The sequence below is a fragment of the Anomaloglossus baeobatrachus genome, chromosome 11 (genome assembly GCF_048569485.1).
Source record: "Anomaloglossus baeobatrachus isolate aAnoBae1 chromosome 11, aAnoBae1.hap1, whole genome shotgun sequence".
Classification (NCBI taxonomy): domain Eukaryota; kingdom Metazoa; phylum Chordata; class Amphibia; order Anura; family Aromobatidae; genus Anomaloglossus; species Anomaloglossus baeobatrachus.
In genome coordinates this window covers 77,245,833-77,374,737 of record NC_134363.1, presented here as the reverse complement: position 1 = coordinate 77,374,737, position 128,905 = coordinate 77,245,833, and the positions used below count along the sequence as shown (strand labels likewise).

Here is a 128,905-nt window from a genome sequence, read left to right as displayed (position 1 = left end):
GTTCAACGACCCAGCATGGGCAAAAAAAAAAGCGGGATCGGTGGCTTGAGCGTAAACTTGACTCCAAACAACAAATCCTAAACAAATCAATAGGGAGCCCAAGTTTGGAGTTGAAAAATGGTAAATTACCCTGCAAACAAATGTGGATAGGTAAATGACTTAAAGGGCTTCTGTCACCATAACAATTATGTTTACATAACAAGTAAATGAGGAAACTAAAAATTTTAACAGTAACCCCACTGAGATGGATTTCAGAGATTCTCCATAGACCATCAATTTAAAAAAGGGCCCCTACAGAGCCTTTATTCCAAGTTCACCCACCCACTCAAGATTGCCAAACTCCCCCACAGAACAAAAAGTTTAAAAAAAAGTCCCCTATGTAGACTATTCCTGATTCACCCACACAGTCAATATAGGCAAAGTTGACCCACAGAGCAACAATTTTACAAAGGCCCACATGGAGTACATCCACAGCTCCAGCTCGGTGGGGAATTTTAACCCCAAACAGCTGAGTCTCAGCACAGATGGGGTTGATTCCTCTTGTCTGTGCTGAGCTGAGGTTGGTCATGTACGTCTTACGCTGACCAAATGAGGAGCAGGTGGACAAAGCAGAGTTGTAGTAGGAGAAAACAGACAGAGAAATGTACAACGATTTTTAGTGATGTTAGGACAGGTGTTAGGGTGTAATGCAGGCCACACTACATTACACCCTGCCGACCCTGTTTTCACATTTCACCATCAAAGCCAAGATTGGAAGTATGCCTTCATAGAACATTTTTTTAAAAAAAAGCCCAGAGAAAGCCTGTTTTATAAGTTCCCCTATAGAGCCTAATTTTCAGCTCCTCTTCCGTACAGTATAACTGTTAAAAAGCTTGTAGTTGGATTTGTGATCAAGCCAGAGGTCCGCCTGCTAGACTTGCTACTGCGAGTCCCAGCCACTTAACCTTGAAGTGGCTCACCCATGCTGCTCAGTGTCTATCCAAGGAATCCAAAGCATTTATTTTGAAAAAAATATTGTTCAAAGCAGGCAGAAATAAAACATTGGCATAGTTTACTCACAGATCAACAAGCTCAAAAAATAATGTTCCATATATCACCTGTATTCCCAATTCACCCACACATTCAAGATTGAGAAAGTTTCCCACCATCCACAGAATTGTAAGAAAGGCATTGAAGCAACCTATTTACTGGGTTGACCCTCACAACTCTCAATGCCCGACATCCTGCACACAGCACCCAATTAAAATAGAGATGAGGTATGGAACATCCAACAGAGTGCTCAAGAACCATAAGTCCTGTAGATATTGGCATGCACACAATAGACAAATCAAGGTGCCAGTGAATGGGTTATGTTAAACCACTCTCTATATATATAAATTCACTGCACACTCTTGATATACTTTTGCAAAGTGAAGTTCTTTTTTTTGTAAGATACAGTTACATTGGATTTGAAGTGAAACCTCTACAACAGAATTCAAGTGCAGATTGTAACGTTTAATTTGAAGGTTTGGACAAAAATATCTGATAGAAATTGTAGGAATTGTACACATTTCTTTTCAAACACTCCACATTTTAGGAGGTCAAAAGTAATTGGACAAATAAACCAAACCCAAACAAAATATTTTTATTTTCAATATTTTGTTGCGAATCCTTTGGAGGCAATCACTGCCTTAAGTCTGGAATCCATGGACATCACCAAACGCTGGGTTTCCTCCTTCTTAATGCTTTGCCAGGCCTTTACAGCCACAGCCTTCAGGTCTTGCTTGTTTGTGGGTCTTTCCGTCTTAAGTCTGGATTTGAGCAAGTGAAATGCATGCTCAATTGGGTTAAGATCTGGTGATTGACTTGGCCATTGCAGAATGTTCCACTTTTTAGCACTCATGAACTCCTGGGTAGCTTTGGCTGTATGCTTGGGATCATTGTCCATCTGTTCTATGAAGCGCCGTCCGATCAACTTTGCAGCATTTGGCTGAATCTGGGCTGAAAGTATATCCCGGTACACTTCAGAATTCATCCGGCTACTCTTGTCTGCTGTTATGTCATCAATAAACACAAGTGACCCAGTGCCATTGAAAGCCATGCATGCCCATGCCATCACGTTGCCTCCACCATGTTTTACAGAGGATGTGGTGTGCCTTGGATCATGTGTCGTTCCCTTTCTTCTCCAAACTTTTTTCTTCCCATCATTCTGGTACAGGTTGCTCTTTGTCTCATCTGTCCATAGAATACTTTTCCAGAACTGAGCTGGCTTCATGAGGTGTTTTTCAGCAAATTTAACTCTGGCCTGTCTATTTTTGGAATTGATGAATGGTTTGCATCTAGATGTGAACCCTTTGTATTTACTTTCATGGAGTCTTCTCTTTACTGTTGACTTAGAGACAGATACACCTACTTCACTGAGAGTGTTCTGGACTTCAGTTGATGTTGTGAACGGGTTCTTCTTCACCAAAGAAAGTATGCGGCGATCATCCACCACTGTTGTCATCCGTGGACCCCCAGGCCTTTTTGAGTTCCCAAGCTCACCAGTCAATTCCTTTTTTCTCAGAATGTACCCGACTGTTGATTTTGCTACTCCAAGCATGTCTGCTATCTCTCTAATGGATTTTTTCTTTTTTTTCAGCCTCAGGATGTTCTGCTTCACCTCAATTGAGAGTTCCTTAGACCGCATGTTGTCTGGTCACAGCAACAGCTTCCAAATGCAAAACCACACACCTGTAATCAACCCCAGACCTTTTAACTACTTCATTGATTACAGGTTAACGAGGGAGACGCCTTCAGAGTTAATTGCAGCCCTTAGAGTCCCTTGTCCAATTACTTTTGGTCCCTTTAAAAAGAGGAGGCTATGCATTACAGAGCTATGATTCCTAAACCCTTTCTCCGATTTGGATGTGAAAACTCTCATATTGCAGCTGGGAGTGTGCACTTTCAGCCCATATTATATATATAATTGTATTTCTGAACATGTTTTTGTAAACAGCTAAAATAACAAAACTTGTGTCACTGTCCAAATATTTCTGGACCTAACTGTACATGGGCAGAACGGTGGTTCAGTGGTTAGTACTTCAGCCTTGTAGCGCTGGGATCGTGGGAGCGTTTGTATGTTCTCCCCGTGTTTGCATGGGTTTCCTCCGGGTACTCCGATTTCCTCCCACACTCCAAGAATATATTGATAGGGAATTTAGATTGTGAGCCCCAATGGGGGCAGTGTTGCCAATGTATGTAAAGCGCTGTGGCAGTAATAGTGCTATATAAGTGAATAAATATTATTATTATTATTATAATTATAATACAGGTGAGTAGAAAATTAGATGACTTTGAAAGAGTGTTTCGACCCAATAGGTCTTGATCACAAGTTGCTGAAAGCAAAGCATAAACAATATATAAGCAATCTATACAATATATACACTAACTACAAAATATACAGAATATACAGAAAATGTCTCATTTACAAGCGCGTTATACAGTATCTATTAGATGCAGACTTGGTAGTGTAAATTATTATTGCAGCTTGATTTATCCATGGTGGAAAAATCCACTGGTGACATTTCCATATCATTACATAAATAATTAATATTTCAAAAAGAACTACAGCATGTGTGGTGCCCCTGAGGCTTCCGTCGCCACAGGAACATTGCACCCCATCCAGCGATGTGATGTCCCATCCTGGGTAAGGAAAGAGGTGAACGCCAGTCCACAGGCAAATTTTCACAACACCATTGTTAGGTACACACAGGGACCAGGGACAGTGGCAGCAATCCTCCCATGCTGCATGCTGGGAGGGGCCATAAGACCCATCCCTGCTCCCATAGGGTGGTAGCTTAGCAACTGGGGGGGTGGGAGGAGCCATTCGAGAGCAGAGTAGTAAGGAAGGTCAGAGTTTAGTCAGTCTGCGGGAGGCAGAGAGAGAGTTGAGTAGGGTGAAGAGAGAGGAGGAGGGGAGTGAGGAAGTCTGTGGGAGGCAGAGGAGAGAGCTGAGAGGAGTGCTCTAGTCAGTCAGGAGCAAGAAGAAGAAAGCGATGCTTCCTGGTGAAGACCCTGGGACCCAGTAGGTCTAGGTGACACCAAGTAGAACAGAAGAGATTCCAGGGCCACTGCAAGGCTTTCAAGCTGGTGGCCTGTTCCACAAAGTCATTTGGTGGAGGGATCAAGCTGCACACAGGGGACGGTCCCTAGAAACTGGAGGAAGAGAAGTCAATTCCAAAAGTAAAAACCGAGGTCCAGGGTGGCTGCAAGCGCCCAGGGCCACAGCCCACAGCAGAACCTCTGAAAATGGGGTAGAATACCAACTAGGCAAGCCCCCGGCCCAGAGGCTGTAGTGGAGGCCAAGCCAGGTTCATCCAGCAAAGGCAAGGCTTAGAAGTCAGCTGAAGAAAGGAACACAATAGAGGGGTGCACCGGCTTTTATTCCCAGATCTACCTGGGATCAGCGGAGGTCCCTGACAGGGGATTCTAGCACACCAGTTGGCAACCGGACAGCTGCCGTGCTGAACAACCATTGTGAGTAAACAACTTGAAACTGCACCCTTGGTGTTGCCTCTGTTATTTCATCTGCACTGCATAAACTTCCATCATTGCATAGACTTCCATCACTGCATAGACTGTAATAAGCACCAACTGTTGCCCCGGGGAACCGCTCCACCTGTGGGAAGCAGGACCATCCAAGCTGCCATTCCACCAGCCCCGGAGGCCCCATATAGCAGCGGCGGCTTAATAGCCGCAAACCACAGGTGGCGTCACAATTATTATAAACTTTAATCACCCCCAACACTGAAGCCATATTAATTGACTCCCGCCAGGGTCACGGAGTCGGGCCCCGCCACCACTGACTACCCCCGGACTAGTCCGGCCCGGCACCGGGTGTCCCATAGCCCTGGGGTGGGCGAGTCACATGATTCATGAATCTCGAACTGTAGCATGTCCCATAGAAAAAATCATAAACAAGTTGGAGGGAAAGAGAGCACCACATGCTAAATCACCATTATAAGAAATGCGAGCTTGTAGCTATTCAAATAAAGAGTATTAGGATGGACTAAGTTGACCATCAGGTTGGACACAAGGGGATACCTTTATCCTATGCTGTATGGTAATAAATTAGCTGCTGCTGTTTGGGAGATATTGTAGAGAGTCACTAGTTCACAGGAATGTATTATAGCTGGTGGTTCCTTCCTTCATACTGTAGAGACGCGATGTGGCTATGGAAACCCGATACCAGAAGTGAGTAGTTCGCGCCTGCATGATGTGCGCTCCACAGTTCACTGGGTCCAGGTGCTGTAGCGTCTGAGTTGTCATGGGAACCCGGTACTTTTATATTTATTTTTAATGTTCCAAGCTAATTGAGAGTATCATCACATATATGGAACCTGGTTATGAGTGTGTCTGATTAAGTGGATAATAGGCAGAGGAGTATATAGTGAATATATTAAAATGTATGATCTAAGTTATTGATGTGTGGGGATATGAGGAAACACCATAGATAGTCTAGGAGGAAAGCTAGTTATAGAATATATAGGACCAGCCTGCACATAGCATTGTGTGCATTAGGGTTCTAACATAGGCCCCTAATGTATGGGGGCATATTAGGACTCTGTAGGTGGAGTCTAAATGGTAAAGGGCTGAATTACACATTGCATTGTGCATATAGGAAGCATGCATGGGATACATTTTCTACTCACCTGTATCTCACATTAACAAAGCAACTTCACTTTGCAAAAGTATATTAAGAGTGTGCAGCAAATGTATTTGTACTGACAGTAGTTTACCCATAACCAATTCACTGGCACCTTGATTTGCCTATTGTGTGATTGTCAATATCTACAGGACTATTATATGCTTGGCTGTAGCACCAACCACAGAGATGTCGATTGAAACCTTTGCGTACGATGAGAATGCAATCAGTACCATATTATCCGGCATGACATCTTCCTCTGAATTTCTAAGAGTCCCAACCATGGAATTTAGAACCAGGGAGTTGCAGAAAGAACAGAGTAGACTAATATTTTACAATTTACACTGCACAACCTTGGCAGAATACTAATGAAAAAGTAGGATACCAAGAGGTCTAAGGTGTCACTTCCGCTCAACGTTATTCTCAGAAGATGAGAAGTCCTGGAGCAAGTTTCCAAAAATTTTGAATAAATGCTTCTTAGACATCATAATCATCACGATTGTTCATCTGCAGAGAACAGTTAAAGAAACTAAAGATGCCAGCCATTGAATAACAATTTGCTACTACTTTAACTTCAACGGAATTGTCTGACCATAAAAAAACGCACAGAAGCAAGTTTGGAGGAACACCATAGAGCTTTACAGAAAAGAAAGTGACAGAAATTTCAAAGAAACACTGAAGACTATTTGTCTTAACATGTGTACCAATGGAACAAGTACACTACTGCAAGATCTTGGTACCACAAACGTAGAGGATAGAGACAGGATTCTCTTAGTTCCGAGAGTGACACCAGCATGTGACAATAATCCAATGTCCGTTTTTTACCCAAAAGATGTAAAGGAGGACATAAACCAGGAGGTCGCAGCACAGAGTCTCCAAGAAGAATGACAACATGATCATAAGTAAGGCTCCCAATTTGGTAGGGAATATTTTGGACTATACCTTATCTGCAGTAGAACTGTTGGTATCGAATAAGGGTTTATCATTTTGTCCTATACCTCGTTGGGATTCATTCCAATTAGAATGAGATCTGCAACAATTCTATTGGCGCATTAGACTTAAAACCCATTTTGGCTTATTCGAGAGTACTAATATAACAGGGGCACCACAAATGCTACAAAGCTTAAATTCACAAATCATTACCAACTTGGAAATATTAACTCCCGTATATATGAACACCATTTACGTTTTTCCTCACACATTACAATTTAACACCCATAGAAAGACAGGCATTTGAAGTCCCTAAAAAACAACCCAGACATCATTGTGAAACCGCCTGATAAGGGTGGAGTGATAGTGTGATGAATCATTCTCAAAACTTACAGGAGATATGGATATAATTATCAGATGAGACAACATATAAAAAAAAAATTGCATGACCCTACATTTACTGTACTATGGGAGAAAAAATGCAATCTCTGGTATACTATTCCTTTTGTGAAAATTTGAAATCTGGGGTTAAAATAACATTTTAGTGGTAGAAATGTAATTATTGTTTTCTTCACTGCCCAATAGTATAAAATTTTGTGACACACTTGTAGAGTTAATATGATCACTGCACCCCTAGATGAATTCACTGAGGGGTGAAGTTTGTAAAATTAGGTCAGCTATCGGGGATTCTGCTGTTCTGGCAACTCAGGGGCTCTGCCAATGTGACATGTAAATTTTAAAAAGCAGTGAAATCTAATGCATATTTATGATATAGTCAATGTCTATTCCTATCATTGACAAACATAGGTATAATTGTTGGTATTAGAATATAGCGGACTAATATGTAGTAAGGGTAAATCGCTGTGTGAACAAGTATGAACAAGGAGAAAAAAAGTGACCAAATGCTCAAATATTGCAAAAAGATGTACATTTTATTTAATTACAAAACATTGCGAGTTATGCGGGCGTCACATGGTACGATCTATCGTGCGATTGCACGAGTGATCATACCCGTCCCCGTCGTTTGTGTGTCACGGGCAATTAGTTGCCCATGGCGCACAAAGTCGTTAGACCACCGTCACACATACTTACCTGCTGAGCGACGTCGCTGTAGGCGTCGAATATCCACTTCCTGAAGGGGTTGGGACGTTCGGCGTCACAGCGACGTCACACAGCCGCCAGCCAATAGAAGTGGAGGGGTGGAGATGAGCGGGACATAAACATCCCGCCCACCTCCTTCCTTCCGCATACCCAGCGGGAGCCGCGGGACAAAGTCTATCAAAACTGACAGACCATCAAAGTAAACAATCATACAGTAGCTAAGTGTTCTATCAGGGCCCTTAAAGTGTGGCAGTAGCATCACTCTCTGATGGCTTGGAGGTGCTAGTCCAATAGTCCAGCGCCCGACATGCATTTCGGCGTGGAGATTGCCTTCGTCGGGGATGTGACATGGTACCCACAAACCATTTCAACTAAATTTTAACTCCTTCCCTTCTTCTATTTGTACTGTGCTTCAAAAGTTTTTTCTGACCACATATGGGGTATTGGCAGACGTAGAAGTAATTGCACAACAAATTGTAGCATCCATTATCTCGTGTTTAGAGATGAGCGAACCTGATGTTCAGTTGTAGGTTTTTTGGCCGAACATGGATTTAAAATAAAAACAAATAAAAAAAAACAGAGTTCAGTTTGGGTGGTTTACATATGCTGACCACTTGCGCGAGCATCGCTGTGCCCAGGTGTGCTCGTTCCTCAGTCCAGTGTGAGCTGCTTGCAGTGCTTCAACTGCTCGCACTCTGGGTAACAACAGCATAACCAGATGTAGTGTGCACAAAAAAAAATGGAATAACCATGCTCACTCTCCCACAGATGTATTCTGATTATGGCTGGCTACTTCTGGGCGGAGACCTGAACTCAGTGACTTTCATTGGAGTTAGGGTCAAGTCCGAACAAATGGAGGCTTGGATCGGCTGCACCTACCCAACCAAACTTCCACAGTTTAGTTCATCTCTGCTCCTGTTTCCCTAGTAAATTTAGAAAATTTAGGAATAAAGCAACATTTTTGTGGTTGAAAATGTATTTTTAAATTTTCACAGTTCAACTTTTATAAAATTTTGTGAAGCACCTTGGCTTTTATAGTGCTCACCAAACATCTAGGTAAATTCCTTTAGGGGTCTAGTTACCCAAATGGGGTCATTTGTGGGGGAGATCCACTATTTAGGTACCTCAGGGGGTTTGCCAATGTAACATGGCACCTGCAAGCCATTCCAACTAAATCTGAACTGAAATATAGCACTTCTTCCCTTCTTCACTTTGTTCTGTGCCTCAAAAGTAGTTTTTGAGCACAAATAGGGTATTTGCGAACTCAGAAGAAACTGCATTACAAATTTTATAGTGCATATCTCCATTTACTCTTGGAAAATGAAAGATCTGTAGTTAAAAAAAACACTTTTGTGTTAAAAATGTATTGTTTTATTTTCATGGATCAATCTTATAAAATTCTGTGAAAAACGAGGAACAGTGCAAATGGATCTTAGCAGCAGTGAAAGGCAACGACTTCTGGGGACATACATATACACAATATAAATGGAAGACACATACCTCAATCGGAAACGATAAATAGTCATAGGCACAAGTGTGCAGATAAAAAATATTTTTATTAATCAGACAATAGTGTAATACGAGGCATGAGTAGTATAATAAATATAAGGATGGTTACAAAGACATAGAGGGTGAAAGATTCCCCATATGTGGCTGCATGCAAAGAAATTCCCTAATAGTTAGCAGTAGCTCACTGGTATGGTCAGTGCTGGAAGGGGTTAATACACATCATGGTGCAAACCTAAAGGGTAACAGCTGAAACAATTGGCATACCAGTTAAAGGGGGGTACACAAATCACACAGCACAAACCAAAACCCAGTATTGAGCTTACCAGAACAGCGTAAAAGGGCATGCAGGCACACACGGGGATAGTCCCAACACGTGTTTCGTGTGGTGACTTCTTCAGGGGACTGTGGACAACAGGGGAACAAGTGAGCTTAATATACCTGCCATGCTCATATGGAATTAGCAGCACATGCCGCGATTCCGTGGGGCAGGGAGTCGCGGCGTCAGTGTGGGCGGCTACTCCAGCGCCGTCTGGGTGAGGGAAGTTCCCTTATTGACGTCAGTAAACCAAGAGGACGCCGAGAGGAGAGCCGCACTCACTGCGCATGCGCGGTCCCACAACCAGGAAGTGCGATCGCGAATGCCATATTAAGTCCTGGCAAAGATAGGGGCAACTAAACGCAAATAGGTATCCAGAAAGGGACATCACATATAATAGATATAGATGGTCAGTCACATGTACAGTGGTGAACATTAGGTCAGTACACATTAGTACTTGCAAGACAATCTAGACATATCATGGCTAGTCAATATAAATGATATACTGTAATTAAATATACAGAAATGTACAGCCATAACGATAGCTAGATGTACAAGTATTGGATCAAGTATGTCACATCAAAGTACAAAGTGAAAACATCAGCGTTGGCCAGAATATAGTCCACAAGATTTGCTGCATTAATAAGCCAGAACAGTTTTTATAGAGAATTCCATTTTCCTTTTTCCTTATGCATATTCAATGTTCCAGATACTAGAGCAAGTAGCTTCAAAAATTGGTATGGAAAAGACCGGCAGGAATATTAAACAAAAGGAAGGTGAACTGTGAAAAAGGAAAACACAAAAAGGTGAAGTTAAAAAGGGGACATAAAAAGTATATATATATAATATGTTAAAAAGGGTCGGAAAAACACAGACGGCACATGGAAATGGCAACCAAACAGAGCCAATTTGACCTCAGAAACCGCAGAAAGGAGACATATTGGTTTATAAGAAGGACGCAAAAGTTTGTCTTTCATTCAGTCCTTTGGGTACCACTGTATCAAGGAGGAAAATCCACCTACACTCCGTCCTCGCCAGCATCTTATGTATATCTCCACCTCTAAGTCCAAGGTGTACCTGGTCGATCCCCCTCACCTTAAAGCCTGAGGGGTCCGACCGGTGATGCAGCCTAAAATGGCGGGGAATGGTCTTAAGGCTGTCGGCATCCTCAATTTTAACCTGTTTCGCAGCAATAATGTCTCTTACATGTTCCCTCGTCCGGACTCTGAGTTCCCGGCTAGTAAGCCCGACATATATTAAATTGCATTCACACGTGGCGTAATAGATTACGCCCGTGCTATTGCAAGACATATACTGTCGTATATCAAATGTCCTCGAGCCATTGGAGGAAATGAAGGAGGTTGCCCGAATGATATTCCCATGGCGGCACGCAATGCATGATCCACAGGGGAACGAGCCACATACAGGACGTCCAATAGAAAAAGGTAGTTTGTTGCGTGTTAAATAGTGACTGTGGACCAGCATATCACGTAAGCTATGGCCGGGACGGGACGTCATAAGAGGGCGTTCAGACAGGGTGTTTCTCAGCACTGGCTCTGTTTGCAAAACAGGCCAGTGTTTAGTAAGGATGCCTCTAATGCGGTCCCACTGACGGTTGAACGATGACACAAAACGAATCTTAGGTTCCGTGCAGCGTATCTTACTGGGATTAAATCTTAAGAGGAGTTGGTCTCGTGGGGCTGACTTCGCACATCTATATGTCTTTTTTATGGATCTCATGCTGTAACCTCTCTCCCTAAACCTATCACGCATCTCACCGGCCCGATCCTCAAATATACCCATATCGGAACAGATCCGTTTAAAGCGGATGAATTGTTCCATAGGGATGGCATTAATTGTGGATTTCGGATGGCCAGAGGATGCGTGAAGAAGGGCATTAACGGAAGAGGGCTTACGATAGATATCAGTACGACGCTGGTCAGCAATGGATATATTAATATCCAGGAAGTCCACTTTATGCAAATCAGCATGGTAAGTAAGATAGATATTAAAAGAGTTGGAGTTCAAGTGGCGCACAAAGCCCTCAAGCTCCGAGGTGGTTCCCCCCCAGATGACAAAGATGTCATCAATGTAGCGGAGCCAGCACTGCACATGGGAGCTAGCCGGCACGCCACCGCCGAAAACCTCCCTCTCCCAGTATCCCAGGAAGAGGTTTGCGTACGATGGCGCGCAAGCCGCCCCCATCGCAGTGCCGCGCCGCTGGAGGTAGAACCGTTCCCCGAAGGTGAAGGCATTGTGCATCAGTATGAACTCCAGTAACTCCAAAATCAACTATTGCAAAGGAGGTTCCCAGTTGCTCATACTCAAAAAATACTCGACCGCCTGCAAACCATGTTCATGGCTGATATTGGTGTATAATGTCTCAACGTCCAGGGTCACCAGCGATACGCCCACATCCGCCGTCAGGCCATTAAGCCTCCTGAGGACGTCCGAGGTGTCTCTGACATGGGAGGGCAGCGTCTCAACCAAAGGTTGGAGGTAAAAATCTATAAACTTGCAAACTGCATTGCACAGCCCTCCCATGCCAGAGACAATCGGACGCCTAGGGGGAACCCGAGGGTTCTTATGAATTTTAGGCAATAAATAGAACGTGGGCGTCACTGGCAACCCTGGAAGGAGACCATCATAGATCTTTTTTGTGATCGTGCCTGCGGTAAGAGCATCCTCGAGTATGAGAGTCAACTGGGTTACGTAGGCATTAGTCGGATTCGAGGGAAGCACCTGGTAAAAGTCGGCAGTCCTCAGTTGCCTATACACCTCGCGCTAGTACATGGTGGTAGGCCAGATCACCACATTACCCCCCTTATCCGCTGGTTTGATCACCACCCCTTCTAACTTCTTCAGTTCCTCAAGAGCCCGTTGATGTTTTACCGAAAGGTTATTAGATAGGTTACTCCTGGAAAGTGATTTCAGGTCTCCCATGACAAGGTCATGGAAGATCTGAACCTGGGGGCATAACGAAAGCGGGGGGAACGTGGTGGAGCGCGGGTGCAAATGTGTCGGAAAGATACCGGACAACTCACCAGATGCCTGACCCTCGAGTTCCTCAAGTGAGCGCACTGCCTCCTCCTCAGCCTCAGTGATGGACAGACCAGGCCAAGACTTCTTGGAATGTAACTTATGGAGGACCAACTTTCTGAGGAACAGGTTCAAGTCCTTTGAAACTGTAAAAAGATCAAAATCACAGTCAGGTACAAAGGTTAGTCCTAATTTTAACACTTCAACCTGGTCGTCAGAAAGTACAATTTGGGACAAATTAATCACCTCCAGTTCGTTAGTATTGCCCTTCTTGGCAATTGCACCTGATGTAGATTTAGGAGGGCCGGGGGGTGCCTTGTTGGATCGACTTTTCCCCACAAACCCTCTGGTCACGGGTCTCGATAGGGCCTGAGATGTCAAGTTCTCATCCTCCACTGAAGAGACCGAGGAGGCAGATACAGAAGCTGCCAAACCGACAAAATGTCTTCTACGGCGCACATTACCCCTCCAGCGGTATACTTGTTGATTCTTATAATCAGTGACCATGATGTGTATTAACCCCTTCCAGCACTGACCATATCAGTGAGCTACTGCTAACTATTAGGGAATTTCATTGCATGCAGCCACATATGGGGAATCTTTCACCCTCTATGTCTTTGTAACCATCCTTATATTTATTATACTACTCATGCCTCGTATTACACTATTGTCTGATTAATAAAAATATTTTTTATCTGCACACTTGTGCCTATGACTATTTATCGTTTCCGATTGAGGTATGTGGCTACTTTGGCAAAATGAAAGACTTCCATTTTCTTTGTGTATTTATAAAATTCTGTGAAGCTGCTACTCACCAAACATCTAGATAAATTCCCTGTGGGGTCTATTTTCCAAAATGGGGTCAATTGTGGGGGAAGTCCACTGTTTAGGCATTTTAGGGGCTCTCCAACTACGACTTGGCATCAGCTAAACACTCCAGCCAATTTTGCATTCAAACAGGCAAATGGCGCTGCTGCCATTCTGAGCCCTGATGCGCGCACGAACAGTAGATTTCCACCCCATATGGGGTATCGGTGTACTCTGCAGATATTGCACAGCAAACTGTCTTGTGTATTTTTTCTGTTACCATTGTGAAAATGCTTAATTTCGGCCTAAAATTACATTTATGTGGGAAAAAGTAACATTTTCATTTTTTCCTTCCACAATGCTTTAGTTTCTATGATGCACAAAGGTTAAAGGGGTGGTTAACTACTCAGTATAGTGGCCACACATCACTGTAAGCCTCATAGAGAAGACTTTTTTCAAATACCTTGTTTAGTAAATTCTGCCTCCGAGCGGCACTATTTTGGTCCTTTTATCCCCATCACATGATCCCCAAGTTGTGTGACCTCTGAGATTCGATGATGTCACATCAACTTCTAGTTGACCCAACGTTACTAAGGCGTGCCCTATTCTCCGTGAGTGACTGGTCTGTTGGCGGCGTTTCTCCGCTTGTCACAGCCCAGTATCTTGCGCACTCAGAGCGCCCCAAGCAGGAGCAATGCTGGGCTGTGACAAACGGTGAAATTCCGCCTACAGCCCAGTCACTCAGTGATGTGTGGCCACTAACCTGAGTAGTGAGCGACCTCTTTAACCCCTTAACGACCACGGGCCGTAAAATTACGTCCTAGCGGTCATAACGTTACTGCCCGCGGTCTCCTGGCAGCAGCATGCTGCGATCGGCGCACATCTCAGCTGATTTTCACAGCTGAGATGTGTGCCTGCTAGGCACGAGCAGAATCGTTATCTGCTCGTGCCGTTTAACCGCTGTAATGGCGCAGTCAATATGTGACAGCGCCATTATAAACGCGATCGCGGGAAAGTTTTGCTTACCGTCCGATACCGGAAGTCACGTGACATGATCACGTGACTTTCGATGGTTGTCATGGTAGCACAGAGTCATGTGATGACTCCTGTGCTAGACATGAACTACTTTCACTTTCGCTTTCCACGGAGCCCAGGGAAGCAGAAAGTGCACGTATCTGCTGTTTACAGCTGTGTAGCTGTGATCAGCAGATAGTGCAGAGCGATCGGACCCCTAGGGGGACTAGTAAAATAAAAAAAAAAGTAAAAAAAAAAGTTTTAAAAAATTAAAAAAAAGCAAAAAAACATAAAAGTTCAAATCACCCCCCTTTCGCCCCGTTGAAAATTAAAGGGTTAAAAAAATAAAAAATATACACACATTTGGAATCGCCGCATTCAGAAACGCCCAATCTATCAAAATATTAAATCAATTAATCTGATCAGTAAACGGCGTAGCGGCAAAAAAATTCCAAACGCCAAAATAACTTTTTTTGTCGCCACAACTTTTGCGCAAAATGCAATAACAGGCGATCAAAATGTAGCATCTGCACAAAAATGGTACCGTTAAAAATGTCAGCTTGAGTCACAAAAAATAAGCTGTCACTGAGCCATAGATCCCGAAAAATGAGAACGCTACGGGTCACGGAATATGGCTTAAAACGTGCACCACTTTTTTCAGACAAACTTCCAAAAATTTTTTAACCCCTTATATAAAGGTAAACCTATAAATGTTTGGTGTCTACGAACTCGCACTGACCTGAGGCATCACACCCACACATCAGTTTTACCATACAGTGAACACAGTGAATAAAATATCTCAAAAACAATAGTGCTATCTCACTTTTTTCGCAATTTTTCTGCATTTGGAATTTTTTTGCCATTTTCCAGTACACTATATGGTAAAACCTATGGTTTCATTGAAACGTACAGCTCGTTCCGCAAAAAATGAGCCCTCACACGACCATATTGACTGAAAAATAAAAAAGTTACGTCTCTTAGAAAAAGAATGGCGAAAGAAAAAAAAACGAAAAGCAAAAAATCGGCCGGTCGTGAAGGGGTTAATAAACTTCTTGGATATGGTTTTGAGCAGATGTAGGGGTGCAGCTTTTAGAATGGTTTCATGCTTGAGTATGTTATGTCACTTAGGCCTCTCAAAGTCACTTCAAATGTGATGCAGTCCCTAAAATTTTGGTTTTGTAAATTTTGTTGGAAAAATGAAAAATTGCTCAAAAATTTTGAACCCTTTTAACTTCCTAACTAAAAAAAGTGATGTTTCAAAAATTGAGCTGATGTAAAGTAGACATTTTGGAAATATTATTTATTAACTAATTTTTGTGATATAACTCTCTGGTTTAAGGGCATAAGAATTCAAAGTTTAAAAATTGTGAAATTCTCTAAATTTTCTCGAAATTTCCAACATTTTTGCAAATAAACACAAAAAGTATTGTCCTAAGTTTATCACTATCATGAAGTATAATATGTCTTGAAACAAAAAACATTTATAAATCACTTTGATCAGTTAAAGCATTCCAGAGTTAATACATCACAAAATGACACTAGTCAGAATTGAAAAAATTGGCCTGGTCATGAAGGTGAAAACAGGCTGGGTGTGAAGGAATTAAATGTTTGGTCAAGCATAGCAGAATTATTTTTAAGTTGATTTTGTACTTCCTAAAAATGAAGGTGTAAATATCCAAATGGCTTTTCATAGAACATTTTTTTTATCCACCCCTACATTAGGGTATGATACATAAATACTTTTGCTATTATATGAGCAAATCCTGACAGTAATAGAGATTTTCTGAGCTGAGATGAATGGTCTATAGTCACTGTTTCTGACTGCAGACTGCCAAACTTTTTATCGTATGTAGGGCGGCCAGTAGGACATTAATGCCCTTACTTTTGTATGGTGCCCGGTGAAAAAGTAGGCCTGAGCCCCGGGGTAATTACTTAGCTTTAGTAAGCCCCAGGTCCGGGCCCCAGTCATAGATGCAGCTTTAAAATTATGGCCACAGCAGAGTGGGGCAGCCATGTCTGACATAATCAGTGATGTCAGACTCTACCAGCTTGCCCTCTGTTGCTTCAGCCACTTTATGTTGAGTGAGTGCACGCCACCACATGGCTAATTTGCATGTGATGTGCTTGAGGCTCATTGCTTGCAAATTATGCATGTGGGGGCAGGATAGGCTGGAGGTCCAGGGGGCATATACCTCCTAGGCTAGTCCCAAGGTAGCTGTTCAGGGCAACCGCATGACTAGTTCTATACCATGAATGCGGTCGCCATAGTTTCCTTTGGGGTCAGGAGACTCCAGTTCTCTTCATAGTGTATCCAAATATATTCACAACTTTGAGATGTGTATGAATTTATATACATGACATCCGGGACTGGGGCTGAGTGCTGCTCATTATCCCACAACCCAGCATGCAGCGATATGATCATGCTGGGACCTCATCATACTGCTGTTGTTGAGGCAGTGCTACTCAGAGGAGGTGAGCATGCGGTGGGGAATAGCAAGCGTTCCATGGTGGAGCTGAAAATTATATGTCCTAACATTTACTGGGGAGTGGAGGGAAGGGGGCATGGGACAAAGTTACTGTGAGGGCATATTATAGGACAATAGGATAAATTGTTAAAGTGGGCACAGTATTGCGAGGAGCAGTGTGTGGGGGGATATTATAGAGAGGGGCAGTGTGTGGGGTATATTATTAATAGGGGCAGTGTGGGGGTATATTTTACAGAGGAACACTGTTTGTGTGCGGTTATTATACAGAAGGGCAATGTGGGGGAAAATTTTACAGAGAGTCAGTGTGTATGGAGGTATATTATACAGGGGCAGTGTGTGGGATATTATACAGACTGGCATTGGCAGCAGGCATGGTTATTATATAGAGGGGCAGTGTGTCGGGGGCATATTATACAGAGGAGCAGTGTGGGGGCATATTATACAAAGCGGCAGCGTGTTGGAGGATATTATACAGAGGGCCACTATGGGAGAGATATTAGGAAGAGGGGCAGTATTGAGGGTGAATTATGGAGATGGCCAGTGTATTATTATTAATACTTTTCAGGTTAAATATATCAGGGCTTGTGCTAAAAAGTAAATAGTTCTCTGGACAGTGGGTATGAAAAAAGTGTATTATAACAGGTAAGCTACCACAGTAAAATCTACGCAAAATTCCATTGACTTTAAAATACAATTTATATTAAACCAACACAGCTGTTATATCTGTCTATTGAACTTACAGAACGATATCCCAGCTGGTGGCTATTGTTCAGATCTAGGCATCCATTCCATCTAGGAATCCTGAATTCTGATCTTAATTAGTAGTATATTGACTTTTCCAAAAATTGTCCACCAGCAGATGTCTAACAGTCTGAAAGTTAGTAGCACATCGGTATGCTGATATTCATATACTTGACTCCCCCTGTACCATTAGTTGTTAGTCGTAAATTATCATAATGCTGCTTTCATTCAGTCAGTAAGAAATTCTGTGACTGTCAGTGTCCCTCAAGCTGTGTAGTGCTCTCAGCAGATATCGAGTAATTACCTTGCAGGTTGTCTGGAAGGTATTAAAGCTTTTCGGTATAATGAGCCTCTGCTGCTCTGCCATTACTCTCCTCCGTGATGGAGCACTCAACTGTTAGATGCCACAGTTACTTGGTAGATGGTGATGGTATAGTGAAAGTACTTGTCAGTGAAGTAATAGTGAGTCCAAATGCCAGATCGCTAGAATGGAACTTGCTAAAATCTATTGCAGATTTTATGCCAACCTACTCCTCTGTGGCGCCCTGCTGTTGTAGCTTAGTTGTTCTTAATAGACTGATCTGATTCCCAAATCACATTTTGGAAGCATCTGGCATCTTCCTCAAGGTTAATTTATTGCCAACAACTAAATGTATAGGGGGAGTCACTATAAGAACGGCAGCATACTGATGTGCTACCAACTATCAGACTATTAGACAGATCTGCTGGAGGACAATTTTTGGAAAATTCTATAGACTATCAATTAAGATCAGGATGAATTGATGAATAATTCTGAATGACAGCCACCAGCCGGGGCATTGTTCTGTAACTTCAATAGATGGATTTAACAACTGCGTTGGTTTAATATAAATTGTATTTTAAAGGCAATGACATTTTATGTGTAAATTCTACTGTGGTAGCTTATCTGTTATAATTAAAGATGAGCGAACTTGTTCGATAAAGATTCACAAATCTCAAATTCGATACGAGCCTTAGCCGGTTTGGCTCAGGCTTGGTAACATGAGCAATTTCCCCAAAAGTTGTCAATGATTGGTTTTGTTCAATAACTGATTGCGTTTTCCAAAAATGCTTTTCTAATAATATTATGCTGCTGGATAGGATTGTGGTGCTGTATGATGAACGGGGAATATGCTTAATGAGTGGAGTGGGTGGAAACTTGGGAGAAGCCAGAGGAATGCAACCGTTTTATTTTTTTCTTAAAGAGAACAAACCAGCAGGATTTCCATATTTAAAGTAAAGCCAGTGCTATACTAGCGCTAAGATGCTGAATGTAAGCATACCTTTTGTTCTGAGATTGATGGTTTTATTTCAGAAATATGTGCAAGTAAAGTTACAGAAATGTACTGCTATTTGATTGATAGGTGCTGCAGAATATCTAATAGGTGGGTTGGGTTTTGCTATATATTCCCGCCCCTGTCTGCCTCCCTGGCTTTGGTAGATGTTAGACTGTATGGGCTGCCTCTATCACATGACAGAAATAACTCATACCTGGAAGGTATACATACAGTCTAGCATCTACCAAGGCCAGGGAAGTAGACAGACGTGGGAACAGATAGCAAAACCTGACCAAACCTATTAGATATACTGTAACACCTACCAATCAAATAGCAGTGCATTTCTGTAACTTTCCTTGCACATATTTCTGAAATAAAACCTCAAATCTAAGAACAAAGGTATGCTTACATTCAGCATCCTAGCACCAGTATAGCACTGGTTTTACTATATACATAAAAATCCTGCTGGTTGGTTCTCTTTAACTATGTTTGTGGATGTTCCTGCAGCCAATCACGGAACACAAAACATCCACAAGGGTCAGACACAAAGGTATGTTTCATTGGCTGCCTAAGTCACATGTCCCTCTGCATATAGAATGAGGACATACGGCGTTAGTGCCATTTTCTGAATGATAAACATTAGGGAAGGTGCTGCCACAGGTGCTGCTAGACAATTAGCTTAGCTAGGGGTTTAAAGATTGGTAATTGAGATAAATAGGAGAGCGATAGTGTAGAATAGGGATGTGCAGTGTAAGCAAAGGAATGTGCGACAAATCGTCATGATATAAATAGGGATTGCTACTTGTGAGTGCCTGCTAAAAAGCTGCATTTGAACAATCTAAATAGGTATTGCTACTTATTACTGCCTGATCCAAATTAGCCAGTGAACCACATTTTTAGGTATTACTACTTATTAGTGCCTGCTCAAAATATGCCAGTGAACTATGTAAATGGATATTGGCAGTTTTTAGTGCCTGCTCCAAATTACCCTGTGAACCACATTTCTAGGTATTGTTACTTTTTAGTGCCTGGTCAAAATGTGACAGTCAACTAGCAAAATAGGTCTGGGCACTTTTTACTGCCTGCTCCAAATTATCCTGTGAACCACATTTCTAGATATTGTTACTTATTAGTGCCTGCTCCAAATTAGCCAGTGAACCAGATTTCTAGGTATTTTTACTTATTAGTGCCTGCTCAAAATTTGCCAGTGAACTAGCTAAATTGGTTTTAGCACTTTTTAGTACCTGCTCCAAATTAGCCAGTGAAACACATTTCTAGGTATTGTAGCTTATTGGTGTCTGCACAAAATTTGCTAGTTTACTAGCTAAATACTTCTTGCAACTTTATAGTGCATGCTCAAAATTATCCAGTGAACCACATTGCTAGGAATTGGTACTTTTTGTATCTTCACAATATTTCCATCTCAGGCAAGAAATAAAGAAATTTTTTTTGTGTCAGGTGTCTGATATGTGTGGGCGTAAGGATGCGAAACATCTGTTTCAATGGGAAAGGGTACATCAACCATGAGTGGTAAATCACAACGAGGTTGTGGTAGAAGGGTGAATAGGCGCGGTATTCGAGGTGTACGCGTGGGATGTTTTAAGGTTAGTTAATGATCCCATGAGCAAACATCCTATCCCAAGACAAATTAGGACAACTTCCATTACTGGACAACCTACTCCACTAGATTTTTTGGGCAGCTACACAGCGCTTCAATTCCAAAATATGGGTGAGAGACAGCATGTGCTAGAGTCGCTGGCAAGTGGCCTCTATTCCTCTTCCTGCACCTCAATATCACACACAGTTCATTCCTCAGAGGTGCCAACCTAATTACACTTGTTTCCCCCCAATGTCACATATCTCCAACCACCAAACTGACTGTAGGGAACCACACATAGGTGAGTCTGCAGAGCTGTTCACACACTCTATCCCATGGTCATCAGAGATCTGCACTGATGCCCAAAGTCATTGTCAGTTGGATCCTGGCCCTGACAAAGTAGAATCCAAGCAGGATCCCAAACCTTGTCAAGTTACGTGAACCCCTGGGGGTGGAGGTGATGATGATGGGACTCAGATACCTAAGGCATTCGAGTACTGTCCTGTAATGTCAGGTCAGGAAGAGGAGGAGTGGAACAAAATAGAATATGACGATGGAGTTGTGGATCCTACTTGGTGTCCAGAGGCAAGCAGCTGAGTAGCTCACCAGATGAGGAGGATGAGGAGGAAGACAAGGCTGTTACGTTGGCGATCCCCAAGCATGCATGGCCAGGGGCATTACATCTCGCTGACTAGGCACTGGGTTACTATGGATGCAGTGAGGGCAGATGGCAAACTGGCTGCTTCACAAGTCTTGAAATCCTCAAGGTTTGGGGACAAAACTCTGGATCTTTCACTTCCTTTACTGCTTCTGCTTCCTCCGCCTCCTCTAAGGCCTCCACTAGTGCCCTCAACCTCTCCATTCATGTAACATGTGTTTCAACAGTGAAGAGAAAATTCCTCTCCACCTCCATAGAGTTCAGCCAGGGCTCAATACAATCAGGCAGTACTGAAATTAATATGCATTGGAGAATGCAGTCACACAGCTGCAGAGTTGTGGACCTCTATCCAGGTACAGTTTAATCAATGGATGTCTTCACTAAACTTGGAGCCAGGAAGACCGTGTGTGATAACAGTGCAAACCTGGGGGTGGCTTTATGCCTGGGTGACATCACACTTGTGTCTTGCATGGCTCACATCCTCAACCTGGTTGTACAGCATTTTCTAGGCCACTATCCTGGCCTGGGTGTGCTGCTGCAGAAGTCACTGTCGATGTGTGCATACTTCCCTTGTTCACACCCAGCAGCAAATCAACTTGCAATACTCAAAAAAAAATTTGGACTACCGGTTGATATGCGATTTGCCGACACTGTGGAATTCCACTGTGGAATTCCACTGTGCACATGTTGCAGTGACTGTGCCAGTAGCAGCAAGCCCTAGTGCACTTTGCATGTTACATAGCCTGGGACACCGCAGTTCGAATGTGGAGCAAATCACAATTACGAACTGGGCACAGATGAAGGCCCTCTGCAACCTTCTGCACAGTTTCAAAATGGCTGCAAAGATGGTTAGCGTTAATGATGCCGTAATCAGCATTACTATTCCACTCTTCTATATGTTGGAGCACACTTTGAATTTTCTGCAGGTGAAGGTGGGGAATTCAGAGGTAGAGGAGGAAGCAGAGTAGGATGAGGAAGGGATACCATTTTCTGTAAGGCCTGGACAGTCGTCACACAGGTGGATTTCATGGGGGGTGGAGTCTACCGATCGAGGTGGCTCATGGTAACAGACAAACTTTTAGTGAAGATACAGGAGCTGAGGAACAATTGGAGGAGGAAGAGGTAATGGTTGGTGGGAGGCAATGGAGAAGGCAAACTTGAGCGTTACCCTGCCAACAACACAGCATGCCTCACGTAAGTGTCCGACACACGAGCACCTTCTTTCAGCACTGCAACATGATGTCCTTATTGTTTGGGTTGGGAATATTTCTGACTACTGAGTTGTCACTCTGTTAAATCCAGGGTACAAGAGTAAATTTAGCAAGATGCTTTCCTCCTCCAAAGAGACTGGTGGGTGCTGGAGTATCAAAGCAAGCTTGTAGACCATCTTAACAGCAGTGTTCCACCAGACAACAGTAAGGTACACATTGTGCATCGCAGTTCTTAAATTCCAATCACGGGAACATTGCATTATCAATGCAGAAACATTAGCAATAGCAGTTCAAGTGGAAGAATCAATTTTTGTGAGGTTTGGCACACAATTTTTAGACCATTGCATGCACCAGCAGAACAACAGAGTACAAGCCTGACACATAGTGAATGACTGGAGAGAATGGTGCAAGAGTATCTAGAGCTCAATATTGATGCTATATGGGGGAGATTGGACCATTTTGCATTTTGGTCTTCAAAATTGGTAGAGTGGTCTGAGCTAGAGTTGAGCGCGGTTCGTGGTTCGTGGTTCTCCAGTTCGCGGCTCGAGTGATTTTGGGGCATGTTCTAGATCGAACTAGAACTCGAGCTTTTTGCAAAAGCTCGGTAGTTCTAGAAACGTTCGAGAACGGTTCTAGCAGCCAAAAAACAGCTAAATCATAGCTTGGTTTCTGCTGTAATAGTGTAAGTCACTCTGTGAATCAAACTATTATCACATTTCAGTGTATAGTGTGCGTGAACAGCGCCTTCAGATCACTGCTGTTTCTATAATGGCGATCGCCATTTTTTTTTTTTTTTTTTCTTGTCTTCCTTCCCTAAGTGCGCGCGTCTTGTGGGGCGGGCCAGCATGTCAGCCAATCCCAGACACACACACAGCTAAGTGGACTTTGAGCCAGAGAAGCAACGGCATGTGTGATAGGATCTGCATGTCACATGTCCCTGCATTATAAAACCGGACATTTTCTTCACGGACGCCATTATCTGCCTTCTGCGTCTTTGGTGTCAGACATCACTGTCGCAGCTCCGTCTTCCTGAGTCCTATAGCCGATACAGCTGTATGCGCTGCATACACAGCGTTAGACAGCTTAGGGAGAGCACTTTATAGCAGTCCTTTTAAGGGCTCCAACCGGCAGGGTCAGAGAGCCATAGGTGACAGGTCCTGCAAACAGCAACAGCGTCTGTGTAGCCCAGGTCAGGGATTTCCTACCTGCATTTCACCATTAGGAGGGAATAGAAAGGCAGGCTTCCATTCCTCTACCCAGAGCACCACAATCCTGCCACTGTACCCTCTTGTCCTCTGCACACTCCAACTGATAACTAAGCCATTATACTAGCAAACACTCAGTGTACCTAGTGGCATCCTATACGTGGCTATTGGACTTTGCTATAGTCCCACTAGTGCAAAGACATTTGCAGAGCGCGTCTGCCTGCATTGCACACTACAACTCATTCTAACCAAGCCATTATACTAGCAAACACTCAGTGTACCTAGTGGCATCCTATACGTGGCTATTGGACTTTGCTATAGTCCCACTAGTGCAAAGACATTTGCAGAGCGCGTCTGCCTGCATTGCACACTACAACTCATTCTAACCAAGCCATTATACTAGCAAACACTCAGTGTACCTAGTGGCATCCTATACGTGGCTATTGGACTTTGCTATAGTCCCACTAGTGCAAAGACATTTGCAGAGCGCGTCTGCCTGCATTGCACACTCCAACTCATTAAAACCAAGCCATTATACTAGCAAACACTCAGTGTACCTAGTGGCATCCTATACGTGGCTATTGGACTTTGCTATAGTCCCACTAGTGCAAAGACATTTGCATAGCGCGTCTGCCGGCATTGCACACTCAAACTCATTTTAACTAAGCCATTATACTAGCAAACACTCAGTGTACCTAGTGGCATCCTATACGTGGCTATTGGACTTTGCTATAGTCCCACTAGTGCAAAGACATTAGCAGAGCACATCTGCCTGCATTGCACACTACAACTCATTCTAACCAAGCCATTATACTAGCAAACACTCAGTGTACCTAGTGGCATCCTATACGTGGCTATTGGACTTTGCTATAGTCCCACTAGTGCAAAGACATTTGCATAGCGCGTCTGCCTGCATTGCACACTCAAACTCATTTTAACTAAGCCATTATACTAGCAAACACTCAGTGTACCTAGTGGCATCCTATACGTGGCTATTGGACTTTGCTATAGTCCCACTAGTGCAAAGACATTAGCAGAGCACATCTGCCTGCATTGCACACTACAACTCATTCTAACCAAGCCATTATACTAGCAAACACTCAGTGTACCTAGTGGCATCCTATACGTGGCTATTGGACTTTGCTATAGTCCCACTAGTGCAAAGACATTTGCAGAGCGCGTCTGCCTGCATTGCACACTCCAACTCATTAAAACCAAGCCATTATACTAGCAAACACTCAGTGTACCTAGTGGCATCCTATACGTGGCTATTGGACTTTGCTATAGTCCCACTAGTGCAAAGACATTTGCATAGCGCGTCTGCCTGCATTGCACACTCAAACTCATTTTAACTAAGCCATTATACTAGCAAACACTCAGTGTACCTAGTGGCATCCTATACGTGGCTATTGGACTTTGCTATAGTCCCACTAGTGCAAAGATATTAGCAGAGCACATCTGCCTGCATTGCACACTCCAACTTTTTTAAACTAAGCAATTTTACTAGCAAACACTCAGTGTACCTAGTGGCATCCTAAACGTGGCTATTGGACTTTGCTATAGTCCCACTAGTGCAAAGACATTTGCAGAGCACGTCTGCCTGCATTGCACACTACAACTCATTGTTACTAAGCCATTATACTAGCAAACACTCAGTGTACCTAGTTGTATCCTAAACGTGGCTATTGTACTTTTGTCTATTCACAGTATTGGAACGATATTTGCAGCACGTCTGCCTGCATTGCACACTCTAACTTTTTTAAACTCAGCCATTTATAGTAGCAAACACTCAGTGTACCTAGTTGTATCCTAAACGTGGCTATTGTACTTTTGTCAATTCACAGTATTGGAACGTTATTTGCAGCACGTCTGCCTGCATTGCACACTCAAACTTTTTTAAACTCAGCCATTTATAGTAGCAAACACTCAGTGTACCTAGTTGTATCCTAAACGTGGCTATTGTACTTTTGTCTATTCACAGTATTGGAACGATATTTGCAGCACGTCTGCCTGCATTGCACACTCTAACTTTTTTAAACTCAGCCATTATACTAGCAAACACTCAGTGTACCTAGTTGTATCCTAAACGTGGCTATTGTACTTTTGTCAATTCACAGTATTGGAACGTTATTTGCAGCACGTCTGCCTGCATTGCACACTCAAACTTTTTTAAACTCAGCCATTTATAGTAGCAAACACTCAGTGTACCTAGTTGTATCCTAAACGTGGCTATTGTACTTTTGTCAATTCACAGTATTGGAACGTTATTTGCAGCACGTCTGCCTGCATTGCACACTCAAACTTTTTTAAACTCAGCCATTTATAGTAGCAAACACTCAGTGTACCTAGTTGTATCCTAAACGTGGCTATTGTACTTTTGTCTATTCACAGTATTGGAACGTTATTTGCAGCACGTCTGCCTGCATTGCACACTCTAACTTTTTTAAACTCAGCCATTATACTAGCAAACACTCAGTGTACCTAGTTGTATCCTAAACGTGGCTATTTTACTTTTGTCTATTCACAGTATTGGAACGATATTTGCAGCACGTCTGCCTGCATTGCACACTCTAACTTTTTTAAACTCAGCCATTATACTAGCAAACACTCACTGTACCTAGTTGTATCCTAAACGTGGCTATTGTACTTTTGTCAATTCACAGTATTGGAACGTTATTTGCAGCACGTCTGCCTGCATTGCACACTCAAACTTTTTTAAACTCAGCCATTATACTAGCAAACACTCACTGTACCTAGTTGTATCCTAAACGTGGCTATTGTACTTTTGTCAATTCACAGTATTGGAACGTTATTTGCAGCACGTCTGCCTGCATTGCACACTCAAACTTTTTTAAACTCAGCCATTATACTAGCAAACACTCACTGTACCTAGTTGTATCCTAAACGTGGCTATTGTACTTTTGTCAATTCACAGTATTGGAACGTTATTTGCAGCACGTCTGCCTGCATTGCACACTCAAACTTTTTTAAACTCAGCCATTTATAGTAGCAAACACTCAGTGTACCTAGTTGTATCCTAAACGTGGCTATTGTACTTTTGTCTATTCACAGTATTGGAACGTTATTTGCAGCACGTCTGCCTGCATTGCACACTCTAACTTTTTTAAACTCAGCCATTATACTAGCAAACACTCAGTGTACCTAGTTGTATCCTAAACGTGGCTATTTTACTTTTGTCTATTCACAGTATTGGAACGATATTTGCAGCACGTCTGCCTGCATTGCACACTCTAACTTTTTTAAACTCAGCCATTATACTAGCAAACACTCACTGTACCTAGTTGTATCCTAAACGTGGCTATTGTACTTTTGTCAATTCACAGTATTGGAACGTTATTTGCAGCACGTCTGCCTGCATTGCACACTCAAACTTTTTTAAACTCAGCCATTATACTAGCAAACACTCACTGTACCTAGTTGTATCCTAAACGTGGCTATTGTACTTTTGTCAATTCACAGTATTGGAACGTTATTTGCAGCACGTCTGCCTGCATTGCACACTCAAACTTTTTTAAACTCAGCCATTATACTAGCAAACACTCACTGTACCTAGTTGTATCCTAAACGTGGCTATTGTACTTTTGTCAATTCACAGTATTGGAACGTTATTTGCAGCACGTCTGCCTGCATTGCACACTCAAACTTTTTTAAACTCAGCCATTTATAGTAGCAAACACTCAGTGTACCTAGTTGTATCCTAAACGTGGCTATTGTACTTTTGTCTATTCACAGTATTGGAACGTTATTTGCAGCACGTCTGCCTGCATTGCACACTCTAACTTTTTTAAACTCAGCCATTATACTAGCAAACACTCAGTGTACCTAGTTGTATCCTAAACGTGGCTATTTTACTTTTGTCTATTCACAGTATTGGAACGATATTTGCAGCACGTCTGCCTGCATTGCACACTCTAACTTTTTTAAACTCAGCCATTATACTAGCAAACACTCACTGTACCTAGTTGTATCCTAAACGTGGCTATTGTACTTTTGTCAATTCACAGTATTGGAACGTTATTTGCAGCACGTCTGCCTGCATTGCACACTCAAACTTTTTTAAACTCAGCCATTATACTAGCAAACACTCACTGTACCTAGTTGTATCCTAAACGTGGCTATTGTACTTTTGTCAATTCACAGTATTGGAACGTTATTTGCAGCACGTCTGCCTGCATTGCACACTCAAACTTTTTTAAACTCAGCCATTATACTAGCAAACACTCACTGTACCTAGTTGTATCCTAAACGTGGCTATTGTACTTTTGTCAATTCACAGTATTGGAACGTTATTTGCAGCACGTCTGCCTGCATTGCACACTCAAACTTTTTTAAACTCAGCCATTTATAGTAGCAAACACTCAGTGTACCTAGTTGTATCCTAAACGTGGCTATTGTACTTTTGTCTATTCACAGTATTGGAACGTTATTTGCAGCACGTCTGCCTGCATTGCACACTCTAACTTTTTTAAACTCAGCCATTATACTAGCAAACACTCAGTGTACCTAGTTGTATCCTAAACGTGGCTATTTTACTTTTGTCTATTCACAGTATTGGAACGATATTTGCAGCACGTCTGCCTGCATTGCACACTCTAACTTTTTTAAACTCAGCCATTATACTAGCAAACACTCACTGTACCTAGTTGTATCCTAAACGTGGCTATTGTACTTTTGTCAATTCACAGTATTGGAACGTTATTTGCAGCACGTCTGCCTGCATTGCACACTCTAACTTTTTTAAACTCAGCCATTATACTAGCAAACACTCAGTGTACCTAGTTGTATCCTAAACGTGGCTATTGTACTTTTGTCAATTCACAGTATTGGAACGTTATTTGCAGCACGTCTGCCTGCATTGCACACTCTAACTTTTTTAAACTCAGCCATTATACTAGCAAACACTCAGTGTACCTAGTTGTATCCTAAACGTGGCTATTTTACTTTTGTCTATTCACAGTATTGGAACGATATTTGCAGCACGTCTGCCTGCATTGCACACTCTAACTTTTTTAAACTCAGCCATTATACTAGCAAACACTCACTGTACCTAGTTGTATCCTAAACGTGGCTATTGTACTTTTGTCAATTCACAGTATTGGAACGTTATTTGCAGCACGTCTGCCTGCATTGCACACTCAAACTTTTTTAAACTCAGCCATTATACTAGCAAACACTCACTGTACCTAGTTGTATCCTAAACGTGGCTATTGTACTTTTGTCAATTCACAGTATTGGAACGTTATTTGCAGCACGTCTGCCTGCATTGCACACTCAAACTTTTTTAAACTCAGCCATTATACTAGCAAACACTCACTGTACCTAGTTGTATCCTAAACGTGGCTATTGTACTTTTGTCTATTCACACTACTGCAAATCTATGTGCAGCACCTCTGCATGACAACCTCGTGCTCTGTTTTTAATAAGCTATAATGATAGCACAAAATACTGCCATTTTGTGGTATCATAGAACTGGCTGTTGTATTCCATTAGTGCCCCACTGGTGACAAGCTATTTCTAGCACCTCTACATCACACCCTCATGCACATTTAGCTACGCTAATGTTATAGCAAACTCATGGAATTCATTGCTGCATTTCATAATTCGGAGGGATAGAAAGTCAGGCTTCCTTTAGCTTTTCCTTCTGTTCATAGACAGCATCTCCAAGACAAATTTCCCCTCCACGTCTAAGTGTGGAGAGGCAGCTAGTGCGCATGCGTGTGCCGATGTACCCCAGCTGCAGCATAATTACAGTGTTTCGCCTAGTGAGTATGCTCAGCCTGACTGTGCCATTCCTGACGCTAAGTCTTCATTTCGGGATACAGCGCATGCTCCCACACTAAGTGTGAAAAGCCTCTTTGCACAGGTGCTTGCATTCTGTGCCGGGTCTAAGTCCTGTTTTGTGCCTAGACACCATGCTAAAGCTGATAGTCTTTTTTCAGAGACTGTATTTCATGCTACTGAGCATGCTCAGGCACTTCCTGCATCAGAGACTAGGTCCGGTAATGAACTCTTTGGCCCTGGCCCTGATGTGGGGGTCCCATATAGACCACAGGGCATCAGGTGTCCTCCCAAATGGCTTGCAGAGGCCCACACCTATGACTTGTCACCGCATTATTGATGGTCAGACGATGACTGGTGAGGTGTTTGGGTCATGGCAGCCATGAGGTCATCATTGAAGTTGCGTTTCCAAATAGGACGCTAGTTATGCCACTCATGACGTGTCACTCTGCTTTTGTCTCCAGGAGGTGCATTGTGGTTCACCCTGGTTTGGGGCGGACCCAGGTTATAAAAGGGGCTGGAGCCAACAAGGAGGTGCGCAGTCTTCTATTATGCTCCGAAAGAGCACACCTCCATGTGTTGAACCCATTGCGGCTTTAGGCCAGAGGTAGGCAGGGATAGGGTGGTGGATGCAGGCCACCACCACAGTTGGTAACGCAGAACGGTTAAGACCAGCTCCTGTCCTAACAGTCCTGCTTGTGCAGCCCAGTGGCATTAACAGGCCTGCTGCTGCTGATGCGCCTGCTGTCCACAGGTGTGGCCCCTACGCACACGGTCAGCGTACTCAATGGCCCCTGTGTTGTTAACAGGGAGTTCCTGGGCTGGGTGGGCATGTGGACCCTGTGACGCTAACAGGGCTCACAGTCTCCAGATCCGAATGGCGTCTAACTCGGTTCAGGCTACTATTAGTTTCATAGCCACACAGCTCTGTATCCTCCACCAAACCTTCAAGTTGCCAACCTCTCCTTTTCCAACTGGGAGCACGGTGGACACTGACTGCTGAAGGTGATATATACCTTTCTCTTTCTTTTCTTATTAATTTTTGTTATATAGCGGTCACAGATTATATACCACTTTATCCAAATCTGCCAGTCCCACTGTAACAGATGTTGTTTCTTCAGCAAATGTTACAGTTGTTTAACCACCAAATCCACGGACCAAAATTTTTTTCCCCTTTCCAACACACCTGTTCCCCTTTCCAACAGCATCTGTCCTTTTTCAACTCATTTTGGGATATGACCAAAAGTGCAACTGTGCAGGGACACCGTACTCAACGCCATCTCAGCACAGCAGCCATCCCTCGGTCCCTCCGATGTGGACAAGTAAAAGACCATTTCCTCCTATCCATGACAAAGTGTTGAGATTCACTCTGTGCAGCACTGGTGTTTAGTGGAAAAGTAGATCTAAGATTGCGTACCACATTCTGCAGATACTCCTGTATACGTGCGTCTATTTCTATGGCAGGAATTAGTTCGCCAAATTTTGTCTTGTACCGGGGATCTAACAGTGTGGCAACCCAGTATTCAGGATTACTTCAAATTCATACAATCCGAGGGTCATGTAGGTAGTGCAGCAAGAAGGCGCTCATGTGTCTTGTGCATCCAGGAGGACCAAGTCCTTGGTGTGTTGGTGGCAGAGAGGTGAGAATCGTGCATCCTTCCTCTGCCCTCTACCCACAACCTCGCACAACCGAAATGTGAGCAAGCTCTCACTCATCTGCTGAGTCTTCCATGCCCATCGCCAGTTCGTCCTCCATTTCTTCATGGGCTCCTGCACTTTCATCAACACTTTTTGCTGATACTATGCGCCCTTGTTAATCCCTCTCCCTCACCATGACTGCCGCATAGGTGCCGCTGACCATCTGGACCTCGTAGATCTTGTTATCCCTTCCGCATATGACTCCTCCTGTACTTCCTCCCCTTCCTCTTGTCCCAACACCTGACTCCGAATAATAATTACAGTGTGCTCCATCATGTAGATGACCAGAATTGTCACGCTGAGAATGACATTGCCAGTGCTAAACATCTTCGTCGACATTTCAAAACTGTGTAGCAGGGTGCATAGGTCCTTGATCTGACACCACTCCAGCAGCGTGATCTGCACCACCTCTGGATCAACTTATCCCAGGCTATATGTCTTACCGTATTTCAGCAGGGCTCTGCGGTGCTGCCACACACGCTGCAACATGTGCAGATTCCAATTCCTGCGTGTCGGAACATCGCATTTCCGGCGTTTAACTGCCAGACCCTAAGACTTCCGGAGTGATGAAAGTTGTTGAGCTGCTGTGTGCGCACGATGGAAGTGAGCACATAGCGAGCGTGCCCGCTGCACAAGGCCATGTAGGCCGTGATGGTGTTTTAAAAATTGCTGGAGAATTCGGATCAACACGTGAGCCATAAAAGGCACGTGTGTCACATTGCCCTGAGGATGGCCCGCAGCCAGGTTTGCATCATTGCCGCACACGGCTGTTAAGTCACCAACGGAGTCCGCTCCGTCAATTTGTACTCCGGTCGCCAGGTGACAACGTGTTCCTTTCATGAATAGTGCTGATGATGGGAGAGTAGTCGATGCCAGCGGCGCAGGTGGACGCAGGTTATGCTCACCCACTGGGCTGCATTACCTTGACAGATGCAGAATCTCTGGCTGAATGTAGCTGGTGGGTATCTCACAGATGAAATACCATCATTCAGCTACAACCAATGGGAAGACACCACACCCTTTTTTATGCCCATCCTGTCTGCAGACCACTGCCAGACATAGCTATGAACCTCTGGTTAATTTTACCCCCAGTTCAGTTTTATGATTTTGTGTGCTTGTTACCTGACTACTTTTCCTGCTTGCTGTTTATGTACCTTGTTGGCCGATACGCATTTCACCTCTGCTTGTTTTCTGATTAAGTCCTGGCCGTCCCATTCTGTTCCTGTTCCTCAATTAATGTTTTGACCCTGCCTGACTACTATTCTCTGTAATAGCGGTGTGACTCACATTTCCCATACATTTCAAAGTAAAACTTTGACCGCCTGATGGCATTGAGCTCTGCTGCCAGCATAGTAAGGAGGTGTGTGGTAGTCCTTGTGCGCAGTTGCAAGGAAGGGTGGCCTGACCACACAGGGTTTGCGCAAAGGTAGAGGACCCACACGAGGTTGAAGAGGCAGAAGCAGTGTATTAACTTCTACATACAGAACAAGGATTGAAACAACTCGTGGGGACGGCAAGACTTGTACAGCAGACCCTTCTCCATCTCTCACCATAGTTTGCCAGTGCCCAGTCAGTGACATGTAATGACCCTGTCTATGCTTACTGGTCCAAGTATCTGTGTTGAAATGCACCCTGTCGCACACAGATTTTCTCAAGGAAGTGGTGATGTTGTGTGCGACATGCCGGTGTAGCGCGGGCATGCTTTTCTTGGAGAAGCAGTGGTGATTGGGCATCTGGTACTGGGGCACAGCGACAGACATAAGGTCTGTAAAATCCTGTGTGTCCACTACGCGTAAAGGCAGCATTTCGGTAGCCAACAGCTTACAGAGGGATAGAGTCAACCACTTAGCTTTGTCATGGGTCGCAGTAAGTGGCCTTTTATTTGACCACATCTGAGGGACAGAGATCTGGCTGCTGTCTGTAGACGGTGTTGAGTAGGGTGTCCCTGGAAAAATGCAGGTTTGTGAGAAAAGTGCAGGCGGAGACATGATGTTGGCTTCATCTTGCCTTCAGATCTGTTCATCTTGTATCATTTTTAAAAAACACAGCAAGCAAGGGTTACTCCAAGCGGAGTCTCCCTTTTTTTCCAAAAATTGGGCCCCACACAGACACCTTATCAGTGGCAGCACTTGTGCCCTAGTTGCAAACAGGATGTTTTGATTTGCATCAAGCACATTCCAAATCCACAAGCATTTACTCTCCCCAGGATGACACAGGGGTAGTAAATTCCTTCTGGATCCATGACTTGTTCATTTTGATGAACGTCAGTCTGTCCACATTGTCACTGGACAGACGCGTGCGCTTATCTGTCAGCACACACCCAGCAGCACTGAAGACACGTTCAGAGACAACGCTGGCAGCTGGACACGACAAAATCTTCGAGGCGTAACTGGAGAGCTCTTGACATTTTTCTAGATTTGAAGCACAAAAGGAGCAAGGCTCCATTTGCAAAGTCATTGCATCGATGTTCATTTGGAGATACTCCTGTATCATCCTCTCCATCCGTTGACTATGTGTCAGACTTGTTGTCTCTGGTGGCCTTGCAAAGGAGGGTCTAAAAAAATTATGAAAAGATTCCATAAAATTGCTGTTACCAGCACCAGATACGGTCCTACTGGTACGGGTAGACTGTTGAAGATGACGAGGCCGTCCCATGTTTGTCAAGTTACAACTGGGAGAATCACTCCCTTCACCTGCACGGTTGTTTGGTGGAAAAGCCGAGCTAAGATCGAGTAACAGCTTCTGCTGATACTCCTGCATACGTGCGTCCCTTTCTATGGGTGGAATTATGTCACAAAATTTGGACTTGTCCCGGGGATCTAATAGTGTGGCAAGCCAGTAGTCATCATCACTTCTAATTTTGACAATACGAGGGTCATGTTGGAGGTAGTGCAACAAGAAGGCACTCATGTGTCTTGCGCAGCCATGCGCACCAAGTCCACGCTGTGTTTGTGGCATAGAGGTGCTAACCGTTCTTTCTTCCTCTGTCATCTCCCCCCAACCTCTTTCAACTGAAATTTGACCAAGGTCCCCCTCATCTGCTGAGTCTTCCATGTCCATGGACAGTTCGTCCTCCATATCTTCATGTCCTCCTGCACCTTCCTCAACATCTCACCTGCTACCATGCGCCCTTGTTGATCCCTGTCCCCCATGGTCCCATGCCTGCCGCGTTGGTGATGATGAACGTCTGGACCTTGGTGATGTTGTTGTGTCTTGCGCATATGAATCCTCCTGTAGTTCCTCCCCTTCCTGTTGTCCCACCCCCTGACTACGAATAGTGTTTAGCGTGTGCTCCAGCATGTAAATGACTGTAATCGTCATGCTGATAATGGCATTGTCAGCGCTAAACATATTCGTCGCCATGTCGAAACTGTGCAGAAGGGTGCATAGGTCCTTGATCTGAGATCACTCCATCAGGGTGATCTGCCCCACTTCTGCATCTCGTTGGCCCAGGCTATACATCATGACGTATTGCACCAGGGCTCGCCGGTGCTGCCACAGTCGCTGTAACATGTGGAGAGTTGAATTCCAGCGTGTCGCCACATCGCATTTCAGGCGATGAACCGGCAGGCCGAAAGACTTCTGGAGCGATGCAAGTCGCTCAGGTGCGGCGGTTGAACGGCGGAAGTGAGCACTGCAGACAGTTTCCGTGCCCTGGTCAGAAGGCCATCTAGGCCGGGATAGTGTGTTAAAAATTGCTGGACAACAAGGTTAAACACGTGAGCCATACAAGGCACGTGTGTCACCTTGCCCAGGCGAAGGGCCGCACCCAGGTTTGCAGCATTGTCGCACACGGCCTTACCAGGCTGCAGGTTGAGTGGAGACAACCATTTATCAAAATCAGTCTCCAGAGCTGCCCACAACTCAGTCGCTGTGTGACTCCTATTTCAAAGACATGTCAAGCTAAAGACCGCCTGATGCCGTTGCGCTCTGCTACCAGCATAGTAATGAGGGGTGCGTGATTCCTTCTGCGCAGTGAGAACGCTGGTGGCCTGACCAGGCAGGCTTGGGGCGGAGGTGGAGGACCCAGATGAGGTGGAGGATGCAGAAGCAGTGGCGGAACTTGGACAGACAGAGGATTGACACACAAGTCGTGGGGACGGCAAGACTTGTGCAGCAGACCCTTCACCATCTATCACCATAGTTACCCAGTGGCCAGTCAGCGACATGTAACGTCCCTGTCCATACTTACTGGTCCAAGTATCGGTGGTGAAATGCACCCGTTCACACACAGAGTTTCTCAAGGAAGCGGTGATGTTGTGTGCGACATGCTGGTGTAGCGCGGGCACACCTTTCTTAGAGAAGTAGTGGCGACTAGGCATCTGGTACTGGGGCACAGCGACAGACATAAGGTCTCTAAAATCCTGTGTGTCCACTAGGCGGAAAGGCAGCATTTCTGTAGTCAACAGCTTACAGAGGGATAGAGTCAACCTCTTCGCTTTGTCATGGGTCGCAGGAAGTGGCCTTTTATTTGACCACATCTGAGGGACAGAGATCTGGCTGCTGTGTGTAGACGGTGTTGAGTCGGGTGTCCCTGGAAAAATGCAGCTTTGTGAGGAAAGTGCAGGCGGAGACATGATGTTGCCTTCATCCAAAGTTGGTGCTATCGATGTCTGAGAGAGCTGTACACACTCACTTGTTTCCCCTTCCAAACCAACTGACGACCTACCAAGCAAACTGCCTGTTGCGGTTACAGTGGTGGAAGTTGTGGGTGGAAAAACAGGTGTGACAGCTGTCCCCACAGTCCTAGAAGATGACGAGCGCGCGGATGCACTGGAAGGGGCAGGCGGTGGATGGTTCGCTCCGCTAGGCCGCATTGCAGCACGGTGAGCTTCCCATCGGGCCATATGATATTTATTCATGTGACGATTCATGGAAGAAGTTGTCAAACTGCTGAGGTTTTGACCTCTACTAAGAGAACCATGACAAATTTTACAGATCACATAATTTGGGCGATCTTTTTCTATGTCAAAAAAGGACCTGGCTAGGCAAGGCTTAGAGGCCATGCGACCTGTTGATCCACCCCGAATAATGCTCAGAGGCAGAGTGGTGGCTGAGGATGCAGTTGTAGACGTGCTACCAGTGCTCCGACTGTGTCCAGGAAGGCGCCAGGTTACTTCGACGTCGGTTGCATCCTCCTCCACCGCCTCTGTTGACCTCCTCGAGTGTCTGACTGTGGGTTGACAGTAGGTGTGATCTAGAACTTAATCATCAATTGTTGTGTTTGCACTCCCCTACCCCTCAGACCGAGTTTCTTCTTGCCCTGACCGAATATTTAAGTTGTCATCCCAATCGGGTATCTGCGTCTCATCTTCATCAGTATGTTCCTCATTGCCTATAACCACAGTTGTTGGAAAGGCAGCATTTTGGTAGCCAACAGTTTGCATATGATGAAAGTCAACCTCCAAGCCATTTCATGCCCTTCTAAAAGCATGTAAAACACAGCGAGGGGACTCCAACCACAGTCTCCCTCGTTGCCACTAACTGGGCCACACACACCCCACTTGACTGGCATCGGTTGAGCCCCCTTTTGAAAAAGAAAAAGATGCTTTGCATGAAGCACTCTCAAAAATACGCGTGCCTTTCCCGTCCCCTGGCTGACCCAGGGGAAGAAAAGTCCTCTGAGAGCCATGACTTGTTCATCTTGGTTCTTTTAGAGACACAGCGAGGGGACTCCAACCACAGTCTCCCTCGTTGCCACTAACTGGGCCACACACACCCCACTTGACTGGCATCGGTTGAGCCCCCTTTTGAAAAAGAAAAAGATGCTTTGCATGAAGCACTCTCAAAAATACGCGTGCCTTTCCCGTCCCCTGGCTGACCCAGGGGAAGAAAAGTCCTCTGAGAGCCATGACTTGTTCATCTTGGTTCTTTTAGAGACACAGCGAGGGGACTCCAACCACAGTCTCCCTCGTTGCCACTAACTGGGCCACACACACCCCACTTGACTGGCATCGGTTGAGCCCCCTTTTGAAAAAGAAAAAGATGCTTTGCATGAAGCACTCTCAAAAATACGCGTGCCTTTCCCGTCCCCTGGCTGACCCAGGGGAAGAAAAGTCCTCTGAGAGCCATGACTTGTTCATCTTGGTTCTTTTAGAGACACAGCGAGGGGACTCCAACCACAGTCTCCCTCGTTGCCACTAACTGGGCCACACACACCCCACTTGACTGGCATCGGTTGAGCCCCCTTTTGAAAAAGAAAAAGATGCTTTGCATGAAGCACTCTCAAAAATACGCGTGCCTTTCCCGTCCCCTGGCTGACCCAGGGGAAGAAAAGTCCTCTGAGAGCCATGACTTGTTCATCTTGGTTCTTTTAGAGACACAGCGAGGGGACTCCAACCACAGTCTCCCTCGTTGCCACTAACTGGGCCACACACACCCCACTTGACTGGCATCGGTTGAGCACCCTTTTGAAAAAGAAAAAGATGCTTTGCATGAAGCACTCTCAAAAATACGCGTGCCTTTCCCGTCCCCTGGCTGACCCAGGGGAAGAAAAGTCCTCTGAGAGCCATGACTTGTTCATCTTGGTTCTTTTAGAGACACAGCGAGGGGACTCCAACCACAGTCTCCCTCGTTGCCACTAACTGGGCCACACACACCCCACTTGACTGGCATCGGTTGAGCCCCCCTTTTGACAAAGAAAAAGATGCTTTGCATGAAGCACTCTCAAAAATACGCGTGCCTTTCGCCTCCCCTGGCTGACCCAGGGGAAGAAAAGTCCTCTGAGAGCCAGGTCCACATTGTCAGTGGACAGACACGTGTGCTTATCTGCCAGCAGACCCCCAGCAGCACTGAAGACAGGTTCCGAGAGAACGCTGGCTGCAGGACACGACAAGATCCTCAAGGCGTACGTGGCGAGCTCAGGCAATTTATCCAGATTGGAAGCCTAAAATGAGCAGGGCTCAAGTTGCACAATAATGGAATCGATGTTTCTTTGCATATACTCATATATCTGTGTGTCTCCCTCTTTTTCCTTGTCCAGCTGTTTTGTTTTCACATGAGTATATGTCCTTGTCACTTTCCCATGTGTTTGTGTTATGTTGTGAGTTGTTTGTCACCTTTTGGACACCTTTCAGGGTGTTTTCTAGGTGTTTTACTGTGTTTGTGATTGCCTGCCATTGTTTCCTATGGGCTCGAGTTCGGTTCGTCGAACGTTCGACGAGCCGAACTCGAGCCAGACCCCCCGTTCGGCGAACCGCCTCGAGCCGAACCGGGACCGGTTCGCTCATCTCTAGTCTGAGCTTGTCAGTCACGCCTGGGATGTTTTGGCTTGCCCGGTAACCAATGTTCTCTCAGAACTTGTGTTCAGCGCTACTGGCGGTGTATTGATGGATAAGTGCATCCAGCTGTCCTTTGAAATTGAAGACCGCCTAAGTTTCATAAAGAGGAACAAATCAGGGCTGTCCAATGATTTTGCCACCCCAGTCCCAGACTCTGAAGATGAGGTGATGGTGTAGTGCCCGGGTTCTAAAAGCAAGAGGCCTACATCTGTCTGTCATCTTGCTGTGTCTTGTGAAGGTAGAAATTATAGTTCAGGGCTTATTACAGGGCGGTTTCACACATCTCTGTTGCAGAGTTCAATTATTTGTGGTCTGTGTCAATTGTTGCCACTTTTCTTGTTGTTTGACCTTCATTTTTGTAAATGTGGAGACTCCAAGTAGGGCCTCCAAATTGTCTTTTGCCTGTAATGCCAGGGTTCTGAGAGGCCTACGTCTGTCTGTCATCTTGCTGTCTCTGGTGAAGGTAGAAATGTTGATTAAGGCATTATTACAGAGTAAAGGGTGCTTTACATGCTGCGACATCGCTAACGATATATAGTCATTAGTGACGCACATCCGGCGCTGTTAGCGACATCGCAGCGTGGGACACCAAGGAGCGACGATCAACGATTTCAAAAACGCCAAAATTTGTTGATTGTTGACACGTCGCTCCTTTTCATAATATCGTTGGTGGTGCATGCCGCTGGTTGTTCATCGTTCCTGCGGCGTCACACATCGCTATGTGTGACGCCGCAGGAACGACGAACATCTCCTTACCTGTGTCCACCGGCAATGAGGAAGGAAGGAGGTGGGCGGTATGTTCCGGCCGCTAATCTCCACCCCTCCTCTGCTGTTGGGTGGCCGCTTAGTGATGCCGCAGTGACGTCGCTATGACGCCGAACGCACCTCCCCCTTGAAGGAGGGATTGTTCGGCAGGCACAGCGACGTCGCTGAAAAGGTATGTGCGTGTGACGCTGCCATAGCGATAATGTTTACCATTGCTAGCGAACACAAAATGTCGCACGAATGACGGGTGCGGGTGCTATCGCGCACGACATCGCTAGCTATCGCTAGCGATGTCGCAGCGTGTAAAGCACCCTTAAGTCCCATGCATTCAGTTTTTGACGTTCGACTATGTGTAGTCTGTGCCAATTGTTGCCACTTTTCTTGTTGTCTGACCTTAATTTTTGGAAATGTAGAGACTCCAAGATGGGTCTCCAAGTTGAGTCTTGTCTGTACTGGCAGGGGTGTAGAAGCAAGAGACTTAATCCTGTCACTTAACCAAATCTTGATTTTTAAGAGGAAAATGTCAAGTCACATACCGTGTGTTGCATGGACCACATCAAACTACTCTGCAAAGGCATTATGGGGAAATTGGGGGCAATTGATGCCACTGTTCTGCTGTCTGCCTGAAATGTTTTTAGATATCAAGACTCCAAGATGGGTCTCCAAGTTCTTATGATGATAAAGAACCCCGGCACACAGTATGGAAGGAGGATAAAACAGTCAATGGTTTTTGTAGTATGTTCGAGTTTTATTCAAAAAAGGAAAAAGTTTTCACAACAATTGGAAGTTGCAATACAGTCCTTTCACAACAAGGAGTTGCAATACAGTCCAACGTTTCGGCTCATAAGCGAGCCTTCACCAGGGACATAAAGGTACTAAAATAAATTTTGACAGAAAAGATCACAAGCAACATAATTACAATAACATCATGTTCTGAGTGAAAACATAACAACAATATTTTTCCAAGTGGCGTGGTTATAAGACGTGAGACAGTTTGTGCATATATTAAAGTGCTATCTTGATGTACATCCGATTGAGAAGGGGGTTTGGAGGATTTAGGAGTGACAAGGGGGCTAAGGAGAGGGTGGAGAGGAGGAAAAGAGAAGGCGGAAAGAAAGCAAGAGAGGGAATAGAAGAGGGAAGAAAGAAGAGAGAAGAGAAGAGGAGAAGAGAGAGGAGAAAAGAAGAGAAGAAGAGAAGAGACATACCCGTACTGATGTTGTACAGAGTGGGTCCTGTGCACAACACTAGGAGATAAGAGACTTGGGACTGAAGAGGAAAGGGGAATTATGATCAAATATGCATCATAGTCTATGTTAATGAATGATTAGGGAGAATATAGCTTACATTCAATAGAATAGAATAAGGGTCCTCGTGGCTCCAAGTGAAAAGAATCCAATAGCTGGATGTAGGTAAGTGCTATAGGAAGCTAATAGAAAGATAATAGAAGTGTTAAGGAGGCACTATAAGTAAGTAACTATAAAGTATTAGCTTGATCACGTACCAATGTGGATCGACGTACTATATAGATGGGCAGAGGCTCATATATAGTAAAGATGCAAGATATGCTGGGGGCACTATGTGGCGCTACTATAAAAGAAATGAACATGTGATGAGATCAGTAGTAAATAGATACGGATGATAGGATAAGTAAAACATACCGCACTATGTAGAAGGGTTACTTCAGGAGTAAAGCACTGGTCTAAATTCCGTAACCAGGCAGTGGAGGTGGCTGCCCCATAGGTTATCAGAAGAAGGGGGCTGCAATGTAACATGTCAATATCATGGCGTGGCAGTATAACAGTATGAGACAGAATGATTATGGAAATATAGTAGAAAGACATGTGGTCACATATCTATAGTGGCAATGAAACGGTTAATTGACCAAGGAAAAGCCTGAATGCCTTGAAGAAAATATATGAAAGTAAGAGAGCGTTGTAGACTCTATGGCAACTTGACAGAGTAATTGGAGAACCTTACCTAAAGAAGCCTGTGATTCGATTTATCACATACTGCTCTAGAGCTACATTATATCACCTTGGCGGAGTACCACAAGGCTAAAAGGATTCCACGTGGACTACGTATTCCCCTCCGACCAACATTATTTTCAGAGAATACTTCCTATTGCGACAAATACGAGAGTATTTTGAATAAATGCTCCATGGACCTCATATTACTGACCATTGAATATCTTGATAAGGAGATCGAGGATATCGGTGCTAACATCACCACAATCGAACATCAGTTCCAGAATACCTTATCACCCACTGAATATAACAATATCAAAACCAAGACTGAAGCAACAATCTCGGAATTTAGGAAATCTCTACAAATACGTAAACGTACGAAATTTCAGCGAGACCAAGAGGATTACCAGAAAAAACAAGTCTACACATGGCATCCCTCAAGTTACAGTCAACCACGACACACCCCTTATCAAGGACATTACTCATCATCCAACAGCTCCGACAGCGAACACAATCAATCCCGTTCCTCTCATTTTTTAGGCCCAAGACAACCTCCAAAAGGAAGACGCGGTGGGGCAAGAGACTTCGGACCACGAACCATCACGACTCGATCACAGGTAGGACCAACCTGGTCTACAATATCTCCTCCTATAACGTCTCCCCTAGTGAATCGGCCGTACTGCAGAAAGGACTATCATTCTGCCCTACCCCGTCTTTCGACTCCTTTAAATTAGATCAGGAAACTAGGAGATTTTTCCGGAATCTCCACCTTAAAGTGCATTTTAATACTTCCCAAGATGGTTATGTCGAACCTGATAATTCTGGGTCCACTGAGATGTTTAAGCTTAACACCCTAGGCCTACGTAATCCTAGCAGTTTCTGCCCCCCTAAGAATTATCACCTAGTGGAAACGTATATTTCCTTAGTCCCAACCGAGATTAATCACACCCTCAATGACATACATCAGGGTAAATTTCATCTTAAACACAATTGCACTCCTGATGAATCGCGTGCCATCACTAATTTGAAAAATAATCCACATATAATCATCAAACCAGCCGACAAGGGTGGGGCGATTGTGGTTTTAGATAAAACCTACTACCTTTCGGAGATCCACAATCAACTCCATGACACTGCTACCTACACACCTATTAGCAGAGATCCCACTTCCCAAATAAGGCAGACCATTTCCACTACCATCAATTACCATCTACAGACTGGTACTATTGATAAAAAACTAGCTGAGTTTTTGCAAAAAACCAATCCCATCACACCGGTCTTCTATGTGCTTGCTAAAATACATAAAAATCTCATGCGACCACCAGGCCGTCCAATTGTGGCGTCCACAGACTCGATCCTCTCTTCCCTGGCCATTACCCTTGATAGAATACTGTCCCCCTTGGTTCCAAGCATCACTTCCTATCTAAAAGATACCACTGATTTCTGAACCCATATTCGATCCCTGGGCTCCATACCAGCTGATTGCCTTTTAGCCACACTTGACATCAACAGCCTCTATACCAGTATAGATCATCATCTTGGTATAGAGGCTGTTAACTGGTTCCTCGAACACTACAGTAATCTCTCCGATCATCAACATACTTTTTTCCAGGACCTTTTGCACATAGTCCTTGAACAAAACGTCTTCGTCTTTGGAGATCAGTTCTATGTTCAACGGAGAGGCACAGCGATGGGGTCTCATATGGCACCCCCATATGCCAATATTTTTATGGCCTGGTTTGAGGAACATCATATCTATAATTCTCCACTCTTTCAGACACATGTCGTAACGTGGAAAAGGTATATAGACGACGTGTTCGTCATATGGCGAGGCAGAGCCGAAACTTTGAACAATTTCCTAATCTTTCTAAATTGTTGTATACCTAATGTGACCTTCACCCTCCATCAGGATCCTACTTCCATCCATTTCTTGGACACTACCGTAATTTTGGATGACACAGGTACCATTTCCATTGATCTCTACACAAAAGACACTGACAAAAACAGCCTTTTACAATACACTAGCTGTCACCCTAGGCATGTAAAGAACTCTCTACCACTCTCACAACACCACAGAATTACCCGTATTGTGACTGATCCCGATACTCGCATAGCCCGTCATGATGAGATGACTCGTAAATTCCAAGAGAGAGGCTATCCCTTACACATCTCCCGACAATCTCCGTCACCCACACGGAATCTACAGATAAACAAGGAGGTCTCTAGAATTCCATTTGTCTCAACCTATCATCCCTTCAACACACCCATTAGAGACACCATACGTAAATACTGGCCTCTACTGTCGCAATCTTATCCTTCCATCCCTGCTTTCAGTCAACCACCACTCTTTTGCCATAAAAGATCTCAGAATCTGAGGGACCATCTAGTAAGAGCCGACATTGGATCAACCACACCTCTTCCTACTCAACTTACTTTAACATCACAACGCAAGGGCACCTTCCCCTGCTTAAATTGTACCCAATGTTCGAACATTACTAAGGGTGACTCCTTCACACATCCACACTCAGGCCAACGATTCGCTATTAGGGGTCTCTTTACCTGCGAGTCCTCGTTCGTCATTTATTTGATCAAGTGTCCTTGCGGTCTCGGATATGTTGGGGAAACGACCCAGCATATCCGAGACCGCATTAGTAAACATAAATCCACAATTCGCTGCAAACAAACACTTTTACCCATACCTTTTCACTTCATTTCTCATAACCATTCCATATCTCAGCTACGGTTCCAAGTCATAGAACACGTTCCACCCATCAGAAGAGGGGGTGATAGGATCACTAGACTCAAGACACGAGAAGCCTACTGGATCCATACACTCAAAACCCTGGAACCTTTAGGTCTTAACAGGGAATATGAGGTTATATGTTCGGTCATGTATTACATTATTTTATTTTTATTTCTAATGCTTGTATTACCTGTTACATCAGATTTAATATTTGTTCATAATATAAGTACTGTCCACTGGAAACCTTTTGATCCAAGTGATACTCCTCCCGCACCATGACAGTGTTTCTAATATATATCACATGATTATCTATCTCTCCTCATCAGAGATATACCCTTTATGTGTGTATATACATATATATATATGTTATATTAACATGTTTGTAATTTTCATCTTTGAATATCTTAATCCTCCTCATTCGCATAATGAGAATCCATGAAATATTAGTTGTATGTCACTATAATGACTTAAATAACTTTTTCTTTTTCTTCCCCAGATAACCTAGAACACCTCCTCACTGGTCCTATAGCGTGCACACACCTTCTCACACCTGCAGCACGCTCCACCACTGCCTATCAACGTCTCCCTGGACTTCACGTGAATGAATAGGAAGGCACCACATGACCGCACGTTCCCATCATCACCACAATGCACTGCGCATGCGTACATTGCGCATCGCTTGCCTGCATTCCTAAGCCCGGAGGGCAGAGCGAGTACGGCGCAATGCGCATGCGCCGACACGTCACCACCTCCCAGCATTCCCAGACCCGGATATGACAACAGACGCTATCCAATACACTGCCCATATAAACCGGGTCCTTCCATCCTGTCCCTGGGCTCACATAAATCGAATCACAGGCTTCTTTAGGTAAGGTTCTCCAATTACTCTGTCAAGTTGCCATAGAGTCTACAACGCTCTCTTACTTTCATATATTTTCTTCAAGGCATTCAGGCTTTTCCTTGGTCAATTAACCGTTTCATTGCCACTATAGGTATGTGACCACATGTCTTTCTACTATATTTCCATGATCATTCTGTCTCATACTGTTATACTGCCACGCCATGATATTGACATGTTACATTGCAGCCCCCTTCTTCTGATAACCTATGGGGAAGCCACCCCCACTGCCTGGTTACGGAATTTAGACCAGTGCTTTACTCCTGAAGTAACCCTTCTACATAGTGCGGTATGTTTTACTTATCCTATCATCCGTATCTATTTACTACTGATCTCATCACATGTTCATTTCTTTTATAGTAGCGCCACATAGTGCCCCCAGCATATCTTGCATCTTTACTATATATGAGCCTCTGCCCATCTATATAGTACGTCGATCCACATTGGTACGTGATCAAGCTAATACTTTATAGTTACTTACTTATAGTGCCTCCTTAACACTTCTATTATCTTTCTATTAGCTTCCTATAGCACTTACCTACATCCAGCTATTGGATTCTTTTCACTTGGAGCCACGAGGACCCTTATTCTATTCTATTGAATGTAAGCTATATTCTCCCTAATCATTCATTAACATAGACTATGATGCATATTTGATCATAATTCCCCTTTCCTCTTCAGTCCCCAGTCTCTTATCTCCTAGTGTTGTGCACAGGACCCACTCTGTACAACATCAGTACGGGTATGTCTCTTCTCTTCTCTTCTCTTCTCTTCTCCTCTCTCTTCTCCTCTTCTCCTCTCTCTTCTCTCTTCTTTCTTCCCTCTTCTTTTCCCTCTCTTGCTTTCTTTCCTCCTTCTCTTTTCCTCCTCTCCACCCTCTCCTTAGCCCCCTTGTCACTCCTAAATCCTCCAAACCCCCTCCTCAATCGGATGTACATCAAGATAGCACTTTAATATATGCACAAACTGTCTCACGTCTTATAACCACGCCACTTGGAAAAATATAGTTGTTATGTTTTCACTCAGAACATGATGTTATTGTAATTATGTTGCTTGTGACCTTTTCTGTCAAAATTTATTTTAGTACCTTTATGTCCCTGGTGAAGGCTCGCTTATGAGCCGAAACGTTGGACTGTATTGCAACTCCTTGTTGTGAAAGGACTGTATTGCAACTTCCAATTGTTGTGAAAACTTTTTCCTTTTTTGAATAAAACTCGAACATACTACAAAAACCATTGACTGTTTTATCCTCCTTCCGTACTGTGTGCCGGGGTTCTTTATCATCATATGGACTATTTTTCTCCCGAGCACCAGGTTTCGAAGCAGTTGAGCCCAGCTTACCCTTACTTATTGACTGAATTTTGGCCGGCGCTCCTACTTCTATCTACGATTTTTTGATATGTCGTTTTCCACATTTTCATATAATGATGAAGCTACATCCGCTATTCTCTCTAAAGTAACAGCTTCAAACCAATTTCTCTCAATTCCAACTGAAGAGATCAGAAGCAAGGATTACGAGAAAGAATTACGCAGACATACTGCTCTAGAGCTACATTATATCACCTTGGCGGAGTACCACAAGGCTAAAAGGATTCCACGTGGACTACGTATTCCCCTCCGACCAACATTATTTTCAGAGAATACTTCCTATTGCGACATATGCGAGAGTATTTTGAATAAATGCTCCATGGACCTCATATTACTGACCATTGAATATCTTGATAAGGAGATCGAGGACATCATATGGACTATTTTTCTCCCGAGCACCAGGTTTCGAAGCAGTTGAGCCCAGCTTACCCTTACTTATTAGGGTCTCCAAGTTCTGTCTTGCCTGTACTAGCAGGGGTATGGGAGCAAGAGGCCTAATCCTGTCACTGATTCACAACTTGATTTTTAAAATGGAAATGCCAGGCCACATTTTTTGTGTTGTATGGACCATACCTCCCTGCCATGCATAGGCAGCAGCGTCAGACTGGCCCACCGAAGCACCACGGAATCCTCCATGGTCATGATATGGCAATATGAGACAGGATGGGGCAATGTGGGACAGGTTGGGGCAATTAGGAAGGAGATTGTGATAGGCAGCATAGTATAATTAGTATAATGAGGAGTGTCTCTTTATGCAGAGACGTAGTATGGGGGAGATATTATACAAAGGGCAAGTTTTGGGGGTCATTATGGAAAGGGACACTTTGTGGGAGAAATTTGGAGGGTGGATATTTTGTACAGGAAGCAATTAACAACCTCTTCTGATTCTCCTTGTTTACCCCAGCTAAAATAAAAGACCCTGTATTCACCTCTGGTTCTGGCACCGTTTCAGCGCTGTCAGATTCGTGGCTCACATTACATTGTGACTAGAGTTTAGCGCGGTTCGTGGTTCTCCAGTTCGCGGTTCGAGTGATTTTGGGGGGGTGTTCTAGATCGAACTAGAATTCGAGCTTTTTGCTAATAGCTCGATAGCTCGAGTTACGTTCGAGAACGGTTCTAGCAGCAAAAAGCCAAGCTAATTAGTAGCTGGCTTTTCGCTGTAATAGTGTAAGTCACTCTGTGACTCACACTGTTATGAAATTTCAGCGTATAGTGTGCGGGGACTGCGCGTTCAGATCACTGCTGCTGGGATAATGGCGATCGCCATTTTTTTTTTTTTTTTCTTGTCTTCCTTCCCTAAGCGCGCGTGTAGTGGGGCGGGCCAGCATGTCAGCCAATCCCAGACACACACACAGCTAAGTGGACTTTTTGCCAGACAAGCAAGGACATGTGTCATAGGCTGTCCATGTCACATGTCCCTGCATTATAAAAACGGGTATCTGCTCGTCTGGACGTCATTATCTGCCTTCTGCGTCTGGGTGTCAGTCACCGCTGGCGCAGCTCCTGTCGCCGATCCTGTTGTGTACGCTCTAGACACAGCTTTACAGAATAGGGATAGAAGTTTCTTTCAGCCCTTGTAAGGGCTAATTACAGCAGGCTCAGAGCCATAGGTGACAGTCAGGTCCGTGGAAAAAGTTTTTAACAGCTACAGATAACAGCGTCTGTGTAGCTAAGCTCAGGGACTTCCTCGCTGCATTTCACCATTAGGAGGGATAGAAAGTGAGGCTTCCTTTCCTCTACACTGATCCACAACCCTGCCACTGTACCCTCCAGCCCTTTTTAGCAAAGCCATTTTAATTGCAGAGTGCTGCCAGTTAGTGGCATCCTAAAAGTGGCTGATGGAATTCATTATTGTCCCACTGGTGCAAAGCTATTTGCAGCACCTCTGCATTGCACACTCAAGCTCATTGTTACTAAGCCATTATAATAGCAAACACTGAGGAAACTTAGTGGCATCCTAAAAGTGGCTGTTGGACTTCATTAGTGTCCCACTGGTGCAAAGCTATTTGCAGCACCTCGGCATTGCACACTCAAGCTCATTGTTACTAAGCCATTATAATAGCAAACACTGAGGAAACTTGGTGGCATCCTAAAAGTGGCTGTTGGACTTCATTAGTGTCCCACTGGTGCAAAGCAATTTGCAGCACCTCTGCATTGCACACTCAAGCTCATTGTTACTAAGCTATTAGAATAGCAAACTGTGCTGCCAGTGTAAGGGCCATAGTTGCATTGTCCGGGATAGTTATTGTTGTTTATTCTGCTGTCAATAAAGGTAGACCACCGCTGCAATCTACACCAACTCTCAATTTTTACTACCACATTTTAAGTGCACAATCTTGTCGCAATCAAAATGAGTGGCAAAATGACAGATGCTGGTGGAAAGGGGAAGAGGCGTGTTGGAAAAGGAAAAAAAGGGTTTGTCCATGGGGAAGGTGGCAAAGCTCCTTTAACATCTGCTGAAGATAGGCCATCTTGAAGCAAAAGTAAGATGTCTACTACTTTCCATGGACAATCAGATGTGCTCCCTTTTTTACGGACACGAACAACTGGAACAAATGTAGATGATGGCCAAAAAAAGAAAATGCTTGAATGGATCTCAAGTGGTCCAAAAAGTACCCTCTCCGCCACCTCAACTACCGCATCCAAAAAACACCAGTCCTCTGAGTTGTCAGCCCAGTCACACTTGATTTCTCCCAGCTCTCAAGTCTCCATCCGCCCTGCACAGTATGGTGGAACAGAGATGGCTGAGTCTGCAGAGCTGTTCAGTCAAACTATAGCCTGGGAATCAGAGGTCTGCTCCCAAGCTACAGTGAGTACAGACCAGAAAATGGTCTGCAGTGATGCCCAGAACCTTTGTGACTCAGATTCAGGCCCTGATGACCAAGTTTCTGAGCATAATGTTGACCCTTATTCACAAACTGTAACACCTGTTGTAAAAGACAATGAGGAACATACTGATGACGATGAGACGCAGATACCAGATTGGGATGACAACTTAAATATTCGTTCAGGGCAGGAAGAGGCTCGGTCTGAGGGTGAGGGGAGTGCTAACACAACGCTTGATGAGGAAGTTCTAGATCCCACCTACTGTCAACCCACAGTCAGGCACTCGAGGAGGTCAACAGAGGCGGTGGAAGAGGATGCAACTGACGACGAAGTTACCTTGCACCTGCCTGGACAGAGGAGGAGTACTGGTAGCACGTCTACAACTGCATCCTCAGCCACCATTCTGCCTCTGAGCACTAGTCGGGGTGGCTTAGCAGGTCGCATGCCCTCTAAGCCTTGCCTAGCCTGGTCCTTTTTTGACCTTGCAAAGGATCGCCCAAATCATGTGATCTGTAAAATTTGTCAGGAATCTGTTAGTAGAGGCAAAAAAATCAGCAGTTTGACAACTTCTTCCATGAATCGTCACATGAATAAATATCATTTAAACACAAAAGGAGGAAGGGCACCAACCCGTGGGATCTCCAGGTATACGAAAAGCTACGCCAATTGAAAAGAAAGAAAGGTATACCATACACGGGATCACCACAAATTTATGTTACATAGAAATATTATTTTTATTGTACAAAAAACACACATGTCTCCTAACTAGGAGTGTGGAACACACAAGGATTTGATTAAAAACGCCCATGGCATAATAGACCGAGACACATTAGGGAACATTAATATCCATATGTAAATATACAATACAAATAGCTTCTCCTTATGCACAATAGATACACCTATACATTAGAGATGATACATTGGCCTTGTACTATTGATATATATTAGGTAACGCAGTCAGTTCTATTTCATCACAAACAAAATAAGACCACCCTCTGTGATCCGTATAGGGTCCTTAAGAAATTACCTAATATCCTAGTTTCATGCTATAAAGAGACCCAGCATCAGTCACAGGGTCCTGCACAGCATAACAAACTATGTAGGTCTGACTGTGTTAGCACTGATACCAGACAACTAGCGATCTATTTCTGCCTGGACAGGTCAAAATGCTAGACCCGCACTAAGCATTAGTATAACCTTGTCTGTGTTTACTGCCCATAAAGTTAAAGCACAACCAGCAGTGTGTCACGCTGTATTAGAGCACCCAGAAAACATGAGGAAATTGCTATACTTTAAATGACCCAGTGTGAGAACGTGGAGTCCCACACAATCTGCTAGTTGTCACTCAGGACAGACCAGAGCCTTGTGCTAGTACAGAATATTCAGCCAAACCAATCTATACTCACTATCTGTAACACATCATTAGGATGGAAAAAATCATATCAGTATAGGTGGCATAAGAAGAAGGGTTCCCCAATGGAATGACCCCACGCGTATCGCCACCTCTAAGGGTGGCTTCCTCAGGGGAAAGAGAAGAGCTGTGCAAACCCTCCTCATGTGTCCTATTTAAAGAAAATGTATTAGCACTCACCAGTGATGCAGCTGGAGTGCCTCGTGTATTGGCAGCGCTCCGATGGCGGCCGCCATCTTGCTTGAGTCACATGATGCCGAAAAGGTTCAGCCCTCAGACTCATACCGCGCATGCGCCTACCGTCAAGGCGGATAGCGCTCACAAATCATCATCACATATCATTTAGTATGCTGCCTATAGGTATGTAGTGTATAGCTTCGTTCAAATATCACATTCATTGTTTGAACGCACTTTAAACAGCGCCAGCAAAACCGATCGATATTACATGACAGAGGGAACCACCCCCATCCCATATTGCGCATGTGTGGCGCCCCTGACCTGGTCAGGCACCACTGAGTACTGCACCCATGCTGGGGACAGTACAAAACAGGTAATCCAGAAGGCTGACCGAGGTGTGACTACACAGGCGCATAGTGATCAGGTCTCACACATTTACCTTTGAGAGGACCCCTGGGGATCCCAGGAGGGGGCGAAGCCTCCATCTCCACTCGAGGGGTGTGGTAGAGAGCCTGGTTGCTAGGTGACGTAGGCAAGAACAGGAGAGGAGGGAAGAGTGAGCCGAGGACAGTTGAGTGGTGGAGTTCAGGGAGGGCAGAAGCAGACCCTGCAGCTCTACACGATTCTGACAACGTACGCGCAGTGACTACCGACGGGGGAGAACGGTCACCTGGGAGTGCTGCCCGAAATCCACACACAGCTAAAGAGAGAGCAACGGAGTGGAAAGTAAGGAGACTGTCAGGGAGGTACCAGGCCCAAACGGGTAACAGGTCCCAGTGCAGGGATAGATCCACCTTTCCTTTGCCAAACCTGCATGAGGGGGCACTTTACACCCCCAAGACAACACCACAGAGTCCGCAGCCACGTAGCCACAGTGAGGGCCCATAGCTCACAGGAGGCAAGCAGCCGGAGTGACCTGGTCCAGGCTACAAGCAAACGGGCCAAAAAGAAGGGGAGAGAGGCACCAGCAACTTCCCTGGGCGACCCCAGCAGGGCTTCAAGCAGGGGTTACCCCAAAACACAACGGGCTAAGGAAGGCGAGTTGGTAGCCACCCTCATAAGTCAGCCTGAAGGACACCTGGTTCCAGCCTGGTTCATCCCAGCTACGCCCGGGTTACTCACCCTGCCACCATCAGTGAGTAAAATCCCTGAAAGACATCCTGCTTGTGCGTGTGAGTCATTCTGCGACTTGTAGTTCCACACACCTACACGGGACCCTGGGGCATGCCTCACTCTCAGGAGGCTATTACAACTGACTGCACCTACTATCAGCCCCAGGCACCCCTAACCTGCAGTGGCGGTCTCCACTGACCGCAATTCTGAGAGTGGCGTCACGACAATCAAAATAGAGGATTTCCTACCTGTGACAAGATCCAGCCGCGTGGAGTCCCTGAAGGTAATGCACCGCTGCACCGACACCGAGCCTCGGGGCCCCACACATCTGGCGTCACGAACAGGATAAGGACTAGACCTGTTCAGACAGGTGACCATGTGCCTGGGCGGTCCGCTTGGAAAATTGGAAGCGCCGCCATATTGCCACCATGAAAAGCGCACTGAAAAACAACAGCAGCCCGCGCTGGGAGAAGTTACCGCCCACGAAGAGGTGTGGCTACCCAGAGATCCCCTGAAGAGTCCTGGCTTCGCAAGTGATGAGAGCGGAGGCGTTCAGAGACGTCGGGAAAGAAAGGGAGCCAGAAGCCTGCTACTAGAAGAAGGAGACGCAGAGGAAATGGCGTCTGAACGCAGAGACCCAGAGCCAGGCTCCGTTGCCTGGTGGTATCGGGAACTTGCCCAGTTTTGCGACCAACTGGAGGCCAGGGTCGTATGGCAGATCAGCGAGGGACGTACGGAGCTTCTGGAGATGGCTGCAGCGGTTCAGGCCTATGAGAGGGGAACCGCACGACGAGTGCCAGACCGAGCGGCGACGACTCAGACCCCGATGATGTTACCGATGGGTGAGTCCTGTGTTGCCCCTGTCAGCGCGAGTGCCCCGACCCCTGCTGCCATGCCCGCGGTCCCTGGAGAGATGCCCGGCACGGCGACGCTGAATCAGGCCGCAGCCACGCCAGGTGCGGCCCGCCGAGCCCAGGCCGCCGCAACGATGCCCAGCCCGGCCCGCAAAGATCCGGCTGCCACCGCGACCCTCCTCCACGCCGCAGGTGCGGCCCGCCAAGGACCGGCTGCAGCTGCGACGCCAATCCAGGCCGCAGAAGCGCCCAGCCCGGCCCGCACAGATCCCATCGCAGCCGCGACGCCAATTCAGGCCGCCGTAGCGATGCCCTGCTCGGCCCGTCGAGTCCAGGCCGCCGCAGCGACGCCCAGCCCGGCCCGCCAAGTCCAGGCCGCTGCCACGCCAGGCTCGGCCCGCCAAGACCAGGCCGCTGCCACGCCAGGCTCGGCCCGCCAAGACCAGGCCGCTGCCACGCCAGGCTCGACCCGCCAAGACCAGGCCGCTGCCACGCCAGGCTCGGCCCGCCAAGACAAGACTGTACAAGTATTTACCCCGGCCTGCAAGGCCAGAGCAGACACCGCTCCCCAGCCCAAGGAAGTCCCTGCTAGGAAGTCCCTGCTGGGGGAGGACCCCGAATACTGGAAGCTGAAGACTGATCTAGAGGCCCACTTCCCAAAGGAGATGGTGGACCGGTATCTGCTCCCTCCGCATACTCACAGGAAGACTCCTGCAACATTCATGTCAAAGGGTCCCCCGCCCTGGCCTGCTGATGAAAATCCATCCCTAGCGCTGCCACCAGAGGAGTGCCCAGAAGAACTAAGGGGGAGGGGAGGCCAGGAAGCTGAGAAGCTGACCCCAGAGCCATCAGCAGTGGATGCAGCACCAGTCCAAGAGCCAGAGATGCTGCCGTACTCCCGCTGGGATGAAGAGAGCCCGACATCCTCCGCTGAGGAAGATTTGTCCAGATACCTCACCTGGGAGCCTGCAAGCGGTGAGATAGCAGCCAGGCAGGACCCAGCCCGCAGGACACGGCGCCGCAGCAGGACAAGGGATCCACCTGCACAGCAGTCTCCCGAGGAGAAGGACGAGGTCACGGCCAGAGACTTAGAGGAAAAGCGGTCCTTGAGAAGAGCCAAATCGCAGGTCAGAGGCCCACTTTGTCGAGGAGTTGTAGAAGACTTCAATCTAAGGTCTGGATATGGCTTTATAGTAGCACCTGGTGTAAAAGAGGGCATATTTGTGAACAGAAGGGATGTTAGAGCACATTTACCTAGAGGACATCCAGGAAGAAACCTACAGATAGGAGACTCAGTAGAATTTACAAAGCACCAAGGAGAACGCGGATGGTACGCACTAGATGTCACACCCTGCCCCAGAAATCCCTACAGTAAACCTGCTGTCTCAACACTACAAGATAAAGAAAGAGAAAAGGAAACAGACACAGAAGAAGAGGAAAGAAAATACAAAGAACTCATTGATGAAACCACTACAGATGATGACGACAGGTGCCACAGCCCTACAGGCCCAAGCCCTGGTGAGGAGGAAGAAGGAGCAAAGTCCATGTAAAGTAAAGTAAGAAGTACAGCAAGTTAAAGTACAGTTTTGCAACGTACAAGTTCAAGCATGTGCCCACATGAACTTATGTGAGAAACCCTTTTGCACTTTAACCCATGAACCTTAAGGCTATGAACTGGCTATAGCCACAAACTCTCGCAGTGTTTATAGTTACCCCAGAGGTACAACCACTACCAGGGAGCACGCCTGTTTATGGGGCCTGGCTCTCCACCACAAAGAGGGTACCTGGTCAGCACCAACTGTGGAGGCCGCCTCTACATCCTGCCAGAAGTGGGTGAAGGCGCGGCTCCACCAGGCCAGGTATACCCTGAAACCACCAGACCATGAAAGCCGCCTCTACATCCTGCCAGAAGTGGCTGAAGGCGCGGCCAACGGGAGAGGCAGATGGGAAGAAAGGTCTGGGGAAGCTGATGGCCCAGACCTGGTTACCAAAGGAAACCGGTGACCTGCCGCCTGAGAGGGTTTAGGGTGGGTTAACGGACTTGTGGGTGGAGGGTGGTGATGTATGGTACCTGATGGTTTTAAAACGTTTTACCATGTTTTACTGTTTTACGCATTTTAAAATGTTGTCTTGCAGCCCGAGGACGTGCTGGTGATAACTAAGGGGGAATGTGGCGCCCCTGACCTGGTCAGGCACCACTGAGTACTGCACCCATGCTGGGGACAGTACAAAACAGGTAATCCAGAAGGCTGACCGAGGTGTGACTACACAGGCGCATAGTGATCAGGTCTCACACATTTACCTTTGAGAGGACCCCTGGGGATCCCAGGAGGGGGCGAAGCCTCCATCTCCACTCGAGGGGTGTGGTAGAGAGCCTGGTTGCTAGGTGACATAGGCAAGAACAGGAGAGGAGGGAAGAGTGAGCCGAGGACAGTTGAGTGGTGGAGTTCAGGGAGGGCAGAAGCAGACCCTGCAGCTCTACACGATTCTGACAACGTACGCGCAGTGACTACCGACGGGGGAGAACGATCACCTGGGAGTGCTGCCCGAAATCCACACACAGCTAAAGAGAGAGCAACGGAGTGGAAAGTAAGGAGACTGTCAGGGAGGTACCAGGCCCAAACGGGTAACAGGTCCCAGTGCAGGGATAGATCCACCTTTCCTTTGCCAAACCTGCATGAGGGGGCACTTTACACCCCCAAGACAACACCACAGAGTCCGCAGCCACGTAGCCACAGTGAGGGCCCATAGCTCACAGGAGGCAAGCAGCCGGAGTGACCTGGTCCAGGCTACAAGCAAACGGGCCAAAAAGAAGGGGAGAGAGGCACCAGCAACTTCCCTGGGCGACCCCAGCAGGGCTTCAAGCAGGGGTTACCCCAAAACACAACGGGCTAAGGAAGGCGAGTTGGTAGCCACCCTCATAAGTCAGCCTGAAGGACACCTGGTTCCAGCCTGGTTCATCCCAGCTACGCCCGGGTTACTCACCCTGCCACCATCAGTGAGTAAAATCCCTGAAAGACATCCTGCTTGTGCGTGTGAGTCATTCTGCGACTTGTAGTTCCACACACCTACACGGGACCCTGGGGCATGCCTCACTCTCAGGAGGCTATTACAACTGACTGCACCTACTATCAGCCCCAGGCACCCCTAACCTGCAGTGGCGGTCTCCACTGACCGCAATTCTGAGAGTGGCGTCACGACAATCAAAATAGAGGATTTCCTACCTGTGACAAGATCCAGCCGCGTGGAGTCCCTGAAGGTAATGCACCGCTGCACCGACACCGAGCCTCGGGGCCCCACACATGCGCCGGATACAGATGCTTATAGCGCTATCAAACTGCGCTCCCACCCGGCGCATTACATCAAGAGTACCTCTTACAAGCCCATAATATTTAGGCACCTTACATATATATACATATGTGAATTCATAGAATGCAAGCGCAGGAAGTCAATGCCCTTTTCCTCCATGTGTGCAACTGATTCTGCACCTATCCTACGATCACATCCTCAAACATGGAGTACATGGTACATGGTCTCATTAACCCTTTTGACGCAGGAAGTCAATGCTCTTTTCTTCCATGTGTGCATACATGGAGTACATGGTACATGGTCTCATTAACCCTTTTGACGCAGGAAGTCAATGCTCTTTTCTTCTATATGTGCAACTGATTCTGCACCTGTCATAACATCACATCCTCAAACATGGAGTACATGGTACATGGTCTCATTAACCCTTTAAGGAATATGCTTAGAAAAAGATCGAATGCAGCCTTGTTCCCAAACAGAATTTGGTTATTAGCCATCCCCAGAAAGTACAAGTGCAATGTATCATCAAACACTCTTATATTGTGCAAAATTAGGCAGGTACAAAAGGCCTCTCTTAGCCGGTACATAGCCAACCACACCAAATACTGCATATTAGACCCTTATAAGGCACAATCATAACCTGAATACTAGGCTCCGTACGAATATGGATTACCCGATAAGGTTAAGTCCCTATTTCGGAAAATTGTAGGCGACTCAGGGAATCAATATATTAAATATCGTGGTCAAACCATCCACAAAAGGTTTCATGTACCATGCCTACGTATAAGCCCCAAGGAGAAAAAAAAAAAAAAAAAGGGTGGATGCTAGCCTACTTGGTGGAGTCCACACCTTGGCTTCTGGAGCTCAAAAGTCAGACCCAAATAGGCATTTATATTCAATAATAAAGGTCAAAATCGGTACAGATCTAATCTCCACCATAGTAATCAACGACACGTGAGAACAGAAAAGAATATCACGCTTAGTCCTGAGTCTCTAGTAACAATCAACTCCTCTTCATGGCATCGAGTTAAAGACAAGAGTCCTTCTCACATCACTTTCTTCACATGGTACTGTATTCCAGTTATTGCTACTCTGATCCGGCCACTATATTCCGAGTACTCCATCAAACCAGGCCTAATTGTGCCCAATGTAGAAGAAGCGAGCCCAAAGACGAGCCACACGGATCCTGTTTGGGAACAAGGCTGCATTCGATCTTTTTCTAAGCATATTCCTTAAAGGGTTAATGAGACCATGTACCATGTACTCCATGTTTGAGGATGTGATGTTATGACAGGTGCAGAATCAGCTGCACATATGGAAGAAAAGAGCATTGACTTCCTGCGTCAAAAGGGTTAATGAGACCATGTACCATGTACTCCATGTATGCACACATGGAAGAAAAGAGCATTGACTTCCTGCGTCAAAAGGGTTAATGAGACCATGTATCATGTACTCCATGTTTGAGGATGTGATCGTAGGATAGGTGCAGAATCAGTTGCACACATGGAGGAAAAGGGCATTGACTTCCTGCGCTTGCATTCTATGAATTCACATATGTATATATATGTAAGGTGCCTATATATTATGGGCTTGTAAGAGGTACTCTTGATGTAATGCGCCGGGTGGGAGCGCAGTTTGATAGCGCTATAAGCATCTGTATCCGGCGCATGCGCAATATGGGATGGGGGTGGTTCCCTCTGTCATGTAATATCGATCGGTTTTGCTGGCGCTGTTTAAAGTGCGTTCAAACAATGAATGTGATATTTGAACGAAGCTATACACTACATACCTATAGGCAGCATACTAAATGATATGTGATGATGATTTGTGAGCGCTATCCGCCTTGACGGTAGGCGCATGCGCGGTATGAGTCTGAGGGCTGAACCTTTTCGGCATCATGTGACTCAAGCAAGATGGCGGCCGCCATCGGAGCGCTGCCAATACACGAGGCACTCCAGCTGCATCACTGGTGAGTGCTAATACATTTTCTTTAAATAGGACACATGAGGAGGGTTTGCACAGCTCTTCTCTTTCCCCTGAGGAAGTCACCCATAGAGGTGGCGATACGCGTGGGGTCATTCCATTGGGGAACCCTTCTCCTTATGCCACCTATACTGATATGATTTTTTCCATCCTAATGATGTGTTACAGATAGTGAGTATAGATTGGTTTGGCTGAATATTCTGTACTAGCACAAGGCTCTGGTCTGTCCTGAGTGACAACTAGCAGATTGTGTGGGACTCCACGTTCTCACACTGGGTCATTTAAAGTATAGCAATTTCCTCATGTTTTCTGGGTGCTCTAATACAGCGTGACACACTGCTGGTTGTGCTTTAACTTTATGGGCAGTAAACACAGACAAGGTTATACTAATGCTTAGTGCAGGTCTAGCATTTTGACCTGTCCAGGCAGAAATAGATCGCTAGTTGTCTGGTATCAGTGCTAACACAGTCAGACCTACATAGTTTGTTATGCTGTGCAGGACCCTGTGACTGATGCTGGGTCTCTTTATAGCATGAAACTAGGATATTAGGTAATTTCTTAAGGACCCTATACGGATCACAGAGGGTGGTCTTATTTTGTTTGTGATGAAATAGAACTGACTGCGTTACCTAATATATATCAATAGTACAAGGCCAATGTATCATCTCTAATGTATAGGTGTATCTATTGTGCATAAGGAGAAGCTATTTGTATTGTATATTTACATATGGATATTAATGTTCCCTAATGTGTCTCGGTCTATTATGCCATGGGCGTTTTTAAGTGTTTTTAATCAAATCCTTGTGTGTTCCACACTCCTAGTTAGGAGACATGTGTGTTTTTTGTACAATAAAAATAATATTTCTATGTAACATAAATTTGTGGTGATCCCGTGTATGGTATACCTTTCTTTCTTTTCAATGAATAAATATCATATGTCCCAGTGGGAAGCTCACCGTGCTGCAATGCGGCCTAGCGGAGCGGACCATTCACCGCCTGCCCCTTCCAGTGCATCCGCACGCTCTTCATCTTCTAGGACTGTGGGGACAGCTGTCACACCTGGTTTTCCACGCACAACTTCCACCAGTGTAACCACAACAGGCAGTTTGCTTGGTAGGACGTCAGTTGGTTTGGAAGGGAAAAACAAGTGCGTGTGTACAGCTCTCTCAGACATCGATAGCATCAACGTTGGATGAAGGCAACATCATGTCTACGAAGAAAAAACAAAAAGCCAGCACCGGTTGGTGACTGTTCACATTAAGTCATCAGGCCTTGTCCACAGGCTATTTACTTCATGCAGCATTTGCTTGGACCTGTCCCGCCCACAGCCATGACTCAGTCATGGGTACGGGATTGAAATAGACCAGGTGAGTGCTGCTAAGAGCAGTTCTACTATTCATATGTGAAGCCGTATGGCACATTTTATAAAAATATTTTAGTGTAGGACTGCCTCAAATGAGATTTGCCGTGACGTGGCAAGGCAGCTCAAGAAATTGCAATTTTTTGCCAAAAATCTCAAAATTTTTATAATAAGTACAGTTTGGAATTGTTAGTGCTGAAGTGCACATTTAGTGCTGGCTTTTTGTTTTTTCAACATCATGTCTACGCCTGCACTTTCCTCACAAACCTGCATTTTTCCAGGGACACCCTACTCAACACCGTCTACACACAGCATCCAGATCTCTGTCCCTCAGATGTGGACAAATAAAAGGCCATTTCCTGCAACCCATGACAAATTTAAGAGGTTGACTTTATCCCTCTGTAAGCTCTTGGCTACTGAAATGCTGCCTTTCCACCTGGTGGACACACAGGATTTTCGAGACCTTATGTCTGTCACTGTGCCCCAGTACCAGATGCCCAGTCGCCACTACTTCTCTAAGAAAGGTGTGCCCGCGCTACACCAGCATGTCGCACACAACATCACCGCTTCCTTGAGAAACTCTGTGTGTGAACGGGTGCATTTCACCACAAATACTTGGACCAGTAAGCATGGACAGGGATGTTACATGTCACTGACTGGGCACTGGGTAACTATGGTGATAGATGGTGAAGGGTCTGCTGCACAAGTCTTGCCGTCACCACGACTTGGGCGTCAATCCTCTGTCTGTCCAAGTTCCGCCACTGCTTCTGCCTCCTCAACCTCATCTGGGTCCTCCACCTCCGCCCCAAGCCTGCCTGGTCAGGCCACCAGCATTGTAACTGCGCAGAAGGAATCACGCACCCCTCATTACTATGCTGGCAGCAGAGCGCAACGGCATCAGGCGGTCTTTGTCTTGAAATGTCTTGGAAATAAGAGTCACACAGCGCCTGAGTTGTGGGCAGCTCTGGAGACCAAGTTTGGTAAATGGTTGTCTCCCCTCAACCTGCAGCCTGGTAAGGCCGTGTGCGACAATGTTGCAAACCTGTGTGCGGCCCTTCACCTGATCAAGGTGAAACACGTGCCTTGTATGGCTCACGTGTTGAACCTTGTTGTCCAGCAATTTTTAACACACTATACCGGCCTACATGGCCTTCTAAAAAGGGCACGAAAACTGTCTGCTCACGTCTGCCGTTCAACTGCCGCAGCTGAGCGACTTGCATCGCACCAGAAGTCTTTCGGCCTTTCGGTTCATCGCCTGAAATGCGATGTGCCGACACGCTGGAATTCGACTCTCCACATGTTACAGCGACTGTGGCAGCACCGCCGAGCCCTGGTGCAATACGTCATGGTGTATAGCCTGGGCCAACAAGATGCGGAAGTGGGGCAGATTACCCTGATGGAGTGGTCTCAGATCAAGGACCTATTCACCCTTCTGCACAGTTTCGACATGGCGACGAATATGTTTAGCGCTGACAATGCCATTATCAGCATGACAATTCCAGTCATTTACATGCTGGAGCACACGCTAAACACTATTCGGAGTCTGGGGGTGGGACAACAGGAAGGGGAGGAACTACAGGAGGATTCATATGCGCAAGGGACAACAAAATCACCAAGGTCCAGACGTTCATCATCACCAAGGCGGCAGGCATGGGACCATGGGGGACAGGGATCAACAAGGGCGCATGGTAGCAGGCGAAATGTTGAGGAAGGTGCAGGAGAACATTAAGAAATGGAGGATGAACTGTCCATGGACATGGAAGACTCAGCGGATGAGGGAGACCTTGGTCAAATTTCAGTTGAAAGAGGTTGAGGGGAGATGTCAGAGGAAGAAAGAACGGTTAGCACCTCTATGCCACAAACACAGTATGGACTTGGTCCGCATGGCTGCGCAAGACACATGAGCGCCTTCTTGCTGAACTACCTCCAACATGACCCTCGTATTGTCAAAATTAGAAGTGATGATGACTACTGGCTGGGCACACTATTAGATCCCCGGTACAAGTCCAAATTTTGTGACATAATTCAAGCCATAGAAAGGGACGCACGTATGCAGGAGTATCAGCAAAAGCTGTTACTCGATCTTAACTCGGCTTTTCCACCAAACAACCGTGGTGCAGGGAGTGAATCTCCCAGTTGTAACTTGACAAACATGGGACGGTCTCGTCATCTTCAACAGTCTACCCGTACCAGCAGCACCGTATCTGGTGCTAAGAACAGGAATTTTATTGAATCTTTTCATAATTTTTTTAGACCATCCTTTGCAAGGCCACCAGAGACAACAAGTCTGACACATAGTCAACGGCTGGAGAGGATCATACAGGAGTATCTCCAAATGAACATCGATGCCATGACTTTGCAAATGGAGCCTTGCTCATTTTGGGCTTCAAATCTTGAAAAATGGCCTGAGCTCTCCACTTACGCATTGGAGATCTTGTCGTGTCCAGCTGCTAGCGTTGTCTCTGAACTTGTCTTCAGTGCTGCTGGGTGTGTGTTGACAGATAAGCGCACGCGTCTGTCCAGTGACAATGTGGACAGACTAACATTCATCAAAATGAACAAGTCATGGGTCCACAAAGAATTTACTACCCCTGTGTCATCCTGGGGAGAGTAAATGCTTGTGGATTTGGAATGTGCTTGATGAAAATCAAAACATCCTGTTTGCAACTAGGGCACATTGCTGCCACTGAAGGGGTGTCTGTGTGGCCCAATTTTTGGAAAAAAGGGAGACTCTGCTTGGAGTAACCCTTGCTTGCTGTGTTTTTAAAAATGATCCAAGATCAACAGATCTGGGATCAGCAAAGACTTTGCTACCTACCCCGGTGTCATCCTGGGGACAGTTAAGGATGGCGTATTTCTGAATGTGCTTAATGCAAATCTACCTGTGAAGTGTACAACTGGGGCACAAGTGCTGCCACTGAAGGGGTGTCTGTGTGGCCCAATTTTTGGAAAAAAGGGAGACTCCGCTTGGAGTAACCCTTGCTTGCTGTCTTTTTAAAAAGAAGCCAAGATGAACAAGTCATATTTCAGCAAAGACTTTGCTACCTACCCCGGTGTCATCCTGGGGACAGTTAAGGATGGCGTATTTTTGAATGTGCTTGATGCAAATCTACCTGTGAAGTGTACAACTGGGGCACAAGTGCTGCCACTGAAGGGGTGTCTGTTTGGCCCAATTTTTGGAAAAAAGGGAGACTCCTTTTGGAGTAACCCTTGCTTGCTGTGTTTTTAAAAAAGAGCCAAGATGAACAGATCTGGGATCAGCAAAGACTTTGCTACCTACCCCAGTGTCATCCTGGAGACAGTTAAGGATGGCGTATTTCTGAATGTGCTTGATGCAAATCTACCTGTGAAGTGTACAACTGGGGCACAAGTGCTGCCTCTGAATGGGTGGGTGTCTGTGTGGCCCAATTTTTGGAAAAAATGGGAGACTCTGCTTGGAGTAACCCTTGTTTGCTGTGTTTTTAAAAAGGAGCCAAAATGAACAAGTCATGGTTCAGCAAAGACTTTGCTACCTACCCCGGTGTCATCCTGGGGACAGTTAAGGATGGCGTATTTTTTAATGTGCTTGATGCAAATCTACCTGTGAAGTGTACAACTGGGGCACAAGTGCTGCCACTGAAGGGGTGTGTCTGTGTGGCCCAATTTTTGGAAAAAAGGGAGACTCCGCTTGGAGTAACCCTTGCTTGCTGTGTTTTTAAAAAGGAGCCAAGAAGAACACATCTGGGATCAGCAAAGACTTTGCTACCTACCCCGGTGTCATCCTGGGGACAGTTAAGGATGGCGTATTTCTGAATGTGCTTGATGCAAATCTACCTGTGAAGTGTACAACTGGGGCACAAGTGCTGCCACTGAAGGGGTGGGTGTCTGTGTGGCCCAATTTTTGCAAAATAAGGGAGACTCCGCTTGGAGTAACCCTTGCTGTTTTTTTAAAAAGGATCCAAGATGAACATATGACTTATTTGTGCCACAGCTTACCATTAAAACCGATACAAGCAACTTTATTGTTACCTGTGAGTGACTACTGTGCCTCTTTTGTGTTTTCTTCTCTCTGGGAATATGAGAGGGGAGCCAGAACGATCTGAAAATGGCATGCATCATATAAAAAGTGCAAATTCACAGATTTATTCCAACTGTACTGTAATATAAATGAGATTTTTAGCAAATAATTGATCAATTCTTTGAGCCACCCCTGCCAACGTCACGGCAAATCTCAATAGGGGGGTCCTACTCTATATTCTGTATTTCATGTGCCATGCGGCCTCCTAGATAAAGTTAAAAGCAGAACCATAATGGAGCACACATACCTGTAACCTGTATATATAACCGCTTCTATGTTGCAAAAGAGGCAATTATGGATAGAGGCCAGCCCAGGTCCCAGCATGTGGAGCAAGCTCTACACATACCAGGACTATATCAGAACTGACCCTCCCAGTGCCAGGCAGCAACCATTGATAAAGGCGGACCAGATGCAAGTATGGTGCTTAATTAGCAATGCCTGTGGAAAGGGTGAGGCAACTGAATGTGTACAGCTACCAACAGGAGGAATATATTGCAAACCAAGATCAGGCGTGCACAGCATGGTGGTGACCAGCCACCAGACATTTGTAGCTTAACTACAACCAAACAGAGAGAGGGGAGCCAGCAGGATCTGAAAATGGCATGCATCACATAAAAAGTGCAAATTCACAGATTTATTCCAACTGTACTGTAATATAAATGAGATTTTTAGCAAATAATTGATCAATTCTTTGAGCCACCCCTGCCAACGTCACGGCAAATCTCAATAAGCGGCTATATACAGGTTACAGGTATGTGTGCTCCATTATGGTTCTGCTTTTAACTTTATCTAGGAGGCCGCATGGCACATGAAATACAGAATATAGAGTAGGACCCCCCTATTGAGATTTGCCGTGACGTTGGCAGGGGTGGCTCAAAAAATCGATCAATTATTTGCTAAAAATCTAATTTTTTTTATTATAGTACATTTGGAATAAATCTGTGAATTTTCACTTTTTATATGATGCATGCCAATTTCAGATCGTGCTGGCTCCTTTTTTTCTCTGTTATGACCGTAGTTATGCTACAATTTCTGGTGACTGAACATCACCATACCATGCACGCCTGATTTTGGTTTGCAATGTATTCCTCCTGTTGGTAGCTGTTCAGACTCAGTTACCTCACCCCTTTCCACAGGCAATGCTAATTAAGCACCATTCTTGGATCTGGTCCGCCTTTATCAATGGTTGCTGTTTGGCACTGGGAGGATCAATTCTGATATAGTCCTGGTATGTGTAGAGCTTGCTCCACATGCTGGGACCTGGGCTGGTCTCTATCCACAATTGCCTTTTTTGCAACATGGAAGCGGCTATATACAGGTTACAGGTATGTGTGCTCCATTATGGTTCTGCTTTTAACTTTATCTAGGAGGCCGCATGGCACATGAAATACAGAATATAGAGTAGGACCCCCCTATTGAGATTTGCCGTGACGTTGACAGGGGTGGCTCAAAAAATTGATCAATTATTTGCTAAAAATCTCATTTTTTTATTATAGTACAGTTGGAATAAATCTGTGAATTTTCACTTTTTATATGATGCATGCCAATTTCAGATCGTGCTGGCTCCTTTTTTTCTCTGTTATGACCGTAGTTATGCTACAATTTCTGGTGACTGACCATCACCATACCATGCACGCCTGATTTTGGTTTGCAATGTATTCCTACTGTTGGTAGCTGTTCAGATTCAGTTACCTCACCCCTTTCCACAGGCAATGCTAATTAAGCACCATTCTTGGATCTGGTCCGCCTTTATCAATGGTTGCTGTTTGGCACTGGGAGGATCAGTTCTGATATAGTCCTGGTATGTGTAGAGCTTGCTCCACATGCTGGGACCTGGGCTGGTCTCTATCCACAATTGCCTTTTTTGCAACATGGAAGTGGCTATATACAGGTTACAGGTATGTGTGCTCCATTATGGTTCTGCTTTTAACTTTATCTAGGAGGCCGCATGGCACATGAAATACAGAATATAGAGTAGGACCCCCCTATTGAGATTTGCCGTGACGTTGGCAGGGGTGGCTCAAAAAATTGATCAATTATTTGCTAAAAATCTCATTTTTTTTATTATAGTACAGTTGGAATAAATCTGTGAATTTTCACTTTTTATATGATGCATGCCAATTTCAGATCGTGCTGGCTCCTTTTTTTCTCTGGGAATATGCATAAACTGGTTCGTTTTAGAACCCTTTTTGTGTTTTTGTTGCTAAGAATCCCTTGGCTGCCTACCTTATCTGGACTGCTCACACCTTGAGTGTGTAGCCCTGATATGGCTCATTGTACTTGTACAGGGGTCATGTTTAACCATTGCTATTAATGATATATCTCCCCTGATGAATTGGAAACGCGTTGGGAGACAGTGAGCCTGGTGTAATTCAGTATTGTGGATCCTGAGTCACGAGAAGGAGGACCAGGTTATCCAGTTATTGACTGAACCATTCAGCTCTCTGGTACACACATAATCAAGAGGGATTTTTACGGCAGATAGGGTAAGACCGTTCCCTTCTTATACCTTCTATTTGCTCTGCTCCTGGATAACAGGTGGTCCTTTTTTGGATAGGGCCCCTTCACTTGGATGGTGATAAACCGACCCTGCCTAAGGGGGCGATCTATATTTGAAGTCACTATTTTGGCTTACTATATATTCATGTGAATGTCTTTGTCCATTGTCCGTTTTAAATTTGGGTCCTTTTGGACCTTTTTAGAGGTTCATTATTAAAGGTACTTTTTAGGTGTATTTATTATGTTCACATAGCTATTTCTCTCATTATTAAAGTGAATACTGTCCAGTAGCTATTACAATATTTCTGTTGAGTTATGGCAGGTTTTCTGGCAACTGGTTTTGACACTAGCGCCTGGGCAACCAAAGCCAGAGAAGTATTTTCTGAGAGGGAGTTTATACAGAAGAGGTATACGCCGTCACTTAACGGCGCCTTCAGGGACTTAACTAAGACCTACAAGAATAGAATCACCTCCTGGTGGGAGGTACAATCCTTATAGTGTTATCTCAAGGATAAGATCGTACCGAGGAATATCCGGATTTCATTAACCCCGAACTATAGATATAAAAATCCAGAATTGACCTCGGACTGGCAAAAAGAGATCACAAACTGCTCTCTAAAATTGATGACTCTCCTCTTGGAGGAAGAGAAAAAGAATCTGGCCAAATTGGATACCTTACTTAAAGAGCAGATTGAAGTCACAAAGAAATTTGAAGGAGAGAAGCCTATAATTTCCCAATAGTGATATACAATAAACCAAGTGATACTGAGGGCACCTCCACAGACACAGAATTCTCTGATACTGAGGGAAGAGGTAACCAACGAAGGACTAAACAGAGAGGTTGGGGAAAAAGTTCTGGTAGAGGAGGTCACAATAGTAGAGGACCTTTTTTAGGGTCCCACCGTTTTTTGAGAAGCAATCACAACTCTGTGAACCACGGCCCACAGGGGGATTAACTCAGGTGATTAATCTCTCTAATAAGCCACTCTCCGATGTAGAAATATCTGTCATAAGTAAAGGCTTCTCCTTTGTTCCGACGTCTGACTTCAACCATTTCGAAACAGTAAAAGATCTCAGCCTCTTTATTAGGAAATTGAAATGGAAGAAACATTTTGTCAATGAATACAGGAAGGTTTGTAGAGAGATGGGTATAGCTGAAGATCTGTTGGAGGACGTGAGACTCCTGTATAACTTGGGGGAGGTTGATCCCAACAGTGAGGGGAGAGGTCCTTTTACAGATCTAAAACGCAGTAGCAAAAAGATGCTACCGATTTCTAATGAGGTTACGTCCATCGACATTTTTTGTAATTTGGTTGCAAGGGATTTGGAATCAGTACTGGGTAAGCATACCAAAAATACAATCTTACAAGGGGGGAGATGGACTGCCTCATGCAACTGGAGAAGAATACAGAAATCCGTTATTAAGGAGTCAGACAAGGGGGGGAACATTGTCCTCATGAATACCCCTGATTACCAAAAATTGTGCATGGATATTCTTGGGGACAAAGCCAGTTATGCTAGACTTGGCAAAAATCCCACCTCTGACCATCTTGCAGCTCTACGGGTTATGTTGATTGAGGCACGAAATAACGACCTGATCAACAGAGCCGAATTTGACTTCCTACTCCCTACTTTTCCTGTAACACCTACCTTTTATTGCCTGCCTAAAGTGCACAAGGGTCTAGACCCATTGCGTTGTAGACCGATTGTATCGGGCATAGGGAGTGTTACTCAGAACATAGGCATTTATGCTGATAAACTGCTAAGACCGTTCGTTATATCCTTGGGTTCTTATCTTAGGGACACTTCGGATCTTTTAAAGAAGTTGGAGGGTGTTACTGTTGATGATGACATGATTTTTGTGAGTATTGATGTTGAGTCCCTCTACTCCTCAATCAGACATGACCTGGGCCCTCGAGTTCTTTTTGAAGAGTAGGGGTAGGCAATTTGAAGAACACAACTCCTTTTTGCTTGATCTTGTTACGTCACCACCGGAGTCTGCTCCAGCGACTTCTGCTCCGATTGCCAGGCGACACCATGTTCCTGCCGTGGATGGTGCTGGTGATGGGAGAGGAGTCGATGCCAGTAGCACCAGTAAGCGCAAGCTCCGATAATCCACTGGGCTGGGTTATCTTGGGATATGCAGTACCGCTGGCTGACTGTAGGTGGCGGGTGTCTCCCAGCTGAAGTACCATCATTCAGCTACAGCTAATGGGAAGACACCACACCCTTCTTATTCCCCCTCCTGTCTGCTGGACTCTGCCAGAGATAGTTTTGATTCTGGCTCATTTGCTGTTTGTTTTGTGTTTCCTGTGCGCTGACTTGCTTGTTGTTGACTACCCTTCTGCCTGCTGTTTTGTACCTCGCTGCCCGACCCGGATCTGACCACTGCTACGTTTTCTGTTTACGCCTTTACCTGCCGATTCTGTCCCTGTTCTGCTGTTCCTGGTTTGACCCTGCCTGACGACTACTCTCATCGGACTGCAGCCTTCCACGGGTAGAGATCTCCAGTTCCTTGTGTACTTCCAAATCCCTGTATAGGGGTTAAAGGGTTTCAGGGTTCTGGGGTCCTGCTTGGTGAGGGGCTTCCCTTTAGTCTGTCCATTACATCCTACCTGAGTCTGTTTATCCAGGCAGGCGTTACAGATCTGCTGGAGTTCTGTTTAAGCCAAAAAACACAGTAGATATCAGGTGAAACTGTGGAAGAAAAGCGCAAATAGGGTCTTATCTGATAGACAGGTGGGTATAAATGGTGAGACAGGTACTCACCTCTTGCGGTTGTGACAGGCACAGCTCCAATGTAAGCATATAGAAAAAGGCAGAAAAAGGCAGAAAAGGAAGTATTTAAATTTGCCTCATATGATACCATATCCCATGGCCCAGGAACCACCAATACAGAAGTACATAGTTGCACATGAAAAACTTGTTTATTGGGTCAGGCATATAAATATTACATGGGATATAGAAAATCGTGAAAAGTAGAAAGGTTAAATGACACAGAGAAGCGAACAAAAATCCCCATGTGGGGATGCACTGGTGTATAAAACTCACCGTTTTCCCTCATTGTCCACGGTCCCCTGAGGAAGTCACCCCACGAAACACGTGTTGGGACTGTTCCCCACGTGTGTCTGCATGTGAGTTCTTATTTACGGTAAGCTCCCTGCTGGGCTATGTGCTGTGGTAATATGCTACTGGTTTTTCTCATTGTCTATAACTTTGGTTAAACATATTGAACCTCTTACCTTGCTAATTGTAAACCACTTACACAGGCCCTACCAGGGAGCAAATATGCCTTTTTGCTTACTCTTTCATGTCCATGCAGCCTCACATGAGGATTTTTGTTCGCTTCTCTGTCATTTAACCTTTCTACTTTTCACGATTTTCTATATCCCATGTAATATTTATATGCCTGACCCAATAAACAAGTTTTTTATGTGCAACTATGTACTTCTGTATTGGTGGTTCCTGGGCCATGGGATATGGTATCATATGAGGCAAATTTAAAGACTTCCTTTTCTGCCTTTTTCTATATGTCCCTTGAAGTTGTTGCCTCTTACTCTATAAAGTCCCTTTTGACTGCTCTGGTTGTTTTTAATTGTTCCTTTCTGTGTTTTTTCACAGTTATTTTTCCAAGCAGTATGGACTATAAAGCCCGTGAATCCACGTGGCAAACCCAACTGAACCAGGATTTTGACACGGAGGGCGAAGTGGACAATTCAGTGGATTCAAGATCTCACAGGGAACTCTGCAGCCAAATTAAACTTTTGTTCAACCGCAGAATGAGACTCTGGTGGAACAAGGCTTTCATGCAGCGCTATGTCGATCGGGGGTTAATACCTAGAGGTCTTAGGGTACAGGTCTTTCCCTCTTTTAGTGTCACGGATGAGACGTTTAAGAGGGACTGGGAGGAAGCAGCTACTGCTTGCTCCAGGTCCTTTATGGTACTTCTGAGAGAAATGAGGTTTCTCTCCGTGCCATTGATGAGGAGATTACTATTCTACAAGACCGTGCTGCTAAAGAGCTCACCCCCGTTGAGCTATCTAATTTCCACGAGACAATGAATAAGGAATTTGTCAAGTGGGAAAAGGAGCTGGTCTCTAATAAAACCAAAAAATACCAGCGTGATGTTACCGATTACAAGAACCAGCAGGTGTATCGGTGGAAGGGGACAACACGTCGTAGGAGACATTTCGTCGGACTTCCTAATTCCATGTCAGCCTCCTCCATCTCTTCAGTGGAGGATGAAAACTCAACATCTCAGGTTTCATCTAGACCTGTGACGAGAGGTTTTTCGAGTAAAAATAGACCCGACAAAACACCTCCAGCCCTTGGAAAATCTACCTTGGGAGCTATCCCGAAGAAGGGCAATTCCAACCAATTGGAGGTGATTAACCTTTCCCAAATCCAGCTATCTGCCGACCAGGTTGAAGTTCTAAAACTAGGTCTTACTTTTGTACCTGATTGTAATTTCGATCTTTTTACAGTTGCCAAAGACCTGAACCTGTTCCTCAGAAAGTTGGTCCTCCATAAAATACACTCTAGAAAACCTGGATTGAATCCCTGCACTGTCGAGATTGAGGAGGAGGCTGTACGGACACTTGAAGAACTAGAGGGGCAGGCATCTGGTGAGTTGGCTAACATCTTTCCTACATACTTATACCCGCGCTCCACCACGTTCCCCCCGTTCTCGCTGTGTCCCCAGGTCCAAGTCTTCCATGACCTAGTCATGGGAGACTTGAGATCCCTCTCTAGGAGAACAAACAGTAATAATCTTTCCGTAAAACATCAGCGAGCCCTCGAGGAATTGAGGAAGCTAGAGGGGGTAGTGATTAAAAGGGCGGACAAGGGGGGTAACGTGGTGGTCTGGCCCTCTGCCATGTATGAGCTTGAGGTACATAAGCAATTAAGGAATGCCAACTTTTATCAGATGCTCCCCTCTAATTCGACTAATGCCTTCCTAACCCAGTTGACTCTAATACTCGAGAATGCTCTTGGCTCAGGTACCATTACCAAAAAGGTATATGACGGTCTCCTTCCGGATTTGCCGGTGACGCCCACGTTCTACCTCTTACCTAAAATACATAAAAATCCTCGGGTTCCCCCTGGACGTCCGATTGTCTCTGGCATTGGAGGGCTATGCGATGCAGTGTGCAAATTTATTGACTTTTATCTCCAGCCTCTGGTTGAGACGCTGCCCTCCCATGTTAGAGACACTTCGGACATCCTTAGGAGGATAAATGGTTTGACGGTTGAGTGTGGGATGTCGCTGGCGACTCTCGATGTTGAGACATTATATACAAACATCTGTCATGAACATGGCCTGCAGGCAGTAGAGTATTTCTTGGGTATGAGTAACTGGGCACCACCTTTACAACACCTGATTCTGGAATTGTTGGAGTTCGTACTGACGCACAATGCCTTCACCTTCGGTGAGCGGTTCTTCCTCCAGCGGCGCGGCACTGCGATGGGGGCGGCTTGCGCGCCGTCATACGCAAACCTCTTCCTAGGTTACAGGGAGAGGGAGGTTTTCGGCGACGGCGTGCCAGCTAGCTCCCATGTGCAGTGCTGGCTCCGCTTTATTGATGACATTTTTGTCATCTGGGGGGGGGACCGCCCCGGAGCTTGAGGGCTTTGTGCGCCACTTTAACTCCAACTCATATAACATCTATCTCACCTGTCAGGCTGATCCGACTAGGGTCGATTTTTTGGATATTGGTATCTCTATTAATGATCAGGGTCTTTTGACTACTGATATTTATCGGAAACCCTCCTCTGTGAATGCCCTGTTACATGCATCTTCCAGCCACCCACAGTCCACCATTAATGCTATTCCATCTGGGCAATTTATCCGCCTTAAACGGATTTGCTCAGAGATGGACACATTTGAGGGTCGGGCTGATGAGATGCGTGACAGGTTCAGGGAGAGGGGCTACAGTACCAGATCCATAAAAAAGGCCTATAGTCGTGCTAAATCGGCGCCAAGAGACCAACTCCTTTTGCATTTTAACCCTAACAAGACAAAGCCTGCTGAGCCTACGGTTCGCTTTATTTCCTCGTTCAACCGCCAATGGGACCACATCCGCGGCATATTGACTAAGCACTGGTCTGTTTTACAAACAGAACCTGTGCTGAAAGATATGCTCCCTGACCGACCCCTCATGACGGCACGTTGGGGCCGGAGTCTATGTGACATGTTGGTCCACATTCATTATGTGTCACAAAAGAAACCATCATTTATGACGGGACGTTCCATCTGTGGATCATATCCATGTGGCTCATGCCTTGCTTGTCGTCATGGTAACATCATTAGGGCAACATCCTTCGCCTCCTCCGACGGTTCCAAAACTTTTGAGATCCGACAATATATTTCTTGCAGCAGCACGGACGCCATGTGTGCATGCGACTTAATATATGTCGGACTCACTAGTCGCGAATTACGGGTCCGGACGAGGGAACACACTAGGGATATCATCGCTGCTAAGCAAGTGAAACCCGAGGATGTTGATACCCTTAAGACCATCCCCCGTCATTTTAGGTTACATCACGGGTCGGACCCCTCAAGTTTTAGGGTGAGGGGGATCGACCGTGTGCACCTTGGACTGAGGGGTGGTAATATCCATAAGGCGTTGGCATGGGCGGAATGTCGATGGATTTTTCTCCTCGACACAGTGGCTCCCCGGGGATTGAACGAGAGGCAGACCTTTACCTCTTATTTATAAATCAGTGCATCTCTTCTGCGGTTGACTTTTGCCCTTTTTTTGGTTTTGCTTTGGCTGCGGGATCCCTGTATTGAATCTGCCTTTTATATAATGGTTTTTATTGATTTTTAATTGGACTCCTTTGTGTCCTTTTTTCCACATTTTTTCCCTTTTTCGCTTTGTGTCCCTGTTGGATGTTTCCTATGTCATCACCTTTGTTGTTCTACTGCATTGGAATAGGAGCTGGGAAGGAACAAAATATGCAGTAACCATCCACATATGATCATTAACTGGATTCGGTTTAATCGACTACTGTCCTGTTATATTTGACATTGTTTCACTACAAAAATATTTTAATATTTCTTAATGTACATCATTTTGGATGTTATTGTGATGTTATTATATGCATTCTTCCCTTCCTATATTGCTCTGTACCTGTTGTAAATCGTAACACGATTTGCCCTTTCTTTTGCCAGTAGTAAATATGGCATTTGCAGTCGTACTTCCTGATTGCGGTTCTGCGCATGCGCAGTGTGCGCGGCTCTCCTCGAAGCGTCTCCTGGGTAATACTGACGTCCCCAAAGGGGTATGCCCTAGCCCAGGTGACGCTGGAGTAGCCGCCCACGCTAGCTCGGCACGTCCCAGCACTCTGGAACCGCAACAGGTGCTGCAAATGATGAGACATGCACTGGTGTATAAAACTCACCATTTTCCCTCATTGTCCACGGTCCCCTGAGGAAGTCACCCCACGAAACACGTGTTGGGACTGTTCCCCATGTGTGTCTGCATGTGAGTTCTTATTTACGGTAAGCTCCCTGCTGGGCTATGGGCTGTGGTAATATGCTACTGGTTTTTCTCATTGACTATAACTTTGGTTAAACATATTGAACCTCTTGCCTTGCTAATTGTAAACCACTTACACTGGCCCTACCAGGGAGCAAATATGCCTTTTTGCTTACTCTTTCATGTCCATGCAGCCCCACATGGGGATTTTTGTTCGCTTCTCTTTGTCATTTAACCTTTCTACTTTTCACGATTTTCTATATCCCATGTAATATTTATATGCCTGACCCAATAAACAAGTTTTTTATGTGCAACTATGTATTCTGTATTGGTGGTTCCTGGGCCATGGGATATGGTATCATATGAGGCAAATTTAAAGACTTCCTTTTCTGCCTTTTTCTATATGTCCCTTGAAGTTGTTGCCTCTTACTCTATAAAGTCCCTTTTGACTGCTCTGGTTGTTTTTAATTGTTCCTATGTAAGCATGAAGCAATTTAATGCATAAAGTGGTCAGCCGCAGCCCCGATTTTGCAATAGAAGACATAAAGTGGATGGAAGAGTCGGGCTTAATGCTGCGCTAGAAAACCACAAATTCAGGAGATGAGATGAATTCCTTATATTATCTCTGGCCCACTAAACAAAAAAAAAATGGATTCTTTCCATGCCGTGTTGAATCAGGTGCACACCCTTTCTGGCGTGGTACATGGACTTACACAGCAAGTGCAGGATCTCAGGTCTGCTCAGGTTCAAGCCCCTACAGCACCGACCTCCGCATGTCCAGAGTCCCGTCGACTGCAAGGGAACAGATCACATTGTGGAGCTGATTGTGGAGGGCCTGGATCTCTGAGGCAATCGTTTCCAAGGCAGCAACCGCACCTGAGCGGGCCCCAGGATACCCGCTGAGGTGCCCAGGTACTTCCTGCAGACCCTATGAGGTTAATGATACCTGTCTCATTGTCTCACCATGGTAAATCTGTACGGCTGCAGGCCTTTGTTGATTGTGGATCTGCTGCTAATTTTATAGACACTATTGTAGCAAAAGAGCTGGGTTTGACTTTGCTAAGGTTAAATGCACCTATTCGAATCTCTGCTATTAACAGTACTCCTCTCACGCAGGGTGTGGTTACTTTTGTAACTCCAGAGATCTCCATGCTTGTTGGGGCTCTGCATGTAGAATCCGTGTCATTTTTTGTTCTTGAGAATCTGATGTCAGCGGTGGTTTTGGGCATGCCATGGCTACGTAAACATAACCCCGTCATAGACTGGCATCAGGATGAGATTGTGCGATGGAGCCCTGAGTGTCAGGAGACGTGTATGTCATTATCTGTTAACCTGCCCAGAGCTGAACCTATCTTCATACCTCATGCATTCAGGGATTTTGCTGACGTGTTTTCTGTATCTGAATCTGAAAAATTACCTCCGCACAGAGATTATGATTGCCCCATAGATTTGGTCCCCATTTCCCGACTCCCCAAGGGTAAAATATATAATCTTTCTGCTCCGGAGCGTCAGTCCATGAAAGATTATATAGCAGACAGTCTGCAGAGAGGGTTCATCAGACCATCCAGGTTACCAGTCGGCGCTGGATTCTTTTTCGTTGATAAGAAAGATGGTGGCCTCAGACCTTGTATTGACTACCGTGAACTGAATGCTATTACTGTAAAGAATCAGTACCCTCTGCCACTCATCCCCGATCTGTTTAACCAGCTCATAGGAGCCCGGTGGTTCACCAAGCTGGATCTCAGGGGAGCATATAACCTAATCCGCATCAGAGAAGGGGATGAGTGGAAAACGGCATTTAATACTCCAGAGGGACACTATGAGTATCTGGTAATGCCTTTTGGATTGAGTAATGCGCCGGCGGTGTTTCAGAACTTTGTAAATGACATTTTCAGAGATATTTGTGGTCAATATGTGGTGGTCTATCTGGATGACATCCTGATTTATTCTTCTGATGCTACGTCACATGTACAACATGTCCGCGCTGTACTACAGAGACTCAGGGAGAACTCCCTATTAGTGATGAGCGAGTACTAAAAAGCTCGGGTGCTCGAAGCTCGGGCCGAGCCTCCCAAGATACTCGTGTACTCGGCCCGAGCAACGAGCCCAATGTTATCCTATGGGAGACCCGAGTATTTTTGTGAAATGACCCCCCGGCAGCATGGAGAAACCCTAAAAATGTCACAAAAGTCTCAGAAGAGTGCTCAAATGACATGGCAACAGCATGGGGAAGACCCCTTGAAGCATTTATCACTGAAAAGTCACAGCTGTGAACAATTTTGTCCGCGTTTTACGCCATTTTTACGGACTCACCAGAAAACCTTCCAAAATGACCCCAAAATGATTTTTCATGGCGGAAATGTTAAGGGCACATACCCAATAGTGAGATAGAGCTGGTGTATGTTACTTTTTGAGATTAATACATGAAAGATTTTACGTGAAAACATTGTGTGGCACTCCGATGTCCCTGAGAAGAGACGTACATGAAGGCCTCTTGAGTCTAATGTGCCCATTTTGAGGAAGTGAGTCTTTGTAGTATTTTCCTTTGCCAGGGCAGTCCAAAATTGTGAGGTTCACCAATGCCCCTGCATACAGACGTGCATGAGGGCCTCAAAACATTAAGTGTCCATTGTCAGGAAGTGGGTGTATTATAGTATAGCCCTTAGGCAGGGCAGCCAAAAATTGGGAGGCTCCACGTTGTCCCTGGATAGAGACGTGCATGATGGCCTGTAAACCTGAAGTGCCCATTGTAAGGAAGTGGGTCTATTGTAGTATAGCCCTTAGGCAGGGCAGCCAAAAATTGGGAGGCTCCACGTTGTCCCTGGATAGAGACGTGCATGAGGGCCTGTAAACCTGAAGTGCCCATTGTAAGGAAGTGGGTGTATTATAGTATAGCCCTTAGGCAGGGCAGCCAAAAATTGGGAGGCTCCACGTTGTCCCTGGATAGAGACGTGCATGAGGGCCTGTAAACCTGAAGTGCCCATTGTAAGGAAGTGGGTGTATTATAGTATAGCCCTTAGGCAGGGCAGCCAAAAATTGGGAGGCTCCACATTGTCCCTGGATAGAGACGTGCATGATGGCCTGTAAACCTGAAGTGCCCATTGTAAGGAAGTGGGTCTATTGTAGTATAGCCCTTAGGCAGGGCAGCCAAAAATTGGGAGGCTCCACGTTGTCCCTGGATAGAGACGTGCATGAGGGCCTGTAAACCTGAAGTGCCCATTGTAAGGAAGTGGGTGTATTATAGTATAGCCCTTAGGCAGGGCAGCCAAAAATTGGGAGGCTCCACGTTGTCCCTGGATAGAGACGTGCATGAGGGCCTGTAAACCTGAAGTGCCCATTGTAAGGAAGTGGGTGTATTATAGTATAGCCCTTAGGCAGGGCAGCCAAAAATTGGGAGGCTCCACATTGTCCCTGGATAGAGACGTGCATGAGGGCCTGTAAACCTGAAGTGCCCATTGTAAGGAAGTGGGTGTATTATAGTATAGCCCTTAGGCAGGGCAGCCAAAAATTGGGAGGCTCCACGTTGTCCCTGGATAGAGACCTGTTAGGTTCTTAGTGCCTCCGTGCTTGCATTTAAAAACCGCACGTGTGTGCCTGTTGGTGGCAGCTTTCCGCTGCATTTGTGTGAGTTTTGCAAAAACTTGGATATAACGCACAAGTCTAGTGAATACACATCAGCACAACATTGCAAAATGCGCAAGGGCGTTGTCAACGAACAAGGAAGTGGACGTGATGGTGGTGCAGGCAGAGACCGAGGTTGTGTGCAAGCTCTAATTTCGCCACAACAAAGGGCCACATCTAGTCGCTCGCACGTCCTGTCCCAAATTCTTGGGGACCGCAGCAGTACACCGCTCTTGAACCAAGACCAGTGTCAACAGGTTGTTAGTTGGATAGCGGATAATGCTTCCAGTCAGATTGGCACCACCACAAACACTCTGTCTTCCACACGGTCAAGTGTCAGTAGCCGTGATACTGCACCGCACATTTCAGAACCTGATCCTCCTTCCTACCACCAGGCCGAGTACACGTCCACGGACATTACTGATCCCACACTTGGACACTCGGAAGAGCTGTTCGTTCACGTTTCCATTCACAAATTCTGGCCTCTCGCCAGCTCCTGTTGAAGTGGGCCATGACGAGATTGTATGTACAGATGCCCAAATATTTGAGCAGCCACGTTCTCACGAAGTTGGCAACGTGTCTCAACAAGGGGTGGACGATGATGAGACACAATTGTCAGGAAGTCAGGAGGAGGAGCAGGGTGCGGAAGAGGAAGACGACGTGGTGGATGATCCAGTAACTGACCCAACCTGGCAGGAGGATATGCAGAGCGAGGACAGCAGTGCACAGGGGGAGGGAGGCGTAGCATCACAACAGGCAGTAAGAAGCAGAGTGGTGGCCACAGGCAGACGTCAGGCAACTGTTCCCCGGAACAACACGACACAAGGTGCCTGTACAAATGTTAGGTCTTCCCGAGTCTGGCTGTAATACTATTGTATGTATTGAGGATTTCGATTGCGTTAGGGCAATGACAACCAGAGACGAGTTCTTGGTGCAAGACGTTTATAATATGCAACCAGCAAATATGTACATAAACGGAACAAAAACACAGTAGAACATAAATACAGGAAATACCTTCCAGGGACGAAGCGAAAGGGAATTCCCGGGACCGCGCACCGGACTCCCCCAGGGAGACCACCAAGAGTGAACCCCTATACAGGGACTGTCTGGCAATCACCCCAGAAGCCCTAAATGCGCAGCAGCCGGGACACAAAAGGGCAATAGGTAAGTCCAAAAATGTCCGTACGTGATGTGAGTCCAGAGTGGTATTAAACGGAAGGAACCGGGCAGAAGTGCCGACCAAAGACGGCAAACGGAGTCCGGGCACAGCTAGATGATACCAGATGAAGTCCAGAGTCGGTGTCGGTTGTTTTCCAAGAGGATCCGAATAACAATCAGGAACCAAAAGCAGCAGGGCAGGAGCACACAGGAAGCAGTATACTCAGGCACTGGACTAAGCTTTAGGGGCGGCTTTTAAACAGATGGACAGGAAGTAGGGCAACAGAACAGAAAACTCCATGTTAACAAAGGGCAAGCTCTTTCAAAAGAAAACTGGAAAACCCGGAACTCTGACACTGGCAGTTTTTTAAGTTGGCTCCAGATGATTCTAAAAAGGCCATTTGCAACACCTGCCATGCCAGCATCAGCAGGGGTACCAAAACTAGCAGCCTGACCACCACCAGCATGATCAGGCACATGTCAGCCAAGCACCTGACTTTGTGGGAAGTACAACAGAGTCGAGGAGCAGTGCTTGCTGATGTCACTGCTACGTCTTCGCTGGTTGTGCATGCGAGCCAATCCCCTGTCCATGCTGCCTGCGAACAAGCCTCCTCCACTCCTGCACCTGCAGTTGCCTACGCAGAAAGAACACCATCATCAAGCACGTCCTTGTCCCAGCGCAACGTTCAGTTATCCATTCAGCAAACCTTTGAACGCAGGCGCAAATACACTGCCAACACCCCACATGCCACAGTTCTAAATGCTAACATTTCGCGACTGCTTGCGCTGGAAATGTTGCCTTTTAGGCTGGTTGAGACAGAAGCATTCCGCGACCTGATGGTGGCAGCTGTCCCACGTTACTCGGTCCACAGCCGCCACTATTTCTCCCGGTGTGCCGTCCCCGCATTGCATAACCACGTGTCACAAAACATCACACGTGCCCTGAACAACGCTGTTTCAGCCAAAGTCCACCTAACCACAGACACGTGGACAAGTGCATGTGGGCAAGGCCGCTACATCTCGTTGACGTCACACTGGGTTAATATTGTGCAAGCTGGGACCCAGTCTGAGCGAGGGACGGAACACGTCCTTCACACACCAAGTTTTGCAGGCCCTACCTCAGTCAGGGTTTCACACACACTCTACAGCTCCGGAATGTCATGCTCCTCAGCCTCCTCCTCCTCCTGCGCATCCTGATCCACTTTACCCTCCACACCAGTCCCAAGCTGGAAGTGTCGCGGGCGGAGGGGACGCTGCGCTCTCCCACTGCTCGGGTCCGGCTGACGCTGCTCTACGGCTGCTGCTGCTCGTTGGCTCGAGCGATGGCCGGATCCCGGGGACTCGAGCGGCGCTACTCGCCCGTGAGTGAAAAGGGGTGGTTTGGGTTTTGGGGATATTGTCCGTGACGCCACCCACGGTTGTGGTGATTGTGTGGACACCCCCGCTGCTCTGGACAGGGATCCCGGGAGCCTGTGACAGGGAGCAGCTTTGTTGTTATTTCTCCCCTCCGTGGGTAGGGGGGTTGGTTGTCCCAGGGCCTGGTGATGGGGTAGACATGGATGACAGGCGGGTTGCGGGGCCTGATGAGGTGCAGGGTCGCAGGGGCAGCGCTGTGCCGCATGGCACGGAGGTACTCACTCAGCCCAATGATGATGACACAGTTCACGGTAAAACAAGTGGCTGGATGGACGGGTCACTGGGACGGCTGCGGTTGTTCCTCCCTGCAGGTTAGTGATGACTGTCTCTCCCTGCACCTAAGTTAAGTGTTGGTAGTGATGGTTTCCCAACGGTAACCCGCTCCCCGACCTGGATATGGGCCGGAGGAGCCCCTTTTGCCCACAGGCGCTGGCCCTGGGAGACGGTTGCCCTTGGCGGTGGCTGTGTCTCCCCTTCACGGTTGTACGGTTGCCTTCTATCTGGACTTGGCTGTTTGGAAACCCTGAGGTTCCCTTCACTAACGGATTTGTCAAATTCACGGCGACACCAAGCCTTGCCGGGATCCGAAAGTCCTCTGCCAATGGTGCTGGCTTCTCTTTGTATACCGGTCCGGTACGGCCGGGTCACCACCCGTCCACGGTCCTTACGGCAGACTCCAATCGGCCTCCACTGCAGACGGTCACCACATCCTGCCAACCTTGCTGTCCTGTCCGGGCCACACACCCGGACCAACTTCAGGCTCTTTGCTGTCACTTTTCTCCTCTCTACTACTTTCCTCCTTCCACTTCCTTAGCTTAACTCTCACTGCCTGTGTTTTCCCTCCTCCTCGGTGGGTGGAGACCAACCGCCTGGCTCCACACCCTGGTGTGGACAACAGCCCCTGGGGAAGGCAACAAGGGTTTTGTGTTTTGACTATGATATGCCTGCAGGGAGTGTGGGGTGTTTAAGTGTTGTGCTCTGTGGCCCCTGGCTTGTCCAGGGCGACACAGAAGCACTGCAGCACTGCCTCGGCGAAGCGGCAACAGGCAGTGCTGAAGCTAATCTGCATAGGTGACAAACCCCACAATGCAGAAGAGGTGTGGACAGCTCTGAAACAGCAGGCAGATCACTGGCTCACAACTCTGAACCTAAAGCCAGGAAAGGTCGTGTGTGACAATGGCCGGAACCTGGTGGCGGCTTTGAGGCGAGGCCAGCTGACACATGTTCCATGTGTGGCCCATGTGCTCAACCTCGTGGTTCAGCGGTTTCTAAAGTCATACCCAGAGCTGTCTGATCTGCTGGTAAAAGTTCGCCGCCTGTCTGCACATTTTCGAAAGTCACCTACTGCTTCAGCCGGCCTTGCCGGCTTAAGACGCCGTTTGCATCTTCCGGCACACAGGCTGGTGTGTGATGTCCCCACGCGTTGGAATTCAACTCTGCACAAGTTGGTCAGGATATGTGAGCAGAAGAGGGCAGTTGTTGAGTACCTGCATCACCTAAGCCGTCGGGAAATGGGTCAAACTCCACACATAACACCTGAGGAGTGGAGATGGATGTCCGACCTATGCACCATCCGCCAAAACTTTGAGGACTCCACCAAGATGGTGAGCGGCGATGACGACATTATTAGCGTCACCATACCGCTTCTCTGCCTTCTAAAATGGTCTCTGCTCAAAAAACAACCATGATGCATTGCAGGCGGAGCGCGATGAGTTTGAGCAAGAAACAGTAGTGGGTGTGGGTGATGATAACACACAGCCCAGCCTCGTCTCATCACAACGTGCAGTGGAGGACTATGACGAGGAGGAGGATGAAGACATGGAGCAACTCTCTGGCCAAATTGAGGATATGACATGCAGTCATATCCTCGGTTCAGCGTGGCTGGCCAGAGGACAGGGTAGATGATGAGGAGGAGGAGGAGGAGGACAGCATGTTTAGTCATCGTGTTGGTGAGGATACTGAAGTGATGGCTGTTAAGAGTCTGGCACAAATGGCTGACTTTATGGTAAGCTGCCTGTCTCGTGACCCTCGCGTTAAGAACATCTTGGCCGACAATCATTACTGGTTGGTAACACTGTTAGACCCACGCTAAAAGGAGAACTTTATGTCTCTTATTCCCGAGGCGGAGAGGTCAGGCAAAATGCAGCAGTTCCAGAAGGCCATAGTCACGGAAGTAGGCAAAGCATTCCCCTCACAAAACGCTAGCGGCATAGGTCAGGAATCAGTGGACAACCAAGGCGTACAGCCGAGAGGGGCACAAGTCCAATCCGCCAGAGGTAGGGGAACAGTCTTTAAGATGTGGGACAGTTTTCTCAGCCCCTCACATACCACAGCCCCTGAGGTGAGGGGTAGTGCCACAAGAAATCCTAAGTTTGCCCAGATGCTCAAGGAGTACCTTGCAGATCAAACAACTGTACTCCGACATTCCTCTGTGCCTTACAATTAATGTGTATCCAAGCTGGACACGTGGCATGAATTGGCTCTCTACGCCTTGGAAGTCCTGGCCTGCCCTGCCGCTAGCGTTTTGTCAGAGCGTGTTTTTAGTGCCGCAGGTGGAATCATTACAGATAAACGCACCCGCCTGTCAACTGTAAATGCTGACAGGCTGACTCTGATCAAGATGAACAAGGGTTGGATTTGGCCAGACTTCACCACACACACCAACAGCAAATTACAGCGGAATTTAAAGTTTGTAACGGGAATTTGCCATGTACCTCCACTCACCCATGGTAACACACTTCTGGACTTTGGCTACTCGCTGGACTGCTCCTCCTTCTCCTCATGCGCCATCATGGTGACCGTTACAATAGTTAAGCCGTTGTTTCAGGTATACCCCCAGTGGTAAATTTTTTCGCCCATTCTTTCTGAATGGGCATTACAACGACAGGAGACCCGCTCCTTTGCAATGGGAACAATGTTTTGAGGCCCTCATGCACATCTCTATCCAGGGACAATGTGGAGCCTCCCAATTTTTGGCTGCCCTGCCTAAGGGCTATACTACAATAGACCCACTTCCTTACAATGGGCACTTCATGTTTACAGGCCATCATGCACGTCTGTATCCAGGGACAATATGGAGCCTGACGCTGCCACCGACTGCCACACACATGCTGTTTTTAAATGCAAGCACGGACGCAATAAGAACCTAACTGGTTTTTAGGAGCGACAATTACTGAGAAGTCTGACACTATCAGACACTGCTGACTGACGTGTATTATACACTAGACTTGTGCGTTATATAATAGTTTGTGCAAAACGCGCACCTGTACCCTGCCACCGACTGCCACACACGTGCTGTTTTTAAATGCAAGCACGGACGCAATAAGAACCTAACTGGTTTTTAGGAGCGACAATTACTGAGAAGTCTGACACTATCAGACACTGCTGACTGACGTGTATTATACACTAGACTTGTGCGTTATATAATAGTTTGTGCAAAACGCGCACCTGTACGCTGCCACCGACTGCCACACACGTGCTGTTTTTAAATGCAACCACGGACGCAATAAGAACCTAACTGGTTTTTAGGAGCGACAATTACTGAGAAGTCTGACACTATCAGACACTGCTGACTGACGTGTATTATACACTAGACTTGTGCGTTATATAATAGTTTGTGCAAAACGCGCACCTGTACCCTGCCACCGACTGCCACACACGTGCTGTTTTTAAATGCAAGCACGGACGCAATAAGAACCTAACTGGTTTTTAGGAGCGACAATTACTGAGAAGTCTGACACTATCAGACACTGCTGACTGACGTGTATTATTATACACTAGACTTGTGCGTTATATAATAGTTTGTGCAAAACGCGCACCTGTACCCTGCCACCGACTGCCACACACGTGCTGTTTTTAAATGCAACCACGGACGCAATAAGAACCTAACTGGTTTTTAGGAGCGACAATTACTGAGAAGTCTGACACTATCAGACACTGCTGACTGACGTGTATTATACACTAGACTTGTGCGTTATATAATAGTTTGTGCAAAACGCGCACCTGTACGCTGCCACCGACTGCCACACACGTGCTGTTTTTAAATGCAACCACGGACGCAATAAGAACCTAACTGGTTTTTAGGAGCGACAATTACTGAGAAGTCTGACACTATCAGACACTGCTGACTGACGTGTATTATACACTAGACTTGTGCGTTATATAATAGTTTGTGCAAAACGCGCACCTGTACCCTGCCACCGACTGCCACACACGTGCTGTTTTTAAATGCAAGCACGGACGCAATAAGAACCTAACTGGTTTTTAGGAGCGACAATTACTGAGAAGTCTGACACTATCAGACACTGCTGACTGACGTGTATTATTATACACTAGACTTGTGCGTTATATAATAGTTTGTGCAAAACGCGCACCTGTACCCTGCCACCGACTGCCACACACGTGCTGTTTTTAAATGCAACCACGGACGCAATAAGAACCTAACTGGTTTTTAGGAGCGATAATTACTGAGAAGTCTGACACTATCAGACACTGCTGACTGACGTGTATTATACACTAGACTTGTGCGTTATATAATAGTTTGTGCAAAACGCGCACCTGTACCCTGCCACCGACTGCCACACACGTGCTGTTTTTAAATGCAAGCACGGACGCAATAAGAACCTAACTGGTTTTTAGGAGCGACAATTACTGAGAAGTCTGACACTATCTGGACTGTTTTACACTGTGTACACCAGCCCCAGATATGATGAAGGCTGGTATACGGTCACCACTACCCTGCCTGCCTGCCTGCCTGTATACTGCTACAATAGTCCTGACAAGGACTCTTCTGGTCACTAGCCTGTATTCCGACCTGGCTATACCCTGCCTGTATATAGCAACAATAGTCCTGAGAAGGACTCTGCTACTGTACTCCGACCTGGCTATACCCTGCCTGCCTGTATACAACTAGAATAGTCCTGAGAAGGACTTCTGGTCACACTGTTTGCAGCCCTGCTCCGGAACTAACTATAAAGGGCCGCAAAGCTTTCCTTGAATCAGCGACACTCTCCCTGCACTGACTGTCTGGATAGTTGTGAGCAGAGCACAGCGCGCCGGCCGGTATAAAGGCTCGGTCACGCTGTGCAGGCCGGCCAATCACTGCAATTCCACAACTAACAGGGCTGTGGCATTGCAGTGGTCTGCCAGCCAATCCCTGCATGAGGGCTGGCTCTCAAAAGAGCGCCAACATGCAGAAATGAAGACCACGAGTACAGCACGAGTATCGCGAGATTACTCGGTCCCCGCCGAGCAGCCCGAGTACAGCGATACTCGTGCGAGTACCGAGTAGTTACAAGCATGCTCGCTCATCACTACTCCCTATTTGCTAAATATGAGAAATGTGTTTTTTTTGAGGCAGAGGTTAATTTCTTGGGTTATATATTATCCGCAGAAGGCTTCCGCATGGATCCCTCTAAGCTTCAACCAATTAAGGAGTGGGTACAACCCAAGTCTCTGAAAGCCTTGCAGCGTTTCCTTGGGTTTGCTAATTATTACCGCAAATGTATTAGAGATTTTTCCAAAATTGCCAAACCCCTCACTGATTTGACTAAAAAGGGGGCTGATGTGGTTAGCTGGAAGCCAGAGGCGATCCATGCCTTCTCAAAATTAAAAGAATGTTTCTCCTCAGACCCGATTCTGGTTCAGCCTGACCTTATGCATCCGTTTATTGTGGAAGTCGATGCATCCGAGGTTGGAGTGGAAGCGGTGCTATCACCAGGTACTCCGTCTCTCACTCAGCTTCGTCCTTGTGCCTTCTTTTCCCGCAAGTTTTCTCCCACAGAGAGAAATTATGACATTGGTAATCGTGAGCTGTTGGCAATTAAATGGGCCTTCAAGGAATGGCGCCACTTCCTCGAAGGCGCCAAACATATGGTCACAGTCATCACAGACCATAAGAACCTCACTTATCTGGAATCTGCTAAGAGACTCAATCCTAGGCAAGCTAGGTGGGCATTGTTCTTCGCCAGATTTGATTTTGCAGTAACATTCCGGCCCGGTACCAGGAACACCAAAGCTGATGCACTTTCCCATAGCTTTTGTCCCTCTCAGTCTGAAAACTCTGAACCAGAGCATATTTTAGCTAAAGGCATTATTATGTTATCTGTTTCCTTAGATTTGATAGAAGAGGTCCATAATACCCAAGACCAAGCTCCAGAAACCACTCCTATATTATGAATCCCAAGCACTCAAATAGGACACGAAGAATAAATGCAAAAGTGTTATTTATTAGACTATTTGCAAAAAGAAAACGCCACCGCAATAGAGCAAAGCCAACGTTTCGGCCTTTGTTAGGCCTTTGTCAAGGTTTTGCGTATGATAGTTTGGCGGATGGGACGACTTAAACGTCAAACAACAGTACCATACGGCATTTACTTTTCAGAAGTAGGTTGCAGAGGCAAGGGAGGCCCAGAAGAGAGGTGGGGGAAGAGAGAGGATGCCTGAATAACACGAGGAGTAGGGACAGGGTCCCAGAGGTGTGTGTTTGTGGTGTTTTTGCATTTATTCTTCGTGTCCTATTTGAGTGCTTGGGATTCATGATATAGTCGAGCGTTACCTTTCCCTTAAGCACCTCCCTCTTGAAGCAGTAGAGCCCAGCTTTATCCCCTTACCAGAAACCACTCCTGTCCATAAACTGTTTGTCGCCCCCTCACTTCGCCTACGGGTACTTCAGGAATCCCACAAGTCTGTGCTGGCAGGTCACCCTGGTATCGGCAATACCCTCCAATTAGTAACCAGGCATTTTTGGTGGCCAACCGTAGCGAAAGATTGTAAGGAATATGTACTGGCTTGTGAAACTTGTGCTCGAGCCAAGGCACCTCGTACCCGCCCTGCCGGATTTCTCCAGTCCCTACCTACCCCAGTAAGCCCTTGGACACATCTCTCCATGGACTTCATCACTGACCTTCCACCCTCAGAAGGGAAGTCCTGTATCTGGGTAGTAGTGGATAGATTCAGCAAACAGTGTCATTTTGTTCCTCTGTCCGGATTACCCAATTCTGAAACTCTTAGCAAGTTATTTATTAGGCATATTGTGCGGTTACACGGGGTTCCGGAAAATATTGTTTCTGACCGAGGAGCACAGTTCGTCTCGAAATTCTGGAGGGCATTTTGTAAGAAGATCAATATAGAGCTATCTTTTTCTTCTGCCTACCACCCAGAGACCAATGGTCAGACCGAACGATCCAATCAAACCCTTGAACAATATCTCCGGTGTTATGTGTCTGACCGTCAGTCTGACTGGGTGGAATATATGCCGCTAGCTGAGTTCGCAATCAATAATCAGTATCAGGAATCCATCAAGACTACTCCCTTTTTCTGCAATTTAGGGTTGCATCCCCGTTTTGGTTCTTGTTCTTCCGCTGTGGTGGATACTCCTGAGGCTGAATCAACTGTAGACAAATTGAAGGCTATCTGGTCTGAGGTGAAAGAGAACCTGAAGAAGGCAAAGGTTGGTCAAGCCTCCTCTGCTAATAAGAGACATTCCAAGGGCCCTAGCCTTGGAGTTGGGGACAAGGTATGGTTATCCACACGGAATATCAAACTCAAGGTCCCTTCTGCTAAGCTGGGTCCGAGATTTATTGGACCTTACGAGATAATTGAGGTCATTAATCCCACAGCTTTCCGTCTGCAACTCCCCCCGTCCTTTAAGATATCGAATGTGTTCCATAAGTCCCTCCTCAAGTTATATCGTGTCCCCATTCACCCAGTCAGTGACCCCCCTCCTCCTGTTTTGGTTGAAGGTAATTTGGAGTATGAGGTACAGAGAATACTTGATTACCGTATTGTCAGAAGGGCGGTACAGTATTTGGTGCATTGGAAGGGTTACGGCCCTGAGGAGAGGTCATGGGTCCCTGCAAGCGATATTCATGCTAAGGGTCTGGACCGGCGGTTTCACCTCCAATTTCCTGGGAAGCCGGGTTTTGAGGGTCCGGAGGCCCCTCGTGGAGGGGGGGTACTGTTACGTCACCGCCGGAGTCTGCTCCAGCGACTTCTGCTCCGATCGCCAGGCGACACCATGTTCCTGCCGTGGATGGTGCTGGTGATGGGAGAGGAGTCGATGCCAGCAGCACCGGTAAGCGCAGGCTCTGATCATCCACTGCGCTGGGTTATCTTGGGATCTGCAGTACCGCTGGCTGACTGTAGGTGGCGGGTGTCTCCCAGCTGAAGTACCATCATTCAGCTACAGCTAATGGGAAGACACCACACCCTTCTTATTCCCCCTCCTATCTGCTGGACTCTGCCAGAGATAGTTCTGATTCTGGCTCATGTGCTGTTTGCTTTGTGTTTCCTGTGCGCTGACTTGCTTGTTGTTGACTACCCTTCTGCCTGCTGCTTTGTACCTCGCTGCCCGACCTGGATCTGACCACTGCTACATTTTCTGTTTACGCCTTTGCCTGCCGATTCTGTCCCTGTTCTGCTGTTCCTGGTTTGACCCTGCCTGACGACTACTCTCATCGGACTGCAGCCTTCCACGGGTAGAGATCTCCAGTGCCTTCTGTAATTCCAAATCCCTGTATAGGGGTTAAAGGGTTTCAGGGTTCTGGGGTCCTGCTTGGTGAGGGGTTTCCCTTTAGTCTGTCCATTTCATCCTACCTGAGTCTGTTTATCCAGGCAGGCGTTACAGATCTGCTCGAGTTCTGTTTAAGCCAAAAAACACAGTAGATATCAGGCAAAACTGTGGAAGAAAAGCGCAAATAGGGTCTTATCTGATAGACAGGTGGGTATAAATGGTGAGACAGGTACTCACCTCTTGCGGTTGTGACAGGCACAACTCCTATGTAAGCATGAAGCAATTTAATGCATAAAGTGGTCAGCCGCAGCCCCGATTTTGCAATAGAAGACACAAAGTGGACGGAAGAGTCGGGCTTAATGCTGCGCTAGAAAACCACAAATTCAGGAGATGAGATGAATTCCTTTTTTTATTTTTCACAGGTCAACGCGTTTCAAAGGCATCTCCGCCTTCTTCATCAGTTTCATGAGTCTGTTTATCCAGGCAGGCGTTACAGATCTGCTGGAGTTCTGTTTAAGGAATAACGTGTTCTGGTTTGATGGACAGATCTTCCACCAGCTGAGGGGGACCGCGATGGGGAGCCCGGTGGCCCCCTCGTATGCAAATCTCTTCCTCGTCTGGTGGGAGGAGACATGTGTGTTTGGCGACGATTCTCCTATCCCCCAGGACAACATAGGTCTATGGTGCCGTTATATAGACGACATCTTTGTTCTATGGAGGGGTACTGAGAATGAGATTCGAGAGACAATTCCCTGGGTCTGACCTTTACCTATGAATTCGGCAAATGGAGATTACCTTTCTTGGATATTATGGTGGAGAGAGATTGGATGGGGAATGTTCGGACTAGTACGTATCGGAAAGCCACCTCCACTAATTCTCTCCTGCGTTGGGAAAGTGGACATCCCACAGGTCAAAAGAAAGGTATCCCCAAGAGCCAATTTCTCAGATTGAAACGCAACTGTTCGGATGAACGGAAATTTCACATACAGGCGCAAGATCTGGGTTTGAGACTCCAGCATAGGGGTTACCCGGATGGAGTTATAAAAAAGGCCTTTGCTGAAACTGAGAAGAGAACCAGGAATGAGCTGTTACATCCACCTGCCAGAATCACGCCGGATGACGATGTCACCCGTTTTATTACTACTTACAGTAATGGATCTGGAGAAGTTAGAAAAATCCTTGAAAAACATTGGCCCATCCTTAAAATGGATGGTGATATTTGCGACTTCATCCCAAGACACCTGCCATGACTTATCGGAAGGCACGTTCGATAAAAGACAGATTGGTTCATAGCCATTTTTCTAGTGGCAATAAGAATAAGACGTGGCTGACCAGTAATGTTAGAGGTTGTTATAGGTGCAGTGGCTGTGTGGCCTGTGGCTCCCTGACCCCCGGTAAGTTCTTCCAATCACATGTGACAGGCAAGAGATATGAGATCCGGTCCTTCACTAATTGTAGGACCAAGGGTGTTATTTATAAAGTGACCTGTATCTGCCTCAAAGAGTATATTGGAAAGACGAAGAGGGAGTTCAGGAGGAGGATAGGCGAACACCTCCGTGACATTCGGTTGAAAAATGACACCCCTCTGGCCCGCCATGTTTTGGAGACACACACAGGAGACTCTAGAGTAATTAGTTTTCAGGGCATTGATGTCATCACACCCTCCTCTAGAGGTGGCAATTGGAACAATAAGATACTCAAACAAGAGACCAAGGGGATCTTTTGGCTTAAAACTGTAAAACCGCAGGGCCTTAATGACATACTCTCTTTTGCACCCTTTTTGGAAGACTAGGAGAGGGAGATTTAGAAGGGACAGTCGCCGTCCGAGTGGGGGCACCATCCACCGTCCTGTCTTAGGGTGCCGACCTCCACAACTAGGTAGGGTCATTGTTATTTGATTAGGGTTACCCTCCAACTAGGGCTCTGGTGGTGGTTTCCCCTTTAATACTATGAACTGAGGGTTTAGTTGCCTGAACCCCACAACAAAAAAAAGGGGGGGTTTATATTCCCACATGGATTTTTCTGCTTCTCCAGATGCGACTGTCTGTGGTAACTATATTTGTCATTGTTATGACTTATTTGTGCCACAGCTTACCATTAAAACCGATACAAGCAACTTTATTGTTACCTGTGAGTGACTACTGTGCCTCTTTTGTGTTTTCTTCTCTCTGGGAATTTGCATAAACTGGTTCATTTTAGAACCCATTTTGTGTTTTTTGTTGCTAAGAATCCCTTGCCTGCCTACCTTATCTGGACTGCTCACACCTTGATGGCTCATTGTACTTAATGAGCCGTAATTACGGCGCCATTGGTGCCTGGACTGGCACTGTGTAAAGCCATTTCCTTGTGGATCATATGTCAGTATTTGCGCAGGCGCCGTCCTGCGCTTGCTGAGATCCTCACCTGATGATGTTCATGCTTCGACCGCGATCATGTGACCTGGGGGTGGGTACCGCGCGGCGGGCGGATGTGACGTCAGACGCCACACAGGGTGACCGGCACATCTATAAAAATATACTTCGCCGCTTGGTGGGTGCGCTTTGCCCAGGATTTACCTGCGGTCTTGAAGGGTAAGTGGATGTGCTTCTCACCGGACCTTCATACTTTATACTTTGTTTAACGGACTTCTGATATGATGTTTATTTGTTTTTGTCTGCAGTATGTGCCATGCATAGGGGTCATGTTTGACCATTACTATTAATGATATATCTCCCCTGATGAATTGGAAACGCGTTGGGAGACAGTGAGCCTGGTGTAATTCAGTATTGTGGATCCTGAGTCACGAGGAGGAGGACCAGGTTATCCAGTTATTGACTGAACCATTCAGCTCTCTGGTACACACATAATCAAGAGGGATTTTTACGGCAGATAGGGTAAGACCGTTCCCTTCTTATACCTTCTATTTGATCTGCTCCTGGATAACAGGTGGTCCTTTTTTGGATAGGGCCCCTTCACTTGGATGGTGATAAACCGACCCTGCCTAAGAGGGCGATCTATATTTGAAGTCACTATTTTGGCATACTATATTGTGGCGCCCTGGACTAGGCAGGTCGTCACAGGTAACACTCACACACCCCCACACTCCCCAGACAGTTACATTAGCAAAACACAAAACCCTTGTTGCCTCCCTCCAGGGTCTGATGTCCAGAACAGGTGGGGCGGAGCCAGTCGGTTGGCTCCACCCACCGAGGAGTTCACAGGCCTGGAGGCGGGAAAAGGGAGAGAACAGTCTTGGAGGTTGAAGTGAGAGGTTGAAGTGAGAGGAGTGAAGTGGAGTGAAGTGAAGAGTGTCTGGGTTTGTGGCCCAGGCACTGACAACAAGGTTGGCAGACGATGGCGGCCGTCTGCAGGAGTGGTGGATCAATGCGGAACCATAGGACTGGGGTCAGGTGGTGGCCCGCCGGTACCGACCGGGGAGTGAAGTGAAGCTAGCACACACAGGCAGGGCCATCGGACCCCGACTAGGCTTGGAGTCGCCGTCAACAGTCAAATCTGAGTGTGACAGGAACCCCAGGGGTTTCCTAACAACCAAAGATCCGTTAGAAGGCAACTGTCCGCACCGAGAGGGTATACAGCCACCGCCAAGAGACCCAAGGGCCAGCGCCTGCGGGCAAAACGGGCTCCTCCGGCACCCATACACCGGGGAGCGGACTACCATTGGGGACCAATCGTAGTCAAGACATTACACAAAGGTGCAGGGAAAGACAGCCGCCATCACCTGTCCGGGGAGAGACACTGCAGCCGGCAGCGGGACCCATCCATCCAGCCGTTTGGTTTACCGGAGACTTTGTGCATCTCTTGCTGAGTGAGTACACCCGTGCCATCCGGCACCACGCCGCGCTGTCCCTGCAACCCTGCACCTCACCTACCCTGCCTCCCCGTCACACCACCGGGCCCCGGGACCACCAACCCCTACCCACGGAGGGGGAAAATAACATCCCAGCTGCTCCCTAACATCGCTCCCGGGATCCCCGTCACCAGCAGCGGCGGTGCCCATCTTCACCACAACCCGTGGGTGGCGTCACGGACTAAATCCCCAACCAAACCACCCCCTTTTCACTCACAGGTGAGGAGCGCCACTCGGGTCCCCGGATCCGGCCCACCGCTCGAGCCACCGAGCAGCAGCAGCGCCGGACCCGAGCGTTAGCGAGCGCAGCGCCCCGCCGCCTGTGACAATATATTCATGCGAATGTCTTTGTCCATTGTCCGTTTTAAATTTGGGTCCTTTTGGACCTTTTTAGAGGTTCATTATTAAAAGGTACTTTTTAGATGTATTTATTATGTTCACATAGCTATTTCTCTCCTTATTAAAGTGAATACTGTCCAGTAGCTATTACAACAAGTCATGGTTCAGCAAAGACTTTGCTACCTACCCCGATGTCATCCTGGGGACGGTTAAGGATGGCGTATTTTTGAAGGTGCTTGATGCAAATCTACCTGTGAAGTGTACAACTGGGGCACAAGTGCTGCCACTGAAGGGGTGGGTGTCTGTGTGGCCCAATTTTTTGAAAAAAGGGAGACTCCGCTTTGAGTCACCTTGCGGTGTTTTACATCAATTTACAAGTGCATGCCATGCCTATATCTGTGTCTCCTCCTCTTTTTCCTTGTCCAGCTCTTTTGTTTTCGCATGAGTATATGTCCTTGTCACTTTCCCATGTGTTTGTGTTGTGTTGTCAGTTGTTTGTCACCTTTTGGACACCTTTGAGGGTGTTTTCTAGGTGTCTTTATGTGTTTGTGATTGCCTCCCATTGTTTCCTATGGGGTTCGAGTGGTTCGCCGAACCGAACCTCGGTTCGGCGAACCGAGCTCGAGCCGAACCGCAACCGGTTCGCTCATCTCTAATTGTGACATCATGGGAGCCCCACATCCAATCATCCCCAGCTTCTGTCTCCCCACCTTAGGAATGAACTATCATTTGAGGGAACATAGTGGTATGCGGCCAGGGAGTAGCCACCGCTACAGAATTCCTAGCCGGGGCAGGTGTTATGGCAGCTGGGATGGTGTCGCTCCGGTCAATTTCAAACAAGTAAGCGGCCACCACTGGTGTTTAAAGAGAGAGAGAGAATGTTCTTTTCCTAGGTTGTCCCTCTCAGCAGTTAGGTACCCGGACTGAGCTCCCGCTCTAAGCCCTGGGGCTAGTAAAGTCCAAGATTTCCAGAGGTGTCTTATCAGAACTATGGTCCCGACTCATCTGTCTGTATGTGAGTGTGTTGCGCCTACCTCTACCCCAAGTGGAACCGGGTGGCTGGCTTCAGTGACTGGAGAAATCCCATGCATCGCAATGGCCACCCCCCTATCTACCCTGAGCCATCCCTCCCGGTGAGAAGGCTCCTAAGCTGTATGTAGAGTGTGAATGTGGAACACCGGTGATTAATCCCCATTACCTGAGATGGATACTGCACCATAACTGAGGTGCAGTACCCTGTGGCGACCAGAGCCTCAGGGGCACCACACATAGAGTTTGCAAAAAAAAAAAAACATTAAGGACTCCCAGACTATGAGAAATAAAATTCTCTGGTCTGATGAGACAAAGATAGAACTTTTTGGTGATAATTATTAGCAGTATGTGTGGAGAAAATCAGGCACTGCTCATCACTTGTGCAATGTAATCCCAGCAGTGAAACATGGTGGTGGCAGCATCATGCTATGGGGGTGTTTTTCACCTGTAAGGTCTAGACAACTGGTTGCAATTGAAGGAAAGATGAATGCAGCCAAGTATAGAGATATCCTGGAATAAAACCTCTTCCAGAGTGCTCTGGACATCAGGCTTGGCAAAAGATTCACCTTCCAACAAGACAATGACCTTAAGCACACAGTTAAAATAACAAAGGACTAGCTTCAGAACAACTCTGTGACCATTCTTGACTGGCCCAGCCAGAGCCCTGACCTAAACCCAAATGAGCATCTCTGGAGAGTGCTGAAAATGGCTGTCCAGCAACGTTCATCATCCAACCTGACAGAACTGAATATTATCTGCAAGAAAGAATGGCAGAGGACCCTCAAATCCAGGTGTGAAAAACTTGTTGCATCATTCCCAAGAAGACTCATGGCTGTACTAACTCAAAAGGGTACTTCTACACAATACTTAGCAATGTATCTGAATACGTATGACCGTGATATTTCAGTTTTTCTTGTTTAATAAAATTGCAAACATTTCTATATTTCTGTTTTTTCTTGTCAAGAAGGGGTGCAGAGTGTACAGTCATATGAAAAAGTTTGGGCACCCCTATTAATGTTAACCTTTTTTCTTTATAACAATTAGGTATTTGCAACAGCTATTTCAGTTTCATATATCTAATAACTGATGGACTGAAATGTGCAATCCGCATTTCAACAAAATTTGACCGATGCAAAAGTATGGGCACCCTTATCAATTTCTTGATTTGAACACTCCTAACTACTTTTTACTGACTTACTAAAGCACTAAATTGGTTTTGTAACCTCATTGAGCTTTGAACTTCATAGGCAGATGTATCCAATCATGAGAAAAGGTATTTAAGGTGGCCACTTGCAAGTTGTTCTCCTATTAGAATCTCCTATGAAGAGTGGCATTATGGGTTCCTCAAAACAACTCTCAAATGATCTGAAAACAAAGATTATTCAACATGGTTGTTCAGGGGGAGGATACAAAAAGTTGTCTCAGAGATTTAAACTGTCAGTTTCCACTGTGAGGAACATAGTAAGGAAATGGAAGAACACAGCTACAGTTCTTGTTAAGCCCAGAAGTGGCAGGCCAAGAAAAATATCAGAAAGGCAGAGAAGAAGAATGGTGAGAACAGTCAAGGACAATCCAAAGACCACCTCCAAAGACCTGCAGCATCATCTTGCTGAAGATGGTGTCAATGTGCATCAGTCAACAATACAGCGCACGTTGCACAAGGAGAAGCTGTATGGGAGAGTGATGTGAAATAAGCCGTTTCTGCAAGCATGCCACAAACAGAGTCACCTGAGGTATGCAAAAGCACATTTGGACAAGCCAGTTACATTTTGGAAGAAGGTCCTGTGGACTGATGAAACAAAGATTGAATTGTTTGGTCATACAAAAAGGTGTTATGCATGGTGGCAAAAAAACACGGCATTCCAAGAAAAGCACTTGCTACCCACAGTAAAATTTGGTGGAGGTTCCATCATGCTTTTGGGCTGTGTGGCCAATGACGGCACCGGAAATCTTTTTAAAGTTGAGGGTCGCATAGATTCAACTCAGTATCAGCAGATTCTTGACAATAATTTGCAAGAATCAGTGACAAAGTTGAAGTTACGCAGGGGATGGATATTTCAGCAAGACAATGATCCAAAACACCGCTCCAAATGTTCTCAGGCATTCATGCAGAGGAACAATTACAATGTTCTGGAATGGCCATCCCAGTCCCCAGACCTGAATATCATTGAACATCTGTGGGATGATTTGAAGCGGCTGTCCATGCTCGGCGACCATCAAACTTAACTGAACTGGAATTGTTTTGTAAACAGGAATGGTCAAATATACCTTCATCCAGGATCCAGGAACTCATTAAAAGCTACAGGAAGCGACTAGAGGCTATTATTTTTGCAAAAGGAGGATCTACAAAATCTTAATGTCACTTTTATGTTGAGGTGCCCATACTTTTGCACCGGTCAAATTTTGTTGAAATGCGGATTGCACATTTTCTGTTAGTACAATAAACCTCATTTCAATCCAGAAATATTACTCAGTCCATCAGTTATTAGATATATGAAACTGAAATAGCTGTTGCAAAAACCCAAATTGTTATAAAGAAAAAAGGTTAAAATTAATAGGGGTGCCCAAACTTTTTCATATGACTGTACATTAATGAGAAAAAAAAATGTTTTACCAAACCAATTTACCAAATGGTTGCAATGAAAGAGTGAAAAATGTAAAGGGGTCTGTATACTTTCTGTACCCAATATATATGTGTATATATATATATATTTTTATATATATATATATATATATATATATATATATCTAATATATAAAGCTGAATGTGTGTATGTATGTGTATGTGTGTGTGTGTGTATTTGTGTGTGTGTGTGTGTATGTCCGGGATTGGCATCCGCACCGTCGCAGCTACAGCCACAAAATTTTGCACACTCACACTTCTGGACCCCGAGAGCGTCATAGGCTATGTTTTGAGGGGAAATTTTAACCCTGCGCTTTAAAGTTATTCGCCAAAAAACCTGCCCCCATTAAAGCGAATGGAGCTGGGAGCCTCAGTGCAGCCAGAACTTCAGAAGAATGCACAGCCACGCCCTTATATGGAATGTTGGCGTGTCACAATACAGCCAGAAAAAGAGACAGACACAGACAGGGAAAGAGGCAGACACAGACAGGGTAAGAAACAGACATAGACAGGGTAAGAGACAGACACAAAGAGGCAGACACACACAAAGACACAGACTGACAGGGAAAGAGAAGGAAAGAGAGAGACAGGCTAAGAGGCAGACACAGACAGGTAAGGAGACAGACATAGACAAAGAGACAGAGAGAGACATAGGGAAACAGACAGACAGAGAAAGAAAGGGAGAGAGACAGACAGGGTAAGAGAGGGAAAGAGACAGCAAGGGAAAGAGACAGAGACCGATAGACGGAGAAAAAGACAGAGACAGTCAGAGACAGACAGGGAAAGAGACAGACAAAGAGATAGAGAGAGAGACAGAGAGATTTATACAGAGGGGGAGACAGACATTATAATTACATTTATATCTATTTGTTTTGTGGTTTTTGTGTGCAGAATACATTTTTGTTAATACATGTAATTTTGTTAACAGCAGTTATTAACCCGGGCGAAGCCGGGTAGTACAGCTAGTATATATATAAATATACAGTACAGACCAAACGTTTGGACACACCTTCTCATTCAAAGAGTTTTCTTTATTTTCATGACTCTGAAAATTGTAGATTCACATTGAAGGCATCAAAACTATGAATTAACACATGTAGAATGAAATACTTAACAAAAAAGTGTGAAACAGCTGAAAATATGTCTTATATTCTAGGTTCTTCAAAGTAGCCACCTTTTGCTTTGATTACTGCTTTGCACACTCTTGGCATTCTCTTGATCAGCTTCAAGAGGTAGTCACCGGAAATGGTTTTAGAACAGTCTTGAAGGAGTTCCTCAGAGATGCTTAGTATTTATTGGCCTTTTTGCCTTCACTCTGCGGTCCAGCTCATCCCAAACCATCTCGATTGGGTTCAGGTCTGGTGACTGTGGACGCCAGGTCATCTGGCGTAGCACCCCATCACTCTCCTTCTTAGCCAAATAGCCCTTACACAGCCTGGAGGTGTGTTTGGGGTCATTATCCTGTTGAAAAATAAATGATGGTCCAACTAAACGCAAACCGGATGGAATAGCATGCCGCTGTAAGATGCTGTGTTAGCCACGCTGGTTCAGTATGCCTTCAGTTTTGAATAAATCCCCAAAAGTATCACCAGCAAAGCACCCCCACACCATCACACCTCCTTCTCTATGCTTCATGGTGGGAACCAGGCATGTAGAGTCCATCCGTTCACCTTTTCTGTGTCACACAAAGACACGCTGGTTGGATCCAAAGATCTCAAATTTAGATTCATCAGACCAAAGCACAAATTTCCACTGGACTAATGTCCATTCTTTGTGTTCTTTAGCCCAAACAAGTCTTTTCTGCTTGTTGCCTGTTCTTAGCAGTGGTTTCCTAGCAGCTATTTTATCATGAAGGCCTGGTGCACAAAGTCTCCTCTTAACAGTTGTTCTAGAGATGTGTCTGCTGCTAGAACTCTGTGTGGCATTGACCTGGTCTCTAATCTGAGATGCTGTTAACCTGCGATTTCTGAGGCTGGTGACTCGGATAAACTTATCCTCCGCAGCAGAGGTGACTCTTGGTCTTCCTTTCCTGGGGCGGTCCTCATGTGAGCCAGTTTCTTTGTAGCGTTTGATGGTTTTTGCCACTGCACTTGGGGACACTTTCAAAGGTTTCCCAATTTTTTAGACTGACTGACCTTCATTTCTTAAAGTAATGATGGCCACTTGTTTTCCTTTACTTAGCTGCTTTTTTCTTGACATAATACAAATTTTAACAGTCTATTCAGTAGGACTATCAGCTGTGTATCTACCAGACTTCTGCACAACACAACTGAAGGTCACAACCCCATTTATAAGGCAAGAAATCCCACTTATTAAACCTGACAGGGCACATCTGTCAAGTGAGAACCATTTCCGGTGACTACCTCTTGAAGCTAATCAAGAGAATGCCAAGAGTGTGCAAAGCAGTAATCAAAGCAACAGGTGGCTACTTTGAAGAACCTAGAATATAAGAAATATTTTCAGTTGTTTCACACTTTTTTGTTAAGTATTTCATTCCACATATGTTAATTCATAGTTTTGATGCCTTCAATGTGAAACTAGGATTTTCAGAGTCATGAATATAAAGAAAACTCTTTGAATGAGATGTGTCCAAACTTTTGATCTATACTATATATATAGTAAATATATATATATATATATATATATATATATATATATATATATATATATATATATACACACACACACACACACAACCAGCAGCCTTACTATCTGACATGAAAACGGAATAAACCTTTCTTGTTTTAGGTCAATTAGGATTACCACAATTATTTATATTTACCAAATGTCAGAATAATGAGAGAGAGAATATTAAAGTTTACATACATTTCATTAGTATTTGGTACCGTTGCCCTTAAACTGTATGACTTGGGTCAAAAGTTTTGGATATCCTTCCACAAGCTTCTCACAATAGTTGGTAGGAATTTGGGCCCATTCCTCCTGACAAAATTGATGTAACTGAGCCATGATTGTAGGTCACCTTGCTCACACCTGCCTTTTCAGCTTTGTCCATACATTTTCAATGGGATTGAGATCAGGGTTTTGTGATGGCCACTCCAAAACTTGACTTTGTTATCCTTAAGCCTCTTTGTACCCAATTTGGCAGTATGCTTCTGGTCATTGTCCATTTGGAAGACCCATGTCTGCCCAAGCTTTAAGGTTCCTGGCTGATGTCTTGAGATGTTGCTTCAGTATTGCCACATAATCTTCTTTCCTCATGATGTCATTTATTTTGTGAAGTGCACAAGTCCCTTCTGAAGCAAAAGAACCCCACAACAGGCTGCTACCACCCCTGTGTTTCACAGCTAGGATTGTGTTCTTATGCTTCAATCCTCTTCCTCCAAACAGCGATGGTCCTTATGGCCAAACAGTTTAATTTTAGTTTTGTCAGATCACAGGACATGTCGCTAAAAATAAAGGTCTTTGCTCCTGTGTGTTTTTGCAAACATTAATCTGGCTTTTTATGTATCTTTTGGAGTAATGGCTTCTTCCTGGCTGAGTCGCCTTTCAGCCCATGTTGATACAGTACTCATTTCACTGTGGATAACGCTACAATCTTACCAGATGCTGCCATCATCTTCACAAGTTCTTTTTGCTTTTATTCTTGGATAGATGTGCACATGACAGACCAAATCACGTTTCCTTCCTGAGCTATATGATGGCTAGACATTTCCATCTTGTTTGTACTTGCATATAATTGTGTGTACAGATGAATGAGGCACCTTTTAGTTATCTGGAAATTGAACCAAAGGATGAACCAGACTTGTGCAAGTCCACAATTATCTTCCTAAGATCATGGATTTTTTTTTTTACTTTCCCATAATGCTAAGCAAAAAAATCAGTGTACCTCAGGTATGCATTAAATACATCCAGTGGTGTGTTTCTAATTAACTCAGATGTTGCCAATTAACCTATCAGATGACTCCAAAGACATGACATTATCATACGGGGTTGTACCATTTTGATTAAAGACATAGTACTCTTAAGGCCGCTTTACACGCAATGACATCGCTAACGCGATGTCGTTGGGGTCATCGAATTCATGACGCACATCCGTTCTCGTTAGCGTCGTTAGCGACGTTGCGTGTGACACGTACAAGCGTCCGCTAACGATCAAAAATACTCACCTTATCGTTGCTCGTTGACACGCTGTCCAGTTCCATAATATCATTGCTGTTGCAGGACGCAGGTTGTTCGTCGTTCCTGCAGCAGCACACATCGCTATTTGTGACACCGCAGGAACGAGGAACCACATCGTAACTGTGGCCGCCCGCAATGAGGAAGGAAGGAGGTGAGATATTTGTCCTGCTCATTTCCGCCCCCTCCGCTTCGTTTGGGCGACCACTTAGTGACGTTGCTGTCACGCCGAACGAACTGCCCCCTTAGAAAGGAGGCGGCTCACCGGTCACAGGACGTCGCAAGGCAGGTAAGTAGTGTGACGGGTCCGAGCGATGTTGTGTGCCACGAGTAGCGATTTGCCCGTGACGCACAACCGACAGGGGCGGGTACGCTCGCTAGCGATCTCGCTAGCGAGATCGCAGTGTGTAAAGCGGCCTTTAGTATATGTAAACTTTTGATTTTGCAGAAAGTAATTAAAGTGTCTTAAAATATTCTCTCTCCCATTATTCGGGCATTTGGCAACTATAAATAATTTTGGTGATCCAAATTGACCTAAAATGGGTAAAGTTTATTCAGATATATCAGATAGTGAGAAAAACATGCATATGTGTATTTTTAGATAGTGCATGTCAACTTCTTTTTTCAACTGTATTATATACAGTACAGAGCAAAAGTTTGGACACACCTTCTCATCTTTAGAACAACTGTTAAGAGGAGACTTTGTGCAGCAGGCCTTCATGGTAAAATAGCTGCTAGGAAACCACTGCTAAGGACAGGCAACAAGCAGAAGAGACTTGCTTGGGCTAAAGAACACAAGGAATGGACATTAGACCAGTGGAAATCTGTGTTTTGGTCTGATGAGTCCAAATTTGAGATCTTTGGATCCAACCACCGTGCCTTTGTAGAAAAGGTGAACGGATGGACTCTACATGGCTGGTTCCCACCGTGAAGCATGGAGGAGGAGGTGTGATGGTGTGGGGGTGCTTTGCTGGTGACACTGTTGGGGATTTATTCAAAATTGAAGGCATACAGAACCAGCATGCCTACCACAGCATCTTGCAGCGGCGTGCTATTCCATCTGGTTTGCATTTAGTTGGACTATCATTTTTCAACAGGACAATGACCCCAAACACACCTCCAGGCTGTGTAAGGGCTATTTGACTAAGAAGGAGAAGGATGGGGTGCTACGCCAGATGACCTGGTCTCCACAGTCACCAGACCTGAACCCAATTGAGATGGTTTGGGGTGAGCTGGACCGCAGAGTGAAGGCCAAAGTGCCAACAAGTGCTAAGCATCTCTGGGAACTCCTTCAAGACTGTTGGAAAACCATTTCTGGTGACTACCTCTTGAAGCTCATCAAGAGAATGCCAAGAGTGTGCAAAGTAGTAATGAAAGCAAAAGGTGGCTACTTTCAAGAACCTAGAATATAAGACATATTTTCAGTTGTTTCATACTTTTTGAAGCATTTCATTCCACATGTTTTAAATTTATAGTTTTGATGCCTTCAATGTGAATCTACAATTTTTTCAGAGTCCTGAAAATAAAGAAAACTCTTTGAGTGAGAAGGTGTGTCCAAACTTTTGGTCTGTACTATATATCTAATATATAAAGCTGAGTGTATGTGTGTATGTTTGTATGTGTGTGTGTGTCTGCTCAAGGAATCCGCACCGTCGCATTTACAATCACGAAATTTTGCACAGACGCCCCATGTGACTCATAGACTATGTTTTGACGGGAAACTTTAACCCCGCACTTTACAGTTACTCTCCAAAAAACCTGCCTCCATTAAACTGAATGTCAGTGGTTGCTATAGGAACAAAATAAACTGTTAGTATAAAAAGCTTATGTGTGAGGTAATAAGATGTCAGTGGGGAGATGGATAGAGAGAGACAGAGACAGACAGACAGAGAAACAGAGAGTGGGAGACAGGGAAAGAGGGGACAGACAGACAGGCAAAGAGACAGATAGAGAGACAGACAGTCAAAGAGACAGACAGAGGCAGACAGACACATACAGACAGGAAAAGAGACAGGCAGACAGGAAAAGAAACAGAGAGAGACAGACAGAGACAGACAGGGAAAGAGACAGACAAGGAAAGAGACAAGAAAAGAGACAAGGAAAGAAACAAGGAAAGAAACAAAAACAAGGAAAGAGACAGAGACAAGGAAAAAGACAGGGAAAGAGACAAACAAGGAAAGAGACAGAGACAGGGAAAGTGACAGAGACAGACAGGGAAAGAGACAGTGACAGACGGGGAAAGAGACAGAGACAGACAGGGAATGAGACAGAGACAGACAGGGAAAAAGACAGATGGGGAAAGACACAGACAGACAGGGAAAGAGACAGGGAAAGAGACAGAGACAGGGAAAGGGAAAGAGAAAGGAAAAGAGACAGGGAAAGAGACAGGGAAAGAGACAAAAACAGGGAAAGAGACAATGTCAAAGAAAAAGACAAGGAAAGAGACAGACAAGAAAAGAGACAGGCAAAGAGTCAGAGAGAGGGAAAGAGACAGAGACAGATGGGAAAAGAGACAGATGGGAAAAGAGACAGACGGTAAAAGAGACAGACAGGGAAAGAGACAGACGGGGAAAGAGACAGATGGGAAATGAGAAAGACAGGGGAACGAGACAGACGGGGAACGAGACAGACAGGGTATGAAACAGACGAGGAAAGAGACCGACGAGGAAAGAGACAGACGGGGAAAGAGGCAGACGGCGAAAGAGACTGAGAGACAGACAAACAGAGATAAAGAGAGACAGACACAGAGAGAGACAGCGACGGTACAATGTTGTTCTTCATCCCCCTGCGGCAGCACACATCGCTGTGTGAGAAGCCGCAGGAGTGAGGAACATCAGCTTACCTGCATCACCGCGGCTCACGCTGGCTATGCGGAAGGACGGAGGTGGGTGGGATGTTTACGTCCCGCTCATCTCCACCCCTCCGCTTCTATTGGCCGCCTGCCGTGTGACGTCGCTGTGTCGCCGCACGACCCACCCCCTTAGGAAGGAGGCGGGTCGCCGGCCAGAGCGACGTCGCAGGGCAGGTGAGTGCATGTGAAGCTGCTGTAGCGATAATGTTCGCTACGGCAGCGATCACAAGATATCACTGCTGCGACGGGGGCGGGTACTATCGCACTCGGCATCGCAAGCATCGGCTTGCGATGTCGTAGTGTGCAAAGTACCCCTTACAGTACATCAGTGACAGCTGTATTCTATCACTTCTTTCTGTCCTGTAGCATAAGGGTTAAAGTACATTAGGAATCCTAGTACATGGTTGCAGAATACTGTTTGATATACCTTTGATTTTCAATGTTTTGTGAGTATAATAAACTTGAGTTCTGTGTGGAGGCGGTATGTTGCGAGGCCTCACTATTGGAGGTCTTCCATATTCACCATCTATGATATAGTGCTCTTTGAATACAAAAGATGACTTACAAAGATGAGTTGATGGAGCTTTATCAGCATCCGTGGTCCCCAAATCCAATGTCCTCTCTGCAAAGCAACAGTAAAAAGTTTTAAAAATATATGCTGTCCCGAAAGGAATTTTTAATTTTCAGAAGTGTCTAAAAATATAACTGAATAGGATCAGAACATTGCAATGAGCACATTGTACATGATGCATCTAAGCACATACGAATTTAGTTTAGAGAAATAACATCTTAAAATAAAAGACAGTTGCTATCAACACGGCAGAACAGTACTTTAAGTAGCATCATAAAATACATATTAAAACATATAAATTCTCTATCTTCCATCCTAAATGATCTGTATTCACAAGACAGCTAAATTTCAAAATGAAAATTCAAATTATCTCTATTTCATCATTTTATAGCCTTCAGAAACCTCCTTCTGTATAAACCATCAGAAGGTTTTATCACATTATAACTAATAGTAGTAAGGCAAATCTGCATTTTTAAAAAACTGAATCTTTTATAAAAGATAAAGACAATGACAATTAAATAAAATGTTTCAATATTATGCTTGAGGATATATGATATAAATTATACTACACTTGTGACATCAATCCATATGAGGAGATTCCGGCAGGAATACACAGCTGGTATCTGCCTAAAACAGCAGTGACCGGAGCTGACAGTGGTATTTAAGTGGATCAATCAATGGGTTGCCAACAGATTACCATAACAGCTGGGTTCCTGCTGTCGCTTCTATGGCTGCCATCTTTTACTCTTGTGAAGTCAAGCCACTGCAATTTCAACATTGTTTTTTTGTTTTAATTTTTACTATCATCATGCAGTAGGATGACCTATCAACATTACTTGTTTTAAGATCTGTATGATTACAGTGATATTAAGTGTATATGTTATGCTAAAAATGTTACAATACCTTGCATTGGTTTATTATTTAAGCAATTTACATATCTAAATATTTTTGATAATTTAGATATTTTTGTATTAGCTTTATAAGTGTTATTCATAAAAGAAATAACACTGGGTGTAGGCTCTGTTAAAGATGTATTTAGTCTAAAGTTTCTTTGTTACTGAAGGTCCAGAAAACTGAACAGATCTAGTTTTAAGGCATTCAGCAGGATTCATAATTTACAATTTTGTTATTCACAACTTTCGCTCCATGTTTGGTCATGTCCTCATCCGTCCCCTTTTCTTTTGTGGGTTAAAAAAACTGGTGTTTTGGCAACTGAGATTCAGACAAAACCTGGTACACAGACACTGGCTGTGTGTTCTTGTGTTTTTGTCTGCGTTGGACCACCATTAGCAGATCTGGAGATCCCTTGCATCACACCCCAAATTAGCTCTCCCAGGAAAAAGGTTTCCATGATATATATACCGTATATATTATATATATATTATATATATACATATATATATACTGTGTATATGTATATATATATATATATAAATAATAATTTATTCATTTATATAGCACTATTAATTCCATAGCGCTTTACATAAATTGGGAACACTGTCCCCATTGCGGCTCACAATCTAAATTCCCTATCTGTATGTCTTTGGAGTGTGGGAGGAAACCCATGCAAACACGGGGAGAACATACAAACTCCCTGCAGATGGTGTCCTTGGGGGGAATTGAACCCAGGACTAGAGATGAGCGAACCGGCCGTGGTTCGGCTCGAGTTCGGTTCGTCGAACAGAGGTCCCGTTCGAGTTCGGTTCGTCGAACGTTCAACGAACCAAACTCGAACCTATAGGATATAATGGGAAGCAATCACAAACACATAAAAATGCATTATAAATGTACACATACAGTTAAAAAACATTGCCATAACACTTACCGGTCCCCGCGATCCCTCCTGCACTCTGTCTCCTGCCGCTATTCCATCCGATGATCGCTGAATCCTCCCGGTGACCAGCACTGCCAGCAGTGATGCAGGACCTATCGTGACGTCATGACTATGACGCGTCATGTAGGACCTGCGAGTGCATCTCTCCGGTACACGGTGCACATTTGTGTATCGCCGTGTACCGGCGACATGCTCTAGCACATGGTCGACTCCCCGTTCCGTTAGGGACCGGCTGACACAGCCGGTCATTAACGGAGATCACCGTTGCCATAGCAACACAGTTAGCGGTGACGTCACCGCTAACCGCGGCTCCGGGAGCACCGTTGCTATGGTAACACGTCTGTCAGTGTTACCGCTGTTACCGCTAGCAGCACTGATCTCTCACGGAGTGAAGGCTGCACGCTGCTTCCCGTGGAGCCTTCACGGAGTTTTCCCCCATGCAGCAGTGATGTAGCAGAGCTGCATTTGTTGAATGAGAAAGACAGAAGACCATGGATCGTGGAGGGCTGACAGGGGGTAATAAAGATGGAGTCTCTAATGTGTCTGCGTATTTATTTCTATTAAAGTATTTTTTCTCTGTGTGGTGTCTTTTTTTTAACCCTTTATTGGAGATTCTTAATGGCCGGGTCAAACGTGCCTGACATTAAGAATCTCTGGCTTAATACTGGCTAGTAAAACAAAGCCAGTATTAACTCATGATTACCCAACAAGCCACCCGGCTCCAGGGCTGTTGGAAGAGTTGGATACAGCGCCAGATGATGGCGCTTCTATGAGAGCGCCATTTTCTGGGACAGCTGCGGACTGAAATTCGCAGCAGAGGCGCCCAGAAACCTCGGGCTAACCTGTGCTGTGGATTCCAATCCCCAGCTGCCTAGTTGTACCTGGCTGGACACAAAAATGGGGCGAAGCCCACGTCATTTGTTTTTTAATTATTTCATGAAATAAGGGAAATAATTAAAAAAAACGGGCTTCCCTATATTTTTGGTTCCCAGCCGGGTACAAATAGGCAACTGGGGGTTGGAGGCAGCCCGTGGCTGCCTGCTGTACCTGGCTAGCATACAAAAATATGGCGAAGCCCACGTCATTTTTTTGGTGGGCAAAAAACTTCTGCATACAGTCCTGGATGGAGTATGCTGAGCCTTGTAGTTCTGCAGCTGCTGTCTGCTCTTCTCCATACAGACAGACAGCAGCTGCAGAACTACAAGGCTCAGCATACTCCATCCAGGACTGTATGCAGACGTTTTTTGCCCCCTGAAAAAATTATGTGGGCTTCGCCATATTTTTGTATGCTAGCCAGGTACAGCAGGCAGGTACGGCTGCCCCCAACCCCCAGTTGCCTATTTGTACCCGGCTGGGAACCAAAAATAAAGGGAAGCCCTTTTTTTATTATTTCATGAATTTCATGAAATAATTAGAAAACAAATGACGTAGGCTTCGCCCCATTTTTGTGTCCAGCCAGGTACAACTAGGCAGCTGGGGATTGGAATCCGCAGCACAGGTTGGCCTGAGCTTTCTGGGCCCCACTGCTGTGAATTGCAGTCTGCAGCCGCCTCAGAAAATGGCATTTTCATAGAAGCGCCATCTTCTGGCGCTGTATCCAACTCTTCCAGCACCTGCCTGCTATACCTGGCTAGCATACAAAAATATGGCGAAGCTCACTTCCTTTTTTTGTAGTTTTTTGGCAAAAAAAATAAAAAATGCTTCCCTGGATTTTACTTTGCCAGTGAAGGTAACACCAAGCAGTGGGTGTTAGCAGCCAGTAGCTGCTTGGATTACCCTTAGCTAGCAATACAAAAAATGCAGCGGGAGCCCATATATTTTTTTTTAATTATTTATTTAAATAACTAAAAACAAAATGGGCTTCCCTGTATTTTGATTGCTGGACATCACAGTGCTGTAAAAATAAATCTTTAAAAAAAATGACATAGTGCTCCGCGGTATTTTTGATTCTCAGCGCAGATAAAGCAGACAGCTATGTGGCAACCACATCTGCCTGCCGTTACCTTGGTTGGCAATCAAAATACAGGGAAGCCCATTAATTTCTTCTATTTAAAAAATAGTTAAAAAAAAAATGACGTTGGGTACCCCCATTTTTGATAGCTAGCTAGGGTAAAGCAGACGTCTGTAGCCTGAAAACCACAGCTGGCAGCTTTACCGTGGTTGGGGATCCAATGTGGAGGTCCCCTCAGGCTCTTTTTTTATAATTATTTTATAAATATTAATAATTTCACAATAAAGGTAGGGTCCCCCCCAAATTGGATCACCAGCCAAGGTAAAGCGGACAGCTGTGGTCTGGTATTCTCAGGGTGGGAAGGTCCATAGTTATTGGGCCTTCACAGCCTAAAAATAGCAGGCCGCAGGCACCCCAGACGTGGCGCATCCACTAGATGCGCCAATCCTGGCGCTTCACCCCAGCTCATCCCGTGCCCTGGTGCAGTGGCAAACGGGGTAATAAATCGGGTTGATACTAGCTGTAAAGTCACCTGAGATCAAGCCCAGCAGTTTGTGATGTCATGGCGTCTATTAGATACCCAACATCATAAACTGTCAGTACTAACAACAAAAAAAATCGACAAAAGAAATTTATTTGAAAAAACAGTCCCCAAAACATTTCCTCTTTCACCAATTTATTGTAAGAAAAAAAATAAAGGGGTCCCACGACGACTCTGGACCGTCTAGAATATGGGGGGGAGACACTCAGGGAACGTATCCCCCATTTTCTAGGAGTGCGGATCCTTCATGTGAGGAGTGTGGGTGCAATGAATCTGCACTCACTGTCCCCGGGTCCACAGCAGCAGAGTCCATGTCGTAATGGTTGCTACCAAAGCTGCAATGCCCTGCTCATGAGGTAAGGGCATGCCTAATCAGGAGAACTATTCTACATTTCCAAATATTGGTATTTGCTGATATTATTGCTATTCCACCTACTATATATTGGGTATAGGATCTTGGAGATGGAATACCCCTTTAAGTCCAGTAATCCAGCTGAATGAATACTTAAAAACAGAGCTCGCTGTTTAGATGTGTTTTCTTGTGGTGTATAACGGACTCTCATGTTTGGTAGTCGTTCAGCAGGGAAACTATGAAAGCAAATCCCTCCATTTGGAAATGTAGTATATAGCTCTCTGGATCAATTATGTTCCTTACCTCATGAGCAGGGCATTGCAGTAATAATAATAATTTATTCATTTATATAGCGTTATTAATTCCATAGCGCTGTATGTATTTGCAGTGTGGGAGGAAACCGGAGTACCCGGAGAAAACCCACGCAAACACAGGGAGAACATACAAACTCTTTGCAGATGGTGTCCTTGGTGAGAATTGAACCCAGGACCTCAGCACTGCAAGACTGCAGTGCTAACCACTGAGCCACCGTGCCGCCCATTTAGCTTACAGATGCATAACCACCACTCACTGTGTCTGAACACAGGAAGCTGAGCTGACAGCCGCTCTGTGCATGTGGCAGCGTCTATTGTGAAGGAGAGGGCCGCGGGGGATCAACGCTGCACAGGTACCGTGGGACACCGGGGAACACCGGTGGGGTTATAGGGGGTGACCTGGCAGGGCCTGGGGAGGAGTTTTCTGTCGCATGTGTCATGGCACATGCGACAGAAATCAGAGGAGTAGGGTGAATGCGGCCGGCGCGCTGCTGTGCGCGCGGCCATCTTGGATTTCTGGGAGGGCATCAGGGGGGGCACTTTGGCGACACCGGGGGACCGGAGGGGACCGGGGAGGAGATTTATCATGTTTGTTCATGCCAGATGGGAGATAAATAATTTTTTACCGGCGCTGTCATTTACTGTAACGTGATCATCGGTGTACGGTGTATACCTGTGATCACGTGAGCGGGGACCGGAAAAACCGTCCTGAATCATGATCTCCAGGGTCTCAGCTAGCCCTGAAACCCCGGATATTTTCTGATGCCGGGAGGCGTTATTCACTTATTTCTGCCTGCTGTTTATAAACGGCAGATCAGAATAAGGCTACATTAACACGACCGATCCATTTTTGCGGTCTACAAAAAACAGTCAGTTTTTTTTCACGGGTGCATCCATGTGGCATCCGTTTCCGTTCCGTAGACGGTCCGTATGTCATCTGTTTGTCATCCGTGTGCCTTCCGTTTTTTTTGTGTACTGCAAAAAAACTGAAGGAGGGTAAATGCATAAATTTACCCAGGATCCATAGCTTCATCCTACATGAGGCGGTCACATGTTCACTCCAGTGCCATTTTCTACTGCTTTTCACAGCGTAGAGCGCTCTGGTGATTTTCTTGTGCTTGTGCACTTCATATCAGTCTTTTCTGTCATTATAATGGCAGAAAGACACATAATGTCCCACTCTCCTGCATTTTGTAATTTTGCACCCTTTGGTGCCTTTCATGTGGCACTAAAGGCTCTGTCACACACAGAGATAAATCTTTGGCAGATCTGTGGTTGCAGTGAAATTGTGGACAATCAGTGCCAGGTTTGTGGCTGTGTACAAATGGAACAATATGTCCATGATTTCACTGCAACCACAGATCTGCCAAAGATTTATCTCTGTGTGTGACGGGGCCTTAAGGGGTGCTTAGCTTTATATTTAGCCAAAAAAATGAAAAAAAAAATGACGTAGGGTTCCCCCTATTTTTGTAGCCAGCTAGGGTAAAGCAGACGGCTGCAGCCTGCAGACCACAGCTGACAACCTCACCTTGGCTGGTAATCCAAAACTGAGGGCACCCCACGCTGTTATTTTAAATTAAATAAATAATTAAAAAAAAATTGGACCCCAAAATTTGATCACCAGCCAAGGTAAAGCAGACAGCTGTGGTCTGATATTCTCAGACTAGGGAGGTCCATGGTTATTGGACTCTCCCCAGCCTAAACATAGCAGGCCGCAGCCGCCCCAGAAGTGGCGCATCCATTAGATGTGCCAATCCTGGTGCTTCACCCCAGCTCATCCCGCGCCCTGGTGGGGTGGCAAACGGGGTAATATATGGGGTTAATACCAGATGTGTAATGTCACCTGGCATCAAGCCCTGGGGTTGGTGAGGTCAGGCGTCTATCAGATACCCAACATCACCAACCCAGTCAGTAATAAAAAAAAATAGACGACAAACACATTTTTATTTGAAAAAACACTCCCCAATACATTCCCTCTTCAACCAATTTATTAGAAAGAAAAACAAATCCAGGTCTGGTGTAATCCAAGGGGTTGCCATGACGATCCACACTGTCCCAGTCAATGAAGAGCAGGATGTTCCCCATTGGCTGGGAGAGCAGTACAGTGACCTGAGCTAACATCAGTGGGTCAGCCCAGGTCACTGCAGGGCATGACAAGTGCTGCTGTCAGCGAGGTACATTACCTGCGCTGATCTCCTGCACTGCCGACAGCACCTGTCACTGAGTTCAATGACCGCCGCCTTCACAGCCAAGTATCGCGAGAGGCCCGTGACGTCACCGCTAGTCAGTCTCGGTTCGGAAGCGAGAGAAGGTGATGTGACAAGCGGCGGCCATGGAGGACAGTGACAGCGCTGAGGTCGGGACTTCATCACCGCAGGTAAGCCGAGCGGGACCATGTGTGCAGAGTGACAGGAGGACGTCAGTGTCGTGGACTGCATGGCTGGGGACGTGTGTGTGTGTGTATGTATGTGTACATGCCGCGTGCAGGAGGGGGCGGAGTGAGCTGAGCGGGGAAGTGTGGGCTTCCTGCACGTAACTAGGATAAACATCGGGTTACTAACCAAAGCGCTTTGCTTGGATACCCGATGTTTATCTTGGTTACCAGCTTCTGGCAGGCTGCCAGCGATGGCTCCTGCACACTGTAGCTGTAAAAAGCCCTGCTTTTTACTGCTAGAACCGTTCTCGAACGTATCTAGAACTATCGAGCTTTAGCAAAAAGCTCGAGTTCTAGTTCTATCTAGAACACCCCCAAAAATCACTCGAACCGCGAACTGGAGAACCTCGAACCGCGAACCGCGCTCAACTCTACCCAGGACCTCAGCGCTGCAAGACTGCAGTGCTAACCAATGAGCCACCGTTATATATATATATACAATACAGACCAAAGGTTTGGACACACCTTCTCATTCAAAGAGTTTTCTTTATTTTCAGGACTCTGAAAATTGTAGATTCACATTGAAGGCATCAAAACTATGAATTAACACATGTGGAAAGAAATACTTAAAAAAGTGTGAAACAACTGAAAATATGTCTTATATTCTAGGTTCTTCAAAGTAGCCATCTTTTTCTTTGATTACTGCTTTGCACACATTTGCAAGGTGTGTAATCCGACATACAGCCTAAACCTGTTCTCTGTTCCAAGTAAGCAGACAGTTTCTTTGAAGTCTAAACTTGTTTATTGGTTAACAGAGTTGAACGTGTTTGAGTATGTGGTAAAACTGTAAGAATACAGAAAACATTAATAAGTGTGGAGCACACTATACATCCGGATATTATATTACTCTATATGAGAAAATCTCCACAAAATGGCGACATATACATGTGGATTTCTATCCAGTCTAATTACCTATGTCATTAACTTATGCAATGCAAGAACAAGTTTCAACATAATGTTTTTACACGTAGTACATACCAGATATACTTTCGTACGGATAGTGGGTTTTAACAAGAGAGGTGCAAGAGAGAACAGGCATACGTCTTCCTTCAGATGTATCTTCCTTACAAAATGGAGACTGCTCTCAGAATGTCCAAGAAATCCCCAGCAGCAAGACACTCCCACAAAAGAAAACACTGAACACTATAGAACAATCAAAGTTGTTACCTTACATCAATGTTAAATGAGGTTAAGCTGCTAGATGCTGCTCTAGAGCAGCATCTAGCAGCTTAACCTCATTTAACATTGATGTAAGGTAATAACTTTGACAACTGTCTTATACCTGAATGGGCAGAACAATATATGTATATGTATATATATATATATATATATATATATATATATATATATATATATATAAATATATATATATAGTCATATAATTACTTTATTTTTTGTCAATTGAGTTTTATGAGCACTTTTTTTTTGCATGCTGAGTTGTAGTTTTTAAAGGGTAATATTTTGGGATATTAACAAAATTATGATTGTTTAGTAGTTAATTTGTTAAGAAGGTGCAACAACATTAAATAATGGAATCCTGATGTTTTGATATTTATTACTTTAAAAAGATTTACCTGCTTGTTTAAAAATTTATATTTTGATAGATCGGACATACCCTGTTTCCCCAAAAATAAGACACAGTCCTATATTTTTGTTTGCCCTCAAAAAAGGACTAGGTCTTATTTTTAGGGGGTGTCTTATTTTCGAGGAGACATGGTTGGGGGTAAGTTTACCCTCCACAAAAAGCAGACCCCCCTTCCCAGGATCGTCATACTTACCAGCCCCGGGCGTCTGTATGGCTCCCAGATCCTCCTGTGATCTCCCAGCAGGTGTGCTGCATGCCTTCCCTGCGTCTGGCTGACACTCACGTAGATCACATCACACTCACTCATACTTGTACAGACACAAACACATCAGATTCCATATCATTCCTCCCTGTGATTTCCCAGCAGATGTGCTCCCCTACATCTGACTGACACTCACATACATCAGATCTCACACACACACACACACACACACACACACATCACATTCCACATTATTTCTCCCTGTGATCTTCTAGCAGCTGTGCTCCCCTGCGTCTGGCCGACACTCACACATCAGAACACAATCACATATCAGACAGCATACACACACACACACACACACACACACACACACACAGCTTTCACATCATTCCTCCCTGTGCTTTCCGGTGGTCGCTCCCAGCAGCTGTGCTGCACGCTCTCTTCCTCTGCCTCCTGCCGACACTCACAGATCCGATCGCATATACTCACACACACACTCACATCAGATAGCATACACGCACACATCCGATCGAATACACTTACACTCATGATATCGCACATACCGGTAAAATCGCGTGCACACACTCACATCATCTAGAGATATCACATGCTTACGGCCATGTGATCCACCGGCAGGTCCTGACAGGTCACTGAAGTGCACAGTATCACCGCCGAGAAGCAAGCAATATCGCTGGATGTGGTGAGTGTGTGGTTGCGATCAGTCATGATAAAGCCAACAGCTGGGGGCTGGTATTCTCAGTCTGGAGAGTCCCATGGTTATTAGGATGCCCCCAGTCTAAGAATAGCAGCCGACAGCCACCCCAGAATTGTTGATTCCATTAGATGCGACAATCCTGGTGCTTTATGCGGCTCTCCTCGATTACCCTGGTGCAACAGCAATCAAGTTAATAGGGGTTAATGACAGAGCACAACTGTCATAAATCCCAGAATTAGTGATGGGTAGGGGGTCTATGAGACCCCCATCAGTAATCCTATCAGTAAAAATAAATAAACACAGAGAAAAATCCTTTTTTTTAAATAAAATACAGCACCCTCTTTCCCCTGTTTATTTACCCCAAAAAGACCTTTGATGTTCCCACTAAATCATATGAGGTCCCATGACAGTCCTGGCTCTGCTACATATGAACCTAGAGAGACTGGAAACATGTCCGACCTCTCCAGGCTCCAGGAAACTGAAAAGGGGGATCTGGTTGGCAGCAGTGATGTCCTCAGTTCACCAAAAGTCATACCTGGATTCCAACGGTATGACCTCAGGTGAAATGAGTACTGCACTCTGGCTTAAAGTGTGGGGCCATGCCGCACAGCCCGCCAGCCCTTTAACAGTGACAGTGCCAGCTGGGGGTCAGAGAGTGCGTGGCATGGCCCAACACTTGAACATTGACAGTGCTGCCCGGGGCAGGAGAGTGAGGGTCTACCCCACAGTTCCCGACCCTGGCTGGCACTGTCAGTGTTAAAGAGTTAAATCCCAAACGAATTCACTGCACTCGATATTTATGATGCAAAAGGTGACTTTTTTTATTAAATAAAGAATTGCGACTATGCAAGTGTGGCGCCCCTGACCTGGTTAGGCGCCACTGAGTACTGCACCCATGTTGGGTGAGTGCAAACAGGTAACCCTAAAGGCTGAATAGGGTGTGTACGCACAGACGCATAGTGACCAGGTCTCACACACAACTTAGAGGGGACCCCTGGGCTCCACATCTCAGCTAGTGGTGAGGGGAGGGACTAGAAGCTAGGAGTGTGGCAGTGGCAGTCAGAGGAGAAGGAGAGTTGAGCCGAGTCTGAAGCGGAGAGAGGGCAGGAGGACACGCTAGTCAGACCCAGCAAGTGTAGTGGCTGTTGGCGGGGGAGAACGGCCACCAGAAGTTAGACAGAAAGACGCTGAGAAAGCCAGTTGGTCAAGAGGACACTGAGGGAATCAGCTGGTCATGTACAGAGACTTCTGGAGGGCTAGGCACGCACGGTGAACAGGTCGCTAAAGCCAAACATCCATTTAGTGGTCTGCTAAACCTGCCGGTGGGGTGGACAACAAGTCCCACACCAACCAACACAGAGTCCAAGCAAAAGCAGCAACGAGGGAGCCCATAAGGAGGATCAAGCCTGAAGCTATCCACCTTGGTCCACGTTGCCAGCAAACGGGCCAGAAAGGGGAGAAAAGGCAGCTGGGACTTCCCTGGATGAATCCCACAGTACTTTAAGTCAGGGGTTGTCCGAAACAAGAAGTGCTAGGAAGGCGAGCTAACAGTCACCTCTATACCAGCCTGACAGATACCTGGTTCCCAAGTGGTGTATCTCAGCATCGCCCGGGTTACCTCACAACGCCAACTCACAGTGAGTAAACAAGTTGAAAGACACCTCGGACTGTGCTTGAGTTATTCTGCGACCTATGGTTCCACACACAAACACACCCGAGCCCCTGGGGCCAGCCTCACTCTCGGGAGGCCATACCACCAGACTGCAAATACCATCAGCCCCAGACGTTCGTTAAATTGCAGTGGCGTCACGACTCCTATGCAAGTGAACCTAACATACCTGTTGCCAGAGAAGATCCCAAAGAGAAGTCCCTGCGGCGTCCCTGGAGGTGGAGCGGAGTCCCTGAGGCGACCATTGTGGCATGGGGCGACTCACAAGCATAGTCGCAATTCTTTATTTAATAAAAAAATGTCCCCTTTTGTGTCATAAATATCGTGTGCAGTGAATTCGTTTGGGATTTGATGCTAGGGTCTTTGACCCAATTTTCACTTGCACCATCATTACCATAAGTCCGAGTGCAGACAATCTTTCTTTTACTTAGTGTTAAAGAGTTGGCAGGTCATGGCCCTGCATTTTAACAGTGACAGTTGTGACGCCCTGGACTAGTCAGGTCGTCCCAGGTAGTCACACACAACACACACCCCCTCCCGATTAGGTAACATCAGTCAAACTAAAAACCTTGTCACCACCCTCCAGGTTTGATGTCCACGGCAGGGGGGCGGAGCCAGGCGGTTGGCTCCGCCCACCGAGGAGTTCACAGGCCTGGAGGCGGGAAAACAGTTAGTCAAGCTCAGGTTCTAGAGGAGTGGAGTTCGAGTACGAGTGTAGAGCAGACAAGTTCACGGGCAGTCCTGTGTCCAGGCTGCCAAGAGACTACCAGGTGGCTGGGTTAGGGCCCAGTCATCATTGGCAATTAGGCAGACGGTGGTGGCGGCCTGCAGGAGACCGGGAAGACGACCAATGGAACCGTAAGGGATCGAGATAGAGTAGTGGCCCGCCAGAACCAAACCGGGGAGCCAACTGGAAACCGGAGCACCAGGCAAGGTACTCAGACCCAGTACAAAGCCCTGAACCGACAGGGCCGAGTTGAATCAACTGATTGCGGACTGGACTTAAGGACCTATCCCACACAAGACCCTTTAGAAGACAACAGCCCAACCATACAGGGTAAAGCCACCGCCAAGGCATAGAGACCCAAAGGGCCAGCATCTGTGGGCAAACGGGCTCCTACGGCATAAGTCAGGGAGCGGACTACCGGTGTCTAGGCACAGGAGTCAAACATTTACACACAGAGGTGCAGGAAAAAGGCGGAAACCACCAACCTATTCTGGGAGAAGCTGCAGCCGGCTGCGGGCCCCATTTATCACTCCGTTTGGTTTACCAGAGACTCCAGTGTCTTGTGTCAGAGTGAGTACACCAGTGCCATCAGGCACTGCACCGCACTGCACTGCAACAGTTAACCCTGCACCCCGGCCCTCGCCTACCGGGCCCCGGGACCAACACCCCCTACCCACAGAGGGGTCAACACCTAGCTGCGCCATTACATCGCTCCCAGGAGCCCCCCATACCTTCATTGCAGCGGTGGTGTCTACAATCACCACAACCCGTGGGTGGCGTCACAAGCTATCATACCAAACCACCGTGGCCCCGGCCGTGGGACTCCTCACCCAAATACCCGTGTGTAGCGCCAACTCCCTTGCAGAGCGACGTGACCCCCGGGACCGTGAGAGGCTCGAGCCACCACCCGCTGTACGAGCACGGATCCGAGCGGCTCGGCGGTCGCAGCCGAGCCCGCGGGGCGGTACACATCGACCCTTCTGACGTCTGTGGACAGGGTAGAACCGTCCACTTACCTGTGGAAATGCGCCTTCAGATCATCGCCAGAGGTGTCCCGCTGAAAAATTGGAGAATCCGCCATCTTGGGCATGAAAAGTTCTCGCCCGAGCCGTCTTCCCTGAACAGAAAGGGCACAAAGACGAAGCCCCGCCCTCGAGAGAGGAGTGGAGCAAAAAGCAAGCAAAGTGCTCGGAAAACACCAAGGGGGGGACGGAACGAAAATGTCCGCGCCTACCGGAGACGGCGAAGGGACGTCAGCCTTAGGAGTGGTGGCGCCCGAAGACGGAAATGCGATAGCCCCCACTCTGGTCGCACGAGCGAAGGAGGCCGCAGGTCCGGCGGTCGCCCAGGTAATGCCGATCTCCCTGCCCTACGTGCCCGGTGCTGCCTGGTTACCCCAGTATGGTGGGAAGCCTGACACGTTACAGGCATTCCGAAAAAAGATATGCTCAGTTCTCGATCTGTATGCCATGACTGGCAGACGGCATGCAGTGGTAGTGCTCAGGCAGCTGACCAGTGCGGCCAAGCAGGAGACGGAGACCTGGGCCGACGCGGACCGGGCCTCGTTGACCACCATCTCTGAAAAGCTCCAGACCGCCTTTGAGGCCCGCACTGAAGCCGAGCTACGGATGCAGTTCTACCAATGTCGGCAGCGACCCGCAGACAGTATCAGAGACTATGCCCTGCGCCTGCAGACGGCCCTCCGAACCCTGAAGCGGGTAGATACCATTAACGAGGCCGACAGCAATAAGATGTTGGTGGAACAGTTTCTGTGGGGACTGGGGTCCGCTGAAGATCGCAAGCAGCTGCGGTTGTGGGCCCTGGAGCATCCTGAGCTGGACTTTGCGATACTGAAAGAGCGGACCATAAAGACCCTGCAATCCCTTGATGTTGGTGCTCCTGACGCAGCCCTTTGGCCGGCCGAATCGGCTCCCATCTTGGTAGCGCCCCTGCTCTTGGCCCTGCCGGCCCCTGCAGTACCCGCCGGGGTGAGAGACGAGCTGGCCGAAAAAGTACAGCACATGAGCGAGGACCTCGCTCATGTGATTGCCGCACTCAAGCTCCCGCCGAGAGTCAAGCCACCGGCAGTGATCCAGCTTGCCAACCGTCCAGAGGACGTCCCTTGGATGCAGCAGAGGAAGAACAATGACCCGCGGTACAGGCCACTTGTGTGCTACAGGTGCAACAAGCCTGGCCATTACTCTAGGCGTTGTCCGTTAAACGAGCAACCCCTGAGGCCAAGGACCAATACTCAGGAGTAGACCCCCATGGCCCGGCTGATTGGAGAGACCGGTTTGTAGGAGGCCACCCCATCATCTCCCTGGCGGTGGACGGCGTCCCGACCATGGCCCTGTTGGACACTGGATCGCAGGTAACCACTATGCCTTATTCATTGTACCAGCGATATTGGGCTGATAGTGAACTTGCCCCTCCCGATGATAGCATGACCGTTATTGTGGCCAATGGGCTCCCCATGACCCAAGTGGGACTCAGGGAGGTGACTCTGACCGTGGGACGGACCCAGCTGAAACGCCAAGGGATGATTGTGGTGCTGAATGAATCCAGTGACCGTAACCCGAAAGTGGACCTAGGTACCAATGTGATTGAGCACTGTATGGGAGAGGTGTTGAACTTGCTGCAGCAACTGTCTGCCACTGCAGTAGGAGGACGGCAGAGGGCCCTGCAGCGTGAAATCCGGGCCCTCCTGCACCGGCAGCAAGGGAACCTGATGGGTGGAGAGATTGGTGGAGTGCAGGTGATGGACGCAGCCCCTTTAGTGGTCCCGCCAAGAAGCGAGATGATGATCTGGTGTAGAGCCGCAGTAGGCCCCCAGGGACGAGACTACATGGCGTTGGTGGAACCCTCGCCTTCAGAGCACTGGCCCACAGTACTGGCAGCCAGGGGGGGGATTGACGTCAAGAAAGGGAGAGTGCCTGTGAGAGTGCTGAACTGTTGGGAGTAAGAGGTTAGGCTCCCTCGCTACGCCACCATAGCTAAGTTGTTTACCATCGACCCCCACGCCATCCATGAGACCACCCCCACTACCCCTACACCCAACGTGAGCAGTGATACCCCATCTACACCACTAGAGGGGTGGTGTCGGGAGTTACATGTCGGCACTGAGTCTACCCCAGTACACCACAAAGACTGGGTATACAGGGTAGTAAAGGAGAATGAGCAGGTTTTCAGAAAGCAGCCGCTAGACTTCGGGAGGATTAAGGGGGTTCAACATCATATCCCCACAGGCACACACCCACCCATTAAAGAAAGGTATAGGCCGATACCACCAGCACATTATCAATGCGCCAAAGACATGTTGAGGAACATGAAGGAGGCAGGGGTCATCCGGGATAGTTGTAGTCCCTGGGCAGCTCCATTGGTGCTGGTAAAGAAGAAAGATGGTACCATGAGAATGTGTGTGGATTACCAGAAGATCAATCAGATAATGCATAAAGATGCATACCCTCTCCTCCGCATTGAAGAGTCGCTGGCTGCCCTGAAAACTGCTAATTATTTCTCTACCATTGACCTTACCAGTGGATACTGCCACGTGGCGGTTGCACCGGAGGACCGTGAGAAGACCGCGTTTGCTACCCCCATGGGACTCTGCGAGTTCAACAGTATGCCGTTTGGGCTGTGCAATGCCCCAGGGACCTTCCAACGGCTCATGGAATGCAGCTTGGGGCATCTCAACTTCGAGACTGTGCTATTGTATCTGGATGATGTGATTGTGTATTCCAAGACGTATGAGGCCCACCTGGAGCACCTGGCAGAAGTGTTTGCGGCCCTCTCCAAATACGGGATGAAACTGAAGCCCTCTAAGTGCCATCTGCTGAAACCCAAAGTGCAATACCTCGGACATGTGGTGAGCGCAGAAGGTGTGGCCCCGGATCCAGAGAAGATTGTTGCCATCCAGAGCTAGCCACGACCAGCCACAGTGAGGGAGGTAAGGCAGTTCCTGGGCCTGGTGGGCTACTACCGCCGTTTCATCAAGGGGTACATGAAGATGGCCGTGCCACTGCAAGATCTTCTCGTGGGACAGACCAAGAATGGAAGAGCCCCCGTACCCCCATTTGTTTGGATAAGAAACATGAGGAGTCTTTCCATCAGCTGAAGACGGCCCTGACGGGAGAAGAAATCTTGGCTTACCCGGACTACGGCCTCCCATTCGTCCTCTACACCGACGCCAGCAATGTGGGCCTGGGTGCGGTCCTGTCCCAGGTACAGGATGGGAAGGAAAAAGTGATCACCTACGCTAGCAGAAAACTCCGGCCGACGGAAAGGAACCCCGAAAATTACAGCTCTTTCAAGCTGGAGTTCTTAGCCCTCGTGTGGGCAATAACCAAGAGGTTCAAGCATTACTTCGCAGCGGCGAAGTTTACTGCCTACACGGACAACAATCCATTGACACACCTAGATACGGCTAAGCTGGGTGCCCTGGAGCAGCGGTGGATGGCTCGACTGTCCAATTACGATTCCACTATCAAATACAGGGCCGGCCGCAAGAACACCAATTTGGATGTGCTGTCCCGAATGCCGCACCTGCCCGAAGAAGGGGTGGAGGATGATGACCTTGAGGAAATCGAACTACCCGCATTCCATCAGCCACGAGATGAGAAGCCCTGCGTCAACCAACAACAGGTGAACCTTGACCCGTTGCTCGGCCAGGGGTGGCAGGAAGCCCAGGATCAAGAACCTGCGGTCCAGTCGGTCAAAGCCATGATCGCACAGGGCTCCTCCAGGATGGACCCCACGGCCCCCTCAGAGGCCCAACGGCTGTGGAAGGAGAGCAACCAGCTGTATTTACATCAGGGGAAGCTGTATAGGGAGATGATCAATCCAAAGACCCATGAGAAGGTCCGCCAGGTTGTGGTTCCCAAGCCAGCGTGCCCAGGGTCCTGCAGGCCTACCATGATGGCACTGGGCACTTCGGTTGGAAAAAGCTGGAGATGTTGCTGAGAGAGCGGTTTTACTGGAGTGGGATGCGGGAGTCGGTGGAGGCCTGGTGTCGAGAATGTGGTCCCTGCACACTGAGAAGGTGGGACGAAGCCAGCCAGAAGGCCCCCCTACAGCCGATCGTCACTCACCAGCCACTGGAGTTGGTTGCCCTGGACCACGTCAAGCTCACGCCCAGCCGAAGCGGGTATACATATACCCTGACCATTGTAGACCACTACTCCAGGTTCATGGTGGTTGTCCCTGCTAAAGATCTTACAGGCCGTACTGCAGCTTGAGCCATCCAGGCCTACGTCTGCCGACCGCACGGCTACCCGGAGAGGGTACTCACAGACCAGGGCTCGGCCTTTGAAGCGGAGGTGTTCCAAAAGTTCTGTTAATTGTACGGGTGTAAGAAGATCCAGACTACGCTGTATCATGCCCAGACTAACGGGATGTATGAGAAAATGAATCTCCTGGTCACGAACTTCCTCAAGACCCTACCGTTGGAGGAAAGGAACTTGTGGCCGAAGAAGTTGCCTGACCTGGTGGACATGTACAATAACATCCCCTGCAGTTCCACCAAGTGCACGCTCGCATATTTGATGAGAGCCCGACCGGGACGGCTGCCCGTAGACCTAAAGATGGACATAGAGTCACCCGAAGCCCTTCCCTCAGATCCAGGAGTATGTGGAGAGAAATCTCCGTCAGAGCCGAATAAAGAGCAGCACTTCAACAAGAGGTCTCCGGCTGCCCCCTTTGAACCCGGGGATGTGGTACTGAAGCACAAGAGGAGGACACATAAGCTCGATGATCAATGGGAAAGGACCCCGTATGTCGTATAGCCCACTGGATGGGAGAACGAGAAGACCTATTTGATCAGTTGCGACCAGGGGAAGACCACAGCTACAGTTTCCAGGGACCACCTGAAGAGATGCCCAGATCGCCTGAGGATGGTGATGAGGCTCCGGTCCCCGTGCTGGGCGGAGAAAAGAAGAAAGAGGTGATTCATACTGTAATGGGCGACTTCCCAGTGGACTGGCCTATGCAGAATGGCGCGGTAATTGTTCCCGTGATAATGTTCCCACAATTCGTGGAAGAGAGAGGGACGGAAACGCTCGACAGCGAGCCACCCGACCAAGCGCCCAGGGATGCACCTATACTGCGCCCCCCGTAGGTCTCTACCTGCCATACCTGACACACGTGAAGAGGGACCGATTGTCCCCTCTGTCCCACTGCCTCCCACTGACAACACTGGGCCCAGGAGGTCCACACGCCCTAACCTAGGTAGGCCCCCGCTTAGGTACAGGGAAACTGCCATTTAGGGGTGCAAAATGTTGATTGTGTAAATAGCAATGAGCACTAATCACTAGAGATGAGCGAACCGGTCGCGGTTCGGCTCGAGCTTGGTTCGCCGAACAGAGGTCGCGTTCGAGTTCGGTTCGGCGAACTGGTTCGGTGAACCGCTCGAACCCCATAGGAAACAATAGGAGGCAATCACAAACACATAAAAACACCTAGAAAACACCCTCAAAGGTGTCTAAAAGGTGACAAACAACTCACAACACAACACAAACACATGGGAGAGTGACAAGAACAAATTCTCATGCGAAAACAAAACAGCGTTACGAGGAAAAAGAGGACGAGACACAGATATAGGCATGGCATGCCCTTCTAAAATCATGTAAAACACCGCAAGGTGACTCCAAGCAGAGTCTCCCTTTTTTCCAAAAATTGGGCCACACAGACACCCCTTAAGTGGCAGCACTTGTGCCCCAGTTGAACACTTCACAGGTAGATTTGCATCAAGCACATTCAAAAATATGCCATCCTTAACCGTCCCCAGGATGACACCGGGGTAGGTAGCAAAGTCTTTGCTAAACCATGACTTGTTCATCTTGGCTCCTTTTTAATAACACAGCAAGGGTTACTCCAAGCAGAGTCTCCCTTTTTTCCAAAAATTGGGCCACACAGACACACCTTCAGTGGCAGCACTTGTGCCCCAGTTGTACACTTCACAGGTAGATTTGCATCAAGCACATTCAAAAATACACCATCCTTAACCGTCCCCAGGATGACACCAGGGTAGGTAGCAAAGTCGTTGCTGAACCATGACTTGTTCATCTTGGCTCCTTTTTAAAAACACAGCAAGGGTTACTCCAAGCGGAGTCTCCCTTTTTTTCCAAAAAGTGGGCCACACAGACACCCCATCAGTGGCAGCACTTCTGCCCCAGTTGTACACTTCACAAGCAGATTTGCATCAAGCACATTCCAAATACACAAGCATTTACTCTCCCCAGCATGACACAGGGGAAGTAAATTTCTTACGGATCCATGACTTGTTCATTTTGATGAACGTTAGTCTGTCCACATTGTCACTGGACAGACGCTTTGCGCTTATCTGTCAGAACACACCCAGCAGCACTGAAGACACGTTCAGAGACAACGCTGGCAGCTGGACATGACAAGATCTCCAAGGCGCAAGTGGAGAGCTCAGGCCATTTTTCAAGATTTGAAGCCCAAAATGAGCAAGGCTCCATTTGCAAAGTCATGGCATCGATGTTCATTTGGAGATACTCCTGTATCATCCTCTCCAGCCGTTGACTATGTGTCAGACTTGTTGTCTCTGGTGGCCTTGAAAAGGATGGTCTAAAAAAATTATGAAGCGATTCAATAAAATTGCTGTTACCAGCACCAGATTCGGTGCTGCTGATTCGGTTAGACTGTTAATGACGAGACCGTCCCATGTTTGTCAAGTTACAACTGGGAGATTCACTCCCTGCACCACGGTGGTTTAGTGGAAAAGCCGAGCTAAGATCGAGTAACAGCTTTTGCTGATACTCCTGCATACGTGCGTCCCTTTCTATGGCTGGAATTATGTCACAAAATTTGGACTTGTACCGGGGATCTAATAGTGTGGCAAGCCAGTAGTCATCATCACTTCTAATTTTGACAATTCGAGGGTCATGTTGGAGGTAGTGCAGCAAGAAGGCGCTCATGTGTCTTGCGCAGCCATGCGGACCAAGTCCACGCTGTGTTTGTGGCATAGAGGTGCTAACCGTTCTTTCTTCCTCTGACATCTCCCCCCAACCTCTTTCAACTGAAATTTGACCAAGGTCTCCCTCATCCGCTGAGTCTTCCATGTCCATGGACAGTTCGTCCTCCATTTCTTCATGTTCTCCTGCACCTTCCTCAACATTTTGCCTGCTACCATGTGCCCTTGTTAATCCCTGTCTCCCATGGTCCCATGCCTGCCGCCTTGGTGATGATGAACGTCTGGACCTAAATGATGTTGTTGTCCCTTGCGCATATGAATCCTCCTGTACTTCCTCCCCTTCCTGTTGTCCCACCCCCTGACTCCGAATAGTGTTTAGCGTGTGCTCCAGCATGTAAATGACTGGAATTGTCATGCTGATAATGGCATTCTCAGCGCTAAACATATTCGTCGCCATGTAGAAACTGTGCAGAAAGGTGCATAGGTCCTTGATCTGAGACCACTTCATGAGGGTGATCTGCCCCACCTCAGCATCTCGTTGGCCCAGGCTATACATCATGACGTATTACACCAGTGTTCGGCAGTGCTGCCACAGTCGCTGTAACATGTGGAGAGTCGAATTCCAGCGTGTCGGCACATCGCATTTCAGGCGATGAACCGGCAGGCCGAAAGACTTCTGGAGCGATGCAAGTCGCTCAGCTGCGGCAATTGAACGGCGGAAGTGAGCAGACAGTTTTCGTGCCCTGTTCAGAAGGCCATCTAGGCCGGGATAGTGTGTTAAAAATTGCTGGACAACAAGGTTTAACACGTGAGCGATACAAGGCACGTGTGTCACCTTGCCCAGGCGAAGGGCCGCACACAGGTTTGCAGCATTGTTGCACACGGCCTTACCATGCTGCAAGTTGAGTGGAGACAACCATTTACCAAACTCAGTCTTCAGAGCTGCCTACAACTCAGGCGCTGTGTGACTCCTATTTCCAAGATATTTCAAGATAAAGACCGCCTGATGCCGTTGCGCTCGGCTGCCAACATAGTAATGAGGTGTGCGTGATTTCTTGTGCTCAGTTACAACGCTGGTGGCCTGAGCAGGCAGGTTTAGGGAGGAGGCAGATGACCCAGATGAGGTTGAGGAGGCAGAAGCAGTGGCGGAACTTGGACAGACAGAGGATTGACGCACAAGTCGTGGGGATGGCAAGACTTGTGCAGCAGACCCTTCACCATCTATCACCATAGTTACCCAGTGCCCAGTCAGCGACATGTAACATCCCTGTCCATGCTTACTGGTCCAAGTATCGGTGGTGAAATGCACCCGTTCACACACAGAGTTTCTCAAGTAAGCAGTGATGTTGTGTGCGACAAGCTGGTGTAGCGCGGGCACACCTTTCTTAGAGAAGTAGTGGCGACTGGGCATCTGGTACTGGGGCACAGCGACGGACATAAGGTCTCAAAAATCCTGTGTGTCCAAAAGGCAGGCATTTCGGTAGTCAAGAGCTTACAGAGGGATAAAGTCAACCTCTTACCTTTGTCATGGGTCGCAGGAAATGGCCTTTTATTTGTCCACATCTGAGGGACAGAGATCTGGCTGCTGTGTGTAGACGGGGGTGAGTAGGGTGTCCCTGGAAAAATGCAGGTTTGTGAGGAAAGTGCAGGCGTAGACATGATGTTGCCTTCATCCAACGTTGGTGCTATCGATGTCTGACAGAGCTGTACAGACGCAGTTGTTTCCACTTCCAAACCAACTGACGACCTACCAAGCAAACTGCCTATTGCGGTGACAGTGATAGAAGGTGTGCGTGGAAAACCAGGTGTGACAGCTTTCACCACAGTCCTAGAAGATGAAGAACGCACGGATGAACTGGAAGGGGCAGGCGGTGGATGGTCCTCTCCGCTAGGCCGCATTGCAGCATGGTGAGCTTCCCACTGGGACATATGATGTTTTTTCATGTGACGATTCATGGAAGAAGTTGTCAAACTGCTGAGGTTTTTGCTTCTACTTACAGATTCCCGACAAATTTTACAGATCACATGATTTGGGCGATCCTTTGCAAGGTCAAAAAAGGACCAGGCTAGGCAAGGCTTAGAGGACATGCGACCTGCTGAGCCACCCCGACTAGTGCTCAGAGGCAGAGTGGTGGCTGAGGATGCAGTTGTAGACGTGCTACCAGTACTCCTCCTCTGTCAAGGAAGGCGCAAGGTAACTTCATCGTCAGTTGCATCCTCCTCCACTGCCTCTGTTGACCTCCTCGAGTGCCTGACTGTGGGTTGACAGTAGGTGGGATCTAGAACTTCCTCATCAAGCGTTGTGTTTGCACTCCCCTCACCCTCAGACCTAACCTCTTCCTGCCCTGACCGAATATTTAAGTTGTCATCCCAATCTGGTATCTGCGTCTCATCGTCATCAGTATGTTCCTCATTGTCTCTACAAACAGGTGTTATAGTTTGTGAATAAGGGTAAACATTATGCTCAGAAATTATACTTAGAAATTATGGTCATCACGGCCTGAATCTGAGTCACAAAGATTCTGGGCATCACTGCAGACCATTTCCTGGTCTGTACTCACTGTAGCTTGGGAGCAGACTTCTGATTCCCAAGCTATAGTGTGACTGAACAGCTCTGCAGACTCAGCCATCTCTGTTCCACCATACTGTGCAGGGCGGATGGAGACATGAGAGCTGGGAGAAAGCAAGTGTGATTGGGATGACAACTCATAGGACTGTTTTTTTTGGATGCGGTAGTTGAGGTGGAGGAGAGGGCACTTGTTGGAGCACTTGAGATCCATTCAAGCATGTGCTTTTTTTGTGCATCATCTACCTTTGTTCCAGTTGTTCAGGTGCGTAAAAAAGGGAGCACATCGGATTGTCCACGGAAAGTAGTAGACATCTTACTTTTGCTGGAAGATGGCCTATCTTCAGCAGATGTTAATGTAGCTTTGCCACCTACCCCACGGACAAAAACTTTTTTTCCTTTTCCAACACGCCTGTTCCCTTTTCCACTAGCATCTGTCATTTTACCACTCATTTTGATAGCGACAAGATTGTCCACTTAATATGTGGTAGTAAAAATTGAGAGGTGGTGTATATTGCAGAGGTGGTCTAGCTTTATTGACAGCTGAAGAAACAACACTAACTATCCCTGACAATGCAACTATGGCCCTTAAAGTTTCAGCAGCGTTTGCTACTATAAAAGCTTAGTAAAAATGAGCAGGAGGGTGGAATGCAGAGGTGCTGGAAATTGCTTGGCACCAGTGGGACACTAATGGAGTCCAACAGCCACTTTTTGGATGCCACTAAGTTTCAGCAGTGTTTGCTATTATAATAGCTTAGTAAAAATGAGCAGGAGGGTGGAATGCAGAGGTGCTGGAAATTGCTTGGCACCAGTGGGACACTAATGGAGTCCAACAGCCACTTTTTGGATGCCACTAAGTTTCCTCAGTGTTTGCTATTATAATAGCTTAGTAAAAATGAGCAGGAAGGTGGAATGCAGAGGTGCTGGAAATTGCTTGGCACCAGTGGGACAATAATGGTGTCCTACAGCTACTTTTTGGATGCCACTAAGTTTCAGCAGTGTTTGCTAATATAATAGCTTAGTAAAAATGAGCAGGAGGGTGGAATGCTGCAGAGGTGCTGGAAATTGCTTGGCACCAGTGGGACACTAATGGAGTCCAACAGCCACTTTTTGGATGCCACTAAGTTTCAGCAGTGTTTGCTATTGTAATAGCTTAGTAAAAATAAGAAGGAGGGTGAAATGCAGAGGTGCTGGAAATTGCTTGGCACCAGTGGGACACTAATGGAGTCCAACAGCCACTTTTTGGATGCCACTAAGTTTCAGCAGTGTTTGCTATTATAATAGCTTAGTAAAAATGAGCAGGAGGGTGGAATGCAGAGGTGCTGGAAATTGCTTGTCACCAGTGGGACACTAATGGAGTACAGGAGCCACTTTTTGGATGGCACTAACTCGCAGTACTCTTTTCAATTAAAATGGCTTTGCAAAAATGTGCAGGAGGGGAGAATGCAGATGTGGTGGGACTTGCTTGGCACCAGTGGCACAATAATGGAGTACAGCAGCCACTCTTTGGATGGCACTAACTGGCAGCACTCTTTTCAATTAAAATGGCTTTGCAAAAATGTGCAGGAGGGTACAGTGGCTGGGTTGTGGGTCAGTGTAGAGGAAAGGAAGCCTCACTTTCTTTCCCTCCTAATGGTGAAATGCAGCAAGGATTTCCCTGAGCTTAGGTACACAGACGCTGGTATCTGAAGCTGTATACAGCATTTCCATGGACCTGACTGTCACCTATGGCTCTGAGCCTGATGAATTTAGCCCTGAAAAGGGCTGAAATAAACTTCTGTCCCTAATCAGTAGAGCGCTGTGTGTATAGCGTACACAGCAGGACCGGCGACAGGAGCTGCATGAGCGGTGACTGTCACCCAGACGCAGAAGGCAGATGATGGCGTCCTGAGGGAAAATGTCCGTATTTATAATGCAAGGACATGTGACATGGACAGCCTATGACACATGCCCTTGCTTGTCTGGCAAAAAGTCCACTTAGCCGTGTGTGTGTCTGGGATTGGCTGACATGCTTGCCCGCCCTACTACACGAGTGCTTAGAAAAAAAAAAAATGGAGATCGACATTTTCTCAGCACAACAGATCTAAAACCCGTCCCCCCCGCACACTACAGTGCCTACAAGTAGAATTCAACCCAATGCAGATTTAGCAGGTTTGATAAGATGCAAATAAGTTAGAGCCTGCAAACCTCAAACAAGAGCAGGATTTATTAACAGATGCATAAATCTTACAAACCAACAAGTTATGTTGCTCAGTTAAATTTTAATAAACTTTCAACATAAAAGTGTGGGTCAATTATTATTCAACCCCTAGGTTTAATATTTTGTGGAATAACCCTTGTTTGCAATTACAGCTAATAATCGTCTTTTATAAGACCTGATCAGGCCGGCACAGGTCTCTGGAGTTATCTTGGCCCACTCCTCCATGCAGATCTTCCCCAAGTTATCTAGGTTCTTTGGGTGTCTCATGTGGACTTTAATCTTGAGCTCTTTCCACAAGTTTTCAATTGGGTTAAGGTCAGGAGACTGACTAGGCCACTGCACCACCTTGATTTTTTCCCGTTTGAACCAGACCTTGGTTTTCATGGCTGTGTGCTTTGGGTCGTTGTCTTGTTGGAAGATGAAATGATGACCCATCTTAAGATCCTTGATGGAGGAGCGGAGGTTCTTGGCCAAAATCTCCAGGTAGGCCGTGCTATCCATCTTCCCATGGATGCGGACCAGATGGCCAGGCCCCTTGGCTGAGAAACAGCCCCACAGCATGATGCTGCCACCACCATGCTTGACTGTAGGGATGGTATTCTTGGGGTCATATGCAGTG

The 128,905-nt window shown here is 46.4% G+C and overlaps 1 long non-coding RNA gene across 1 annotated transcript; it reads right to left on the bottom strand.

Moving 5' to 3' along the window:
• Positions 1-12,629: 12,629 nt before the first annotated feature.
• LOC142256265 (uncharacterized) lies at positions 12,630-111,738 on the bottom strand. Its single transcript, XR_012727507.1, has 3 exons — positions 111,671-111,738; positions 103,261-103,317; positions 12,630-12,706 (listed from the first exon to the last, which is right to left on the bottom strand). It is a non-coding gene; the product is annotated as an uncharacterized LOC142256265 (long non-coding RNA).
• Positions 111,739-128,905: the final 17,167 nt, after the last annotated feature.